This window comes from Poecilia mexicana, unplaced genomic scaffold, assembly GCF_051168715.1.
Source record: "Poecilia mexicana isolate PSO_F unplaced genomic scaffold, ASM5116871v1 scaffold_18, whole genome shotgun sequence".
Lineage (NCBI taxonomy): Eukaryota > Metazoa > Chordata > Actinopteri > Cyprinodontiformes > Poeciliidae > Poecilia > Poecilia mexicana.
This window is the reverse complement of record NW_028263387.1, coordinates 11,914,922-12,059,100: the sequence shown is the minus strand read 5'-3', so window position 1 is coordinate 12,059,100 and position 144,179 is coordinate 11,914,922. Positions and strand designations below refer to the sequence as shown.

At 41.8% G+C, this 144,179-nt stretch overlaps 1 protein-coding gene across 1 annotated transcript; it reads right to left on the bottom strand.

The window, feature by feature from the left end:
* Positions 1-24,130: 24,130 nt before the first annotated feature.
* On the bottom strand, positions 24,131-89,249 carry pcdh7b (protocadherin 7b). Its single transcript, XM_088015398.1, has 2 exons — positions 84,360-89,249; positions 24,131-26,087 (listed from the first exon to the last, which is right to left on the bottom strand). Exons 1-2 carry the CDS (start codon positions 87,435-87,437, stop codon positions 25,851-25,853), a joined length of 3,315 nt encoding a protein of 1,104 aa, XP_087871524.1. The 5' UTR covers positions 87,438-89,249; the 3' UTR covers positions 24,131-25,850.
* Positions 89,250-144,179: the final 54,930 nt, after the last annotated feature.

Sequence of the window (144,179 nt, the reverse complement as noted above, 5' to 3'; positions counted from 1 at the left end):
CATTAGCTTTGAGTCTTTAACGCGAACGGCGGCTGCACCTCTGATCCAAGAGGAAAGGGAGAGCAGCAAGGTCAGAGCCGGGCCAGTGGTATGATCGATGCTAACGCGATTAGTGACGCGCTAGCATTCAACCAGACGCCTCAGCAGCTCTCCTGAGGATGCCGGTTATGGGCTGCTCTTCACTCCACAGCGACACATGTGAACCTGGGAGCAGACGTGCGTGTGTGCGTGTGTGTGTGTGTGTAGGCTGCTGAGGAGCGAGCCCGTGGTCCATAATCCATTTACGACTGTAAACCTGGAGGAGGGGGAAGACATTTACTGTCAGGCAGCACTTGCCACAGACGCTATATCATCTCCCCCTGTCAGCGGCGCACACATTCCCTGCCTGAAACGGTTCCAGCTACAGGGTTGAGTTAGAAACATCACTTTTAAAACTTGGGTTTTTCATCTAACTTTATTAAAAGGCTGTAGTTACTGATGATGAGCATGGTTTCATTCATTTTATTTTATTTTATTTTTTTTTTTTGGGGGGGGTGGGGGAATCATACTCAAGATTTTTGGAAGATTAAATCTGAATACAGCAAAATAAGGTCGACCCATTAATGCATTTTATTTTACTTCTTCTTCTGGATGTTCATGCAAAACAGTGGATATCAAATTAAACATCTACTTTGCATAATAAAGAGAATTACAAGTATAAAAATTGCAATTGTTCATCTGAATGGCCAATATCTGTGAAAAATAAAAAATAAACGTCTTCAGTGGCTGATTTCACTTAAAGTGTTTTTTGTTTTCTCATACACAGTGCACCAATCAGGTATGACATGATTCTCTCCCTAATACGATTTTACCCCTCATTACTGCCAAAACACATCCTGCAGACTCATGGACCCTAAAAGATCCGTACAGATTCACTGCAGTATCTTGTAGCAAGGTGTTAGCAGTAGATTCATCAGTAGCTGTGAGTTGGCGCCTCAACAGATTCTGATCTGTTTGTCCAGCAGTCGCTAGGATGTTTGACTGGATTCAAGTTCTGGGGGAAATCGGACGCCGGGTCAACATCAACAGCATCGACGAGCCTTGGCCACTCAAGCCTCTGACATCGGCTCACTACTGCTCCTTCACTTTGAATAGATACGGACCACTGCAGAACAACCAGAGCTGCAGTTATGGAGATGCTCTGACCTGTTATCATTTGGCCCCTTTGCCAAACTTGATGAAATTCTTGTATTTGGTCATTTTTTCCTGCTTCTACACATCAACTTTGAGTAGAAACTGCTAACTTTCTATTATGTCAGATCTGAGTATGTCAAACTTAGCCTTTTAAATAAAAGTTGAAGCTTAATTGCATCTTTTTTATATATATATATATATATATATATATATATATATATTACCAAAGTTTGCTAGTATCCTATTCATAACTTGATTCATATAATATTTTACTATTGAAACCAGAGTGCAGCCACTAGCCAGCAGACTCTTAAGTGTATTTTCTTTTTCAATTTATGTAGTGAGAGGAAGAGCGGTTAAAAAACCCCGACAACAAAAACCTTTTACTTTAATTTGCAAACAAAATCTGACAAGAATTTAAATGGTCGCATCATCATAAAGTCCTTAGATTCTTGTGCTTGAAATGCATGCAAATCAGTGTTGTTGCCGTTTTTCTTTTTTTTTTTTTTTTACATAAATAGCATCTCATTTGAATAGTTAAACCTATTTTCACAGAAAAGCAATAAAAGAATGATTTGCCTCAGTGTAGGTAATCACTGTATCTAATGGGCAGTGCTGCCATCTTCTTCACCTGTGACCTCTACTTAAACGGATTCGTTGTACTCTAGCGCTTTGTCAATGATATATAAAAACAAGAACAAAACAAAATAAATATTTCAAATAATTCAAATTTCACCAAGACTCTCAGGGAAGCCGATTTACCTCGGAGGAAACCTCAATAATAAAATACGACGGACGCGCTCAGCCTCAGGAGACCCGGTGCTTTTCAAACATGCCCACTCATCTCACAGCTCAGCTTTATTCCACTGGCCTTATGCGACGTGGATAAAAGGCACAGTTGGCCTGAACTGCAGTCAGAGGATTGAGACTTTTTTTTTTTTTTAAGAAGGGCTGACATTTACCCAGAGTACACTAAGCTATTTGGCCTCACAGCAGTCACTGAGCCGCCCTGCGCCCTGCTACTCTTGCCGTGGCATATGGGTGCCATTTAAGACGATGTGAGGGGTGCAGTATTTGGTTGAGAATATATCAAGACAAAAAAAAAAAAAAAAAAAAAAAAAAAAAACTCCACACATTAACACTGTGACACACAGTCCGTTTCCCATTATGCAAACATCTCCTCTCGTGCTATGCGCCTTCCCGCAGACCTGAACTTTCGTTATTAGACAGAGGCTCTCTGGCGCCGGCTCCTTTTGATTGTCACTGGTGGCGGCTCCTGTGAGCAGGTGTGACGGCCTCGCCAGCAGAATTCGCTCTAGCGGGGACATGCAATTAGCCGGCTCTCAGACATCTAGACCTGTTGAGGTCTGTTTGCTCCAGCGGTAGAAAAGTACATCATTAAGAGCATTTTTTTTTTTTTTTGTCACTTCGTGCCAGACGGGGGAGACGGCAGCTTTAGATTAAGCTATGTTCAGTGCAAATATCCGTCCGTAGACAGCCAAGGTTGTCTGCTCAGCCTCAGTCCACACTGATTTTGCTCCTATAGTGCTGGGTGTAAAACAACGCTTTGTAGTTTACCGTCTGAGGCAAAAAAATAAAAAAGAAAAATTTGAGCAAGAATGAGGGAGACATTGAGTTTATGTTGTATTTTTTTGTACAGGTGTGTCTGGGCAAACGCATGAGTGGGAATACGGACACCACGAACTTTGCGGCATTATGAAAAGAGTTAGTTAAAATATAACCGGCTTGCATTTCTGAATCGACGAAAACGACTTCCGTAGATTCTGTTTGCAGCATTAAATGACAGTTTGAGGTGAGGAACTGTTCAGCCGTAGATGAAGCATTTCCAAATACTAACCCGTAGCTAAGGAAATTTATCGATTCAATAATTTTGGTTTTGCGCTGAAAAGCATTCACTGTCAGTTTTTATATCATAAATAGTGGTCAGCCTATAGCTTGGCCATGGTTTCTGTCTTCAATTGAATTCTGAGTTCTTCTACAAACAATTAGTATTTTTTTTATTTTTTAAATCCTCCATGAAGCAGCTCATCTGATCTGGATATAATCCAAAGTTGAAAATTCCCCAAATAACGACCTGTCCTGCTAGTTGACAGAAATTGAGATTTCAACTGAATTCATAAAAGGAATTTGCAACAGCGTTAATAAAACACTGTTGCTGCTAAAATAGCAGTCCTAATTGTTTGTAGATCCTGCAGGAAACAGCTTCTGCAGTTGGCAGGCGTTGTTTGTAGCCAACACTCTGGAGCACGAACTTCTTGTTCAGCACGGTTCCCGAACATCACCGGCTTTCAGCTGAAGTCATGAGCATCTTTCGCTACCGAGTCCATGAACTCCTTTACAGCCATTAGCTTGTATTTCTCGACGCTGTGGGGAATCTGCGCTTGTGCAACTCCCGTTTGCAGCCGGTTCGGTAAACGACACTCCGAGGTAGGAAACGGAGAGGATTCGGGAACATTAATTAAAATGTTAATATTTTATAACAATTGCAATGGTAATATTAAAACTGTTTGCAAATATAATACAGATGCCTTTCCTAAAGTGTTTACAATATAACAGAGTAAAAACGATGTAGCTCTTATTTGGCTATTAAAATGCAAACCTGTCCCTTGTTGTGTTTGTTGTATACAACCAGCAAAAAAAAAAAAAAAAAAATGGCTCCAGCACTATGAGTGCCGTGGTGGAAAAAATCCGCTGCCCATGGAAAATAGCCTTGCTGCAACTTAGACACAAACTTATCCCTTCAATAAGCGGCTGAAACTTTCCCACCAAATCTCAAGGCAACACAACAGCACTCACAGACACCGTCGGAGTTATTAATCTATTATTAGCTGCTGAGGCGGCTGCAGCTTCCCCCTCGCCGTGCTCACCCCATTCCCACCCCGGCGACACAGGACTGTCATCATAGATGACTGGCTTCTAATTGGATACAGTGGAGGCCGCATCCGAGCTCCGCGTGCTGGGAACGGCCATCGAGTGCCGCGGAATCAAATTTTCAATTAAGCGAGCCCCAAAATGCCAGAACTAACGTTTCTCAGTGAGAAGCCAAGCTGATTACTCTGCGAATCACATCTGAGGGGAGAGGTTTTTTTTTTTTTTTTTTTGCATAAACTGATTACAACAAGATGACTGAGGAGAAGCAACGGCGGCGAGAGCACTGGATGGGGTGCGGACCGATCCGGAAGAGAAAATAGAGGATTGGGGGGGCACATGTCTTTTCCGTCTCCTCGAAAGGAAAAAAAAAAACTGATTTAGCTGTTTTTGCTGACGAGTGGAAGAAAAACAGTATGCCAACATCCAGCACAAGGACTCACGCTACATAAATACATAAATATAGACGTGTACATGTATATAGTTGAAACGGGGGGTGGGGGGAGGAGATGGGGAATGGGAGAGAGAGAGAGGAGACAGCGAGGCAGCTGTAAAAACATAGCTCCCCAGTATCAGGCGAGACTTGAGAGGAAATATGGTGCAATTTTTTACAGCTCCGTGCCTGTCAGGGTGAGTAAAGAGACCCCTGTCCGGCAGACCTTTGCAGTCCACACACGCATATCGCTCTGGTGTCACTGAGTGGGTTGTGAACATTTGCCTTTTTTTTTTTTTTTTTTGCCTGATTTAAAACAACTTGTTTGTCGGTAGTTCCTGCATCGCTGAAATGTTTTTATTTATTTATTTTTTCAGTTTCTCCCAGGGAGCACATTAGTCTGCGACCCTCGTCTTCACTCCAACATAAACAAGTGATTTCATCTCTGAAAATGGTGGGAAATGTTCATATTGCTCCAATGATTCTGCCTTTGCTCTTGGTATTAGGTTTTGCCGATGCGATTAAAAAAAAAAAAAACGCAATTCATCAGCAGCAACAGATTTCTTTAGCAGTTTGTCTTTTTTTTTTGTCCTTCAGCTCCCATGCGTGTTGTGTGTCTGCATGTGCAGAAGAAAATGTGTAAGCATTGCATTTCATTAGGAAGACTGCCATCTGGATGGTAACTATGCTTTTTCTTCGCTCCCTCTCTCATTATTCTCTCTCTCTTTTTTTTGCCCTATTCACACAATTGGTACATTAGATTAAATTTAAATGATCTCCTGCATGCGCGGACCGATGCGCACGCACACGCGCGTATCGCAAAAAAAAGAAAGAAAAGGGGAAGACTCTGTTCCTTGGGTTGTGTAACATCCAGCGGAGGATACAGTGGCGTCTGTTGCACTCCCACATGCGCCCTCTCTGTCTCCCGCTTTCCTATTATCACCTTTGTCAAAGAATAAACACTCTGACTCTGGGAATTTCTATCAAAGCTCCAAACTGCCAAAAAAAGAAAAAGAAAAAAAAAGCACGCTGGCTGTCTTCATTTTTGCAATCCATTGCAAAAAAAAAAAGAAAAAAAAATCTGTTTATCCGCTCTATAGTCTTTCACCCTTCTGCATCCTCTAACAACACCCCGCCCTCCGCATGCCAACTCTCCCTTGATGCTCTAGAAACAAATTGCTTTGTCCACACGCGGAGTTCAGCCAGAGCACATGAGCGTCGACAGCTATAGTCTTTTCAAGAGGAGGGATGCTCGGGGGGGTGGGGGGGATTACTGCATGTTTGTATTAAGGTGGATTAGGACTTTGATGCTAATGAAAGGTTTTGACAGGGGCTTTTTCTTTTTTCTTTTTTTCTTTTCCAAACTGGTCAGCAGCGAGTCTTAAGCCCAGATAATGCGTGTAAGACCAAAATGAAATCACCAGAAGCCGGGGTAGTAATAATCAGAAAATCACTGGAAGTGGGAGGGAGGAAAAAGTGCAAACAATCAAGAAATGTCTGTAAAACACAATTTGTGATGCAAAAAAAAAAATCCATCTGTTGTTAATGCGTATAATCTGCAGCTGCTTTTGATTAAGATTAAACTCAAAGCCCTGTGGGTGGTTAAAGCGGGGCAGCAGCTTTATTATTATTGTTATTATTATTATTTTTTTTCATATAAAGATGAGTGATTTCAGCGGCGGTTTGGAGAGTGCACAACAAGGTGAGATATATGCGTGCATGCGTGTCCTTGCTCCATCTGCAGTCACTCAGGGATTAAGATGATTTATGCTGCCACGACTCGACTTCATATTCACAACTTGTGACGTGACGGAGCCATCGTTCATCAGTCCACCGTTCATCGATCCATCGTTCAACGGTCCACCGTTCATCTGTCCATTGTTCATCGGTCCACTGTTCATCCGTCCATTGTTCATCGGTCCACCGTTCATCGGTCCACCGTTCATCGATCCATCGTTCAACGGTCCACCGTTCATCTGTCCATTGTTCATCGGTCCACCGTTCATCTGTCCATTGTTCATCAGTCCACCGTTCATCGATCCATCGTTCATCCGTCCAACGGTCCATCGTTCATCGGTCCACCGTTCATCTGTCCATTGTTCATCAGTCCACCGTTCATCTGTCCATTGTTCATCAGTCCACCGTTCATCGATCCACCGTTCATCCGTCCAACGGTCCACCGTTCATCGATCCATCGTTCAACGGTCCACCGTTCATCCGTCCATCATTCATCGGTCCACCGTTCATCGGTCCACCATTCATCCGTCCATCGGTCCACCGTTCATCCGTCCATCGTTCATCGGTCCACCGTTCATCCGTCCACCGTTCATCCGTTCATCGTTTCCCTGCGTTTCCGATCGCTGCTGGTTAAAGCAAGTTATTGAGCGTGTCGCCGTTGGCTTAACTTTCGGGGTCTCGTAAAACTCCCGCCCAATGTTGTTTTTCCAGCTCACCGCTTTCAGTGTAAACAAAGTGGACCGTTACAGCCATCAATATTTTTATTATCAACTCCATAGCTTTTTTTTTTTGTAAGAAAAGACAATTTCCACCGATGGCAATTTGACAGTGTTTGTTCTTTTATCGATTTTTCCCTACTTTACTTTATGACACACTAAAATCTTTCAGATTCTCAAGTAAAAACACAGACAATGATGATCAGAGAAGTCGCAAAAAGGTTTTTTTTTTTTTTTTTTTCAAATTACTATTTTCTTTATTAAAGCTAACCAGCTATCAAAACCTGGTCCTTTGTCAAAAAATATGCTTTAGATTACAACAAAAGAGGTCTTTCATGACTTTAATGAAGCATCAAGAAGCTCTTGAGTCATTTTAGTTGGCTTGCCATTCTTGGAAACGTACATCACAGCTCCATGTTTTCGCCACTTGTGGATAATGGCAGTCATTGTTGAGTCACTGGAGTCTGAAGCCCTTATGAATAGTTTGGTTTTTAAGCCCTTTCCAGCTGATAGACGTTTTATTCGTATTTATTTTGTTTGCTTTGTCTTGTTTAATGGATTATGTATTGCTTTGTGATATATTTGCATGTTAACCTTCCCGCAGTTGTAAGAGATGGGGTCCATTGAACGCCGCACCTTGCTCAGCCCTGTACGGAGTCGGTCCTTCACACCATTGTGTGTAAGTGATTTATTGCATGATTAGATCTTGCTAAAGCAAAAAAAAAAAAAAAAAAAAGCTCAGTTTTCTCATTTAATTACAGTTACTCCATTTAAAAAGATATATTTTCACATAAAGCTAGTTTCTTTTTTTTTTGTTGTTTTTTTTTTTTTGGACAGCTTTTTGTCCCCTCTGCAATGATGCCAACATTTGAAAACAGCCATGAGTATCTAATCAGGCAATTGATCATTTTTGATCATCTGTAATATCTCGCAAGAAAGCATAAATAGAAGAAATCCACCCTCACCCTCTTTTACCTCACACACACACACACACACACGGTTTGACCCTACAAAGATAAGCAGGTTGTGTCAATATATGGATCGTCGGACGGAGGTGAAATCTATACGGGGGGAAAATACTTTTTCACAGCACGGAAAAAAAAAAAATAAGGGGGGGTAAAACAAGTCCCTTACTTCATAAAACATGCAGTAAAAATACTGGAAATACATCTCATGTACTGCTACTACCAAATACTGTTATCAATACTTCAAAAATCACCTACAGCTTTCTTTTTTTTTTTCATCTTGAAACTGTGCATCTACATTCCCTGCGGTGGAAGCTGCCAACAGGTCAAAATAGCTGGTGCAAACCTTAAGCTGAGGTCCGGACACCGAAACTCTCCGACTGTTTTCTTATTTTAAAAGCTCAGCGTTTAACCTCTGAGACCTCGTCACTTAAGGCAATATATCAGATTACACTCAGCAACCTTTTGAGTCAGAAACCACTCTAAATATTCCCCCCCCCCCTTTTCCACACATGGCGTCCTCAAAATAAACCAAATGACTTTATTGTGGGTTTTCGACTTAAAATATTTATAGATGCATTTCAGAAATGTGTTAACGAAAATGCCACGAAAGGGCAAACAGACTCCAGTGTGTGCTTGCGTGCGTTTGCGTGCGTGTGTGTGTGTGTGTGCGCTACACGGTCTCGAAACGAGAGGAACTACCCAAAGAGCAGTTTGAGTTTATCACCACGGCTTCTGTATAACTAGATAATGACTGTAACTTGTTTCCCAGCACAGTGTGTGAACCCAATCTGTCACTTCCAGAAGAATTTCAAATTCAAGCATTACATGGCACGTGGGCGGCAGGCTAAACAACTCTCCTCCGCTTGCTGCAGCCCATGTTTACATGAACGAGGGGGGATTCAGGAGCCCGTCGCAACCAAACCCCCCCTCCCCCCCTCTAAACATGTTTAAATTGAACACAAATCTTATTTTTTTTCTCTCTCTATCGACACCATTTTCTTATTTTTTTCATGCAACGTGTGTATACCTACACATCCTGGATGCCTCCTGCTTCGCTGGTATGCCCGAGGTAAGCTTCTTCCCAGCAGCATCCCTGCAAACACAACAGCTCACACCTCTCACAGAGACTTCCAAATACGGTGCGTGTTGCAAAGGCTGCCAAGAGCTGATCTCAGGGCATTCACTTGAAGGGAGATGAAGAGAGACGTTTTGTTTTTTTTTGTTTGTTTTTTTTTCCCCCTGCCTGTGTTTAAATCTGGTCCGGCACATACGTATTGATGTTGGCGCTCGTGAATTGTGTTTTGTGCGTGCCATGTTTGCGGGCATTGTGAAAGGATTTGCTGGCACATCACCGGCAGATTAGGACGCTCCGTTTCGGGCGGTTCGTCGGCAGCGGGGGCGCATCCGATCTTTTGTCGCCGTGTCAGTCTCTTCTCTCGCTTGACAAAAGTTGAAGTTCTTTTTTTTTTCTTTTTTTTTAAATAGAAGAAGTAAAAATAAATTGCCAAAATGAATCGACGCGATATGACAGCAGAAATTGATGAGGAAAGGTGTGAAGCACTTCCTTTTATCAACTCTTTCTATCTCAACATTACTTTTATTTTATTTTGTTTTTACAACATACCCACTCCTGTTCCTGGTGGAGGCGTTTCTTTTTTTTGTGACTAGTCCAACAATCCATGCTAAGGTGATTGCCTCAGGTTTATCTTGGGCTACAGACAAGATAAATGCTGTGGTTTTAGCCTTCGAGGTAGCCATTAGTCTCCTGGCAGGACTACAAACAAAAAAGGCCAGGAATCACACCCTTTGCCACAAGTGTACGAAAACAGGTGTGCCCTGACTGCTTTTGTTTAAAGGGTTAATCTTTTGTAAGCCCCTGGGTTGAGGCAGGGGCGATGTGAGGGGAAGTGGAGGGGAGGGATAGAGGGGGGGGGGGGGGACAACTCACCTGGCCTTCCCTCATCAAATCCACACTGCATTTACCGCCATTGTTTGCACTCGGTGTCGCGTTACTTCTGTTTGATTGTGTCCGCTGGTGACGCGGTTTGGCTGTCGGGCGCTTTTTTCTTCTGCGGTTCAAATGTAGGGCTTTTGGGTGCCACTTTGGTCCTTCCTCATCGTCACCGTCAGCAATGGTGGTAAGGTGACTGCAGATATAAAGGCCAGCTGCCACGGCAAGTGGCACTCTCAGGCGGAAGGAATCTTTCTTTTCTTTTTTTTTTTTGTTCTGTTTGTTTGTTTCTCATTCTTTGACCTGGTGAAAAGAAAGGAGGGGAGGGTGAAGTCGCACCTGGAGGCATGGTGGGGGAGGTGAGATTACAAGGAGGCATGTGGTGGCGTTAACTTTCATTCGAGGGAGGGGAAAAAAAATAAAAAAGAAACTGTCAAGTTCTGGCGCACAAAGCTGACTCAGGACTTCTATAACTGGATGTAAACGCATTTTCATCCCAGCAGGAGAGTGAAATGGTGCGTGGTCCCCCCCAAAAAATAATTCCCGAGCTGTCAGCAGAGCCCATTTTTTTTCCCCCCTCTCTACTATAGGGGTTCTGTTGGTGACATTTCATTTTAGGCTTTAAAGAAAAAAACCCTCAAGGAGAGAGGAGAAGGAACTATTAACATGAAGGTAAGAAATATCTATAAGGAAGATAGCTGCTTAAGAAAATGCATCAAATTTAGTTGACAGATAACACACATTTCTACACAAGGAAAAAGATGTCTGCCTCTGGCAGAACGAATGAAACTATAAAGACAAAAATAAAGCAAAATGAGGAATAATTATCCATGTTTTAGAATAATTACCCACATAGGCACAACTATAAGTCGCAGAATATCTATCACAACATAGCTAGCATGCTTGCAACTGAGCGCTAAGTGCTAAGTGTTAGCTTTATGCTGAGGATTGTGGAAAATCCAATAAATCACTAACAGTTAATCGACTTCACAGATAAATATAACGTTTACTGTTTACATTTAGTTTTATAAGGTTGTAACCAGGCTACTGTAGCTAAATTATTGGCTCGTTAATGTAAAGTTTGGGTGGTTTGTGCTCAGCTCATCTCTTATTTCAGGGGCGGATCCAAAGCAGCTTTTTAAACATGTCAGAATGTGTTCTTTTTTTTCTTCTTCTTCATAAAACTGCTTGGTGGAGACTTTCTACAGATCAAAGATGGTTCATAGCATTACAGAAACAGCCTTTTTGGAGAACACCTTGTGTTTTGTCTGTCAGTTGTGGTTGAAAAAAGAAAAACAACTATTACTGCATCAAACCAAACCTGTTCTCCTCTTTCTTTCTTTCTTTAAACCATAATGCTCTATTACTTTTGACTTTGCTCTAGTTTGACTTTAAGCTTTGACTTGTGATTTTTTTTTTCTTTCTTCTACTAGGCGCTCCAAAACTTTTTAAGGATTTTTATCAAGCAGCAAAATGTATTATTATTTTTTTTTATCAGCAAAGAAGTCACTACAAATAAAATCCTCCATCTGTCAGACAATAAAAATGCTCCGTGGCTTTTTTTTTCTTTTTTTTGAATTTTGCGGGCGGTTCGGCCGTAAACCATGCTTTAAATAGGTCAACAATGCACGACGACGCGTCTCATCTCTTTTTCGGTCTCTGGACGCAAAAAGCAAACCTAAGCAACATCGACCGGGGTCCCATAAAAGATGCATGCTGCTAATGCCTAAAGCTACGAGGATTTCATGCCTCGCAGTCGCCAGGGAAACTGCTACAATGGACAGAATAAAAAGAAAGGCCTTTTATTCATTAAGTCACTCTGTGACTGAGAAGGATTGTTCAGGGTTATGAAGAAAATACAGAGCATGCCTTTTCCTTTTAAATTTGAAAAAAAAAAAAAGTGCAGTACTGGATTTGGAAAGGGGAGGAGGGGGGGGGGGGAGATTTATTCTTTGATACATGCACAGTGTGACTCTTGGTGACTCACTGTATCCTTGAGCATAATCGCCTGAAAAATTCCAGCTTAAGGGAAGTCAATATAACATTCCTTCACAAGTAGATTTTTCAGGGAGATATTGCCCCTCCAGGTGGGTGCACTTGCAAAATCTTAATGCCAAAGTATTAGTGAGCTCTTATTTTGTGTGTGTGTGTGTGCTAAGCCTCCTGCACATAGAGATCCGTGCACATGCTGTTATGAAGCCCCGAGCACTAGCGGTGTCAAAGGTTACGGCGTGCGTCGCGGGGAGCCCGTGAAAGCAACCGCCACGGGCCACGCCGGAGAGTCTCACCTCTTTTGTGTTTGCTCTTTACTTTAATCCTTCACCACGTACGTCCCTTCAACCCACCTCCTACTCGCCGCGTCCTCTTCCCTCCCTGCTCCCCCAAAACATATGAGACGCATTAAACGGTGTCCTCAAAAACATTAGGCGAGAGAGAGGGAGACGGAGAGAGGGGAGAACACAGGAGGATAATCCCACCCCTGCCCCCTTCCCTCCATTGTTACACGCGTTCATCTATTTTTATAAGGCAAAGAGCGGGGAGGAGCTGAGAGGCAAGACGAGTAACGGAGAGGGAACGGGTTCTGGTGGGGTTGTGGTTGTATTTTTTTGGTGCGTCCCCCTGCTTGGAGTCACATTCATGTGTGTGTGTGTGTGGGGGGCGGGGGGGGATTGCACGTACAATTTCACTATGCCTTCACGCTTGAGCAAACACGCATATCTTCCTTTCTGCAAACCTCTTAACCAGCCAATATTCGGTCTATGAGCACTTAATTAAGGATTAGTAGCATATCTGCTGACTAAGACGCCTCTTCCAACTTTCACTCACCAGCTTTTCCCGGATGCTCGTTATGATCTAGGAACTTTACGAGGGGAAATCAAACCGCTCTCTCTAATTCCCCAAGAGACTAACACATGGTTTATGTCTCCCATATTTAAGGTTCAAATCTGGGTGGTTACTGGATGCTGCTTTGTCTGGGATATGCACCTAAATCCATCCAAAAAAGGGAAATGATACACAATTAGTAAACAGGGTAACAAATGGTTTTCTACCGAGTATGTAGCGGAAGACAGTTGGAACAAAATCCCAATGTGTGGCCAGTATAAACCTTTGAAGGGACAGGATTGTTAATACGCTGATGAATCACAGCAAAAGACTTGAAATCAACCTTATTTATACTCTTGGGTAGATTTGGTTTCAAACAAATATTGCATGAACACACAATACGTAGGAATATAATGTCATTAAAAGTGACCAGGTGCTCCATACTTTAAAATATGAAAATACACCGACTTGAATACAATATCCTCAATCATACAAGATAATACAAATTCCAAAAAAAGTCACATCACATTGTTTTTTACAGTGTTTAAAACAAGAGTTTTAAGCATTTAAAGCCGACGACATTGCATAAAGTGTGTTAAATTCAGGATGAAATGTTAAAATACTGTTTTACAGCAAAGTACTGGACGCTGAAATGCAGGTGACTTGTCATAAAACCTTTTTTTTTTTTTTTTTTTTTTTTTTTCAAATCTGGAAAGTGTATAACCATTGCGTTCTGCATTGTGGCTTTTGTCTAATCCGTATTCTCATTTAAAATGTTATCAATCCTGTCCCACTGTAAGTCTGCATTCTTTTGTTTTTTTTTATTTATTTATTTTTTTTTTTAACTCTTACGATGGAATCAGAAGTAGTAGTTCTGGACCAATTGCTCTCTTCTGGCTCTCTAATCCTGTGTGCTTCGTGCCAATAATTTCAAAGTTTTAAGTGTGCGCATGCTGAGGGATTAAAGAGAATACCGTTGGTAAGTTTCTCCTTATGTGCGAGACGCAAACAGTGCTAGCAGCCACAACAAAGCAGGGTCAGCTGTCGTTTATGTTTGCAATACCAAAGGATGAAGCAAATACGTTGCATGCACGGCTGTAAAAAAGCAATCTCCCCTCATATTTCTTTTTTGTTTTGCTAAATGTTTTAAGATTGTCACAGCGATTCTATTGTCAAAGATAAACTTAGCTAGTAAAATGTTTTGTTTTGTTTAAATGATTGCATTTATTCAAGAAAAGAGATGTCTAAATCAGCCCTTGTAAAACATTTATCGCCCAAGTTTGTTAAATAATTAATCACTAAACCATTTCTAAGCCACTGGGACTCTAGTGAACCACAGAGTCATTATCAGGGAATGAGGAAAACGTGAAACAAGTTTGTAAACCTCCGTAGAAGTGGCCTGCACAATAAACTTACTCCAAAAAACCCCATTGACAACCAGCGCAACAGGTCATGAAAGAACACAGAGCTGTGACTAAAGCACAATGAGGTCGCTCACCTCATTCGTACAGCATGGGTGTTGGTTCTTCTCTACGAACACAAAGTCTGGGCGGAAATTGCATTCATGGGAGATTTCCTACGCAAAAGCCACTGAGGACTAAAAGAAGAACACAAGGTCTCATTTAGCAATTTGTAAAAAAAAAAACATCCTGGTGATCTCTAAGATGGTTAATCTGTTTGTAGGCTGATTAAACAAAATTGTGTTTTTGAAAGGTGTTACCTCCAGTCGCCTCCGGCGTAAAACAACTCATGTCAGAAACAGTCTTACGTTTTGCTGCTTCAAGATCTGAGTGGTTTGGTGTCATTTATTGAATATTCAGTCCTGAAGGCAGTATGTCTGGCCACTAGTTGACTAACCTTAGAGTTAAGCACACTCTGGGTGTGTAGCAGGACAGTGATCTGGGGCACACCAGCAAGTCCACCAATGTCTAGCTTAAAAAAAAAAAAAAAAGAAGCTTGGAGTGGCCTAGTCAAATCCAAGAAATCTGATTGATGCTTTAAAGCCCTTCAGTTTGATTGAATTTAAACACTTCTGGTGAGAAGTAGGGGTAAAGATCCTTAACATTGCCAGTTACTACAATACTTTTATAGCAGTTGTAATCACCAACGCAGGCATAACCAGTTTGGAGACGATTCATTTTTCAAGTGGGGCCGTGTTAGTTTGGATAACTATTTTAAATGAGATGTATGCATTTTAGGTTGCCAGTTTTATGTGGCCGTTTCACCTACTTTAATTGTTGTTTATGTTTTCCGCATCTCCTTTCTTCTTAATTTTATCCATTTTTGTCCATTATCAGGCGAAAATGAAGCGTACTCTGCCTGTAGCAGCGGAATGTTGAGTGCTCCTTCTGTCATGTACTCCAAAAGACACACCAAGGATATTCTTTCACATAAAAACGCAAACACACACACACACACACACACGCAGACACACACACACACACGCACACACACGTCATTAGCTTTTCGCATAAAGCCGGCAGCATTTGGTTGCCTGTGTTTTGACAGTTTTACAGCGCTTAGCTGTGTCTTTGAGTCATCAAACTGGTCCGATTAAAGAAAAACATGATGTCAAATTCCCAAATAATGCCACGTAATTGCTGTCAATTAGCAGTAGCAGCCGACGCTGTTGGCAAAGTAAAGGGTTTTCTGAAAAAAAAAAAAAAAAAAAAAAAAAAGCATATCCAGTTCCCCAGAAGGAATGCCAGTCTACAGTGATGGAGAAAGGGTGTGCAAGCTGTTCTGTAAACAGGGACATGTGGGATAATCCACAATAAAAAAATAAAAAATAATTTAAAAAAAGATGTAAATATGTCAGACGTTTGTATTTGTGTAAGTATGTGTCTGTGTGTGTGGAGCGGGGGGCTTTTTTCAACTATGTTACAGGAAGATTCTTTACTATGAAAGTTGTAGATGGTGGAAAAAGGTCAAAGTTGAACTTGCTGGGAGCCAGGTAAACATTATGTACCAGAGAAGAACAGAAGAAGACATAACATGAACAAAGTCGGCTCATACATATTCACAGACACACAGATACGATTTGCAACTTCAACTTTAAAGGTCATGAAGGCACTCAAACTCATTCTCACGTCCACAATTACAAGGCTTTTTTTTTTTTTGCTTCCTTTCTTTTGCAAAACCTGGTAAATGTAGACAAAAAAAAAAAAAAAAAACACATTAATGTGCATCGGTCAGATCTAGCGCCAGCTAGCTCAACTCTGTTTACTTTATAGCACCCGGAAAGTTCTGTAGTCATGTAAATGTTCTGTGTTTTATGATCAGTGCAGACTCGTGTACAAGTTTTCAAAAGTGAGAGGAGAATTTGTTCCAGCAGGGATACTCTGGCCAAATGTGTGTGTGTGCGTGTGCGTGTGTGTGGGTGTGTGTGTGCGTGTGTGTGTGTACAAGGGAGAGAGAGAGAGGGATACAAAGAAAGGGCAGCGAGCGACAATGTTTGCACATAAAGTGCTGTATGTTTGGCAAATGCATGAATGAATGTATGAGTGGACGTGGCTTGGCATTGGCCTGTAGTGCATGTCTACACCTGAATGTGTTTTATTTTATTTTGTTTCCTGAATTCTGTTTGTGATTTTAAATTCCCTGTAGTGAGGGAAAAACAACAGTTAAAAAAAACAAAAACAAACAAGGGCGAAAACCTTCATTGTACAGACACGTATGTGGTGCGAAGTCACCACACAGGGTGCGTATGCGCACACGTACAAAAAAAAACACATAAAAAATTAAGGAAGCTTGGCCCACGTTCCGATAAACAAATACGTCCTTGCGGCTTGCGAGAAAAAAAAAAAAAAAAGGATTATTGGCATTCCTTTCCCATGCAATAGACCACACACAGGGAGAGACACGGGCACCCGCTGCGTCCCCGTGCTGCACACCTGATGTTCCAACATGCTCAAGCAAATGTGACTCCCTCCCTCCCCACCTCCTCCGTGTCCTGGTCATGCACGGAATCCTAACCGGATTTTGTAGCAAAAGAGAAGAAACTTAATGACAACCAGGAAGAGAGGAAGTCGGCTAAAGAGGGAGAGATCTGGAGAGGAAAAAAAAAAAAAAAGAGGGGACAGAGACGGGACAGTGGGGAGGCTTTGGCTGAGTGACCTCGGAGGTGTTTAATTGACTTCGACGAAGACCACCCCACTGCTTCAGACACTAGCACTACACCTGACAAGCATACCGTTGCTAAAGGGCGAGTGGCGAGAAGAAAGAAAAAAAAAAAAGCTTGGGTGCACTAAATTTTAGCCACAGCAAAAGGAAAAAAAACAAAAAACTAAAAGATTTCATTTGGTTTATCGAACCAATACCCGAGTCATTTGAAAACGAGCCAAATTGCAAGTCGCCGCTTCGTTGCACAAAAAAAAAAAAAAAAAAAGGGGCTCAAAAAACGCACATGCCTGCGTAAACGACTGCAGGCCCTCATTGAAATCACAGTCATGTCTCCACTGTGCCCTGGATATCCACTCCGGTACGAAATGCTCATCTGAGCATCCACGCGGAAATGCCACTGTCAACCTTCGTTGAAACCCCTCCGAAAAAAAACAAAAAAAAAAAAAAAACAACAAAAACTCTTTTCTAAAACAACATGGCTGCTTTGTAGTAGCAGAACCAACATTTACTTTTCGTACACAGTGCATAAAAGCAGATTGCGTTGATGTAACGCTTTCCTCACAGTCGGCGTTTGCAAAGCAGCTTGATGGCTTTTATAATCTCTGTCAGGTGTCCTTAAAGAGACAGAAGCTTAAATGGAGCGTTTCAGACAGCAGGTGGCAAGAGGTGGAGTCGCTATGCGGCGCGATAAAAATAAACCCCTTTTTGAACATTAAAGCATATAGACCTCTTGGAGAGACTTCCAAAAGATTACTACAAACCTATAAATGAGCGTAAAATAGGGTTTTATTGAGGAAATAAATGGAATGACCAGCTTTTATCTCTGTGGGTTCGGCCATTTTCTCCCAATGTGAAACTTAGCAATTGCTAAAGTCCCTGTGTTTTATTATGATTTGACATAATAGACCAACACAAAGCAATCTGGGTTTTTTATCAATATTTTTTACAAATAATAGCCCCCTTTACTATTACTTGTGATATCCCTAAATGCAATGTAGTGCAAATAATTCCTTTAGACATTGTCTATAGAGTTAGCCTGTGCAATTTAATCTCGGTATGAATACAGCTGTTCAGTGAGGGCCTCAGAGGTTAGAAAGACAATATTACTGAACACGGAGCATTATAGAGACCATTGAGCAAAGCAAGTATACGTATTTATGACATGAACAGAAAAGCTCAAAAATAGATCTTCAAATAATCTATAACGCCCAAGCAGAGCCGCGGCTCTGTCGCGTTCCCAAGTTTCAAGGTCGGCGGAAGGTTAAACAACTGTGTGATTTAAAAAAAAGCAGACAGAGCGCTCTGTTCGTGTGTCCTCCTCCTCCGGCAAATTAAACCAAGATTCATTCTCCTTCCTCCTCCATGTTGTGTCGAGGTCCTCAGAGAGCCCCTTTCCGAGACCCCCGAACGCCACAACGTGACCGGGCTGAGGTAAATGAGCAGGTAGCTTGTGTTACACTTTAATGGAAGCATAAATAATGCCGCAGTGCTTTTCTCCGGCTTCATTCCGCAAATGTGCCATGCTACCGGGGTTAAGATTGCAATGATGGGACTTCGCAGTGCCTGTGTGGGGAGACTGAGAGGAAGATGAGACCGTGGATGTGACACTGGGGGATAATTTGAATACCTGCCTGCTCCGGCTCAGCAGTGATCAATCACTCCTGTGTCAACCACCACTCCCTGCTGGCAACTTCTCCGCTCATGTAACCTCCATCCCTCAGGTTTTTTTTTTCCCCCCTTGCATTCCATTCTCTATTTCACTCCTTTTTCTATTAATGTCCTCTCTATCTCCTGGTCTCTTCCCAGCCTCCTATCTTTCTATCCATTTCCTGGGCTCCTGTGCAGTGTGTTCCCTTTCACTCTTTTTTTTTCCTTCTTCCTTTAGCTTCCCTTTTTTTACGTTCCCCCTAGTGGTTTCTCTCACATCATCTCTCCAGGTTTTCTTGTTATTTCTATCTCCCTTGCTGTTGCCTCTCGCCTAAAGATATCACAAAGAGAAATAAAGGGTGAGGGCTAAGGGGACAGATGGAAATGAATGAGAGACACAAACCCATGACTGCGGGCACACACGCAGAGTGCAAGCCCTGCTGCAAAATGCACGAGCCTCCGAACCTTTTCGCAGCGCGCCGAGCCGATTGTCGGCTCTTTCATTCCTGCCCCGCTTTTAATTTCCCGATTAACAATGTAGTGTTTTTTTTTTTACTCCTGGCCGCGACCACGGGGCTGTAACCTTGGGGGGAAGGCGACGGGCGAGCGGAGTTGTGCGCAACACACTGATTGATGGCGCGGGCGTGCGCGCCTTCCGCTGGGTGATTTCTCGCTACGCCGCTTCTCTCCGTTTGAGCGGCGGCGGGCATACCAACAGGCCCCATCATCCCTGCACCAAACTTGAGGGAAATCAGACCTAAGACCAGCGCTCGCTGCCGCTCCGCTCTTGAAATATGAATGGTTTTAATTAAACAGACTCGCTTTGCCATCTGGCCCTACAATTGGGCCTGCCTAATGAACAGACTTGCACACAAACACGCGGCACACGCACGTGCATTATTAACCAGACTAAGCAGCCTTCCAGCGGCCGCGGCTTTGGAAACAGAGGAACAACAACAATGTGGTAATCTAGCGAGGTGCTTAGAGGAGTTGCGACATGATTGAGTGCCTTGTTGTGCCGAATGAAGGGTGCGAACGGCAGCGAGAGCTCATTTGTTTCCATGTGACGGTGCATGTGTGTTCTTGCCTCACATGTATGTGTTTTTTTAGCGAGTTCATTCCACACTCAGTTTCCAGCAAGTATGTCGGGAGGGGAAAAAAAAAATGCTTAGTGCTCAACTACCGGGATGATAACTGCTGTGATGTGCCACTTCTCTGTCCTACTCTGCTGAACTGGCTAGCCAGCAGCACTAAATGATGTTGTTGGTAATCCACCTGTGGTACCCCAAGTTTTCTCAGCAGGAGAGGTGGGAAGGAGATAGAGTGCGTCTCATGTGTGCACGCGTGTGTGTGTGTGTGTGTGTGTGTGTGCGCGCGCAGAGGGGTAGCAGTGGAGAGATGTGGGAGGCATTGCTAAGATTAGCAACCAGCAGGGCATGTCATCAGCTACAATATTTATACCATCCATTTGTCTTAGACGTTCGACTAAGCCTGCAAATGAAGTGAATTCATTGATTGGCTGGTTTCCAGTATTACAAGGTCAGTTCAGACTAGTATCTGTACTACTTCCCTTACCTGAAATGCAAAAAATATGATATGATTTCACCTTGAGGTTTCTGAATGAAAATAAACAGACGGCGTAACGAAAGCCACCAAGCTAGAATGACGTGTGCCATTTGACTGATATGATATCTCTCCGCTACAGGTAACTATTATCTGACCTACTGGCTCCCCGATTAGAGAATCAAAACTAACACCTTAAGAGAGAATAAGGTGGTTTTAAGACCTGCAAACATTTAAATCCCAGTGTTCCTACAAGTTCGAAGTTGTTTTAATGAGATGCCAAAGAACGAAATATGACAATTACGCTTCTTTTTTCTTCTTCACACACAACAGATCTGTGTAATTTTCGGTAACACAAAAAAGAAAATCAGTTGCAAATAATATCATAAATATATCCAATCGTTCATATGTGCTAACATCTTAGTAAGAAGTAGGCTTACGAGTTTGCTTTTCTGTTGTAAATACTTTGCTTAAACATTATGAAACTGTGGCTCTCCACCTTATAATAATGCTGAGAGAAGCTGTGCACAAGTGCACTGTCATCATAAGGAGTCACAAATAACCTGGGCAGTACATTTTTCAAGAAAGTTTTCCCTCTTAGGCTGAAGTTCAATAAGAAGCTGATTTGCACATGTCCACACGGGATGCATTAGCTCTGCTCATCTTGGCACAGCCAGTGGCAGCCCAGCATACACGGCCATTTCAACTCAGGTTTGAACACAAGCATTCGAAGCCAAAGTGGAAGGTTACACCGATATGTATTTCCATTTTTTATTTTTATTTTTTTCTTTCTACGCAGCAAGAGAAGCAGCCCACAATGTAATGATGCATGCCATGGATCAAATGCAAGGAATCCTTGACGGTGTGACCTACGGCAACTGTCACAGCGCACACCGCATATCTGCACTGATGTGCTGAGAAATTATATTACATCTTCTGTGCCAGGAGCAGCTCGGTTTTCACGCACGCTTCGCGCATGGGAGCGCTTCACACGCCTCACTCATCATGAAAGAGCGATGTGGCGGTGTGTTATTTTCGAGGTGTGCTTGAACTAACACGGCAGAAATTGAAAAATCCACCGCCCGGCCCCGCACCCCGCCCCCGCGGCGATGCAGAGATCAATAACAGAGCAGGAGCCTTTGACCCGCCGATAACTGTGTACATCTGGAAGGGCTCTTTGACTTCCAGAACGGCCTAATCGGGGTGTTTGACTCCAAACGCTCAGCGTTTATGAATATCTGATGAGCTCCGGGGTGAGCTTATGAATAAGTGAGGGGGACCAGCTGTGCAACAACAAAAAAATATATATATAAGAAAAAAATCAAGACTTCAATAAAGTTACCATCACTGAGGAACATATGGAGGAAAGGAGCAAGACATCACATGCAGGTGCATCTCAATCAATTAGAATAAGAAACATTTATTTCACTAATCCGATTTAAAAAAAAAGCTAAACGAAACACATAGAAATACATATTCTGAGCACTTACTTATGCTGGAAATGGAGAAGACACTGACGGACACGACAGACACTGACACGACCCAAAAGGGTGAGCCACAAACTCTCAATGCAGAGGGCTGGCTATTCGAAAGTGACGCTTCAGAGCATATCAGTGGGAAAGTTGAGCGAAAGGAAAAACTGCCACAAAAACAACCGATCGACAACAAATGTCACATCAGGAAACTCATTGTATGTCAAAATTAAGTGGAAAAACTATCTGAAGTGTAACACTCTCCGTGTAGTGATATGAGATGTACAACTCTAAGCTACTTTATTGAGATGAGCCATGTGTACATTTTGTGCTACTACACCAAAAATGTTTGTTCAGCAGATCTACTGACAGTATGACTTACAGCTTTTGACTGCCTTACACACCTACTGAAATAAAATCTATTTCCTTTTTATCTCTGCAACATTTCTAAAGCAAACAAAGTAAGTCCTAAAATCAAAGGTTTGGATTTTATTAACAGACGCAATTATACGTTTTCAGCCTGACCTTGGTAAATGCGGTAAGAAGAGAGAGAGAGAGAGAGAGAGAGAGAGAGAGAGAAAACTAACACTCCCTGGGTGCGTTTGTGAAAAGGTTGAAAGAATAGAAGGATCAGGAGGGGGGGGCAGGCAAACAGTATGCCTGCATTGTCTTTGTGTGTGTTCGTCCCCCAGGAAGCGAAAAGGCAAAGGTGGATACTCGCGAGCGAGCATTTATGTGCAGCTGCACTGGAGGGCGACTGTTCGAGGACACTCTCTGAACATCAGTCAACGGGAAGAGAGTCGGAGGGCAGAAAAAGGCAAAAATCAAAAAAGAAAAAGGAAAGGGACCTTCGGCTTTGTCTGCATGCAAAGCAACGGCAGTCAAACGTATTGAAGCAGAAAAACAACAACAACCACAACAAAAAGAAGCACCTATTTGATTCGACTTCTGTGACGGCTAAAAAGTTGTAAAGGTTTGAGATTTGACGCAAAGGAGAAAAAACAGAGAACGCCGACACAGACGCTTTTCACCGACCTCTAAAAACAACTGCAGCTGGAACTCGCTCTTACATTTCTGTGTCACTAATGATCCCTGTGTTAGCAATAAGCACCACAGCAAGCTATCTGCTAACTTTTGTTCTACTTCGTTTCCCCATAGTTTCCTAATTTCATAAAGGAGGCCTCACACAGAGCAAAGCAGCGCTGTGTGAACTCTGACTACAGCACATGTAGGGGAGCGCTAATGACTATAGTTAGCTTTGTGTGTGAGGCTGTAGCAGTTTGCCAATATTTGCCCTAATCTTCAATGATTGCATTTTTCTGAGACTAAGCGTGCGCTTTCTTGGTGAACACAGAGACTTTACAGCCACAATTCGTGATTTTTGAAAATATTTATAGTCGGGATAAGCCACCCTGCTGGCTACCAGATTCCAGATAACGCTGCTTTCTGGAAAGCATGAGAATTGAAAAAATGCACGCCGACAATGACTTCCAAACAAACTTCCACCGTTTTGCCATCTGCAACCGCAATTACCTACGTGGAGGGAGCAGTTTGAGCCGATCCCTCTGCAGATACCGAGCTCCAGTGGAGAATGCCGTTTCTCTTGGATGGAGGGCAGATTCTCAAACTGACCTAAATTATTTTCTCCAGCAAATCTCATCTGCTTCTTCGGGATTCTTCACCGTTTCCCTTCAAAAGATTTTGAAAACGGCATTGGGTGCGTTCACACTGCAGCCTGAAGTGACTCAATTCCGATTTTTTTGACGTAATGCGACCTGTATCCGATCTTTTCATGGCAGTGTGAACAGCACAGGTCGGATTCTTTTTCGAACGTGACCCATATCCGATACGTATCCAATTCAAATGCGACCTAACGTCCAGGTCGCATTCATCCGAACTGAACGTCACTGATGCTAAACAAATCTCACTATTCTGTGTCCTGATAAGCGCAAGTGGAAAGAAAAACAACAACCATGATGGACTATATGAGAATTAAGTTGTTAATATGCTGCTCCGGCCGATAACAACTTCAATATATAAGCTAAGCTCCACCGTTAGCCTCCATGTTTACTTCCGCAAACACTGAGCACTTCTTCTTTTTATGGCAGTTGGCAGAACACTGAGAACGCTGACGCTATTGCGCCCTCTACTGCGCATGCGGGACACTTCAGGTCGTTTGCCCATTTACACTGCAGGACGCATACAGGTCGCATTTTCTGGCAGTGTGAACGGCCCCGGCAAAAAAATCGGAATTGCCAAAAAATCGGAATTGCCAAAAAATCGGAATTGAGTCACTTCAGGCTGCAGTGTGAACGCACCCATTGTGGTACATGTCTGGTGAGCAAAAACAAAAAAATGACATACAGACACTTGCAGAAGTATTCCTATCCTTTGACCTTTCTCTCAACGTGTCACAACGCAACTATGAACTTCAGCGTATTTTGTGCACCAAACCAAAACAAATGAATCCATAACTTTGAATATTCTCCAGATCTCAGACTTGGGTTTGAGCTTTGACTGGACCATTTCACCAGCTGTATGTTTAGGTGTGATGTTGTGACTGCGAGACTATCCTCTCGCCCGTTTCTCAAGTCTTTTGCTTCCTCTCGCAGATTTTCTTCCTATTTTCCCCTGTATTTAAATCCATCCAACTTCCCATGAAATCTATCCAGCTGAAGAGAAAAATGGTGGCATGATGCTGCCACCACCACCGTGTGTCACAGTGGGGATGGCATTCTTGATGGCATTATGTCGAGCAAATGTCTTGCCAACAGAGATCCCACCTGAGCTGTGGTTGTTTGCGTCTCCTTCAGGGTCGTCATAGGACTCTGGACTGATTGTTTCTTTGCCAGACCTAAAACTTTAGGTGGAAGTCCAAATCTGACAAGGGTTTAACATTACCTGATGCTTTTTGTGTTGGCCTATCACCTAAAATTCTAAAAAACAAACAAAAAAAAAATATATTGAGGTTTATGGTTGCTGTGTGACAAAATGTACAAAATGTACAAATGTTCAAGGAGGGTGAATACTTTAGGAAGTTGCTGGAACTTCAACTTTAGGATTTATTTATGCCATTAGATTTTGCTTTGTATATACAATCAATGTACGAGCCTACTCTGTATACAGTATGCTATTTTTGGACCTGCTTGTTTTCCAGTTTATGCTATTTTAATTCCGAGAGCGGATTTGACTGACAGGGCTGATCATGGTCGCAATCTGACAGTCTGCTGGTGGCTGTCTCAGTTGAGTCACTTAAAAAGGATAGCTATAACTAAAAAGTGCTTTTTCATATTTCCAATCCTACTGTAAACATGAAATTTTACATGCCACTTGAAAAATAAATAAGTAAATACCATCCACAAGTACACATCAAGGCCAAATCTTGAGCATAGGGTCAGTGTTCTTCCAAGTTCCTAGCCAATAAGTCACTCAGTTCTTCCCTAAGGGTAAATCAATCTTCTTTTTTTTTTTTTTGGGTCTTGAGAATACTTCTGACTTGTGACAACCACGCAGATCTGCCATTACAAGTGTGACGTCTCAATCTTTTGCAAGGGAGGATATGAATCTTTAAGCCATTTGAATATCACTCGCTAAGCTCTGGTGGAAAAGCCTCTGCACTTAGGCTTAGCACTCTCAAGACAGCTACTCCTTGTTAAGAGTCGCCTCAGACTCCTCCACTATGAATGGGACCATTACCCTCATCGCTTACTGCACAACCACTCACACACGCACACACACACACACACACACACACACACACATATGAACACGCATATGCATCTATGGATATCTTTCTCTCAACTGGGGCAAACTGAATGCGTTCAGAAGAGCTGCGAGCCAAACGCGCATGGCGAATCAGTGCGCCAGTTGTCTGTATAGCTTCTAAACAATTCCGGATGAGTTCTGGCTCCCTGCTGTGCCCCTTTTCCGCTTCCCTTAAAGAACGCAGGGCAAGATGGAGATATCTTATAGAAAAGCTCATCTACATGAGAAAAGGGACGTAAGTGGGAATTGTAAATTCTTCATGATGCAGCGCTGGGTTAATTTACAATAGGATAAAAGGATCAAAAATGACAAGAAGGAGGGGGTTAGTTTAATGCAGGACGACTTATGTTGCTCCTTTGATCAGACAAGTCTGATGTTTCCAAATAAAAAGAAAAAAAAAATCTGCTACGTCCTCTGCTGCTAGATCCCAACGCCAGAAAGCGCACCTCACCTGATGCAACGATAAGCGTGAATTAGAGACGTTTCTGTCTGTTTGTGGTGCTGACTACCGTCCAACGCCCCTATGGGAAACCTGTAGCCCAGTATGTGGTGTGTGTGCTTCCTATGACTTAGCGGGTTCTTAACCTCCTTTCAGTGTTTGCCCCTACCATTTTCCATGTGCTCTGCCTCACCGACACTGCCATCCGGCGTTGTCCTCTCGTAGCTGTCCTCGGGCAGGGGGAGGGCGCCCAGCCGGGGGCCCGAAGAGCTCTTGCTGCTGGGTGTCTCGGATTCATCCAGGCCGCTGTCGTAGCAGCTCTGCAGCGATCCCTGCTGGTGAGGGTCCTGGGGCTGGCTCACCACCGAGAAGGTCACTCGACGAAACGGCTACAAGAGAAACCAAACGTCCGGGGGTCACTATAATAGGGACTGTTTTTAGCTGTGTTTGTCTTTTTTAGTGAGATATGATTTTTGGGAAGTTGGGGCCGCTGAAAATCAGACATGGGCTTTTCAGGAGGGGGATGCCAGGAATCTAGGGGATAAGAGGGGGTCAAAGGAGGCGCAAAAATGTATAGGCTAGATTTTAATGGGAGGCTATTAATGATTAAAAGTACAGATAAGCTGGACTAAAAAATAATAACAAATGTCCTGATTTCCACAGGAATCGACTAAGACAGCTGACTTTTAGCCAAAAACCTTAGCAATAAACTTTCCCCTCACCCCCAAGCTAAGCCAAGCTAAACCTAGGCAACCGAGAAGACATGGAGGCTAATGACCTCAGTGTTTTTATCAAACTAATTTGCCCACTGAAAGTAAGAAGAAAGACCTGATTTGAAAGCAGAAAGCGAAACCACAAGTCTAACCCCGGATGCATACAAACAGGCAGAGCCACTTGTTGCCACGTTACCACACAAAAAGGTCCAGCTAGGTGAGAGGTAGGTTCAAGCTGTCATTGCATGCGGTCTGCTTGAGCACATTACTGAACAACATCCGCTGTTAGGCTCTAACAGCGTATCATCGAGACCGAGGCCTGTTCCTCACTGTCTCGGCCTGCTTAGTTTTCTTCCTGTGTCTCTCATTTCCCTGTCAGAAGCAGCACAAAGGCAATGGCACGGAGGAATGATAGCTGGAGGAATAAGCATGAAGTGAGGAATGAAAGAACCGGTTTGGTCATTATAGCAGTAAATGGCATAACAAATTGTCGCTGCCACTCATTAATTAGACACAAACACTGTCGGAGCTCGCCTCTGCTGCCGCAAAATGTGCGAGCAACCTTGCCGGACTGCGGATCCGTCCGCTCGCAATCCTTCTCTTCCCCACTGTCATCCGTGTTTCCTTGTTCAATCACGAGAGTATTACATGGGGCAGAGGCTCATTACTCAAAAATGCTCTCCCCAGCACCATTGCACATTTGTTCCCTTAATTCGCTCACCTGAAGAAGATGAAACGGTTAGCCTCAAGTGATTGCAATTTAAATTGGTACACGGTAGATAGGTTTTCTTTGCCGTTCGCTAGATTTTGCAGGTAGAGGTGTGTTTGAAAGGACTCTCTTGAAGGGGGCCGGAAACATAAAGTTCGACCCAAAGATCTCATAACTGGCAGAAAGCGGTATATCCCTAGTTGTGGTGGCATACACTGCTCAGTCACCTTGAGAGAACTCTAGCTGGAAAAAGACGGAAAAGGGGCGCAATTGGCTTCTGTGTAACTGATCTGAAAACTCTGGTAAAAGGTGAAAAAGCAAGTAAATAAAGGCATCTACTGATCTGTAAATGTTGGTAAGAAGTTGCTAGGAGCTGATCAAATCACCCTACCTTTCCAGGTATTCTTCTTGCCAAACTAAATATAAAGAATGACCCATAAGAACTATCCGCAAAAAAGGAGATCCACAGGTGCAGCTCAATTTTTTTTTTTCTTTTCTAGCTTTTCTAGCTTCCTGTGGCACCTAGCTGTCCTGCAGTGCCAACTCTAGCTTGGCTGTCAACTTAAACAACATGTGAACATTTGGTTGCAGCTGATCTGAATCAACCAAAAACAGACGTACATGGACGTCCAGCATGACGCATGGAAGTTCTTCGATTTTGTTTTTTCCAACTCCATGTAGCAGATAGTTGTTCTGCGGTGCAAACACTTGCTTCGATACAAATAGGAACAACGAGAAGACAGTCCCGAACTGATGTCTATTTTCCCTGTCCTCTGTAACCATTTCAGCCAACATCAATTCTGTTTTCTTTATTACTTTCGTTAGATTTAATGGTCGCTGGTAGGCTTCGATGCTACGCTCTTCAGCTGTCACAAGTCGACTGTTGCTATGGTGAGCCCCCACTAGCATGGAGACATGGAGGCTGGTATGAAAATATCAAACCACAGTCTTCTTCTATGTTTAGTTAATATAAATAGATATAGGAACATGAATTGTTGACATGTGACTAAGGTTGGATGTTTTTTTGTTTTTTTTTACCACCTTAGGATACTTACTGTAAAAGTACTCAGCTAAGCTAATACTGTGTGAGCTTGTTAATGATTTTTTTCCCCTCAGTCCAGTGGGAATTTATGTTTTTATTTTTTTGCTCTGTGTGTGTGCGTGTGTGTGTGTGAATTTTTAATTTATTTATCTATTTCTCCCCAGTTCTGTTTCTCTGGCTGGCTGGCTAGCACGGCAATCTTGGCAATAAATCATGTTTCCTTGTAATTACAATCAACACTCAACAAATGAATTGGTATAAATATTCATGCAGATTTCACTTGGCTAGTCAAACATTTTGTTGTATAACAGAAGCGGAGGCCAGTAGGAAAAACTGATCACTATAGGTGTAATAACACTGAAAAAAAAAGAGTTGTGATGACACAGAAACATTTTGTTTGTTTTTGTTTGGTTGTACTGTATTTCTCCAAAACATTTGTTAAGTGTGAGGTGTGTTCTAACAAATCTTCCAGCTTGTCTAAGCAGAAAAATTGGGCTTTTTTTTTTCCCCCTATGACCAGATTCAATCAGAGTGACTTTGCTTTATAGGAAAAACCAATTTTTAATGAAACACATAAAAAAAAAAGTCACCTAATGAATTGCCAGTAACTTGCAATGAAAGAAAAGTACTTGAGGTTGAGCACAATGAGGGAAAATTGAGTTTGGGAAAAAGGAAAAAGAACCTGACAAGAAGGGAGAAAAAAAAAAGAAAAAGAAATGAACAAACAGGTTTTATTCACCTGAATTTCCTCACTTGCTTTCTCCGGAGGGAGAGCAAGAGTGAACAGAATAAAAGCGGGGGGTGGGAGGGAAGCTAATTTGTTTGCAGACCAGAAATAGGGTTCACGCAGAGATTGCCAAAGGCTTTGGATTAGAATCTGCAGCCTCGATCAACTGCAAAGCAACCTTTGATCCTTCTCTTCTTGCTCTTTTAGATAAAGGAATAACATAAAAAGACACTTTATTTCGATTTGAGATTTTATGCGAATGTCTGAGGATGTGGAATTGAGATTAGAAATAAAGGAAAAGACTAAATTATGTCGCTTGGCAAGCCCTATGAATTCACATGCAACTGTCAGGTTGTCATGACCGATTTGATACTTTCAGTTCTTCTCTTGAATATTAAGGGTAAGAGACAATTTAGAAAGAGTCACACTCAAGTCATAAAAAAAAAAAATCTTACTCTGCCATGCAGAATGAGACCTGGGAACAGGAGTTTTGCTGCCCTAAGGATGTTCAAATGTCCAAATATTAACAGACTGGGTTAACCGATGAGCAATTATTGTGTTATTTTGCACATAGTTGCTGACAACTCAACATATGATGGTCCTTTTTGTGAGTTTCTATTTTTAGTTTCTTTCTTCCCACCAGAGGTTTCTGCACTGCTCACACGCCGGCCATTTAAGCAACGACGCAGACCGAAACACAAGCACATCTGGACAAACTGAGACGTCATCGTGACGCTATCTGATTACATTTCCGCTGAAAATAAATAGCCACAGATTCGAGAACTTTTACTTTTTCACCTGGACCTGATGCCGTTTCCTTTCATAGACCTTTTCTTATGTACTTATAAGCGCCACACCGTTTTATGTTTACCAGATGCCAAAGCACTTCTCAGGGGTCACGAAATTTCCCTCAGACTGACGTCCAGCTGTGGCGACCAGGAGAGAGGACTGGGCAAATTCATCAAAACTGAACATTGTAAACTAGCCACAGGTTTTTCAGGGAGCTGTGGCCGAACCTCGAACCAGCCTATTTCCTGGACGCTTGAGGCAAAACACATGTGCTGCCTGTCTCACAGGCACCCGAAGCCAATAAAAACAGCGCCGCGCCAGTCGTGTCAACAGTGAATGACCTCTTGGATTTAATTTCCATTTCCCTCCCGTCCTAACAAAATGTTTGTCCTCTTTCAGCAGCTATCTGTTTTTAACCACAGCTTCTTCTTTTATCTGCTGGTGAACCGTGGAAGGCCGACACACACCGCTCACGCATGAAGCGCACTGTCTCCTTACGACGCTAGTTATGATGATTATTTGGTCTGTACAGCATGTTTGAGGTCAAGTATGTCTTGTGGCACGCCAGCCATTGCTCATCATTACCGTACAGTGCTTTTACAAAAGTATTCACACCGTTTACACCTTTTTTTTTTTCTTTTTTTTTTTTGCACAATCCGAAGCTTCGGGACTTTTTATTGAAACTTTGCATGCCTCTCCTTATGGCGTGTAAATGTAAGGATTTTTGAAGTGACAAGTAGCAAAGTTGTTGAAAAGAACAACTTTTCACAATTTACAATCAGTGGCAAAAAAAAAAAAATGGAAATTGATGTTCGCAGATGCTCTTCACCCAGTCAAACCGAGGCAGAGTTATTTTGCAAAGTAAATTGAGAAAAACGGCAACGTCTAGATGCGAAAAGCTGGCAGACACATACACCAAACGACTTCCAGCTCTAATTGCAGTGAAAGCTGTTTTTTCCAAAGTGTTTCTGTACTTTTAAGATTTTTAACTCTAGAAAATGCTGAAAATTATTTATCTCGCCCCTTCACATTACAGTTGTGTGCTACATTTTGCATGCTGCGCAGAATCCCAATGAAACAAAAGAGTTTGTGGGCTAAAGTAGCTGTGTATGTGCACTGGGCGGCCTGTCGCCCGTTCTCACTTGATGCATGGCTTTATAATTAGGCCTACCTTCAACAGACCCTCCGGATGAAATGAAGGATAATGGAACTGGTATGAAAACACCGTGTGTGTAATTTCAGCTGTAAATACCTTTGGCAGATGGCAGTGACCCACTACCGTGAACCACAGGAAGTAATTGTGGCTGGGTTGGACTTGGGGCGAGAGGAGCAAACATAAACTGCAGGTCCAGTGTGTTATTGCAGTCAACCCAGAGAAATGAAGGGATGCGGAGGAGGGGAGCTTGAGCAAGCAAGATAGACCGGGAGATAAAGAGGCCAATTGAAAACAAGGGGAGCCAAAGAGAGATGGAGAGAGTGACGACGGAGGGCAGCGACACACGAGTGCCGGCATGATTGCCAAAAGTGCCAGTCGGTAATTAAGAACCCGTGTTTCATTTTTAATGGGCAACCAGGCGGTGACCTGATACACCACCTGAGACACAGTCAGAGGGAGCCAAATAGCCATGACATACAAAAACAACATACTTGCAGGGATCTTAAATTGGCTCAATCTAATTGCTTTTGCCTGTTTAAGTGCAAGAGAGAACTTGGTGCAATTCCAGGGCTGGGGAGTCGCAAAAGTTATTGAGATATATTGTTACTGAAGTGATAAATGAGACAAATGCCCTCAGGCTGAACTGATGGTTAATCAATTGGAATCTGATCAAGGTGGATTCAAGTTCGATTTGGGTTCTGCCCAGCTGTGGTAAATTAGGGTGTTACAGAACAGAATGTTGATTCTTGTGGACGACTCGGCAGCCAAAAAACGAGTGGAAAGGCTGGATTTTCTGTGCCTTCTCACCAAGACAACATTGTACGCACTTCACTGGAAATTGATTTGACAGACACCAATATTGGATAATTGTGAAGTAAAATAAAAACTTATCAATTAGGGGGTCTACAAGCACAAGCTTTCAATACTTGCCACAGATTCTCACGGAATATAAATTTAGGCCCAGCGGTTGTACTGCGTCACAAGTCTGTTTTTTACCCATTTAAAGATTTTCTTTTAGTTCCATGAGCTCTGAACGGCTCACCCATCAATGTCAAAAGTAAACAATCCCACAGCACAATCCATTTCCACATTACAATGGTGAGTTATCTTGGTCTAACACATAACGTCCTTTTGAAATGCTATATTCATGGTTAAAACTTGATCAAATGTAGTAATGTTCAAGTAATATAAACTCCTGGGAGGCATTGTAGATGGTTTCTCAGGTGCCCTGGATTTATTTATTTATTTTTTAATGTATGGTTTGGTTAAGTTGTGAGATTGTCGGTGGAGGAGCTGGCTTTAGCTTTGTTAGGCGGAACTGCTGGCTGAGTCTCAGGTATCGTGTTTTAGCCCGGCCAATAGCTTTGGCCCTGTCAAGCTCCGGTGCACGTCTTAATGTTCCCCCGTTTTTCTTCAACCCTCAACTCCTCTGTGCAACATTCCTCGTAGGTCGTTCCTCCCTAAGCTGGAACCTGACACCGTAATGAGGGGAAACGGGAACAACATACCGAGAGACTCCAGGAGCAAAGAAAGAAAAAGAACAAAAACTGGGAGGAAAAAAAAAAATAAAAGTCTGAGATGACCGTCTTTGGTCTCGTCCTTGTCTGCTGAGTTTCAAAACCGCTTTCAGCCTCGCAGAGTGACGGCTCATCAAAGTAGCAGTTTACACAACAACAGAAACGGAGACAGAAGGATTGGTAAACCTCATTGCCATACTCTCTCAATTGAAATTATGTCAGCGAGGTGCGAGGTCATGCAATAAAGACTGGCGCAGAGCCAGATAGTATAATTTCTAAGCACCTTTAAAAATACTTTAATGGCAATCGTGATGGGTAACACGCCATCTGTCAGAGTTGATGATGCTATTAGCACTCCCTTGTCGATCTTACCCTTCCGTTTTACCGTGTGGTGGTTTTATGGACTGACAGAACACAGATCAATTGAATGTCCTTCAGTGCTTCTCCACTGCTTTTCTTCAGTCTTATCGACCCTTTATTGGCATGTTTGGCAGGAGAGACAGTCGGACACATGCATATGTTTCAGTGGGGCTAGGCTAACGAGAGGAAGATCCTAAACACAAACCGTATGATGATTTCACCGTTTTGCCATAAAATGAAGCTGATATTAGACAAAAAAAAAAAAAAACTCCTCACAGATGCTGCTAGAAAACTTCCTTTCAACGTTACATTTTCTTACTTTGTCAACTTTCCTGTTGTCTTTTGCTCCTCCACGTTTTTAGGGACGTCTTTGGAAGAGAGCCACCGATAGCATTTTCCTATTAGCATTCAACCCATGAACGGAGCCAAAAAACAGGCCCGCAGGAAAAAAAGAAGAAGAAGAAGAAAAAAAGATCACACATGGTTACTTTTTTAAAGTCAGGGCTAAACTTTTAATTGCTCTTCAAGTGGCGGATTAGGCCACTGGTGTCACAGAGATACTATTCTGCTGGGATGTGTTTGAACATTGACAGAAGCTTAACCCAGTCCCTGACCTATTCTGAAAGCAGAAGAAGAGCTTTTGTTTTGTTTTTTGTCTTTTTTTTTCTTCTCTTATATTTATGAAGTGGGGACCAAGATATGCAGAGGGGGCATTAGCTGAGAGTGGCAGTGGTTTAGCTTCAAACTGATGCATAACCCCCCTTTGTAGTTCTTCAAGAACACAGTCGTTGTAAAATGGGCGTGTTGGAACTGATAGCGGGCCGTGATGAAGTAGGCAGAATGAAAGCTTCATCTTTCATGGAGGCAGTCGTGTCAACATCAGCTAAATATGCAGCATGGTCATTTTATGCTGTGGTAAATTTTTGTGGACATTCACAGCAAACAACACCCCTCCCCCACAACCCCCTGCCCCCCCTTACACACACACACACACACACACACTTATTCAAGACTTATGTTACATTCTCTGATTGAGAATGGATAGAAGCTTCTCCTGTGTCTCCACTTTAGAGCCTCTCCTGCTGACACAAGCGCTGGCATGCACCAGGGAATGAGTGTCAACCAAACTCCAACCCTGGTGTTGCTTACATAGTACCGGCCTGCAAATCCTGTGATCGCATTTCCTTTTTCTTTCCTTTTTTTTTTTCTTTTTTTTTTTTTTGCAGTGTTTTTTTTTTTCTCTCTTCTTCAATTCCTGACCTGAGTGTGTAAGTGTGACCTGTGAGAAAGAGCCATTAAAAGCGTGTGCAGTTTTGGTCAGGCAGTTAGAAACATGCAACACGAAGATGACCGTCATTAAGTTTGAACTTGTAATTATGAATCCATGTAGAAAAAATAAAATAAAATAATGATTTGGATTTCCAAGTCCTTGAATCCCCAAAACCAGACATGTAAAGCACACTCAATAGAAGTGTTCTCTGTAATGGATCATGGCCCCTCTGACAAGACAATGGACAAGTCTGGGTTTGGCTGTTTTATCAGGAGCAGTTCTTGGCTCCCTGGTTCCAGTGAAACTAAGCAAAACAAAAACATGTTGGACAGTTCAAGCAATCGAATTTTGGGATTATCTTGACTGGCCTCCACAATGTCCCGACTTCAAAAACAAAAACCATTGAAAAGAATTAAAGCAGAGACCAAGAGCAAGGCTTTTCATCCAACATCACAAGAGGACCGCTGGGAAAAAACAAAAAAGGTCAAAAAGTTCAACACACATACTCCAAAACCATGTGGAAATCCTTCTCAGAAGAGCTGAAGATGTTGTATACGCAAAAGATGGACTTAATGTCACCACGCAACTGCATCTGAAGGCTAGTGGATACTTCAGAAATGTAGTGAAGATCGAATAAGCCACCAAACTAACAACAGATTCTTGTTGATGGCTACAAAAAGCAGGTAAAATAATCAATATCAAAGTGGAGCGTACACTTAATCCAGTATATGATACTGACTTTACATAAATAGAAAGATATCCAAAATAAGCATAAACGTGCAAAGAGTTATTGGTTTTTAAATAACAGCAGTTATACGCTGTAAAAATCACTGCACCTAGAAAACAAGTCTAATTTATTTATTTTTTTTACTAACAGTGTCAACAGCTTTGATTTCCTAGTCCTGGCAGGCGAGCTGGTTAACAAGTTGCACAATTAGATCTAGAACTGCCCGGAAAGTGTTGTTCAAGACCGACGGCCCACTCCTGTCAGCTTTCTGCCCAGCCTGGGGGCTGCCGCTAACGTTAGCTTGTTGTGACACAGGTCAGTGTGTCGGCACAGAACATGACACGGCATCAGCAGAGGAGCGGCCGGACGCCAGAGCCGAGCGTTCGTTGTTGAGGCCGTAAGACACATCAGCAGCGGCAGGCAGCATCGACTGCGGCTCACTTAGCTTTTTCTTCTACCTGTCCCACGGAGGCACAGATGGAAGATCTTTTTTAAAAGCCTCTGAATGCTATGTCTTATGAAATGAATGTTACCACAGAAGGAAAGGGGGGGTGGGGGGTGAAATCTGTGATGATATGATCAAAAGGCATGAGACAGACTGCGGAGAGAGAGGGATAAGGAAAAAAGAATCCGAAGATAAGGAAGAGAAGCCGAAACATTGTAGAGGCTTTAATAGGGCTGATAAATGATTCTTTATTTACCATCCTGAGTCGCTGATGACAGATAACCTGCATTTAGGGGATCAGGGCTGCCATCCAAACAGGCAAAAAAAAAAAAAAAAGAGAGCACAAAGGGAAAGACTGGCAGAGGTTAGAGAGCATATCCAGCTTATCCACTAATGAGGCGTTCTGTTTGAGTACGATCATGCAGGCATGTATCCTTCATGTGGGATAAGTGGCGTGCGTCTCCAGCTCCCACGTCTGTTTCGGCGCGTCCTCGGGCGTTCTCTCGGAAAAAAAAAACAAAAAAAAACACTCGCCTCGTTTCTCGAGGACAGTTCCCGCCAGGTGGCACGGCTTTGTCTGGATCAAATTAGGACCGAGCCGATGCTGATCACATCGCACGCACGCACACGCGCACACTCATTCCCTTACAGGTCCCATCCACCACCTGTTCACGACAACAGCAGCATAGGACAATTATGATTCCAACAATTATGGAAACAATTACTACAAATGAGTAATTAGACCCTAATGTCGGGATAAATAAACTGACGTGGCAAAGGGAGAGGATGGAGGAGGAAGGGAAGAGCCCAAGGCGAGTGAAGGGGAGGAATGAGTAACAGGCGAGCGGATAGGAAAAGGGAATTGAAGCAGATATGTGGAGTCGCTACAGTAAACTCTGCTGCTGCAACATAAGGATTATCAAAAACCGAAATGGCTTCAGACTCACACACATACCCTTCCTGTCATGTCCCCCTTTTCCTCCATCCTCATTCATCTTCTCAACCCTGCCCCCTTATCTTCTCTCTTCCCTCTCTCTCCCCCCCCAACCCCGCCAGCCCTCCTCCTCCACTTTGCCTCCCTATCTCGGTCTCTGCCGCTCTCGCCCACTCTCCCTGCTAACTCGCTATCTCTGTCGGGATCACGCAAGGTCAAACCTCCCCGACGTTTGATGGATGAAAATGGAATTAAGATGAAAGCACACTTTCAGATAATGAAGATATGCGGCGGGAGATTAGGAGACTCGGGGAGGCTGCCGAGGTGCCAGCCAAATTAATATTGAAATTTATGTGTGTTCGGCTCGTGCCCAGACAATCCCCGGGTGTTATTCTTCCCACCAGGGGGGGAGCAAAGTGGAAAACACAACAAAAAAATGCTAATGGGGGAAAGTAGGAAAAGGTGGCGGCCCTTTTCCTTTCACCAGTTGGCAGTGTTATTTTGTCGGATGGAGTCAAATTTTTAACTTTGACACTAGAGGGGCTTCGTGCAGGAAAGGCAGACGGGTGCACGGGCTCACTTATGTGTAGCATGCTTTACATATCGACATGTGCCTTCTCCGATATTTGCATGTGCTTTGAGAGGCATATGATCTACTTTACAGGAAGAGACACAGGAATGCGCCGGGGATCTTAGAATCCGATTTTCCTCATCTCAGCAGTTTCGACGGAGGCCAGATCAGCGTGCGTGTGTGTTGGAGGAGTGTGTTATGGAAGATAGGAGAAAAGGATAAGGCTCCCCGTGTCTCGGTAGGAATAAAAGACAGAATATCAGTCGTTCAAGGCCTCGTATCAACCGTCTGATGACTGCGATATGCACACTAATCCACATGTAAAATAGTCCTCTCCTCCGAGGCACTTCTTTAAGTGCACTTAGTTAAGAGTCTGGCTGCTCTTTTCACATTTTTTTTTTTGCCTTCCATGACACTATACCCACTGACTGGAGAAAAGGAAAGAAAAGGAAAGAAAAAAAAGAAAAAAAAACAAGTGGTTTCGTCTGCAGCCTTATTAGAGTTCATTACCCGGTTGTAGACTGAGCAGATTTTTTTTTTATTTATGTTTGTTGGGTAGAGGAGGTTTTGACGTTAGTTTTGGGGAGTTGCGTAATGCCGGCATGAAATATGTTCTGCTGGGCAGCATAAAAGCCAAAACGCAGTCAAGATTATTAAGCAAGGAGTACTATGCAGAGATAGCGGCACCATGGACGGGGGCCCTATTTGAATCCCAGATTTATGTTTGATGTAAAATGATCCAGTTGACCTTTTATTGTTTAAAACTTGAATTAAAAGTAAATAAGATGACACGATTACAGTTTAAACCGCTATAATTGATCTCCGAGTCAAAATTACGTGTAGTAACTGGAACTAAAGTGACGGCTTCAGCCATCTTATTTACCGGTCTGTGTTGATCCGAAGAAGCCTTTAACTGAAGAGACAGAAACGATGAACAAGCTCCAGAACAGGCACTTCAGAGTCATTAGTGGCTAATGCTTAGCCGCAGAGAGGAAACTCTAATGCAGAGAATAACTGTATTATTATTATTATTATTATTAGCTGCAAACAGTTGCCTGAGATGACAGACTCCCAAGCAGACACCAACTTCAGCATTATTAGTGGCTAACAGAGAGCTGTTACAGCCAACAGTCATTGGATGAGTCAGGTTCTTGACAGATTTCCAGTCCATAACAGGGCAAACACAGAAATACGCAGGACTGACAACCGTGCATGCAAACACTCACTCCTAAGGGTGATTTAGAAAGGACTGTAGGAGGACGCCAGAGTACCTGGAGAGAACCCATGCACGGATGGAGAGGACATACAGAAAGGCCATAGACTAATTCAAACCCAGGACTCTCTTGCTACAAGGCAAAAGTGCAACCAATGCTGCAACCAGTACATCACTTTAAGACACAACTTCATGCCCTGGAGTCATGAACATATAGCTGCCCCTGGCTTCACCCGATAAAGTCGCAAACTGACACCGCAACCAGATAGAGACAGACTTCATTTTGAACAGAAACATTGTGGAGTTTCAGTGTAATTAAGTGTGGCTTCAACAATATAGGGGAGAAAAAAAAAAACACACTTTAAAGGAGAAGCTAAGAAAACTTAGCTCAGCTTTGCCCTCGCCAAGCTGCAAGCTGTTCGTCTTTGTCGACGAAAACAGAGAGAGAGAGAGAGAGAGAGAGAGAAAAATCTGGTCAAGTTACAGGAGACTGCCAACAATGAAGCTCTTTGTTAAGGCATCAGGTAAACAGGGAGAAAGCAGAAAATATCTTTTGCTTTTTTTTTTACCATCCAAAGGCTGAGGAAAGGTCAAACAGGTATGATTACTGAACACCTGTGCCTGCTCTCCTGCGAGCTCGGTACCGATGTACCGACTCCCCCAACCTCCCCCAACCTCCCCCCCACGCCCCCCCTAGCATTCAATCCCCATCAAGCTAAGTGTGTGCGTGTGCATGTGTGTGTGTGTTTCACCTATCGCCTTACCGGCAGCTGGTATCCAAGGAATAGAAAGAATCGTCAGCGAGATAGCCAGCGGAGGCTGAAGATGAAGGAGTGTGGTAGGTGGGAGAGTCGAGGCGGTGCATAGGGGTGGGGGGCAGCAGATGGAAGAGATCCTGAGTTCAGTTGAAATTACTCAGAACCCTCTTTCCCCTCTCCATCCCCCCCCCCCCACCCCACCTCTTCATGCTGCAGGTGAAAGCACCTAACTGTATGCATGATCCCCCCCTTCCCGCCCCCCTCCTCATCCTTCTTCTACTTCTAATCAAGAGGCAGGCAGGAACGAGCGGACGGTGAGCTTTGAGGTGGAACAGAGAATGAATGGCTGCTATTGAGGTAACCTAAGCTAACGACGGGAAAGATATCTGCTGTGTGGACATGCAAGACTGAACTCATACAGACATACACACTGTCTGCTGAAGCTCTTGGCTCATGAAGACCATAAAGGGGCTGGTGGGTGGGTGGGTGGGAGCGGGAGGTTTGTGTGATGGGTGGGTGTGCGTGCATGTGGGGGCGATACTCGGAGATGGCTATTGATTCAAAGCGACACGGCCGTGACATATAATAGTGACGGGCGCTAAGAATGGTCGCTGCGCGTCAACGTGCTCCATCCCTCGGCGGATCCGCGATGTCGGATCGCTCGGCCAGCGTGCGGTCGGGTTAGCGATACGTCCAATATGTCCATTTGAGATTGCGCTTGCTTTGCATACTTGTTGATTTTCTAGACAACAGAAGAGAGATGCATTCCTCCTTCTCTGTCTTTTTTTCCCCCACTCCCTCTCTTTTTTTTTTCACTGCCCTCCATTCTCAGTCATTCAGCCACAGCCGTTTGAAAAGACCTGACATCAGAACTCCAGGCCAGAGCTGAGGCTGTCACACAAAGAGACTAAACATCCATTTAATTTGAGCTTCTGTTGCATTGCCGTTTTCTCTCTCTCTCTCTCTTTGATCTAAGAACAATGCCCAGGATTTGCCTCGAACTGGGCTCCTTCCAAACCCATCCGCTCTCTCTGTGTACCCAGTTCCTGCAGAACAGGTTTTCTACCCTTCCACCTCCCCCGCCCCCGATTCACCGCCATACGAAGCAGAAGCCAACTGGTAGCTGCCTAGCAAGCTCAACACCATGCTGAAATAATGATGGCCCTCATCAGGCTGGCTAATTTAACCCCTGGTGTAAATTAAGAGGTAGAGGTCAGGGGGGCATGGAGGGAAAAGGGGATGTTGGTATTCAGCTCAAACTTAAAACAATAATCACTTCTTTTCTATAGACAGCTCCCTGGCCTGCATTACTATGCTTACAGGGAAAATTGGTGGATTTTATTCGATTTTTTTTCTCTGCAGACTGTTATTATAAATTTGATGCATTAGAAGGGTAGTTATTTAGAAGGCAATGGAGTGTGTTATTCCCTGTGTGTTTACTTTGTCATTTGCATCCCTTCCTTGCTTTACTTCTTGTGATTCATCCGTCTCTCTCGGCCGAAACCAAAAATGGCAGGTGTAAGTTGCACCTCAATAGTATACCAGTGAAATCCACTATTTATTGGGAACCCCTACTGAAATGTTTAAAAAGCAATTAAACATTTATATATTTTCACGGAAGTGACATCATTTCAGCAAACTCCAAAAAACAAACAAACAAAAAAAACTTTTGAGGTTTGTTTTACTGCTTCTGTCCATTTCAGATAAATATATTTAAGACTTAATCATTTGGATTTTTCTTCTGGCACATTTCAGGTCTATGCGGATCAGCAAACATCTGCCATTCTGAATGGTAAGTTCTCTCACGTTTCCCCATTTAGAGGAGAAGCAAAGACCCCTGCACCTCCTTGTGAAATTAGAGAATCTCGAGCTCAAGAATTACAAAGTGAAAGTTCCTACAAACGCCGATTTTAAAGTGTAAAGTATGCATCATAATGCTGAACTGAATTGATTTTTGCTTGAATTATTAATGAGACAACTAATTAAAACACTGGTGATTAAGTTAGAAATTGATTATTTCTTCAAGTGGATTTTTTCGCCCCACTGAAAAAATGTAAATTTTTGAAGGTTGGGTTTTGGAAAGATTACCCTGCGCCATAGTTCTCAAACGACAGTTGCTCGTGTATTTATTCTGACATTGGAGGTATTCAGAAGTACTTGAACAAAGTAAGTAGAGTCCTGTGAAAGAGTTTGAGTTCACTTTTTATTTCTTTACACTTGAATGTTTCAGTTCATGTCAAATTCAAGGCCATAGTTTTTTTGTTTTGTGGACTTTTAGACAACACAGTTATAATTGTTAGAAAGAGCTTTCAGATAAATGCCGGCTGGATGCTGGAAGTGTGGCATCTTGGGTCTAAGCGTTCCTCCACCGTGGGCTCATAGCACACGATGAGGTTAGAAACATGCAGCTAAATCTCAAAAGGCGAGAAATGAAAACTGCAGAATAAAAAAAATCCCCAATGGAAATGTGACATTTCTCTTTCACCCAGCTGTTTCACATTTAAGTGATTGGTAACGATTCCGACAGTTCTAATCACAGTCAACAGACATAATTGCGATCGGGCAAAAACTTTGATCGGCCCCGCACGTGCACAGACCCTGCAGTTATTCCCCCTGGCCCCCACCGACGTGCTCTGCAAAAGGGTGCGTTTGATGACACCGGGCTGTGCGGGGACCGCGTCTCTCCCGGTGATTCTCTCGCTGACTTTTCTTGGCACTTCGGCGGTGTCGCACTCACGGTATAGCAGCTAATGACGCTTGTCATACATTGTAAGATAAACGCATATAAATCGAACGTTCCTGGTCCTCCGTGACAATGCAGGTGATATCTTTTTTTGCAAAACTTGTCAAGCTGTTGTCAAGAAGTTGTCATTTTCTTTTTCTTTTTCGTTTTGTTTTTTTTTTTTTGTTCCCCCGACTGCTGCAGCCAGCCAGGTATCAGCCCATCCAGATGTGATCATCACCAATCGTGCGTTTGTTTTTTCAGCACCAACAACTTTTCATTTCTCATCCATCTGTCAGGAATATTACCCAGCAAGTCATCCATCACACTCAATCCACTCTCTAATTCTCACGTCGCTCGCTCTGCTTATCTCAATGCTTTCGAGCCGAGGTGTAATACTAACAAGGTAGAGAAAGACAAATGGCTTGTCGGCTCGTAAATCCAAAGATAGGGTGGGCGGTGCCGTTCCGTGTAACAGTTTTTTTTTTTTTTTCCCCCTCTCTTGGGAGACCTTGGAGGAACTTTCCCGTTACTTTGCTCTGACATGCGAAAGCGCACGCTCAAGAATAAAGGTCCCTGTCATGGCTCCCGCTCTTCGCTAATGAGTTCCATTTCATTCCCACATTCCTTTCCATGACCCCGTCAAACCTGGAGGCGCGTTGAGTTGCAAGGCCTTTCAGTATCTCCATCATTCTGCAACGGCTCCTTCCAGTGAATACAATCTCTATTGACTTCCAGGATCAGGTTATTATTTAATCTAGTGAGGAATTTCACGTGTGTCACTCGCATTTAGGGCAGCGCCAGTTAGAATGTCAATCAGCTAACTGCCTTAATTCCTCCTCCTCCTCGCGTTTGTCTTGTTCTCGGTGCGGATTTTCAAGTCGAATCACACGAGTAGTGGATAATTTGAGAGCATACGAGGGAGTCTGTTCAGAAGGATTCATAAACTCGCAAAGAGAGCAGGAGGGAAGATGTGTGGCAAGGTGACAAAAATGTGCGAGAAAAAAAGTCCAAATCTCAGAAGAAAGCAGCGATGATCAGCCAAATTAAAGTAGAAAAAACATTTTACAGTTAAGTGAAAGAAAAAAAAATCAATTGCTGGAGATGGAATCTTGTTTTCACAATGGTGTCCAACCTTGGTTCATGAGATGAATGTGGAATGTGTTTCTTCAGCACAGACATAGAAGCTGATTAGAGTTTATAAGACAGATGGAGGTAAATACACACCAGAACTGAAAGAAAACCTCTTAGAAGTCACGCAAATCTTGAATCTGCAACGGAAGTTTATGCTCCAAATGGAGGGGAACCCTAGACGTACTGCCTGTGCTGCAGTGGAATGGTTGAGATCAACTCACAGCAGACATGAGAATATCCCAGCGCAAGTTCAGATCGTTGTCTAACTGAGAGCTTGTAGGACATGGAAATTGTTTACAGACACTCTTCATCCAGTCTGACTAAGCATAGAGTCATTTTTTTGTTGTTTTTAAGAAAAATGTTGTACTACTATATATTTCAGAGACAAAATGTAATCAGGGCCTCTGTGGGACTGAAGTTAAACTGGTCCGGCTGACCAGTTCATCGTGTCGTGAGAGTTTTATAAATAATTTTGCATGAGCGGGGCCTTTGTTTTTGTTGGTTCGCCTATCACTGATTGTAAGACATCTGGGCCGTCTCATTAAGTGTGTGCCGCGCGGGTCTTAGGGTCATTCCAGCTTCTGTGGGTTAATCCTAGATACGGCATCAAACTGGATTAACCAAGGCGAGCGCTCTGATTGACCCGCTGTCTATACCTCACAAGATGGGGGCGGCTTAAAGAAAGGACGCTGACTTAAAGACAATATGAATGTGGCCTAAAATGCCAGCTAGTGTGGAAGAGACTCCTTACCTCCTCTGATTGTTGGGTAATTCAGGCGAAGGGCCTGAAAAGATTCGAGATTGATGAAGAGTTTGCTATGAGAGCAAACGCAGCGGCTTTGAAATGGATTTGCAAAAATCGCAAGGCCTTTATCTGCTTAAAGCTAACCAAAATGAGTTTATATGAATACAGGAAAAAAAAAACATTATTGTGCTTTTATATCCCCTACCCCCCTACCCTTCCCTCTCCACTGTAAACTCTCTTCTCATTTTCAATAGCCTTCGATGTAGGTCAAAATGACTAAATGAGAATCTGAGCTTTCGTCAGTCTGCCCGATTTTGAGATGATCCCTATTTTTATGAAGTGTTGACACTTGTGAAGCACCATATCAATTTATTTTTCATAGGGCGCTTTATAAATAAAGTTTTGCTTACTTATTTACTTTCTGCCAACATTTGAGTAAATGTTTTCTGATCGATCGCTGGACAAGCAAAATGAAGAGGGAGTGATAACGAGGTATGGTTTTGAATTAAGGTAAAAAATTTTACCAAAGATGAAAATCACTCTGGCAACCAAAAGTCCCTGCTGGGCTAATTTAAAAGAACGAGTCTAGCAATCTGGCAAAAATAAAAAAAAAAAATTAAAAAACAGAGTTCCCCCGCTGCCGCTATCCAAACCAAGGCCATTACAAGGGGGGAGGGGAAAAATCCACTCTGTTAGTGGAGATGCAATGCGGACCGGCCAAGGTGGTATCAAAATGCGAAGCGCCGCCGACGTGAGGCGACAGCTTTGATCTGAGCATGTCTCGACTCGCGTGCGCACACGCAGCCCAAATCTGTCCATCATCTACGTGCTTAGCCAACCTGCAAAAGTGGCCCAATCAGCGAAAGCTGAGGCTTGTCAGTCACACATTAGCAGCCGAGTCACCACGAGGCAGAGGAGGGGAGGAGGCTGAATGCTTATTAGTGGCTGTGAAATCTCAGCCCCAAAGCTCGTCTCGTCAGAAAGCGCTACTACTTTTCTTTAAGAGGATATTTTTTCTTTCTTTCTTTTTTCTTTTTTACATTTTTGCTTTGAAGATGCAGGAGCAGATTCAATGATGTATGAGGAAGAGGGAAGTATTTCTGTGCTTTTTCACATTTTAATACATTAGCATCAAAGACGTATTGGAATTTTAGATGAGATTTAGATAGAGCAACGCAAAATCAACTCACTTTCATAAAACCTCTGCTTAGCTAATGAAATAATTAGGGATTGATTCACTCGAGCGTCTTTGGAGGAGATGTAGAGATCCATAACTCCGGTGGGCCAATCCACAGTTGTTAATTTTTGGAATCCAAAAATCCCGTCTTCATGGAAGAGAGGTATCTCAGTTCAACCAGTATACAGCGACAAAACCAAACAATTCAGGAACTCGGATCTTGGAGGAGAGACCACACATACTGGCACACGAACACGCACTTCCCCACAGGAGGAAACAAAACGAAACAAATTAACCACGGTCACATCCGGGGCCCTCGGCGGCAGACGGAACGTCGGAAGTGTCTTGCTCCCTCCCCGTGTCGGCTTCATAACGTATTTGTCAAACCAATGCAGCCACTTCACACATCACCGACGAAAGAGGCAACATGGAAAGCTCCACGCAACTCGGTTTCCAATAACAGACATGCAACCGCTGTCAATCAGAGACCGATGAGGATTCGGAACGCGACTCTTCATCAGTCACGGCTTGCGGGACTGTACGCTACGAGAAGGAGCAAGGGATTAAAAAAAAAAAGAGAAAACAAACACGGGAGGAAAGTAAAAATGCTCAGAAACGCTTTGAATCGAATGCACAGCGGCCACATGTCTTCTTCATCCCACCCCTGTAGCATGCATAAACCAGAGAACTGACCATCAGGCGCTTGCTCTTCTAGTTCAATCTGCTCGTTGTTTGATCTCGACAAGCCAGAACCGGGGAGTAAACAAGCTTATCACAGAAGGATTTAGCAAACAAGAGGAAGGCAAAGAGATACAAAGCAAACAAGTAAATGTGCCAGCCCGTGTGAGGAATTCTGGGCCGTGCAATTAGGCAATATTTATAATACATGACGGGAGACGGTGGGGAGAGAGAGAGAGAGAGAGAGAGAGAGAGATGGTGAAAGGGAGGAAAGGTACATCTGAGTACAGAGACAGGAGTGGTAATGCTTGATTCATTGTCATTGATCAGCTGTGTGTTTGTGAATGAGAGTGTTTATTTCCAGCGTGTGTCTTTTCACCAGAGTGTGTGAGTGTGTGATGGGGGAGCAGAAGGCCTGTGGCAGGTAGAAAATGACCCGGGCCTTTTCATTTGACACCTCTGCGCCTTCAAACAAACTACCTAAGGCCCCTACGCACACCCATAATCCATTCAAGGTAGCAAGCAATTTTCATTATTGACTGGTGAGAAACACGGGCAAGGAGACAGAGAGATAGAGAGTTGGTGGGGTGGGAAGGAGGGGATGCTGGGGAGGGAGATGGAAAACAAAAAGAGAATAGCATGGTGGTGTGGAGAGAGATTAAGGGAGAAGTAGAAGAGATAGCAGGGGCATTGGCAACAGAAGGAGAGTGAAAAGGAGAGAAAATAGATTACAAGTAAAGCACAGACTCAAAAAAAGAGGAGGAGTGGGGGGTAGATTTGGGGAGGGAGAGAGATCCAAGAGATAAATGTGATTGAGAGTGATGCCCCTGTAAGGGGGGAGGTGGCTGTGGAAGAGATCGAGAGTGCAGCTGAGGCGGATGCAATCACAGAAGTGCTAATGCCTGGGTGAGAATGTAGGAAGTTCATGTTTTCCAATGGGGAGGGTGGTGTAAAAGGTAGAAATAACCTGTCGCCTTTTATATGAGCACCCGGGTGGAGATACTTAAGCACACAACACCAGTCGCACGCGCACACACGCACACACACACACACACACACACACACACACAGAGCCAGAATCGGTTTGATTTCAATCTGCAGCTTTTGCATCGGGTGGGATGTCACAATTTTGTCTTTCTCGGGCGCGAAACGTAAACTTGGACCCAGAAAGCAATGAGGTTTTCAATACAAACCGGGATAAGCCGCAGATTTTATTGCTAATCGGAAATTTACAATGCTGGTTCAATGGGACTTATCGCTGAACAATCAACATGTTTTAACATGTGATCTGGGTTGCTTAGCGACAGCCTAATTAAAACGGATACTTTTCAAGCAGAACATGCAATGTTTGTGTCGATGGAGTTTTGACTGTGTGTAACGACAGCTAGCTTGACTGGGAAAATACAAATACATTTTTATAATTCATTTTATTGGTATTGAAAATATAAAATTCTCCATCTCTACAGCAAACACTAGACATTTAACTTTTCATATTTTCAGTATTTTAAGTTTAGCCAACCCTTTTATCAAGCAAGACGTCACCATCTACTAAGCCTACTTCATGTTGTCAGAGAGGCTCTACTTATTTGAGTATTTTTTTATAAAGTCTATGTAACAGGAAATAATCAGTATTCAGACCTGGATGTAGCTAGTGAAGTTGGACCAAAAATATTTTTGGGGGTTCGGGGGTGAGATTGTGAGTGTATTCTATTATGCTTTTGATAAAGGGCCAACTCGTTTCTATGATTTAAAACAAAACTTAGCAAAAAGATAAAAACATTTCTAGCACTTGACAACAGTTCTGAATATCACAGGAAATCAATATGCATATTATTCACAGCATGACTAGATGGGGGTATAAAAAAAAAGAGTGCTGTCAACAGGCAGCATCCCCAGCTTTTATACAAGGGGGAAGTTGTGGGAAGTTGTGACAGAGAGGATAGAGGGGTTGCAAACTAAAAGGGGAATTATTAATATTCCATCCATGTCAGGTTCTGGCCAAGCCACAAAATTCCTCTCACTGTCGTTTTCAATCTCTCTAACAACCCAAGTGAGCCCCAGTGGGCCATTTTTTTTTTTCTGCTACAATTACCTTTTTTGCTGAATTTAAAATGTATATTTTTGTGTGTGTGTGTGTAGGTGTGTGTGCGTGTGTGTTCTACATTAACTCTATGATTGTTGCACTTTTCACTGCATGCGCGACGCCGTGTGCGGGCCCCGCAACTAAAAGTGCAACTTGTGGGAGTGGGGGATACGTTTCAGCTGAGACGTCACAGCGGGGGGAAGCGAGGGAGGGCGACTGGGGCACTGTGCCACACGGAAAAGGTTAACAACGCTCCCTGTGGTGCGCGAGGACGCTTGCATCACTTGCGGCTTCGATCAAACCTCTGGGGAAGCTGCAGTTAGCAATAACTAATCAGTGTCAAATTCCAGCTTTTCTGTAGCATCCGACGCTGCTCTCCTCTAACGCTCCCTTTCCTTTTCTGACTACCTCTCTGAGCTAAAGGCCAATCATTCCTACACCCCCTTTCCCCCACACACACCCTCTTTCCCTGGGCACACACACATTACACTTACAGGAAGTGTGTTTAAAGATTGAGTGTCTCACTCTCTCCCCACCTTTTTTCTTTATAACCAGGGCTATCGTCTGAAGTTGCCTCTGTCAGCACAATGAAGCTTTATAATGGATGGTAATCATTCAGCAAGCGTGGCGGCTATAGCTAGCCTGAAAGTAAAAAAAAAAAAAAAAAAAAAAAAAAATAGTGAGAGAATGAGAGAGGAAGGACAGAGGGAGAAGTCTGGCTCTTCTGCTGCTAATCTCAGCTAATGGCTTCTGCAGAGCCAAGAGAGAGCCATATGCACTAATAATGCAACGGGGGAGGGGGGTGGGGGGGATGGAAAGACGAGAGGTGGTGGGGTGGGAGGCATGTTGCTGGTGTGGGGGTCTTAACTGAGTGTTCAGAAATTGTGGGAATAAACAATAAGACAGAGATGGAAATGGAGGCGGTGGAGGGCATGTAAAGAACAAGCAAAAAGAAAAGCAAAGTCAGCTTAAGCGCAGGGTTTAATAGCATCATTATTATGGGAAGGTACCCGCTGTGGGATTTAGAGCAAAAAAAAACAACAACAACAACACACACACACACACATGCACACACACACACACACACACGCACATGCACACTTTCACTAAGGTAAACCAGGAAATTTGAAGACTTCCCAATCGTGGTGATAATTTTTCACCTCTACAAGTGGTAGCAACAGCAAACACTGTAAATTTATAGGCTTGTTGGGATAATATTTGAGGTCATTAATTTAAAAATAAAACAAGGAAAAATTTATTTAGCTCTTGGTCAGTTTGGCCGTTCACCAGTTAGACCCCAATTCATTCGTTTCATTCATACTCTACATGTATTATAGGACATAATTTGTCATATTATATAATAGCATTTTTTTTTCTCTAAGTAATCACCTGTCTTTACATATTATTTACTGAGGTCCTTTTAACCGCATAGAGCTAAAAAATATATTTTATATTTGAAATCTTTAGTATGTTACAGCCCTATTAGTTGGTATTGCTTTATGCACAAGTATTATTGTTTAAAATATTATTGTAGTAATAGCTGTATTTTTCAGTAACACCTTTATGACTACAGTTATTCTACACTAACGACTAATGTACTATGTAATATCATCGTTTACTTTGAAAGTAGATTTTTTAAATGCTATATTGGAAGGAAGGACCACCCCACTAGTCACCACCAGTACCATGCTGGCATGAAAATGGAAACATAATCCATAAATATACTTTGTGCAGGTCAAATAGATGAAGGGACTGTTAATGTGGAGGACAGATAAGCTAGTTCCCCCCCCCCCAAGTCTTTAGGTCAAGCTAAGATTTGCCAACCATCTGCTTTGTGTAATCTTGCATTATGCAGGTTATAATAGCAAAATATTTATGTATTTACAATTTTTTATTTTGCATGCATGTACCTAAATATGTCAGTAAATCGCTAAGTAAAGACAATTTATTTCTACTTCCTTTATTACAATTAAGAAAACAATTGGGGCAATACACCAGTTTCTAGGCAATCAGCAAAAAAAAAAAAAAAAAAGGTAAGCATAAAGGCATCCCACAAAGGGTTGCCAAAGTAAAACACACCCAATTGAAAAAAAATTAAATAAAACCTCTTCTGATATTTATGGTCACAGCGCCAGATATGCCATATGCCCTTTTGTATTTGTCCTTTATTATATACTGATCTGAACCAGATACCATTGAGACTTCAAATGGCTTGATTCTTTTAATACATCCAGACTTGTGTTGTTTTGTGATGCTACGTTCGTTTACATCACGGAGTTTCACTTGGATTACAGTATTCACAGTGCACACTGCATAGTGACCCTTTTTTTAACCTCTGTCTGTTATTCATTGATGATGTCGACAGATGCAAGCTTTTCAAAATGAATGGAGCAATAAAATAAGTGCAAGGACACAGCATTTGATTAAAATGTTAGTGTTTTCTTTACTTTTCTGCCACACAATGACAACGATTTTGATAAAATATTTTTCCTATGACCACTTTCTGTAAACCCACTAAATGTTGCGAAAAGCCGCCCAAATTTTAACAACCCATCAAAAGCTGTTTGTTCCAACCTGATGTGTTCAAAAATAGCTTTACTTAATAAATATAACATTTCTTCCCATAGCATTAGACTTTGTAGATATGTGTAGGCTGCAGGTAATTCTTATGTTGTGACATATGGACTATTTCAAGTCTTTAGGTCAAGCTAAGATTAGCTAACATTGATGGCTGCAGATATGATGTATCGTAAAACGCTTGTCCTCTCAACGAGCCATGACGTTTTATATCAATCAAATCTAACATCTGACGTTTACATTTTCTGAAAAAAAAAAAAAAAAAAAAAAAAAGTTCAAAATAACGATCCAGCTATTAGAAACCCAAAAACTGAACAACAAATGGATTTATCAAACCTAAGTGAAACGGGTCTGTAAACAATCACGTTTGATACTGCGGCGCACTGGTTGGACTTGCAACGAGTATCATCCTTTTGGGGGATTGTGGACGTTCGTCTAAAGAGATTAGCAGAGCGGATAAGTAGTATGTTTCTTTATCCCGACTGAGCAGAGAGACGGCAAAAACGCTGCTTGTTTGTGCCCGGCTCATTCTCCATCGCTACGTAGATATTTATTATTTCGTTCGGTTTTCAACAAGGTTACACAGGCATGAACTGAGACAGAGCTGTCCGTACTGAACGGGCTCTTGTCAAATTACTGCTGTCCAGTGCTCATGCACCAGCACAAGGACTGGGGCTGAGGATCGGAGGGAAAGGCCAGCGGGCGGTTTTCTCTCATTACGACGCCAACAGACACAGATGGCCGAGGCCAGACCAGGAGATCAAATCCGTTGGACGGCACCCAATGGGTGAGCTATGAGCCTTCCCCACGGTCACACGGGCCAGCGACCGGGAGGGAATACGCTTCGGAGGGAAGAGGAGTGTGGAGAGTTCACCTTCTGTGACGAGAAACGATGAAAAACTACAAGTACATGAGAAGCAAATTTAATACCATTTGAGGAATGGCCATTTTTGTCACTGGCGGAGTCTAAAATAAGAGATGAGTAGTGGCTTACGCTTAGCGGTGATAGGGACATTTATCCACATCAACCTGGTCGGGGGGAGGATGTTGAATAATTCCCTCAGAGGGATTTGCAAAAGATGATGCAGTGAGAATTTTATACAATTAGCTTTGCTACACTAGCCACAGACAAAAAGGAGAAGAAGAAGAAGAGAAAAAAAAATCCAACTGAAAGTCTTTTGGGAAAAATAGGTCAGATTTTAGCATCCAGTGAAGAAAAAAAAAACAAAACAAAACAGACATCTTCTTTGTTGTGAGAATAAAAAGCTACCCAGAAAACAGACAACCATGAACAGGGAAGGAAAATAAATTGTTGTGTGCGTATGAGTGGAGGAGTGCAGCCCAGTGTTAAAATAGTGATACAGTGCAGCACGGAAATGTAGGTGAAATTAATAAGATAGAACAGGATGACAGGAGATGAATAGAAAGAAGCAGGGGGGCGGAGGGGGGGCTAAAAGATGAGAACAAAGAAGCATTATTGTTTGGAGACATATCTGTGATTTATGAGAGTCGAGGGGGAGTTGTCAGTCACCAAACTTTTTAATTAATTTTAGTGTGAAGGTGGTAAATCCAACTAGTCACAAACTGAAGCTTGGTCATTGCTCCTTGTTTTATTTTTTTAATTTTTTTTTAAAACAAGTTTCCAAAACAGAGTTTTACTCGGTTGAGCTAAGATATTTCCCCAGCAACAAGCACATTTGGGGCTTTACCTAATCCAGTCAGCCAACATTAATAGCAAAAATAGCCTTGAACAAGAGGCAATCAGTGTTTTTATTAATCAAGCATAAGACAACATCATGTATCTTTAATAATCCTGTACAAAACAACCGTCGTATTTTAAGGTCATCAGACTAAGAAGGTCGTGGTTAACAGATCGATTCACCTGCTCACCAAAAATCATTCGGTACCTTCATCTTTCATTGCAGTTGAGGATTTGTATGAATCAAGAGCCAAAATGGTAAAAAAAAAAAAAAAAAAAGCTTAAATCTCACATGTAAACTACTGAATTGTATATTAGAAAAAAAATTATGAGAACCATTTAGGCCAACTGATCCCTATTAAAACAGATTAAACCCGCAATAAAACTGAAGTAACTGGAGCTAGTAAATAATGTTTATTGGATTCATGTAACATTTCCTCACAGTGGACTACGAGTGGGATGGAAAAGAGGACTGGGTTGTTGGGTATCTTCTTTACGAGTTAAAATTGTTGTTATACAGTAGCATTCTGGCAAAAAAAAAAAGTATGACGTACAATGTTTTTGTTTACTCCAGCTCTGCGTTTTGTTTTTACTGGTTCTGTGCCAAGAACCGTAGCAATCTTGTAAAGCCAGTTCGTCTGATATTTCTGGCCTTTTCATGTCTCTTATGTTGGCTAATTGCCACTCATTTGTTCATCATCGCTCATCCGTTTCCTCGGGGCATTTTCCAGTTGGTTTCTCTTTGTACTCCTATTTGCTTTTATCAATCTGCATACTTTTTTTTGTTTGTTTTACATTTTGGATTTTGTGCTCGGCGGCACTTGAAATTTTGTATATTGTGGTTCAAGTTTTTACTTTAGTAGCAACAAGTTACCTCGAGGTTCAACTAATTATTACTTATTATTACCTTATGTCACCCGGACATAAAAAGTGGACCTAACAATGGTGAAAGTTGCTCAGTAGTCATAAATGTTACCAAGAACATAGTATAAACACCAATGCTGTACATTTCTTGTCGCGTTCACCAACAATTTTCTGGAGAGGAAATGGGAGTTCGATAGGGGTAAGGGGGGTTTCATTTTCCGACTTGAACAGCTTTCAAAATGTGCTTACCTTAACGTTACAATAGACCTCGGGTTTGTTGCTTCTGTTTTAACGTTTGCCCTTCACAGTATTTAAAAACCACCTAGTACTCCTTTTATCTTTCTCATTTCATCCCTACACTTCCTTTACCATCGCTGGCTGCTGCCGTTTCTTCCCGCTCCGCTTTTGTAGCTCTCTAAAGGCTGACGTACGGCAGTTTAAACGCACACCGGCGAACAAAGAGTTCCCTCGTCATTTCACTTGATGTCACGCCGCACGCATAAATAAAGCTAATACTATCAGAGACGCTCTCTGTCGGCGTCGAGGTGTTTGCACGAGCGCGTGTCTGGGTATAAACACACCTCCTTGAACCTTCCTCCACCTGCCGCGACTGACTGGAGGCAGTGTGTTGAGCGCTCTTTGTGTCTTTCTTGTTGTTGACATTCAAACAGTGGAGTAGGTTTTGTTGCCAGTGAAGTGCCAGAGGTGGGATCCATCCCGCATTATATAGACACGTGTTGACAAAAGAGGCGCATTTCTGAAATACAAGCACGGTTCGGGGATTTGTGAGCACTCACACATATGTGGGGAGGACTAATAACCACAAACGAGGCATGAATCATGTCTTGCACCCTTGGTGTAGGACCTTCCATCCATCATCCCCGTGTGTTTGTGTGCGCAGGTTGCTGCACTCCTAATTTGAGCAGAGAATGAGTGACTGTTATCATTTTCCCGCCCTTGACCTGCACCCGCTCCGGCGACAAAACACACCAGACTGTGAGAAGATTGAAAGAGGGGACTGAAGAGAAAACTTAATAAACAACATGACAAAATAAAAAAGGGTAGTACGAAGTAAGAAGCACGGTGTTTCTAGCGTAATAATTACATTTATTGGCTGTTTGTTAACAAAAATAGCAAATCAGCCAATACACTGCAGAGACGACTTGCTGAATGTTCAAACTGAGCGTAAGAATGACGAGACAATGGTATTTCAGTGACCTTGAACGTGGCATTGCTGGTACGACAAGGGCTGCGTGGAGTATTTCAAGAAACTTCTGATCTACAGGGATTTCTCAACCGTTTCTCAGTTCGGAAAAGAAATGTTCAAAAAAAGAGAAAACGTTTACCGAGCATTAGCTGTAGGGAAGGAAATGTCTTACTGAGGTCAGACTGGTTCATGGTAGTGTAAAGGCCACATTAGCAGTTGTGGAAATGGAGATTTGCATTATGGATGTGTAGCTAAAAAAAAAAAAAAAAAAAAAAATCACTTACAACAGCGGGATGTTATCATGCTCTATTGCACCAAGATTTCAGCCTTATTCATCAAAATCTTGCAGGAATGTCGGACATCTTATTAATTCTATGATAAAATTGATTAATTCAGTCCTGAAGGTTAAACAGGTTCTAACTCTGAAAATCTGATTTGAAGAAAATGTAGCGAGTTTGAAAAATTAAATCTCCGGACATAAAATATCGTCAAAATACGGCATTAGAGAGTTGTCAGCCGATGAACGAGCTTCTGTTTTCCTCATGCCGACTTTACGCTGCAGTTGTAAACTACGGAGAGCAGTCGGGAGACGAACCGAAACCGAGTGAGGAACATGGATTCCGAGCCGCCTGACTGAAACTTTGTGTGTGTCGGAGAAGTTTAAATCCTTAAAAGTTAGTGAAAATGTGCCCTCGTTGAAAGTATGTTTTTTTTTCTCTTTTTACATCTCTTCCCATCAGTTTTTTGACATTATCTGGGGGTTCTAATGGGATCCTGGCTGATGCGCGCACACAAGCACACACTTCACAGGCCTTTTGATCTGGCTCATGCTGAGGTGACATCCCCCTGCCAGTAACGAGGCCCGCTCTTGAGGAAAGGAGAACCCGAGGTCGCAGAGGCGACTACAATTCCGCAGGCTTTCATTTAGTGCTCGGCTAAACCGTACCCACCTGTCTTTGAGCCAAGATTAAAGACCTTCAAAAACAGACAAAGGGAGAAAGGGGAAAAAGAAAGTGTGGGTTGGGGGGGCAAAAAAGAAAAGTTCAATAACAACAAAAAAATCCTCAGCTGTCAAAACTCAATGTCATTGTATCCCGAAAGGGAATTGGTAATTGCCCGTGTAGGTAAGGAAGAAGAGGATGTGGAGAAAGAAGAGACCCAAGCTAAGGTTCTCCAGCTAGCCAACAGCGTTTATCGGCTGGACATGTCATCTGTAACCTCAGTCAGAGAGAGAGAGACAGAGGTCGGCTCATTCGCGAAGTGGCGTCACCTCAGCTCCATTGTTCTAAAAGAGTACGGTCGTCAAAGGCGAAATAAAGCTCAACCGCACTCCGTATCCGGCGGATAAAAGACGGAGTAGTGAGTCCGCCCTTACTGCAACGAGGAAACAAAAGCAACGCTGCCGTGAGTCATAAAGAATCATCACCAGCTGCTTTGTGGTGACTCCAACCAGCACTATTTAATGTATCACAGACAGAGCCGGAAATACTCTGACATTATTGCGCGCCACCAATAGAAAGGAAACCTAATCTGTACAGCATTACGAAGGTTTGACTGCATTGACACGCCGAGCAAAATACATTTGTCTTCACATATTACAATTGACTTGCTTTCTTCCGTCTCACTTCCTTTTTTATAGACAATACAACCGGAATTGCTTAAGCAGCCTGTCATTACTGGATCGTGGCACTGCTGCCATTAACTCTGTGGCTTTCTGTCCCATAGAAAGTCTCTGTTCAATGTTTTTGCTACCTATCAGGGTGATTGTGGGTCAGTGGGTAGAGTCTTGTATGTTGACGCCAGTGAACTCATGCCACATGTTGATGTGCCCTGGGGCAAGGCACTTAAACCCAAGTTGCCAAACCAATATTATCTTCTAACAATTTTAGTAAATTCAGTTGCAAATTCCATACTCTAGAATATATTACCTCAACCTATTTGGGTCTTTTTTTTTTTCCAACTTGTCTTTTCATCATTGACACTGCAATATTTGAATCATCTGATTTAGATTTTTCTACCATTTCGGAGCTGAAATTGAAAAGCAGCTCTATTGAAATACTCCTACTTGTGCTTTTATTTGTTTCCAAGTGCACCTGTTGCAGTAACTCCTTCTAAAACTCAACGGGAAGCTCTTGTGCGGCACAAAAAAAAAGACTTGAAAAGACGTGACCCACTCCAGGACTTCTCATAAATCTTAAAGAATGCTCCACAGCATTCTTGGAGTAACAAAGATGGTGATTGGCTGTATTTATTCAGGTTTATTTAAGACGTACTATAATTTGCTACGATACGCACAGGAATTCACTTACTCGAGAGTTTGAGGGAGGCAGATCAAAAGGCCAGACTTACGGTTAAGAGCCACTTCAAAGGTTGCACAGAAGCTGGTGGGACAAGGCCTTAGCTTCCTTAACTAGGCTCATGAAACAGAAAGTTGAAACAAAAAGCTCTGTCACAACCCATTTGTTCTAAGAGGTACAACATTTTTTGCTCTGCGACCGCAATCAATCTTGACGTGAAGTGACAGAAAAATAAACATATTTTAGTCAAACGCGCACAGGGACGGGAACAAAGAGCCAGAGCTTGTCTCCATTTAAAGCTCCCATCCTCATCACGAAACCCCAACAGGATCGCTTTGACGTTCCCCGTCCAAACAAAGCAATCCGCCCTAACCAGAACAAGGTCCCTCATTAACTATTAACACTAACTTGCGAGGCGGTGCTGATATAAACCCAGCTGCCACCCTGCCAAGGTCTCGGCACACGCTTTGCTCACTTGTTCGACGGAGAAAGAAAATAAAACAAAGCAGCCTGTCGTTTGGAACATCAAGCGATTAATATTTCAGCGTCACACGCAGACAGCGTCTTGCGGTGTCTTCGCTTTCGGAAGAGGACAGATTGTTTAGGCCCGTCTGACAGATTTTCGACTCTTCGGCCACTTTGGAAGCAGCGCTACGTTCGACGAGGATCCCGTCACAGATGGTCACTCTTCTGTACATGTGCGTTAGGAAAAACTCTGAATTCAGAGGATGCCCTTAAATGTCTTTGCAGCAGGCTGCTTTTAATATTTTAAGGTGCTAAGCATAATACTTGCATGCTCTGGGGGAGAGGAATTCACTTCAAAGTAAAGTTGTGTTTAACCTAGAAAACGTGGCGATTCAGTGAATTGTGTGTGTGTGCGTGTTCGTGTGTGTCACAGAAATAAAATGTTCACAACACTCGAGGAGCGTCCTCGCGTTCGGCCGGTGTTTGCCAACGCAAAGACGGAGATGCATACGCTCGCCTTCCCAGCGATCCGGTCTGTGTGTGTTCCCTATTCTCTCCGGCCCTCTGCAAACCACTGCCTCGTCTTTCTTTTTTCTTTTCTTTCTTTTTTGTTTTTTTTCTTTCCTCTTTTGGTGCCTCTGACACGCTTGTACATTTGGAGTTCTTTTTCTTTTTCCCCGCGCTGCTATGTCACGATCAATTTACCGCCCGGCACATGACGGCCTGTAGCGCCTCGGAGGATTTGAAGGACTTTTTGTGAGCAATCCCACAGCCTGCCTCGCTTTTTTTTTCTCTCTCTCTCTCTCTCCCACATAACAAAACGGGCATTTGTATTCTTATCCCGCTTTGGCCCGCCGAGCGAGACCGTGTCCCAGCTTCTTGCCTCTTCCCGGTTATTGTTTGCAATGGGGGAGGGGGGAGTCGCACCAAATCTCCCCAAACAGTAACCAAGTGGCCGCTTCTTCACCCATTTCTTTACCCGCTCCGTTTCCAACTGTTTGAAGTCTTGCTTGCGCTCAACATATCAATGATTCACACGCAAGCATGAGGAGAAGATAAAGTGGCAAGGCATTTTGCAGACATCACAGTCAATCAGGGCTCATTTGGTCAGGGACCAAGAGAAATCCAGCCCGTCGCCTTAAATAGCGACAAGAGTGGGAGGCGGCAGCAATAACGGTATGTTTGTGTACCTGCCCGTTGTGTGACGCGCCTCTGCCAGCATTCGACACAAATATGGTTTGGCAAACATGGAAAGAAAAGAGAATCAACACATGAAAAGCCACTCTGTTCCATATTTCAATTTACCTCGTAATTCGAGCTCAAACACAGCAAGCCAAAACGGTTTTAAGCTCTGTGTGAGGAAACCCAACAAAAACCCAGAGACATGTTCAGCGTTTCACTTGTTTTCAGACCAAAACTGCAAAAAAAAAAAAAAAAGTGCTGAAAAATGCTAAGCAGCCTGGCTAATAAGCAACCAAAGCGAGAACGTGTCTTCGAGGATATTTGCAATTCAACAACTGTCATTAGAGTTATGCATGCCACCCCGATCTAGCCAAAATACTATATTATTATTCCGCTTTCATATTCCGGTTGGCGCTTCTGCCACTGGCAAGGCTGTAGCTGCGGGTGTGCAGTTTCTCTCACGTTATTAATCTGGCCGGGACCGAATGTATTCTCGCAACCCACATTTTTGCGTTGCTTTGGCTTAGCTACTTTCTCTCCCTCTGCTTTTCCTTCCCTCCATCTTTCACACTTCCTCCTCCTCTTCCTCCTCCTTCCTCCATCGCCCTCTCTTTCTCGTAAAACCCTCGGCGAAGACGCCTGCCGACGAGCGTCCGAGACTGGGAACTTTTACGGCAGACTCTCCTTTCACCCATCCTTCTAATTGAATAATGCAGCGTAGATAGAAAAAAAAAAAAAAAAAACGCCGCCTCATTAAAAGAGCCCTCTCTGGATTAAAACGCTGAGGCGCGCACATTTCCGGCACGCAGAGGTAACTTAATGTATTCGGTTACCTCCAGTAATGAGGTGAAAATGAGATCTGACCAATGGGCTTGGATTTTTATCAGGTTTTGAGTGAAGACCAGTGCCTGTGGCACATTCCCACTTAGTGGCTTACGAGGCCTTTATTTAACGTTCCCTCGGCAGAACTGAGTGTGTTTTTCTTCATATCCAATTGCAAATGTGGACGGCGGAAAGAAAATGGCAGTTTATTTGCTAATGAATGCAGAAACGCACACTTCGCAACTCCGAGTCGACATTCTGCACTCTGCCCATCGGAAGAAACGCACCCTCAAAGCATGACGCTGCCACCACCGTGCATACCGCCGAGGGCGTGGTTCGGCGTTTCGCAGCACACATTTTGCGTCTGGTTCACATTTAACCAGCTCCCCTACATGGTCTGTGGAAATCTGGATTACTTATGGATTTCTTTCAACAAGGGTTTTCTTCATGTCTACCTACTGATAGATCCTCCTGCTTTAATTGCTGCACCTAAATACAATTTTATGGCCTGTCTGGTGAGTTCCTCGTCATTCGCGATGTGTCATTTCCCCACCACTTAGCAGCTGAAGCACTACTTATAAAATAGTTTGAAGTCAGAACCTTAGAAAGTGAAGGTTTATAACTGATCATTGCACAATATGTCACTTTTACCCCAGTATATGATACAAAACATATTAAACAGGTCTATTATTCGTCATCTCTTTTACTCTATGCAACTTCACAGAATGTCATTTGAAGTTATCACAAAGGTCTGGCAAACTTTAAACTTAAACTTTTTACAGCTTTTTTTTTTTCCATTTATGCTTTTATTGTCAACAATTCTGTGCATGACAGAGACTACCCAAAATGCAACGTACAGCAAAGGCAGAGTTTGCCTCGATGTTAGCGTAGCAATAATTCATGAGCCAAGCGTGTAAGGACCGTCAGCATCGTCTAAGTGTAACATTTTTTTTTTAATTTCACTTTTCTAATTGGTGCAGAAAGCCTCCTGAAGCATCCTAATGAGAAACTTCTGCATATTTCTTCCAGATTATTTTTGTTTATTTGTTCACTCACTCATTTATTATTAACTTTTTTTTTTGTTTTGTTTTTGTTATTTTTGCAAAGAAAGAAAAAAAAGTGACCTGAGCTAGCTCAAAATTTAGGCTTACGCTCGGTTTTCATCATGGTGCCAGATCAGTTTTTAAGCCAAGAAAAAAAAAACAAGAAAAAAGAAAGAAAACAAGCTGTATTTGAGCTTGATTACCCCAGAAGTGGCTGATTTTTTTATTTTTTTTACCATCTGGTTTCTGAATTCACTAGTTTTTCTTTCTCCGTTCTGAATCCATCAAAAGGCTCATTAACTGTGCAGACATGATTGATAACCTTCTTTGAACGCACCTTGATTTGTCTCATCTTCCAGCCTTTCTGGCTGCTTTTTGCGGAAAACAAAACGTCCGTAACGACGCTACGTTCTAAATTCAAATTAATCGACCTAATCCCAGAATGAATGTGAGATTTCTTTGTCCAATATCGAAACGGAGAGCTTTCTCATTACCCCAGGCAAATGAAACCACTCCAAACAACACCAAGGCAGCCATCTCTCATTCAAGGCACTGGAATGAGGAATAATAAATAAAAAGAAATAACAATAAGAAAGGGTAAAAGTTAAAGTTTAATTTGCAAAAACGGCACACTGACTAATGAATCCCCATTGTTTACAGCTCCTTTTTCTTTTTTTTTTTTTTTGGCCCTTTGTTTTAGTGGAGCATGCTTACTTAGAAAAATGAAGGCCACAAAGATCAGGAGAGCAAAAGAGAGGAAGGGAGCGGAGGGGGAAAAAAGGTGTTTGTGTAGAAAACATCTAATTTGGACTTTTCTGAGGCGATCCAGCCGTGCTCTGCCAAAATGAGATGTTGGAGTGTAAGTGGAAGACAAGAAACAGCTTTCATGAGGAGTACATTGCCAGAGGCATTTAATGACGGGGGGTTAGCAACAGACATCGCTCCCGCGAGCTCCAGATATGAGTTGAATTATTACTGTATACAGAATCCAACATCTTCTTGTTGTAACACTGCATAAATCTAGTTAAAAAAAAAAAAAAAGAAAAGAAAAAGAAAGGTGGGTCGGGGGAGGAAGAGCAGCCCAAAGATGGAGTGGAAGGCAGAAGTCGTTTCTCATAAGAATTTTATTTACGACATACTCCAAAGTCCCAAGAATCCGAAGTGATCTCTGCATTTCAGACATCAGCATTCCCCCTTAAAAGGAGGAACAGAGACATTTCTAGGTGACTCATGAGTTTACCTCTCAACGTTAGGCACCCTTCGTTTATTCGCACAGTGAATTTCTATGTTTTTCCATCCTGGGGAAATGACGGATAAACAAATTCATAAACAGTGCATTCTTAGTCAAGTTGTTGATTTCTGTCCCTCAGACCACATAGCTGGATTACTCACTGTCCTTCTAGTGTTTTCCCACTCTTTTCCTGCGATTTTAACCTGGGATGATTTCAAACCTGCTAATTAACTCAATATGCACATGTTGTTCTTCAAATGTTGAGCATTATGTCCCGAGAACCACTGCTGCCTTAGTTTGTAGCCTTTGCTTAAAAGGGGGGGAAATATGCATCACTCAGACAGACTGCCATCTTATAGTACAATCAAGCAACTTTAGTTGTCATGCCAACGTTGTTTATGTCAAAATAACTAATAAGAAACAAATATGCCAATTTCAAGGCATATCCGACGCCTTGCCGTGAGGCTGGGCTGTTAGTGTCCAACTCCTGCGCCGTACTCTCTTTCTTTCTTTCCTCAAGAAGATAAACTGCCTGCTCTTCTATTTAGACTACTTTATGTTGTCCATTTTTGGTCAAGCTTGGACGACTTACTAAAACTCTACAGAGAACCGACCAGCAACTCTAACAAGGCTTTATTTGAAGGTATAAGGTAGGTGTGGACAGTGTGAATTTATTTTCCTAACAATAAACATGCTGATAAAAAGTAGTTAAAATTTCTAGATGTCTTTTACGGCAATAAGTTCTTTTGCATATCTTACTTTTTACAGGGAAAGACATGAAAGGAGAAAAACTAGAATCAAAAGTAAAACTTAGCCGTCATCAAATAAGCTACTTCAATGCACCAATCGCATTAGGTTGTGCATTTGTAAAGCTAAACAGCACAAAGTAATTGTTCTGGATTATAGTTTTAAACAAAACTGAATCTTACGGGGAAAACAGAGCAAAAAATAAACAAACTCCACACTAACCGTACCAAAAATCAAAATCCTTATCACAACCGGCAATCCTCGCAAATATTGTTAGGATGTTTGAGGAGGGTGTAAATCATTTTCATCAATTCCCTTCTTTTCGAAGTTGATATTCCATTTGCATTGTCTGATTTCCTATCAGAAGCAAACTTGGTTGAATGGAAATTGCTTAAAATTAAAAACCTCCCAGGTATATGAATAATTTTACTCTGTCTATATCCACTGCAAAACCTGTTCCAAATGTTTGTTTTATCCCTGTTAAGACATGATAAAACATTAGCAAATCCGAACCATGTTTAAAAAAAAAAAAACAGAAAAAAGACACACACGTGATGTCATCACTGGCAGCCGAAGCGCAGAATGTGCACAGGTGAGCAAATGTGGTTCAAGACAAAAATGAATTACTATTCAAAGCACTTTTGAGAGCTTTAATTCAAACACGTCGAGACCTTGACAACACCGTGTTTGTAAAGAAGCGTTTCCAAGGATTTCGAGCGAGAAGAAACCCCGTGGAAACGACGAAGGAAGACACCCGAACTTAAAATAACTGATAAAAATAAGCCCTCTCGGTTTCCTCAGCTTTAGACTCTCATTACCAGAAAATAGCACAGCTCTGAAGTGCTGTGACCTCGGTGCACTCACAGCGACCGGGGGGGAATGCACAACACGCGACTCCACGAAGCAACAGGTAGCGATCACGTGCGCGCTCTTACGACTCGACGGCACGAACGGGAGCCGTTTGTCACGTTCCCGTTTGACAGAACAGGATGGGCACTCCCAGTCGAAACATAAAAAAAAAAAAAAATAAAGAAAAACCTCAAACAGGTCTCGCCACTTTCTGAAGTCTAAAAACATCCTGAGCATTCGGCGTTGCCTCACTAACCCACTCATGAGAATCTACTCGATTGTTGTGTCACTAATCCAAATTTTCACCGCAACTGTTGCAATTAAATCTGCCTTAAGGCTCAGGCGGAAACACCACAGAAAGACATGAGTGACGCTCTTCCGATTTTTTTTGTTTTTTTTTCCTCCACTCCCCACTGTTAAGCCGGGCATGCTGGGGTTTGCGTCCCGGGAGCCGCGCTGTCTTGTGGTTAAAATAACGAGAGTTTCTCCTAACCCTGCAACCTGCTCGGCCTAGATGGTATCAGTGCACTTGCTGCGGATATGAAAGAACTTCTTTACTTTGATCTCTCTCTCTCTCTTTTCTTTAAAAAAAAAACAAACTTTTTTTAAAACGGTGTGTCATTCCCAAACTGCATGCTAATACTGCAAAACTTGCAACTTCCTTCGAGATAATTCATTACTTCAAAGACCTATAGCTCGTTACTCAGATATCACAGTTTGTTTAGCAAGCTAAAAGGGATTCATTTCCATCCACACACACCCACTGAAAGTCCCCGGAGGATGAGAGGAGTGTGTTTTGTTCCAACTCATCACAATAAATGCAATTACACTGGGTATTTAATGTTTTTTTTTGTTATGTTTTTCTTTCTTTTTGTAGTCTTTCTCCGTTTTTTTTTTTTGTTTTTTTTTCTTAACAAGCGCCTTGTCAGTCTGTAATTAGTGATCACTGAGTGGAATCAAAAAAAACAAGAAAGACTTCTTTTTGTTGTGCTCCTTGCTTCTCGCCGTCTTGTCTTGCCTTTCCTTTCCTTTCCTCCCCTGAGGGGGGAAGACGCCTCTCACCACGCTTCTTCAACAAACTTGACTTGAGTTGGCATGCTAGCTCCCAGAGACTTGTGCCCACATCCACCTCTGCCTGTGAGGCTCGCCGTTAAGCCGTTAATGAACGTAGACGTGGCCGACGAGCGGCCGAGACGCTGAAATTCCTGTGGGCCGCTTGCGGATGCCTTCGTGTTTTGCCTGGTCGATTCTCGAACGGAGCGAAGAGTCGGGAGGCATTCCCAGTGCATTCAAAGGCCTGCCTCTCTTTTTTCTGCGTTTGAAACGTTTTACCCTTGGCGGAGGTGAACCCAAAAGAGGGGGCAGTGATCTGAAAGATGCAGGAACAATGTGCTTCGGGGTACATCCTGCTACAGTGAAAACTGCTCCACAATCGATTGTGGTGCTGTTTATTTCATCTGTCTCTACATGATTTGTTACTCTGAGCTTTGCTGTGCAAATTACTGTAACTCAACCAATCCTGGTGGAGATTGCTGCCAGAACCAAGAGTTTGCGCTTTAACCCCATGAGTCCTAAACGTAGCTGTGACGATCCAGCCATATTTGCAGTACCGTAATTCCGCCGCACGTTGGCGCTATCTGGAAAAATTCCAACGGTTTCTGAAATGCCCTTTCCAACCAATCTGGGGTTATTACGGTAATTTCACCCCTGCTGTAGCAGGAAGTGAAATTAATCTGACAGGCACTCTCAAAAATAACTCGCTTGTTTCTAAGAGTTCCAGTTGTTAAGGACAAATGGTCAAATATATTTACTCACAGGACATTTAAAGAACTGTGTACAATTAAAACAAACAAACAAAAAATTATTTAAGACATAAAGGGATAAATGCACATTTCTCACTGAAACTTAATAATAAAACTACTTCCCCTGCAATGAGCCAAGGTAAAAAGATTACATTTCCAGCATCTGTTTTGAACTAAACAACAGAAACCTAAAGGAACAGATGCCTTTTGTAAATTCTATAAAAAATGTATATGAAGGCCGGCTCCAGGTCAGTGTGTTCCCTCACCACTTTGTACCTCCATGTTCTTCAGACCTACTTGGATTTCATCCCTGTAAGTAAACCACTTCTCACTCACGCTCTGAGTCCTTGCACGTCGGCATTCGTGTGGGTTGTTGCATATTTTGAAAAGTTACGAAGTTATATCATCTTACATATTTTTTGCAATTATAGATACAGTACATATTGTGTACAAGTATGAATATGAGCCCATGGTATCAGACAGAAACCCAAAGTAGGCATAGGTGGACCTCTACGATCTCTAAGACACGCACTGGTATATCTTATCTTGACGCATAGTTCGGTATGAAACATTAAACATGCTTATTTCTTGACTTTGTACATCCAAAAACTGAGACGTTCGAAAACATCCCGTCTAGACGAGGTGATGGAGCAGGGCCAGGTGCTCTTAATAGAAGCAGCCATTAGAGAGCGGAGCTTGTTTGAATAGAGGTCTAGCTTGAAAGCTAGATGTTTATCCGCCATCGATTCCCTCCCCATCCATTACGCCATCAACGCCGCGACCAACAGTTGTCAGTAGACGCCATTACAGGAAATCTATTCTCAATATCTTTCTTGTTGGCTGCTCATTTAAATCCTTGGGAGCTGGAAATGAGAGGCGATTGTATAGAACTGCTCATTTGCTCTTGTTCATATTTCTTTCATCCTACTTCTTTTGAAAAAACAGACCCTCCAGAAAAGAAATAAATCACGGGCATGCAGGCAAGATTTCAGTGCAAAATAAATAAATAAATAAATAAATAAAAAAACCCAATGGCTTCGCTGATGCAAAGACTGTATCGGCAGGGGATCCCGGAGTTCAGAGCACGGCGATGCAGACGACAACAGGGCGAAAACAACATCAGCGAGGGAGCAGGAGTTCTCAAACCCAAAGTGTTTATTTTAGATATATAGACAGCCAGAGTCGCAGCGAGCCCAGAAGCCATTCTGGGCCGTGATGAGACAATGACCCGGGAGCAGCCAAATTTAGAGACGGGCTGCGTCTCCCAGGATGCATCTCCATTTGGTCTGCGATGGCAAGTGTGACCCTCATCTCGTTGCTCCTCACCTCATCCTAATTGAATCAGGCTGCTGCCCGGGATAATACGGCACACGTCGAGCGTGTGTGCACGTGTCTGTGTGTGTGTGCAGCACAGAGAGAGATGGTTGGAGATTTCACATCATTAAAAAATGTGTCTTTCAGAGCTGACCATTGCTCCACAAACCCAAATACGTGGCCGCCAGCGAAACAGATTGGGGATTTTGCGCACCTTTTGCTAAATTAACATGGAATCCAGAGAGCAAGTTGCTTAGTTTGACTGGACTAAAAAAAAAAGAAAAAAAAAAGTCGCCATTCATCTTCCTCATGCACAATCGCGCAGAAAAAAAATATGAATGTTAAATCGGTCTGCCGTTATTTCTCCAAAACCCACTTCTGATCCAAGACTTTTCACTATATCCTGATGCATGGATTTAATTAAGCAGCAGCGCAATAAACATTAAAAATGTATGATTGGAAATTGCCGTAGGTTCTAAATTTCCTTTTGTACTGTACTTCTTCGCATTAAACGTACTGAGCAAAAAAAAAAAAAAAAAAAAAGGTGCTTAAGCACAGTTCAACGCTGTAATTAAAGACGTGAAAGAATAATACGTCCCTAGCGAAGACTCGGCATCAAGGGGGGAAAAGTCGTGGACACACAAAAGAAAAAAAAAAAAAGAAAAAGGGGGACGCCGGAGGAGGAGAGAGACTCTTGGTGTGCTTCCGTCGGAATCCTTAATTTCTGCTCACCAGCCACGACACGAGCGCGCTCATCAAGCATGCGAGATTTAAACAGGGCTTTGAGGAGCTTGTGCCTAATAACTTCTCAGTCGTCTGCTTTAAGACTGTTGAGGTAAACAGGGTTTAATTAGGAAGGCTAGAGCAATCTGGGACAGATGTTGAGAAGCAGGAACCATGCTGTGGCTGTCTCTAGTTTGTGCCGCAGTCTGGCCCCAAAAAAAGAAACGAAACAGCTACTCCAGAGAGAAAGAGATAACTAATTGGTTCAAAACAGCTTCCAGAGCGAACACACACACACACACAGCGTCGTGGGCAACGAGCACCGTCTTGTTGGAGGTTGTTTCTTTCTTCAGATGTTATTTAGATTTCCTGGTGTGTAGCATTTTTACTGTCAGCATCTTTAAAAATAAACCATCTATTTTTATGACGCCGCAAAACAAAGAGTGGAGCAACATCAGGGAGACGTGTGAAATGGTATGATGGTTATCCCGATCAATAGAAGTCAAACAATTTGGGTTGTTTTTTTTTTGTTTTTTTTAATGGTTAATGCTAACATTTAAAAATAAGGTCGGCTGATCGGTCATTTAAGAAAGCGTTTTTTGTTGGCTACGTTTTTGAAGATATAAAGACGTAAATAAAGCGATTTGACATGGTTATGTAGCACTCGCCACAGAGGTCAATGTCCAACCAAGATTTTTGTGACCACACAGATTTTATGCACCAAAAACATTAGTATTATTTGAAAGGTGGTGCCAAACACACAACAGTTTAAAAAAAAATGGAAGGCTATAATACTTACCATACTGTCTTACACATAAGTTAAGTGTTAAAAGGCAATAAACCTTTGGAGCAACACTTATTGAGAAAATAAAAGACTTTTGCCATGAAATGCCCTCCCTACCAATACACAAGCATGGCTTTTTCTTACTTTTTTTTTTATTGTTTTTTTAAAGTATAGCAAATATCAACATGAACCCTGGCCCCACTACTCAATCGGTCAACTGCTGTCCTAAAATAGCCCCGAAAACATGTTTGCTTGTAATCGATTCATTTTATTTTGAAATTATCCATCTGGGTGCAATTGTCATTACAAGATCAAAGTTAGTTGGATACATTTATTGAATCAAGACAAAGTTTCCATACATGTCGTACATGTAAAAGGTTTCGTCCTAACTCGGTGGATCAGCCCTAAAAATTAATAAGGAAATCGTTCATGGCCTGTGAAAGTTTGAAAGGTGCACGTCTCACGACTACGTTTTTCAAAGTTCGGTCAGCGGCACTAAAAACCTGCTGATTGGACCTCTAAAACCACATGAAACTCCCCTCTGACGGGCAGTGGCTGAGCGGGGCTCAACGGCTAACAATGTGGCAGTCAATGCACCATTTTGGGAATGTAACAAAAGCAAACACACCTAAGGCGGGTTTTATGGATCTTAAGCCTTAAATAACCACGTCCGCTAAGCTGGAGAAACAGAGGAGGGGGAGTGTGAGAATGAGAGAGGCAGAGAGACACAGAGAGAGAGAGAGAGAGAGAGAGGGGAATGCAGAAGAGAGGTGGAGGAGGGTATGTTGCTGAGAGAATGGAGTGTTAAAACGGAGATGATGAGAAGCAGGGAGAGAGAGAAAAAAAACAAGCTTTGAGGGGCAGATGAGGATGACAGCAAACTGTGGGAGGGAAGAAGAGAGGAGGAAAAAAAATCACGCATTCTTGACAGAAGCAACATGGCACGATCACACAGCTATTTTTCATTCACAGTCCTCTGCATTCGCACATGATTTCAAAGGTACCAAAGCCCTGAGGAAACCTTCCAGCAAACACTGTTTGCCAATTTTTCAAGCCTGTCACTCCCTTTCGATCTATCAGCTTGTGCCGCACAAAGAGCCTCCTCCTGCTGCTGTGGCAACTGTTGTTGTCTTTGTGCCTATGGAAGGTAAACAGGTGAGGCGGGGTCGTCCGTTTCACGCCCGCCACCCTGCGTCACGCATCATCTAATCAAATAACTCATTAAACCAAGGACCCGGTTGGTTAACAAGATTTTAAAATGTTCCCAAGTTAAAACGGCAAAAAAAAAAAAAAAAAAAGTTTTGCCATGACCTTTCAGCACTATAAGGTTCGCCTGAGGGGAGGCCAGAGATAACGGACTTACCAGAGTTCTTTCTTGCTGTTCAGGACACAGAGTACTGCAGACTTACCAGCAGAAAGAAGTCTTTATTTTTCCCTTGCTAACAAAAAAGACAAATCAGACTGTTTATGTCTCTGTTTAGTCTTAAGCCTGTGTATGAATGGGTAAGTGAACGCTATACATAAATAATAAGTAAAGTAAGGAGCTGTGTAGCACGTCTACGGTTTAAAGTTCTCTTGCTGGGATCACAGAGAAAGGAATGGAGGAACTACTGATTTATTGCGCTATTTAGTGCAAAGGCTTGGCAGCCCCCGCCCCCCAAGCTTTTGCTGCACACTGCCGGTTAGCTGGCTGAAAGAAGAAAACTGCAATACTGCCTTATTTACAAAAAAAGTGGAAAAATCTAAGACAGTGCAGTAAGCACCCGACAACAATTGGAAAATTTAGTGGAGGTTTACGCTTTCACACAAGTCAATGTATCAAATGAGCAATGCATGAGTGGTCAACAAATAAAATGGTTATGCATCAAAGTCATATTGACAAAAGGTGAGCTCGATGGATTAAAGTCGACATATTTTATTCAGTAGAATGGTAGCCAGTCGAATGAGGTTATGCATTCTGTTGTGCATTTTGATGTAAACCGTATGACACTGTGTGAAAATGTGTTAGATTTTCACCACGCACCGAATCTCGATGAGCATCAACATAATTGTAGTGTTTGTGTTTTGACGAGATCTGCAGACTCTCTCGGGGAGAATCCAATTATATGACTTGTCCAAAAAAAAAAAAAAAGAAAAGAAAAGAAAAAGCTAGAGGAGGATTCAGTGTTATGTAGGTGCAGAGAATACAGTTGCTTCCTTTTTCCAGTTCTGCCGTGACAGTTTAAAGTTGAGATGGGTTGCATGGTAAGCACTTTTCTTCCCCTCCGCCAGCTGTCTCTCTCTCAGTCTCAACATTTTTTTTAGAGCTTCTACACACTGATAAAAACAACTCAGCTTCTGACAGGTTCTCACCCTCGGTGACATACACGGAAGAGCGTACGAGAGTGCTGCAGACAAGGCAGGTGAAAAAAATAAAAATAAAAAATATCAAGTGCGAAGACACAGACGCTGACATGCACGCCAAGGCCCCTTTTTATTGCCCCCCCCCCCCACCTTCCTCCCCGTCCCCTTCATCCGTCGTCACTCACTGCCCACAGTGCTCATTACGAGGTCTGACACAAAGTCTGCAAAGACACAGAGGCCAGTAATCAGACGGAAGCCCCGGCGCTTCTAAAGCCAGCCGTATTTAAACAAAGGTGGGGTGAATGTTGTATTTAAAGAAGACTCTGCTTCCATTCCTGGCAGTGAAACATAAACTAAAGTGGTCCTATATATTTTCTTTTCTTACTTTGAGATGAAGAACAGCATGATGGCACTAAGGGTTCGCCAGGTTGCTAGGAGCGACAGCCAGGGGCTTTTTGTGAGACAGAAGCCAATTTCAAGGCATCAGATGTGCCTAAGATGTTATTCTTGGAATATACAGCATTTTCATAGCTGAAGAAATATGGCTTAATTGCTTTATCTAACTAATAAAATGTATTTAAAACAAATATCTGGCTGCATTGAGTGTTTTAAGACTCTGAAGGATGTTCAAGCCTGAACTAAAGTATAAAATGTATATTTACGCGGTTTCTAAAAGGTTTTGCCAATAACAAGGACAGTATGAAATCTAACATTTAAAGTCTATATAAGAGTTGGAAAAGTACAAGTTTGAATTTGTATTATATCTTATCCGTCATCAAAAAGACAGCAATTTTTTAATTTCTAAAATATTAAATACATGATTAGATTGGATTAAAGGTTAAATGGTGACATTTAGTTTTGGTTTATAACATCACGACTTGAGTATTTGTCCAATATATTATTTTGACTTACAGATAAAGACATTCAAAAACATGAAGAAAAAAAAGAGAGCAATTACACAGCTGGGTGGTTTCTGAATCCCTCTATTGCTGTGTGGAAAAACAAATAAATGCTCATTAAATGGGGGAAAAATATCAACCTACTTAAATTAAATATACCAGCAGCCTGCTAAGAAATAAAGTTATGTCTTTACACTTAAGGCGAGTCTGCAGATTCAATTACGGTAAAAAAAGGACCGTCTTGTATCAAACGTCCACATACCCTGCGCTACATTACAATCTGAATAGCCCTTATGTATGAGAGTGAACGTGCAGGACTCCTCCTCCTCCTCCTCCTCACAAAATCAAGATCCTATTAGTTAACACACAGATGCCCTGATCTGTTAATTAGGCGTGAAAAATTTGCGCAACTTTGCATCGACCTGCAATGAGAGGAGTCCTACTGCACCTTCCAGGGTTTCCTCCGCACCTTCCGAATGTGAGGAATGCGTGTTACATTTTCCAGTCCACCACCACTTTGGCATTCTGCTCGCTCCTCACACATTTACTACGTGTACTCAGCAATCCTTCCATGTTGATTTCCCCCCCCCCGACACCGCTTCCTTTAATCCGTCTGAATGAATTCATTGCCATTCAGCCGTCATTTTCCCTTCAGATATGAAGTAAAATACAGAAGCCTCGTCTCATCTGTCTTTAAGATTCATGGCTGTTTGATACTTTGGGATGATTGAAAACCGCAGATTTCAATGCGGTGCATCAATGACAGTCTTGACCTTGCAAATATATATATATATATATATATATATATATATATATATATATATATATATATATATATATATATATATATATATATACACACACACACACACACATGCAAGTCTTTTCTCGAAAGGATTTGAAGAGTGACAGGAAGCTTTTTAAGTACTACCAGGCGGATGCTCATTCTCACCTCCCGGCTCAGAAGTTGTGGTTTTTCTCGCACTGATGAGATTCAGAACGTTACGCGCATTTCCCAAACTGGAATAGGTGAAGAAAAAGGTTACCCAGCGAACTGACTGCATTTGAGGTATTTCCAGAAAATCATGGCCTAGAGAGAAAAAAAAAAAAAAAAAAAAAAAAAAGAGCACAGGATTGTGCATCCACTGATCTAGCTCTGACTTTCTAATTTGATCTCATGAATCAGGAACTCAAAGTGAGGAGGGGCAGCGACTCCCCAAGGCTCCCCGAGGAGCTGTGACACAGCGAAGAGATGAGCCCACAGCGTTAAAGGAAACTGCTGCCAATTTAGTGTTCGGGGACCTTCATCTTTGAAATGTTCCCTGCTTTGCCCAGATGGCTTTATCAAAACAGTTTAGTGGAACACGGCGTTCATTGCGCCTCAACCGACTCTGGGCCAATGCGATGCTAGGCAATGGTGGTTACTTTTATTTTTATTTTATTTATTTTTTTTTTTTTTCTGGGGAGGATCTCACCCTTGAGCTCAGAGTTTGGCACTGAAGTATTCAAATTACTGGGTACAAGCAAGATAAGAGAGCAGAGAAAGAAAAACCCCCCGTTTAAATAAAAAAAAAAAAAAAAAAAGAAATCTGGGCTTATGGCCATGGAATAAGTTGTGATAGGAGGGAGAGAGTGTGGTGGAGGTACAGCGTCCTCCTGGAAAAGATATATAAAAAGAACCTAAATTAATTCCTATTTTATAGCACAAGGTATTGATCCAGTATTTAGCTTTAGCAAATTTAATGAATGAGTGCAAAAACAACTGTCCTGCAATAAACGTAGCCAGACGTCTATGATATGAATGCATTCACTTATTGACATTGATCAGATTGTCTTGAGAACATTAATGAGAAATCACTTCCGATTTCCCTCGGATCTAAAAGAGGCTCGTTTCTATTAGTTACTGTTCAAAACAGCAAAGACAATAAAACATGCCGTCCCAGGGAGGCAGGGCTGTGTTGGTTTTCATGCATCATAAAGAAAGGGGTCAAGAAACAAGATCTGTAACAAGATGTATACACTCACCAGCCACTTTATTAGGAACACCTTGCTAGTACCGGGTTGGACAACAACCGTGCTACGTTCAAAGTCACTTGAATCACCTTTCTTCCCCCACTACGATGCTCGGTTTGAACTTCAGCAGATCGTCTCGGCCATGTCCACATGTCTCGATGCGTTGAGTTGCTGCCACGTGATTGGCTGATTCGACATTTGTGTTAATGAGCACTTGGACAGGTGTACCTAGTAAAGTGGCCGGTGAGCGTAGATGCAGTATATGAAGAGATATTTGATTGGACCAAAACTTAGGTCAGTATATATTACCAACATTGTTTCTGTTGGGTAATTTGCAGAATATTAAAATCATTGTACATTTACAACATTCACTTTACCTTCCTGGATGACTTAAGATGTTGCTTCCATATTTCCAAATTATTTTCTCTCCTTTTTATACAGTTCTGTAAAGTGCACCAGTCCCTCATGGAGCAAAACACGAGGTGGCTACACATTATGCAGCCACCTCTCTGCTTTACTTTTGGGATGATGTTCTGAGATTTGCAAACTTTCCCACTTCGTCCTCCAAGTGTAACAAACATCATTATGGCTAGAATCTTCAGCGTCAGCTCCGTCAACACTGAAGAGCATAGCATGCAAATAATAATAATGCAAATAAATAATAATAATAATAATCAACTAATGCCATCGTTAGACATGTCTGTGAGATGACACAAGTGCAACTGATAATGAATTGACTTTAAAATTCTTCATTAGAGGGTCCAATGAATTTGTAGTGTGCGGTACATTGTCGCAGAAACGATATGTAGCTTACAGATTCCTGAGAAAAAGTTAAAAAAAAAAAAAAGACCTTAACTGGGACACCTTTGCCTTTGAACAGAACTCCTCTTAGCATGGCAAAACCGTGGCATCTTAAACATAAATTACAAGGTCCCTCGATTGTCATGTCGTGTCCCTGATTCGCCGGGAGAAGAGGCTGCCGCGGCGAAGAATAGCTCATTCAAAGCGATTCAAAAGGGTAAGGCGCACACGCACGCACGCACGCACGTCCGCGCGCGCGCACTCATCCTCAGACGTAAATCTTTCAAACGTGCAGAGGAAGGCAAAGGAGGCAAGAGCGGTTATGCATGTTAAACACATTTGCTTAGACATCAAACGATCGCCTGCAATTGGCTTCACGGGGGGAAAGTAATCTGCGCTGCTCAAACATTCGGCGCGGCAGCCCGCAGAATTCTGATGGTGATTAAACAGAAAAGCAACTGTCTGCGCTCACCGTCCAGCTGGTTGGGATCCCCTTCTCCTCCGCACCCCCCCTTCCCCCCACTCCCCCCATGTGGCGCAGTCAGGCACTTTACCGCCTGTCACGGTCACGTCACCAGTTCATAAAAACTCTTCACTTCCTTCGTGCACTTATGTTGCCAGCCCCTCCGCTGAAGACTGTTATTAATGTATCATTTGAGGCAGATTAAAGGTGATGAATCTGACACTAATTGAGGCATGTTAAGCAAAGCCTGCGTTGGAAATAAAGTTGAGGTGAAAAAAAAAAACCGAAAGAAAAGAAAAGAAAGGAAGAGAGAAGAACCCCGGTCATGTTTAAGCAGCTTTGTTTACCATTATTCTAATCATTTTTACCGCCTCCACACGTGTCAATTTGATTGATACCCCTGCCTCTCCCCCAATCCCAGACCTCATCAAGCTGGAGCCAAGCGGCAGCGAACGTAACAACATTCCCCCCCCCATTTCTCCCTTCGTCTCAGCGGCCCAGCTTCCGCCCCACCTTCCCCCGAAAGGCACTTCTCACCACTGAATCCACTCTGTGATTTACAAGTGGCTATTGTGTCCCAAGTGTTGCATTGGAGCAAGTCTAAGTAAATGAACCATGTCAAATACCTGCCTTTTTTTTTAGTTGTTTTTTTTTTTTAGCCTTGATTACAAACTCAAGTTCGTCCCTCTCCATAACCGGAGCAAACCAGGCAAAAACACCACATTTATGAACCTCTTATTATTCAAGCAACCCGAGCTCGCCTGCCTATTCCCAAATCAAATCGGGGGAACCGGTTCTTCACCAGTGGCCGGTTTGATTGACTGTTTGTAGCTGTTACAAAGAACACGGCTGCTCTCGGGCGAGAAGGAGAAAAAAACCCAGAACGACTCCATCTCCAGGGCTTGTGTGTGTGGGGGGGAGGTGGGGGGTAAGGGTAAGAGCTGAAACCTAAGTTAGATAATAAACAGGCTATAGGGCAAGGCACCGCAGATCAATACACGAAACCATATTAAATGTTTGGAGCTCCTCAGTTCGCAGTAGAATCCGTCTGACTAAAGTCAGCATTATAGTCACGGCCATTTTTATATTGGAGTGTGCTGGCCGATGGTAGCAGACTATAAACAACTCTGTTTGTCTGGGCATCGGCACATGAGGCAAGACTATAGATTTAATCAAAGGTGTCTAAGAATAAACCGAGACGACCAAGATGGCGGATTCTTGAGAAAGAAGTTGCGTAATGCGTCTACGCCCCAAAAAGCCCACATCAAAGTGAACCGTCGCGTTCATTAAACACAAGAAGTGCTTAATTACCCCAGGTCTTTCTTCACACCAATCCCTAAATCATCATTGCATTTGCTCAATGCGTGCCTAGTAGTTTATTTATTCCAACAAAATATGCTCTTGCTTTGTTTTTGGCTGTAGATGCACTGATCAAGCTTTTACTGGCTGCTACCGACTTCAACTTGTCTTGGATGTTTGAGCTGCTGATTGTGCACTTTTCTGTCATGTTTAGAAATTCGTTTGAGTTCTTTGTTTGGGTTTTTAAAAAAAAATAAAATAACATAACAGGTCTATAAGGATGTGGGCACCAGGATTCAGATCAGTTTTGGTACCTTAATGGTGGCTTTAACCCAAGACATACAAAGAACTGAGACTGAGCTTTCAGAAGCCATTTTTTTCTTGATCAACTGGTGAAAATTATCCAATAACCAGAATAAAATGTAAGTCCTGTAGGGCCAGGTATAAAAATGAATGTTGTCAATCCTCTACTGGTTGAATGTATTGCACTTAGGAGCGAATGCAATTCACTCATCTTAATGTACGAATTTGTACAGAAAGCAAAGGTAAGGTAAAATTTAAATACACATTAATAGAATAAGTGAAAGAAAAATCCTTGAACTGACGTGAATAAGTGAACACTTTCTGCACAATCCTGCCAATAGTAGAAGCAGATAAAAGATAAGAGGCAAAGTGAAAAATTAGTGTTTTCCAAAAAAAAAAAAAGCCAGCTGGACTTCATATTTCACATGATTTGATAGCAGCTACCTTCCGAGGTCTGTCGTAACTCCAGCTGCCCTGTGACCTTCATTCTTCAGCGAGCAGGCAGATCCTTCCAGGCTCTGACAAGATTTATCGGGCCCGGCTAATAGCCTGCTCTCTGCCAGGTAAGGCCTCATCGATACAGGGGCTTCTGCTGCCCCTTTCGCCTGCTGCCTTGCTAATGAACACCTCTGCTCTTCTTTTTTTTTTTTTTTTTTTCCTTGCTCGCGTCCACGCTTTTAAAATGCAGATGGCGTACATCCGCGTCCGGCGTTAGAAAAGTCTTTCAAACTTTGAGCTCAAGCGGTAAGACCTTCCAGAGTTTGTTTAGAGTTCCCTGAGCAGGTGACAGCAAAGCGGCGCCTCGAGGCCCGTCGGCTCCTTTCGCCTCAGTACGCATGTGTGCGTGTGTGTGTGTGTGTGTGTGTGCTGGAGAGAGAATATGTAATAACCAGACAAACAGACAAAAATAATGAACGGCAATCCCTGGGTAAACACAAACGGGGGGTCACACACGCACAGGATATTGAAACCCTCTCAGGCATGTCGCTGCTCTCGTGTGCGTGGCGTGCCGCATGATGGAGAGGCTGAACTGTAAGCCGCCCCCCACCCCACCCCACCCACAAAAAAAAACCCCTCCATCCCCAATTGCTCTCTTCTGAAACCCTTACCGTTTTAGGCAACACCACACAAACCTCCAACTGTAACACACACACACACACACACACACACACACACACATATTTCATCACCTCCACCTATCAACACAGAGAGCACACCCGGCGAGAACAACATGCGCAAACTTTCACACACGTCCCCCCAGGCTTTGATGGATAGCCAGCGAGCGCTCTGCCTCCTGTTTCCTACGCATTAAATCTCGTTTTGGGTGTGTGAGGGCGGGGGTGTGTGTGTGGGGAGGGGAGGTAATAGAAGCATCCAAGCTGTCCTTTTCCCCTCCACTTTTCCAAGTCAAGTAGTTCCCATTATCTTCTGCTGCTTAGCAAATATGTATGATCGGAGCCTGTTAATAAAAAGCCATATGCTCTGGGTGAAAAAGGAAAACCTACGGATGCATTATTTATCAGGGGCTATTCATACTTTATCTAATTTAGTCAGGGGAGTTTGGTCGGTCTTAATATTTCAGCGGATCCTCGGTAGAAAGGAGCAAAGAGTCAGAAAAGGGGCAGAATGTGAAGGGAAAGAGAGAACAGGAGCTTATTTGTATGTGGTTTAGGAAACCTGAAGGTAGAGTGAGGGCTGCACCTGTTAAATACACAATAAATACCTCTATTACCCTTTCCTGAATGTACGACCAACACGTCTTAATCTCAAACGTTTGTTTTCATTCTAGACATTGACCGGCATAAAGTTCTCATGTTACTAAAATTACAACCATCTCAGAGTATTAGTACAACTTTTTTAAATATATATATATATATATATATATATATATATATATATATATATATATATATATATATATATATATATATGCATAGCATGATCATATTTAAAACGGAAAGAAGAACCTTAAATCATAGGAATATTAAGACATGACGTATTTGTGGATCTAAAAACCGGAGCCTCTTAAAACCTCGGTCTAATACAAGTTTCATTACTTACAAATAAAAGCTACTGCTCAGTGACGTCTTTAATGTGTTACACATGAATATGCTCACTCAGGCATTGAACTTAGAACATACAAGTTCCATACGAATACAGCCAACCTGTGACACAGTTACATGTATGAGAGCCAAAGCCAAAACCTTTCTCATGTTTAAGCCTTTTACAGTTACAGTCAACGCTGTCTCGCCTAACCAATACAATTGTTTGCGTGTTTTCTGGCTCAAATCTTTTGCCATTTCTCCAACTTTCTGAATCTTGTCATATTACAATTTGTACTGATAAGACACAGACTGTTTTCCCAAGTTGGAGAAATGCTCATCCCTCCTCCCCCAGAGAAGATAGTTTTTTTTTTTGTTTTTTTTTCCAGGACACTAAAAAAAAAAAAAAAAAGAGATGTGAGATTTTAGAGTTAGTGCTTAGGAAGAAATTATGGATCCGTGCATCTGGCTTTCAATGGGTTTCTGTTCTCCTCATTCACGAAGGCCAATGTGGCAATATAGGTGATGGTGAAAGGGGAGGGCACGGTTTAAATCGCCGCTGCTTAGCAGGGGGCCACAGGCCCTGCTGACAGGGCCCTTGACACCGTGACACCTGCGTAAGCCGTGCTGACAGAAAGTGATATATCCTATTTATCACTATGGGCTCTATCACTTGCGAGCGAGCGAGGACGACTGTCACTCACGCCGAATCTGGGCCCAGACATACAGCGCTCCCCTCTACATTTATCATCAGCTCTGGTAAAGCCGTAGAAAGCCTTAAAATAGTAATTCATCTTGTACTGCAGCAGCATAATATCACACTGATGCATTAGAAACATTTCCTCCAGGTGTCTAAGTGTATTTAGATATGCATTAGACCTGTTTGTCGCAACTTCGGCTGTTTCGAATGTTTTCATTATTGTCTTGACTGTATAACTGGGTAAGTTTAGACAAGTAGCTACTTTTAAGTCGCTAGTTTTTTGTAGACTGATAAAAATGAACCTTTCTTTGTTAATTTCTTGTTCATATGAGAATGCCTTTAAACGCACATTAAGGTTAAAAATGTTCCCTGTTTTTTCTCTAGTGAATATACTGCTGCAATAAGAAATTGTACCCATCATTGGCAGATTGGGTGCCACAAATACGGAAGAAATGTTTACTTTCACATAAATACAACACAAATTACCGGGCTATTCTTCAGAAATGGTAAAGGAAAGAAAACTTGGCATTCATGTCAGACAGATGTGTTCATCTTCGCTAATTGGAAAGTGGATGCAGCCAATTAGCAAGAAAACTGCAGCGAATCTTTCATTCCATTTTGATATCATTCCACCACAATAAGATTTTCATTTACTTTTACCAGATAAGGTGTCAGCACATGTAAAAGGTGCCGTTTGCGCATTAACACATTTTCTGAAAACAAGGCTTAAAGGAGATCCATTGCCAAAACAAAACAACCTTTTCTTCTTGATAGAACGTAAAAGCGACATATGAACTCTACTGACCAAACAATGAAAGTGAACGAGTGAATCAAACGATATTTGGCCCCAATTTTCCCGGAGACTCGTGCAGTTTTGATGAGCCGCAGTGTCACAGCAAACGCAGCGCCATTATTTTGCCCATTAGTCCCCCAAAAACAACAAGCCTTACGTTTGATCCGTGTTGTGATCCCGCTCCTCGACGCAGAACTAGTCCCCGGGGTCGCGCAGCAACCGAGCTAAGTGATGTTCTCATTTAGTTGATTCTGGCTCCCGGAGTCGATACGAGAGGACAGCGACGGGAGGAAACAACAAGGCTAGCATGGCGCATCATAAACCTTGGGAGCCTTGTAAAAGTCAATTTGCTGTACAAACTCCTCGGAACAACCGCCGCGACAAACAAGTCCCGCAATACCGGTGATTGATGGGGCCTCAGGAAAGGCAAATCTGCAAATATGACTCGGCTTTATCCTTGGCGAGCCCCATCTAATGTGATCTCTGCCGAGTATGAAATGAAATTCCACTTTGGATGACATCAAATTGAAAGAAGCGGCGAGAAGAAGGTGGCATCCTCGACACTGCCACTTACAATCAGCAGCATGGAGAGCGATTTAAGGTGGCACGCGGCGTAAATTTCTTGTCTTTTATGCTTTTATTGTGCCCCCTTTCCTCGCTCCTTCTTGTTTCCCCCCCCCCCCCCCCCACTCTGCCATTCGCCACCTTTTCGTGACAAGTGCCGAGGCTTCTTCAGGTTCTTCAATCATGAGTATTTATTTGCATGTGAAGACAGCCTGTCTCACTGGCCTGCGCATGCGGTGAGGAGAGAGTTAAGGAAGAGGGGGGCGGGGGAGGAGCAGAACGAAGCAACAATTTACACGCTTTCCCTTATAGGTGAAACAAATACAGCTCTGTATTAAAATATTATGCAGAGTAATATTCTAGACACTATAGCAACCCGCTATAGCAATCTTCCAGCGTTTTTCTCCCCACTTCTCAGTCTCCACCATTTCTGCCTGCGTATCAGGTATGTCTAATCCGCAGATTAGTAATTGCCTCGGAGCAAATGCATTCAAATCACCAAACAAAATTATACGAGGAAAACGCTGCCCGCTGCAATTTCATGAGTATTACTGTGCTCTCTTACTGCTTCCATTTTCCCCATTCGGAACATAAACAACAAAAAAGCCCGAGCGGCCACAGATTGAATTAGGGACCTAATAGATCCAAAACAATTTTGATAACGTTAGCCACAGTCAGCAGCAGCAAGGACAAGCGCTAATAATAATGTGGCAATAAACAAACCAGCTTACCGCAAACTGCTTCTTTTTTTCTCTCTCTCTCTATTTTACTAAACGCAAGATTTCCAGAGTGGCCTCTTTTTTTTTTCACATTTAGAGCACTGTCCTGAATTTCAATAATGCTGACGGAAAAAGAAAAGAGTGTTTCTTGTTATGATCATTGTGTTATTAAAGGGGGGTAACTGTTTCGGTGACCAAATCCTGAAAAGCTTTGGAAACCAGAGGTAATGTCTTCATTAAGCTGTAAGGTCACGCTTGCTAGCGAGTTAACTAGTATCGAGGTACACTGAAGATTTAAAAGAACAGGAGCTTTCACCAGTCGCATGGACAAAGATTACGTGTCACTCATTTTTACTTTCACTTAAAATAGAATAAAAAAATTAAAAAAAAAACTCATTCAGGTGATTGGAGAGATTTATAGTCACACAAAACGTTGTGCAAAGCAGCTGACTGCAGGTTAGCAACCTGAGCAGGCAGCCTGACTAATTACCCTGCTAATATCAACTAGAAATGCTTTACTTTATAAATATAGACTTAATAGATACTACTATCACTTTTATTTCCTGCCAAGCAGTTGGTACACTACTGCTCAACTTATATCAGTTTTTACACTTCTGTTTAGGGTTGCATAACTTTAGGAAAACATAAGTCAATAATATTAAATATTAACCCAGATTTTCTAGTCTTCTCTTCCTTTTTACATCATCATGACGATTGACCAAACTTCTTCCATCTGGCAACTATTGTTTGCTATCAGAGAGGGAACACAAAAAGGTGGTAATACACATTGCTTTTGCTAATTTCTTCCAAATTAGAATGGTATTTTTACTAGAGGTTTTTATTTTGTGGTTTAGCTCAATGGCCAGTGCTTATCTAATTCTATTAGTGGCTATTTTTTTTTTCTAAGGTGTTTAGGCAGCTACATTTCTCAGGTTGAAACAAATGAGGTCGTAGGCAAAGCGCAACATTTCCATATTGGTTTCCTGCTCCGCCCGCAACCTCCAGGGCGATCACATCCTATGTTTTGGCTACAAACGCCACCTCAATGACCTCCATTTGCATGGTGATCTTATTTGTCCTGTACAAGTGTGGTCAGGATGAGCGGGGGGAGAGTGAGGGGGGGGGGATGGGTGAAGGTACGCCCTTTTTTTGCAAATGAGTTGATTTTTAGCCGGAGAAAGTGGCGACGGAGTAACAGCTGGCAAGAGGACGTAAAGGCGGGGGCGGGTGTTGCGGTGAAGTGTGAGCAAAATCTGGTTGTTTTCTGCCTCAACCAGGAAAGCAGGTTTAAGTCTGTGGACGGGGCCTCCGTCCGCACCTAAGGGGGCGACACTGCAGGAAGCACAGAGTACAAGCTCCTGTGGCTCACTGCTGATTAAAAGTGATCCACCTGGGCACAAATGGTGCTTTGAGGTGCAATGATAAAACACAAAACTGATGGGCTTTGCTAATTCAATGGCTAAGTGATTTCATTTCTCTATGCATTACGGTTGGACTGCATTATTTCCTGGCACTATAGTCAGAACAGAAACCACTGCCAAAAGTAATAAAGTTAAGTGCTCTGTTAAGAGAAAACACCACTCATCAAGCAGCAAGTTGAAACGCAGGCATGTAAGGATATGGATTGGAGAGAGAAGTTGGGTAGGCAAGCCTCAAAAAAAAAAAAAAAAAAAAAAGAATATGAATAATAGTAGGAACTGTACTGATTAGTGTGCAATCAGTGAAAGAAAGGTTAAAAATGACATCGGGCCTAGTGGAACCCTCACCAGCAGCTGGGTGACGCTCCAGTGTCCTCCTCACATTTAGCTTGGCTTAATGACTGTTTAAATGTCTGATGGGCTTAAAAGAAAAGGTTCGGTTCACTGATAAACTTCCTCAGTTGCTTGGTTACCTGCCCGTGCAGGTTGCCTCTGTAGTTATTGTGAGATTAGGTGGGCGAGGGAGGGAAAGAAAAAAAAAAAAAATCGGAACCCGATACCTCCGAGATTACAGTTAGTGTTTCAGGCCTATTTTCCGTCTTCCTTCCCTCCCATGTCCTTTCTATCTTTTCCACCCAAACGTTGAGTCCCTGGTGAAACAGTGGGGGCCATTCTCTCCACCGCTAACAGGGCTGTCTTTCTTGCGCCTGTCTCTTCCTACGCACACGTTGAAGAATATTCTCCATCACCGCTTCTTCAATGTAGCTAAATGCTTCAAACATGGATCACGTTCAAACGTTTAAACATGAAAGATTTTTTTTTATTTTTTATATCAAATCACAATGAGGCTCAGGCTAATTCCAAAAGAGAAAAGCTTTCTAGCATACGTTTTGCGCAGTTTAAACTTTAAGGTCCTTAGAATTCAAAATCCGGTGTAATCGGCACCTCTCTGTTTTTATCACTGACCCTACCCCACTTGTTGCTTCTCACTGATAGCCAGCTGGCTAAGGACTTCTGATTGTTGCTATTTTTAAGACACATGGCATGTCTGTTAATCTATCCCAGAGAACATAACTAAAGATTTAATATCCCCTGGTGCTACTTTAAGCCTATAAGCAGCTCAGACTCAAAAAGAAGTACACTTTACTGTGAGGTGAGTTAAGATCTATTTAACAAAGTGTTACAGATGATTTCAGAGCTGTTATAATCAAGGGGTTACATTAAGACACACCTGACCTTGCACGCTTTATTATGTCTTTAGTATAAGTGACTCTTGCAGGACAACAGAACATATTTTGGAGCAGGATGACCACTTCGTGTCTTGATCTAATAAAAGAGGTGGCTGTTAAAAGCTGTAATTGGAGCACATGAACAAACACCTTCTCTTCAATTAGCTCCCATTTGCCGCCCCTAAACCGTGGCCCCCCGTTCACCGCAGAAGAACATACCAAGAGTCAGTATTCAATTGAAATATATTGCTTCCTATCGCACATTAAATGTCAGACCAACAGTTTCACATTGTGGAGACGGATGATGTTTCCTTGAAGATCACGACGAGCTTTATGTATCTGGGTGTTGCAAGCTGACTTCAGACGCTGTATTCCAACAAATCCAGAGTCCATAAAGGCTCCCCGCAGCTTTAATGTCGAGAATAAATATATAAATATATGCACGGGCATAGTGACACACAATACATGCTGCTGCCGAAGCAGCAAATAGAGTGCCCTTTTAATTATGCAGGAGACATCCGAAAGCAACAGCACTCCTCACACTCTGGGAAGCAGTTCAGTGAATACACCATATTAGAGGCTGTAGCAGACAGAAGAGAGAGAGAGGGGAGAGCCATAAAAAGGGACTGAAATGATTCAAGAGGAGGAATAGTGTAAGGAAGAAGGGAGGAGAGAAGAGTTATAGAGAGATGATAGTGAAGATTAAAAAAGAAACTACAGCCAGATAAAAAAAGCAAGGCAAGAGAGTACCATTGAAAGGGGTGTGATGTGGAGAAAACAACACAAAAGTGAAGAAAAAATAGGCAGGGACACAAATATGCTCTATGCACATCTAGAATAGAGTTAGAGGAGGAAAGTCTACATTAAATATAAAAAATTGAACAAAGCAGAGAAGAGGAAAAAGGAAAAGAGAGAATGACAAAAGGGGCACGTAACACTCCTGAATTCTAAGACTAGCACTGAAACCAAGAAAACGAAAAAAAAAAATCAATAATTCATTAGAGCATAATGTACAAGGATATTGTTCTTTTTCCCAAGAAATGAAAATCAACTTGTTTCATCTGGTTTTAACTTAATTTCTCCTCCGTTTTTGCACCTAACGGTGAAAAATTGCCCAAGGAATGTGGCAAGACTGTGTTCAAAACCGGCTAGAAAATTTTAAAGAGTGGGGAAGTAAGGAGGAAAATGATACCCTGAAGAAAGGTGGTAAGATAAACCTAAGACAGGAAAAGAAACAGGAGGTACACACGCAAAAAGAAGATAAAGGACTGCGGGACACTGAGGTGCACAACGGTGATATAAAATCTGTTCCCTCTGCTTGGTCAGTGAATTGATGCAGACCTCACAGCAAAGAGGAATTTTAATGTGATCTCCTGGCTAGCTTTTCCTACACAGAGTAAACCTGACTCAACCCAATGCAAAAGTGCTTTACAGATGCATGCAGACTATAGCTACCAACTTTCTATTTTCTCCTGCATTCACAAGGAGGAAAAAGAAACCTCGTCACACACCGAGGGCAGGTCAGGGCTCGACATGGTTACGGAAGGGTGGGGGTGTTGCTGTCCCCCTGCCACACTTCTCTTTGGGATAGAATAACTGCAAACCAAGTCCTTATGTGAGCTGTCCACAACACTCAGACACATATTTCTCAAGGTGAATTGTAGTGACGCCCCTGTCAGGAAAGGCGGCTTGGACACATGCTGTGATGAAAGCAAAAAAAGTTGGACATGTTGGGCCAAAGTGAAACAGTATCCCCAACTCGATCTTATCTAATCCTCCTTAGATCTCTTCCCTTTCAATATTACATGTGAATGGCACTCCAAACCAAAACAGATCAATACCACTAACTTGACACACATTAGCTACATAAAGGCAACAAGACTACTGAGACTAGCACTGTCAGGAAGCATTATGGCAGAGAGAACACTAAGAGGAAGAAGCAGAAGACATTTAGGAGTGGTGGAGGGAAACAAAGAAACATTGAGATGCATCTTCTTACCTGTTTGTTGTACTTGTTGATGGTTTGAGTGCTGTAGTCAGAGCAGTGGTCAGATCCAAGGGAAATGTTATCTCCGGTGCCAACGAAGGTGTTGGCAGGGGGCAGGTCCTGAACTGCCTGGTGCTTTTTTCCGGCTGTCGGTGACTGAGGGTGAAGCTGAACAGTTGGGAGCGGCGAACTGGACTTGTAGTGCCGAGCCAGGTCTGGACTTCCCGGCCCACCGTTGACTGAACGGTAGCGTCCCATACCAGGGCTGTCTGACAGCTTCTCATTGACGCCATCGTAGCGCTGTCCATTAGGTTTGGAGGCCTCTACTGTGACGATACTACTATAGAGAGGCTGTTTGGACTTTTGTTTCTTCTTGTCTTTCTTGGGCTTCTTGGATTTGTCGTGCTGCTGAGGTGTAAAAAAGTCCTCATGATCTTTCTTTCCTGCTTCATAGCCATTCTTGTTCTTTGGGTGGCAATAACGGGCCATGACAACAACAAGAATGATGAGAATGACGGTCATGATGCCCGAAACTACTCCAATTACAATGCTTAATCGTTGTTTGCTGAGATCATAGTTGGGGTCACCAGCGATATTGGTGTTCAGGGAGGTACTCAGGCTCTTAGCCACCTGTGCCTCCACAATTGTGGAATTGGAAAGTGTCTCATTAACATACACGTGAACCAGGGTGGTGGTGCTCTGTGAAGGCTGACCACTGTCATTTACTTGGACCACAAGTCTGTGGAGACCATAGTGTTTTGGTTCCAGCTTTGCCATCAATGAGATCACCCCTGTGCCCCCATCAATCTCAAACAGCTTGAAGGGGTTTCCCCCAATGATGCTGTAGTTCAGGTCTGCGTTGATGCCAGTGTCCGTATCAGTGGCCATGACAGTTCTGACAACTGTCCTGATGTTACTGGAGGGGGGGAGGAGGGTGTAGGAGCTGTTTATTGGGAAGGTGACTGTTGGTGCATTGTCGTTTTCATCCATGACGAAGAGTGAGACTGTGGCTGTGGCGGATCTGGGTGGATCACCACCATCCACAGCTTTGACACGGAATGTGTATGTAGTTTTTTGCTCCCGGTCAAAGGAGAGGGTGGAAAAAATAGTCCCAGTTTCATTCTCAATAGAAAAGATCTCCTCCTCCTCCTCAATGAAAAGACCCATCTCTGCATTTTGGCCTTTATCAGCATCGATTACTGTGACCATACCAACAGGGCTGTTGGGGTCAAGATTCTCTTTGACATAGAAGGTGAACACATCCTGCATGAACTTTGGATCGTTGTCATTTTTATCCCCCACAAGAACAACCACAGTAGCAGAACCCTGAAGCGTGTTTATGCCCTTATCTTTAGCTATCACTTTAAATTCATAGCGCTCTGTTTGCTCTCTATCCAAGATGGTGTTTACTCGGATGTCTCCACTGTCTGCATCAATAGAGAAAATCCCATTTACAGATGAATCGAGGGAATATGCTATTTCAGCATTTTTCCCACTGTCAGCATCAACAGCTTTTACTGTTGTCACCCTCTCGCCAGGGGCATTGCTTTCAGGGAAGGATACCTCAACTACATTCTGGCTGAAGATAGGAGGATTGTCGTTAGTGTCACCCACTTTGACGATAAGAGAGTTATTACTTGCCAGACTAGGGCTTCCAGAGTCCACAGCCACTATTACCACATTGTATTCCTGTGTGGCCTCATAGTCCAGTGGTGCAGATGTGTGGAGAAAATACTTTTTTTTATTCTGTTCACCTTCCATCTCACTGGCTGGCTTGAGTTGAAAGGGTACATCTCCTACGACCGTGCAGGTTACTATGCCATTCTCTCCTTGGTCTCTGTCTGACACCTGAACCAAAGCAATGGGTGCATCCACCATCACGTCCTCAGCTACGTTTGCCACTCCGTCTTTTAGGAAAATGCGCCCAATTTTTCGGATTTCAATTGCTGGGACGTTGTCGTTCTCGTCCTTGATATTCAGCACCACTGTTGCCTTATCCATTTTGGGCGGCTGGCCTCGGTCACGAGCCATTACTGTGAACCTCAGTTGGCTAACTTCTTCACGGTCAATGCGGTGCAACACACTTAGCCAGCCAGTGCTCTCATCCAACCTCAGCAGCCTTCTCACAGACTCTGTGGCCGCCCCAAACACATATTCAATTTGACCATTAACCCCAACGTCTGCATCAGCTGCTTTAAGCTGGAGTATCGGCGCACCAGGGGAGCTGTTTTCCGGCAGGTCAGCTTCATACACGTTCTTCTCGAAACGCGGGTTGTTGTCATTAACATCAGTGATCATTACTCTCAGGATGGCCTGGGAGGAACGTGGGGGATCTCCTCCATCCCTAACCCGCAAGGAGAGCTCATAAGAGTCTCTCTGTTCTCTGTCAAGGGCCCCTTTAATGATGAGTTGGGGTTGCTTCTCTCCATCAATAGTGTCAGCAACTTGCAGTTCAAACACACTGCTCCTGCTCGCGCCCTCCTCAAATCTTCTTTTTCCAGAGTAGGAATCCCCAGAAGATCCCAAACGCCTTGAGTTTTCCCCATTGTCCTGAATTAGCTCATATCGCTCTATTCCGTTCCTGCCAAAATCTCTGTCTGTGGCTGTGGGCAGCAGATAAAGGGTTCCAATGGGTCTGTTTTCCTCCACAGACAGTGTCAGGACAGGCGAGGGGAAAGACGGAGTGTTATCATTTATATCTAATATGATGACTTTCCCCTCAAAGAGGTCGACCCAGCTCTGAGCCGGTCCAATCACGGACACCTCGAAATCTATGAAACACTCGTTCTCGTCAAATATCATTTGGCACTGCTGTAATTTCTCACGGTCTATCCGCCTCTCGTTGGTGGTGAGCTCACCTGTTATGTTGTCTATTTTGAAAAATTCCGAGCCGGACTCCAGGGTGAACGTCACCTCGCCGGACCCGGCCACAATGCCCAGGTCGCCTGCTACATTGCCAACTCTGACATCGGCAGGTCCCTCCTCCGCCAAGCGGTACCGGAGCACTTGCTTACTCGCAGCGGGCTGATGCACGAGCTGCAATATGAGCATGCAATAGTACAAACAGTCCACTGCTGCAGTAGTCCCCATTGTTCAGTCCTGCAAAGATGTCCTCGAAAAAATGTTTTAAAAGAGAGAAAAAAAAAAAAAAAAGTCCCAAAATTGATGTTAATTGACAGTCTGCGCATAAAAAGGCAATCTCGTTCTCATTAGGAGCGCAGTCTTTTTTCTTTAGGATGCGTGAGACTTCATCCTCTCGTTTCTGCTGCAGTGGAAAGCAGCAAGTGCACGCAGGGAGGGAAGGTGGTGGGAGGTGGGGGGATCTTTCCTTCTACCTTAATTTATTTATTCTGGGGGAGAAAAATAAAAATAAAAATAAAAATACAGAGACTGTCTTTGCGGGGGGAGACTCCGTGCGCTCCGGACTGTGCCGAAGTGCAATAGTCCCGAGCATCAGCGGAAAGTGAATGCAGTCCGGTCCGCTCACGCTTTTTTTTTTTCTTCTTTTTTTTTTTACTCACAGTTTGTAGAATCTTCTCTCTCTTTTCTTTTTTGATGACGAGGAGGGCTGGGCGAGCTGAACTCTTCCTCCGTCTGTCCTGATGTTATGTCCAAATATATCAGAGGCGCGTAAAAAGGAGATGCCCGCGCAGGTTGCAAACTCATCCCACTGTGCAGGGTTGAGCGCGGAGCTCGTCACCTCTCCTTTATGTCTTGAAGGTAATAGGCAGCAGATTACCTGTCTGGCTTCTTTATTCTGCCTCCTTCCTTCCTTCCTTCCTCCCCTCCAAGTCACTCGCAACAAGCAGAATACTATCACTCTCTCACTCCTCCTTTTCCTCCTCCTTCTCGTCTTCTTTAACGAACCAACTCCAGTCCGCAAAAATAAAAAAAATAGATATTTAAGAAAAAGAAAGAAAGAAAAATCAGGGCTGAGTTCAAAAGAAAATAAAAAAAATAAAGCAGGCAAAGTGAAAAAGTGTATATCCGACGCAGCGTTTAGGTTGAACTCCTCTCAGACGTTCTGCGTGTTCAGCGTGGACTCTCCCACTCACCCTTTCTCTCTCCCTCACCTGCAGACGCGCCGCATGTGTTGGCAGCCCCTATCTGCAGCACTGTGAGAGGGATTCACAAATGATATTGCAGTCCCTCTCTCTCTCTCTCTCTCCCTCCCTCTCTTTCTCTTTCCCCCTCTTCTGCCTCTCCCTCCTTACCTCTCTCTCTTTCTTTGCTGGCAACGCACGTAAACAGGGTCGAAGTTGGTCTTAAACGTCGGGGTCAGATTATGTTTGACCCAAAAAGAAAATGTGTATTAATTATATTCGGTTTTTCTCTTCCACCCCCACCCCTCCCCACACACACACACACACACACACACACTGGAGATGTGCTTACTTCGTTTTCCATTGAGCGATATGACGCAACGTGACTTAAACGTAACATTTTTAATCACATTACACTAATAACGCACTTGTACATGATTGTTAATGTTCCATATAGAAAGCACTGCAATGTGTAAAGACGACTTTTGCACATTCCAAAGATGTATATTAAAGAAATAAATAAAAAAAATTGGCAACAGCAAAGCCACTCTCAGCAGCAGCAGCAGCAGCAGCAGGACAGACAGCGCTGCGCTTCCCCCGGTGGCTACTAGGAATATAAGCCCAGAAATGCGTGTGGTCGCCGGCGACTGCGTGTCTCTTCCCCCTCTTGCATGCGTGATGCTCAGTCCACTCAGCAATCAGGAATCTGACACCGTGGCCGCACATCATATCAATTCATTTACATACAGTGGAAAATGACGTTAAAGTCTTCCTCCGTGTCTGCGGCGCAAACCCACTTTTCCCTGCGATGCAGATACGCGTGTCCCTGTGCAATTCAGGTTACAATTTTGCCCACCATACAAACTCCCCCCCGCCCCCTCTCAACCCCCCTGTTCTTTTAAGATAAAACTACTCAGGTGGAGTCATCACTTTTAACAGCAACCGTGCAGATTTTCCTGTGCAGCTGCAAGTGGAGCGATTGCGAAATAAATAAATAAAAACCGAGATGTCTCTGCGTCTTACTGTGCGTTGAGGACATCCTCAACTTTTCAGTCGGGCAAAAACGGTGCTTCTCCTGCAAGAAGCGCCGTGCAAGTGCCGTGTGTTTGTGTGTGTGTGTGTGTGTGTGAAATTGCGCACAGAGCGAGCGTAATGAGTGAGTGAAGGGATGAGGAGTAGTAAGGTAGAGAGAGAAGGAGGAAAGGGGAGAGAGAGCAGGGAGTCTGTCTCAGCAGCTGCACCTTTCAACTGACGGCAGAATTCCAACAGTGTCTTTATCCTTGCTGACGGGCGCCCTCTATTGACCAAATATAGATTAAAAAAAAAACCAAGCATGGTTTTGGGAGTAGTCTGGGTGGAATCCATCTGCTTGCACTGGCTGAGACTTGCACCTGTTACCCTTTCTCAACGATGAAAATTTAATTTTTGTAAAACAAGAAAAACAACAACAAAAGGACATACATACGTATACAAAAAGTTCAATTTTGTCTTTGCCAGTGGTTTACGTGTGCCGTTGATGTAACTTTGGTGTCCCCGCGGGTTAGTTTTAAGTCAGTGATTTGGTCAGCAGATCAACAGATATAAAATGTTCTTTGGTAAAATGAAAGATGTAAGTATGGTCGCAGGGCAATCCCATAGAGGAAAGATGTGATGGTAGATTAGTGGGAGACTGCAGTATCTCAGCAGAATCAGTCAATTCAGCCAAGCTGCCTTCACTCACTAAAGACAGACATAACTCCATAAAGATTCACAAGCAAGCGCGAAAGATGAATGCTGCATTCGCCACTCATGTTCACGGACATCAGCCTTTTGGCGGTCATTGTCTGCAAAACGTTTCACAGAGAAAGATGCATTTATGGTAATTTTGATGAAGTGCATATGACCCTTGACGAGTAAGATTATCTACACGTTAAAAACATTCTGTTCTTTACAGTTTTGAAATTGAATTCTTTGAAATGACATCTCCGTTTCTGTGAGCTCAACTCCATTATTCAGCATAGCACGAGGACCTGAAAGGTTCAGTTGAAATGAACCGTGAGACTTAGGAGATAGTAAGTGGTTTGGTGACAAAAAAATAAATAAATAAGAAATGCAACCTTACCAAATTGCTACCCAGCTACTCTTGGAAATCTCATTTATGAAACCAGTGGAAGCCAAACTGCATCAAACAGCTACACACAAGAAATAATAACTGCGTACCCCGAGGCTGTTGGAATATGCTGAAACAAAGTGGAAATGAGCATGTAGGTAATTCTGAGGCAGCATTTACAGTCAGGACCATGAAGATCAAGGCTTGAAATCCTTGCTGAAAGTCATTATCGTAGTCGTGGGTAACTTGCTCTCAAGTGGGTGAGTGGTCGGAAATGATGGGAGGGAAAGCACTCGCTGCTGTTTTACACAGACCTCATCAATGACAATGAGGTGTTTTGAAACGAGAGGTCCAAAATAATTGTCAAAAAAAAAAAAACAGTCATACTCCTACGCCTTGTGGAGGTACACTGATTAAAATGAGTTATGATCAGAGTATACTTGTTCTATTTTATATTCTGTTTTGTTGTTTTTCTTTACTCCCTAAAACATGTATTTATTTTTTTTTGAATAAATGTTTAACATCTAATGCAAATCCCAGGTCATGGCTGACATCCAGTATGACTCCAAGCTCATCTTAAAAGGTTTGCGTCTTTTTTTCTCTCTCTTTTTTTTTTTTTGCTTATTTTGCTTGTTCCCCCTGTGGACAGTCTGGGAGCATTAATGAAATGTGGGAAGAGAAAATGAAAAACTGAGATGATTGCACGGTCTGCTGAATTAATGCTTTCCCATTTCATAAACACAACACAAGCAGGGGGATGTCTGCCTGTCCTTATTTACATTTTACACTGGTTAATGCTTATTGTACTGCTGTGACACTGCGCGCAATAGATTTGCAATTATGTTGGCTGTCAACATGAAATTACACCTTTGTTGTCCAGCGATGTGAGGACGGTTGGGATTCAAATGATTGGCTGCATTGCCGAACCACAAAAATAAAACAAACAAACAAAAAAAAAACATACTCCTTATTGTCATTACAAATTTAACCCGTTGATTTGACACAGTTTTGGAGCCATATGAATGCAAAACCACGTTGCTTTGCCACTTGCATGCAGCAAATGTGTTCCTATGGTTTGTCTTTATACGCAAATTTCAATTTGGAGCACCTTAAATTGAGCTGAAGAGTAGCTCATTCAAAGGCAAAATGCTACGCTAATTATCATCTGATGAGATGTTGAACCAGAGCGATCTTTGGACTGAGAAGCGGCCAAGTAAGACTTGCAACGTGTGACGGCGAGCTGTGGTTATCTGTTGGAAAATCGCATCTTCCTGAAGTGACACGGTCCACATTTCAAGGGGTCAAATTGTGAAGGCGGATTTTTTTTTTTTTTTTTTACGTTGTCGTTGGTAAATGCAGCTTTTTTACAACAACTAAAGGCAGCAGTTACTTGATTGTGCTGTTAAACGGCGATATGTGCCTGGAAAATTCATAACGCCACCATGCTGTTTTGGCCAACAGCTGTCTAGCAGCTGAAACCCTAGATTTAAAGCGAGGAAAAAAAGAAAAAAGCTAAGCAGCTCATTAGATTTAGGGTTAGGGCTAATTTTCAAAGAATTTACAGTTTATTGCATTTAATGAATTATCGAACAATGGACTCGGTATCTGCAGATCCCAATTCTCAAACGATTAAACCAGGTAATGGGGACAAAAAAGAAATCCTGATGCACATATCACTGATATATTATTTTTATTTTTTTTTAGGCTTCCATGAGAAACATATCAGTATTTCACTAAAAAAAAACAATGACAACAGCTGGTTTGTGTTATTCCTGTTTGAGTTTTTAAAAGTCGCTGTGCATTTTCCTGAGAGAAAAGTGCTTTGTATTCTTTATACGGTTACCCTTGCTAAACAATTGTAAAAAAAAAAAAAAAAGAAAAAAAAGAAAAAGTAAATAAAAAGAAAGAATGTTAGCAGGAATGTGCATCTTGTCGGTTTGAAGCAGCTTTAGAAATGCAGATGGTCTTGCCTCTACTGTAGCCACACTCTGACACTGTTTGATTGCTAGTTCTCTTTTGTGGCCTTCAAAAACGCTGAAATTGGACATTCAGCAGTGATGTACTCACCACAAGGTTAGCAATTTTATAGTAAAGCATTTCTCTCTGCTCACTGGAGAAGTTTCAGATGGCACTAGTAAAACTGACAGTTCTATTACAGGTGCAGCTTTGAAATACCAAATGCTAGAGTATTTCTAAATTAGGCGGCCATTTTTTTTTTTTCTTTTAGAGGAGAAAGGGAGATGGAGAAGGGCGAGCTTTAGTTTCACAAAAGCTGATATTTCCAAAATGAATCGGTTAACCTTATGCTAATCTCACTGAATTTGTATCACGAGAAAATAGTTTTTATATATTTTTAGTCTTTTCTGTGAGCCTGTGAAATTTGGTGTTTTAAAAAGGGTTTTTTTTTGGAAACTGAAGAACATTTTCTCTTTTATTGCAATACAGTTTTTGACAGTGTGTTCAGGAGTCATTCAGTTGCTTGATGGGTTTTCAGTATTTCGTCCTTGTATCCGAGAACTTATTCAGTTGACGCAACTTGCGACACATTTGAAAATGAAAAAAAAAAACAAAACACCTCACTGGTTACAGATACGAACTCCCGCACCTTGGCATTCAGACTGTTCCGACAAACATTTGTAAGATAAAGGGTCACTCAGGAGCTAATTGATGCCACTGTGATTGGTTCCCAATACTCCCGTAAGGGGAGTTGTGAAATTTCAGCACTGCTAAATATTCCACAATTAACTCCTGGTGGGTTTTATATGATCGGGAATGATAAGTATAGCTTGGTGTGTTGTACAGCTTGCCGCCACTAGACTTTTGAGTTCTCTAAGGTGACGAATCTTGCCTCTTTGTTTTGAACCCAGTGGAGGATATACGTCAGGGTGTTTTCCAGTTATCAAAAAAAAAGCAGCGTTTGTCTGTCTACATTACAGCCGGTGTACAATTTAGGCCAGTTTCATGCTCCTCACTGTGGAACAGTTTGGAGATGTAACCTTCAATTCCAAAATGAATGCACGCTGGAGCAAAAACCATGGCTCCAGAAAGAGATGGATGAACCTGAACATGCCCATATTTATATAAGAAGCGTAAATGTAAATAATCTACTGATGATTTCCTGTTTGAGAACTGTACCAAATGTTTTGCGTGAGCCGATGCTGCTGCAGTAGAAGCTTCGCCATAAATGCCGGAAATGCGACATATTTTCACACGCATAAGGAGAAATGAACACAACAACAATGTAGACTTACGTGAAGAGTTTGCCTTCATCCTTAATCTCTATTATGCCTTTATTTTCCTTTCCACATTTGTCCCTTCCTGTGTGGGTGCAAGCACTTTTTTTTTTCACGCTGTTTGCACTCGTGTAGGTTTTCCCCCCCTTGTTGACGAGGATGTGGGATTGTCACTTGCTGATTGTGCACGTGTACACCGACTGCACGGCTTAAGGGAGGCAAATAGACACGCATCTGTCAAGAATTTGCACAAAAAAAAAAAGAAAGAAAAGTAGTCAAGCTGCAGGCCAGGCCACTCTTAGGTGACTCTTTGTTGTGCCGCTCAAGTGGTAACACGTTACAGCATCTTCTCCTCTGAACGCCAGAGTGAAACATCAACAAGGTGTGACTCAACAGCACCGCAGAGCAAAGTCCAGCTCAGTGGCGGTGTAGCTCGGCGAGCCTTTTTCACTCCCAACTCCCTCTGGCAAGTTGCTATTTTGAGACTCCGAATGCCTTGTTCTGCCGTCTCCCTCTGGGCTTTGTGAGAAACGCTGAAGCGATCGCAACACAATAGGCTTGGTTCAGAACATTTCAATACAGATCATTGAGATTGGCACCGAGGGTAAACGGGACCGTGTTTTTGATATCGAGAAAGTGACAGCTTGTCTTGTCGCTGTTCTTTAAAAAGAAAAAAAGTCAAAATAAAGTCCAGGGAGAACATTTGAGATTCGCGAGTTATATTGCTACAATTTTTCACACCATGAAAGCTACAGCTTGTTGGTTTGCATCAGCATATCTCTGAGTAAACTCTGAATTTGAAGGTGTCTCTTGCCAAACAAACAAACAAAAAAAAAGGTGTCAAAAATCACACTGCAAAGAACAGACTGAGGATAGTGTACAAAAAAAAAAAAATTGGAAATGAAGGTTAATAAATGAAATTTAACACTTGAGTGATAAACTGATTTTGACATGTTCTCTCAGAGTGATTGCGGACAGAAACTGGTAGCTTCAGGCTAAATGTGTTTTTTTTTTTCCTTTGGTTAATACGCTAACATTTTCTGTGGCTGTTAGCAGATTGTGTTTATCCCTGCAGAATCTGCTCATGCAAAAAATTGTTGCAAGAAAGGAAAGTAACAGTTTCACACCGTCTGTTTTGATTGAGACCAAAACGGATACCAGTTTCTCTCTCATTTGCAGTCCGTGATCTCACATTTACTGAGAAATTAAAAAGTTAATAGTTGTGCTCTGCCAAAGATTGATTGATTGATTGATTTTATGTATAATGAATGCAAACTTAGGGAGAAGTAAAGTAGACAATGGAGTGGTAGGGATGTGTTTTTGCTGAGCGTTGAGTCAGCTCCTTCACCGACTGAAACACATTCATCCTGAACTTTTAAAGTCAGCTGACTTTATTCAGAATGCATTTTGGTTTCGTGAGCTGAAGACGAGAGATTCTGAAATTCTCTCAGTTCCTTCTGCTGCCATGGTTTTAGAACTGGAGAACCATTGGCATGTGATAATTGCACCGCTTTGGTTCCTCTTGTTTTAAGGCAACTGCAGCAGCTCCTCAGCACTTGAATTAATTTGCGCGGTCTCGACGGGTGATTTTCAAGGTTTGCTTATTTTTCTTTGATGTGGACCATCAGTCATCTCAATCATCTTGATTACCTCAGTCACCGTAATCACCGTGACAACTAAACCGATGTAATAGAATATAAACATAAACTTACGATACACAAAGAAAATAAAACGTACCTCGCTGCTTTCACCGGGGAACACTAAGTGTTGATAGTGCCAAGCGCATCTCTGCCAGTTTGTTCAAGTCTTTCAATGATTTGCCAGCTTTTGTAGGGCCTGCCCTCATTAGCTACGGCAGCCCGTGAGGTACATAACAAAAAACACAAAACTTTACAAAGTGCACATACAATTAAACAAAACAAAATACACACCAACAGTGCTAATCAAAACAGACAAATATTAAACAATCTGCAACATCCTTAATGTAGAAAATTCACTTCAAATAATTTACAATAGTCTACAAATCTGAATAATTTAGGCAGCTTAATTTAAATGGCTCATTATCCATTACAGCAACACCTCCTAATGTCTTTTTAGCATGTCTTCTTTATTCAGCAGACAGACTTCTTGTTGATCATTATTGTGTTATCGATTGCAAACTCATAAGGAAACCACTGAACATATCAGCCTTTTCAAAATGATTACATCACTATAGGCTAACTTATTAATTTAAGGTAAGACATTGGAAGACCAACAAGTAACGTTTCCACTAGCAAAAAATAAAATATACAAATTAAAATACCAAGATTATTTTCAGTTTGTAAATAGGGACACTGACCCCACCCAAGGGGCAATACGCCATACCTTCAGAATCGAACTTCAGTTGAACTGCCGCAGTGCTATATCAGCGACCTGAAACGGGGCAATAGTTTGATATTTAAGATGATAACTTGAGTTAGATTTGCATAGTAATGCAAATGACAGAGCCAAGGAAATCCAAACTTTAGACGCCGGAATCACTTCTTTGAAACTTCTTTTTGTGTGTGTGCGTGCGTGTGCGTGTGTGTGTGTGTGTGTGTGTGTGTGTAGAAAAAAGTCAGCGGTTGTTTAATGAGCCAGCAGACTTTCGTTTTGATTATTTTCATGCAATCAATAGCTTGTAACAGTTTCTTTCCAAACTCCTTGTTCGCTAATGTTAGCATGCTAAGAGACCATTATTATTAGCTATATAGGACGTAATTTGTATAAAATATTAAAATAAATTGTCATGGACATTGGGTAGCCTGTCCCTTGCTCTATGCTGTGCTTCACACAGAGCGTCTAGATCTTCCACAACTGAGAAAACATTGCTTTCTGGAGGGAGGGACTCTTGAAACTTTAAATTTCACCCTATCGCTCTGTTTTGCCTCAAACAATCTTGAACAAAAACAAAAAAAAGATCAGGTGATCAAAAAAATATTACATTCACATAGAGTGCAACATCCTTTTCCCTTTCTGACATTTGTGATTTGCTTAGTTCCTTCCTCATTACTTTAATTTCCGCTGAAGTGTTTCCCATTGTTTCCTAACTCTTCAAAGGTCTGAGCTCTGACGAGTCCTGGCACCACTTCAGTCCAGTCAGTAGAAGGGGGGCAGATACATTGTGTAGGCATTACTCACCCCCACACAGACAGTCAGTCACCCAGTCACAACTTAATCACTGACACCACTGACACAAGGGACACATTGCTTTACCAAGGCCCCTCAAACTTCAAAAGGGGATTTTCTCAAAGCAGCCATTCACAGGCCTTCTTTCAGCGACACGAAGGTCGATGCAGCCGCTGTGGACGGATTGATTAGAAGAAAATTTGTTTTGAGGCAACTCATATTTTCATAATTCCAGTGTCTGCCCTCTATAGTCCTCATTTCAATGGACTCCGCACTTGTCAAAGGAGAAGAAGCCTTGTAAATCTGGTGCTAAGATGGAAAGTTGAGCACAATGGCCCTTCTAATTCTGAGCCACTGAAACAGACTCTTCATAACTAAAGGGACGAAAAAAAAAGTCTAGATCACGCAACAGTAGCCACGCTATTAAAATGTGGCGAGGAAATAATAGGGATGAATTACTCCTCCCTTTTCTGCGACCTAAAATTGCACAGCGTACTAAATCTTCCCCCTGTGTCAGTGGCAGTCTGCTATTTGCATGAATTAAAGTGAAAATAGAGGCTCTGTTTAGTGACACTCATTCTGTGTGAGACTGGTTAGCCACAGATTGTGTCCCCGCCGACTCTGCCACTCTCCCTTGGCAAATCTTCACATAATCCCCATGCATATCATTCTCACGTTGACATATGGTGGTGGAAGGATCATGATGTGGATTTCTTTAGAGGGTAGACTCAAAGTTTGTTAGTTTGAAAAAAAAAAAAAAAGACACGCAGTCTTTATTCAGACTTCTTGTTGACACTCATCATTATCATACCCATGTTCTCAATGGAACATCGTACCATTGAGAACAATGTTCCCATCAGTACGATGTTCCAATCGTACCAATGATTGTACCATCATTGGTACGATTGATGTACCAATGATGGTACATCAGTCGTACCATCATTTTCATGGTTGCCCTGGCAATCATGAAGGATGAAATGCAAGATGCTACAGAAGATTTGTTCCATTATCTTGACATAGTAAATTGTTCGATGCCAGCAGTTGTCTGCTTTTTGCACATGTTGAAGTAGGGCTGCCAACATTCGTCATGGTAATAAGTGATCAACAAAATAAAAATCTATTACCATCAGTATATTTTTATTATGTTTATTTTTTTTAACTCTCTCAGCTTTCTACTAAAGGCATCTGCACAACCGTTACCAAACAAACGTAGCAGATGTAGCGTCTGATTGCTCCCTCCGTAGCCAGGTTACGGTTTTTCCAAGAGTTTCCAAAGGTCTAATTCATCTAAACTATGGCAAGTAAATCAAGTTGGGCTACGATGAGAAGAGGTTGGACGGCTACGCAGAAGCAGCAGTCAATGATGAGCAGCTGAGGAGACCAAACCAGGGATTTCGGTGAAATTTATTCTTGCTTTTGCAATCTGAAGATGGACAAGTTGTCTGTCTGCTACTTTTTTTGCCCCGTTTCCTCTCCCATACATTTCACCGACTAACTGAAAAGTTGATTTAAAGAAATAGTCACATTTAAAAAGGTAGTGGCAGCCCAACAACACAGTGAAATTTGGGCGTCTCTTCAGTGGCACTTGTTTCTTTTGTCTCGTTAGCGTCCCTCTCACCCCTTCTGAACGCTTTCAATCCCCCGTATTGAAACGCGGCGGTGCTAGCAGCCTACTGTGTCGATGCATTTCTTCAGCACAGAGAGAGAGTGCGAGTTGGTCAGTCGACGAGGGGACGAATGGAGTCAAAATTCTTAGAAGAAAAAATCTTAAAATAAAACTTCGCTCACCATTCTGGTATGGTAAATCTTGCTCCTGTGCCAGTGGCAGCTTGCTATTTGCATGCATTAAAGTAAAAATAGAGGTTCCATTTAGTGACACGGTTTGTGTCGGACCGGATAGTCAAATATTGCGTCCCCCGACAACCACCACTCTCACGCCCTCCCTCAGCCTCAGTAGCCTTGTGGAAAAAGTGAGGCGAGGGGCGCCAGTCATTTCCAATGCATGGTTACTTCCTGAGCGCCACTAGCTCTTGTTTATATGTATGTGCGAGTGAGAGCGGCGGCTGTTTGCCTGTCTGTCTGGTCCGCCTGTGTGTTTATCTGTTTATGAACAGCGTCTGAGTGCCTGTGTGCACCGTCCCACTGTTTCGGCAGGAAAAAAAAAAAAAATGATAAGACACCTGCTTGCTGATTCGGAGTTGGCTGTCAAAAACAGGAATGAAGCTGGTGGTGGGAGGGAGAAGAAGGGGAGGAGGGAAAAAAAAAAAAAAAAAAGATTCCACCACGGCAGCCCTGAGATATATCTATTCTAGCTCCCTGTTTCCCTCAAGCTGCTGGTAGGAGACTTCAAAATGGCTTCTCTCCCTGCCACAGAGTGGGCTCTGTCCTGTCAAAATGTCTTTGAATGGAAAACAAAGACTGAAAAGTTTCCTCCCTACTCTCTTCCCCGTTGTTTTCTTTTCCTTTTTTTTTCTCTCCCTCTGCCTCCTTCGCTCTTACTCCGCTTCCCCCTCCTTTCCTCTTCCTCTCCATCCATCCCTCAACGCTCCCAGAAAGGGCATCTCAACCTCACTGGCGAGGCTCTCAATGAATGCTGCCTTTACTGTGAGAAAAACCTCTCTCCTCCTCTCGCTCTCTGACTGGAGCTCTGCCAGAGCTCTTTGTCTCAGTGAGGTATCTGCCAGTCACTCAGAAGTCCATTCTTCACTAAAACATGATGTCTACCTCTTGGGCCCTGTCTGTCGAACAATTCCAGTGTTGGTACCGTTGTCAGGATCGATTTTGATCCGTGCAGAGGAACACAAGGGGAGTTACACTAATCAATGGAGGTCGTTGAAGAAGGGGGCATTACAGTGTTTTGAAGCCGCAATCAATGGTCAAAAGCTCTGGGAAATCTAAATATTTCAGCAAATAATTGTGTGGACGTTGTCAAGCTAATGTTAAGTTTCCATAGAGGAGTAAAGCGTGGCCCCTCCCTAACTTGTTGCTGTGCAGCTGAATGAAAGCTCCCAAACTTAACTGAATGCACTGGCTCTGTTTGCAAATTGATTTATTTTAAAATATTGCTATTGCTCTGCAAAGCACTGAATGGTCCTTGGCCAAAATATATCAAATATATATGAAAATATATATGTCAAATTTGAACTTTCCAGATCATGGACTTAACCCAGTATGCCACGGACCAGAACTAAAGCAGGGGGGTGGGAGGATAGCATTTAGTTTTTATGCTCGTTAGCTGTAGGACAGACTGGAAACGGGAAAAACCTGAGACGTGGAGAAGCTTTTGGCTTCAACAAATCGGAGTTGAACATGTTATTGTTTACTGGAGTTTTGGATCAAAGAGTTTCAGTAATAAACTGTTCGCCTCACTCATCACTGATGAATGGTTGAACTGAGATCGAAGATGAAATATGCAACTAGTCACTTTGTATGCATTGCTTTCAAAGCTTGAAGGTTTTTTTTTTTTTCTTCTTTTATCTTTAATCTTTTATTAAGCATTTCAGATTGCCTTGAGTATGAAGGGGGCGGGGGGCATATAAATAAACTTGACTCATCTATAGTTTTTCACTACATTCAAGAAAAAGCATTACAAAAAACTTTATTGGTAACCAAAACACTTGACGGTCATGGAGGAGATCACCCATCACTTTTTATAGAAAACAGTTCTGAGGTCAGAGTTGGTAAGCAACTCTGCAGGCTAGCTACTCAACCAGCTGTGTTAGCAGCTTTTTATACTCAAGTATTTTATAAGAAGCAAAATGTCAGAAATAGGGGACACTATTTCAAGTTATCTTGTCCCATATTGTACAGCACATTATGGTTCCCCACTGTGGGACAGTAAAGGATGTTTCCATTGTCTTTTATGAGTACAATGCACATAGTCGGATATAGTGACCTGGTTGGGAACATAAGAATTGTGGAGAAGAATACTATAAATCAGTGGCCCTTAAATCCAGGTCTCGAGGGTTGGTGTCCTGCAACTTCTAGGTGTTTCCATTGCTCAACACACCCGAGTCAAATAATGAGGTGATTATAGCAAGACTCTGGAGAACTTCACTGCCTACTGAGGAGGTAATTCAGCAATTTGATTCAGGAGTGTTGAGTCAGAGATGCATCTAAAAACGACCGGTCATCGTAGCCTGGATTTGAGGACTCGGAGGTGTTACAGTAAAATTAATCAAAAGAATAATTCAGATTTTATTTATTTATTTATTTATTTATTTATTTATTTATTTTACGGGGATTGTATGCAGCAGCTCTGAGAAAATATTGGCAGCTGCCACAACCACCTTCGGAGAACCAGGAAGAGGTACTGATGGAGGATTCAAGTTAATAAACAAAATATGATTTACTTCATTTTTTTTTTTTTAGACTTCAACCATCTTAAAAAAAAAAAATGCTCCAAACTTAAAACATTATTACTGGCTGAAGCCAAGCCAAGATTATGGGACAATAAGATGATGATCAATAGCAGATGAGGTCACTGCCCATCAGTCAGCACAACAGATCCATTGATTAGTAGGTAAGAGTAGATCCCATAAACTGATCAACTGTAAGCTAGTCAATAGGATTAGTTTTTTTTTTTTTTTTGTTTTTTGCTTGACCATCTGTTACAATTACTAACATTCTTGACATTTACAAAAGAAGGAACAAATCACTTTGATTCATAAAAAACTATAAAAGATCACAGTTGAATGATGGAATGTGTCTTAATATATTATTTTCTTTTAGCTGTCATATCAACATGTCAGGCATTAGAGCGGAATCGGCGGTGGCTGCGTTGGTCTAATTTCATGACAAATACGAACTGTACCGCGTTTAACTTCAGTTGCAGCAGATCCTTCAGTTGGAAATAATGATCATTCAATTCGTAAGACGGACATTAAGTCTATCTGACTAAATTTGCTCCCCGTGGCATCTCACATTTAAGGCTTGTATCATAATTCTCCCGTGACACCATCTGCAAAGCCGTCCTGCCCGTGCTCAGCCCATTATTTCGAGCGGCTCCATCACCTGTGGCCAAAAGGAACTGGCCTAATGGCGATTTTTGTTAGATAATTGGTTATCTTGACATTTCAAACCGGCTCCATAATTTGTTCGTCTCTATTGTGAGTGGCTCTTTAATTAGAGCAGGCCTGTGCTGAGCTCATCATTCCAAGGAAGGATTTCGGGTCACCGGAAAATTACACAGTTGGCATCCTTTTCAAGACGTGTTCATTAAAAAAAAAAAAAAAAAGTCAGTTCCGCCTTACAGAGCTAGCATCATCTCGCGAGCTTAACCGTGACGACTTGCCATGGAAAGCAAACTGACAAGTAAAGATGGAGAGATGTGTGCATTTGCAAAAAAACAACAACAAACAAATAAATAAATAAAAAAATTCAGGAAATGTGCTTCTCATCTCGCAGCTGTGATGTGTGGCCCGACACTGGTGAGAAAAAGGTAAGATCCGTATTTGCCGAGTTAACGCCAAAGATATAAAAGGAGTAAATGTCCTTGTGAGAGTCTTCACCTGAGTGAACCCTCACACTAAGCCTTCAATCTCTCCACAACGCTCATCTCAGCAATAATTCACTCTGTATCCTCAGAAATGGAAAATATTGATTTCTTTGACTAACACCCCAAAACCGTCATACAGGCTTGTCGCTAATATTGCACCTGAAGTAAAAAAAAAAAAAAGAAAAAAAAAGAAAAAGAAAAATAGCGTCACCTGTCCCCAAGTCAAAAATCACAGCGTGCCTTCTGCTGGGGCTGGTAGCTCGTCCAACTACAGCCATCACAGCTAACAAGGAGGTGAGTTCTTGATGCGTTCGTTCGAGAGGCTAACGTTGACAGATGACGTTTGTTTGCGGCATCCTTCACATCCGATTTGTAGGGAGGCGGGCGGGCATCGTAACGCGAGTTGGGTTCGGGGGGTTGAGAGGAGGCGGCGGAAGCGTCGAGCAGGAGAGTCAAAAATGCACAACCTGCTCTGGTCGTGGGAATCCCACGGTGCTTGTCCTTTAACGAACACGCTCTTCACCACGGTTGAACAGCTGCCGTCTCATCAAACACGAAACGAGACCCTGTTGTTTTGTGGCGTTCCCGTCTGTGAAATTTAAAATAAGTCTGAATTTGAGAGTGCATTTCCACTTAACCTGGTGAGGATTGCAAAGAAAACAACATTTAAGCGGAATTAAAATGACCAGACAAAGTTAAAATGAATGAAATGTAACGTAGGGGAATCGTCCTATGAAGCCATAGTGTTGTTAAAATAACATTTATGTTTGTGCTGCTTTAATATGCTGGATTTGTTTTCTGCAAACTGACTCATATAATCAAAATTTTTGTTTTTTTAATTACAAGGAGCTTATTACTGTTTTTTTTTCCCCCTGAATTGCTTTGGTGTGTTTCTCTGATCAAATCAGTGAGCACAGGCGGTCAGTTAAACCTCTACAACTATGATTTCTGATCATCGTAGTATCAGTTTCTCATTTCTTCCAACAAATTGCACATTGTTCAGGACTTGCATCAACTGCCATCACATTATTCCCTGTTGTTTTTTGACATTATAATGTGCTTGTATCATGTCAGTCATAAGGAACTGCACTAATTGGCATTCCCCCTAAAACTAATTATCCTCATTTCGGTGTTTGATTCGTTCGTTTGATTCATCGTTACATTTGTAACGATCGAATGTGACGATACAAATGTAATGTCTGTCAATTGTATGTACACACTGCTTTTACATTTATCATTTTTCATCATTCTGTCCAAAAAGTTTATTATTGCTTTATTAGTGAATGTACGATTATGTCTCACAGCATAGTTTGTCGAGTAACGGTAACATTTGTCCCACAAACCAAAGCGTGCGCTCATCCATCTGTGCACATATATCTTACTGAGCGAACAATTATTTCTGGCGCGTGCATTTAAAATCTCGCGCGCGCGCGCGCGCTCTCTCAATAGTGTTCTGGCATGCGCTCAACTCTGACAACTCTTGCTTCGCCAGACACCTGTCAAACCTGAGACGTCTGCTCTCGGCATACCGCGCGCTGCTTTTTGAGAGCACGGAAAACACTCGCGCTCTCAGACGGAGCTCAGAGCGGGAAGCTCGGCTCCGGCTAAACTCGAGATTGAGGCATAATCGAACAAACCCCCGGGGCCGTGTGGGCCCCATGGGGAGACTGTTTACTGGGCCACACAGAAGAGTCATATCTTGGTGAAGCAGAAATTATACTTTTGTACGTTAACACATGTTGATGGTGTCAAGCAAATGGAAGAACAACGGGACTGTGATCGGGGGATAAACATATAAAGTCCATCTCAGTCCATCTGCAGCACGTTGCTCCTGCTCTCTCTACATTGGAGCAGTGGCGCGTATTTGTGACGTCACTAATATTAACTTTTTCTGGCGGTCTGAAATGTCAAGATCCTTTTTATGTCATTAAGAAATAGCATTCCTTTTTGTGTTTCCTCGAAGCTTAGAAGTGAGAAATATTAGAATGAAACTTCTCTAGATATTTAAGTGCTGATTTATTTCCTGTCGTGGCCAATTACCAGTTCCTCGTATAATTCAGAGTTATTGGTAGACCGCTGTCTGCACCGACATACTGCTGTACAGTAACTACTGAGTAAAACGTCTTCTTCCAGGCCTTTGTTCAGCTGTACAGCAGTTTCCATCTAATGAGCCAGCGATACAGTGATGTGAACATGTGCACCATTAAATGTTACATTTCTGCTTTTATGATAGCAGAAAAGAAGTGAATGGAAATGTCAGATTTTCAAATTATGCTTTTAATTTTTTTTAAATGAAAAAACGAATCCAAGTCAACCTGACAGTCAACGAAGAAATCGCCTCCCTGGTCAAATCATGAACAAACTGGTTAACCACATTTGTTAAATTTCACTAACCACACCTGATTACTGCTCCATCGCTAGAGTGAAGAAATCCCTTATACACAACCTGTGTGACTAGAAGATATTTAAAAGTAACAAATCGCCCTCCAATTTAAAGACATTATAAATAGATGAGAACTTTTCTCCCTTTTATTTTTTTTTTTACTTGCAAAATGCTCAAAAAATACACCTTGGAATAAGGCTTTAGCATAAAAATGTGGAAAAGGTGAAGCGCTGTGAATACTTCCCTGTTGCTGTTGTGCTGTAAACTTAAGAGCAATTTAGAAATAACAATTAGCCTAGCAGTCATGTTAAGACTGTGTAAGAAAACCCATGCATGCATGCAAAGTGTCTGCTAACTCCATACAGAAACACCCAGGCTAAGATTCAAAACCATGGCACTAAGTACTTATTATATCTCTGTCTAGTATCATTTGTCAGAGGTAAATATTGGGAAAAGACTCTAAAGAAGTTTTTGGTTTGAAGTGATAGGAGCTTTGTCGCTGATTCAGATTTGAAAGGAACACATTGCAGACCTCTGGCAAGTATCTGCAAACCACATCGCCATTTCTGAGATCGGAGTTAATAATACAAGGTGATGGGAATTTGGTTTCGCCTCTGCCCTTTTCTAATGAGGCATCGGAAAGCTGAGCTTTGTTTCATCAAAGTGAAGACACTAACAGCATAATCTACTGCAGGTTAAAGACAAAACCTCTCGACAGAACCCTGCTAAAAAAAAAAGGCAACCCTGTATGGATATCTCTCTCTCTCTCTCTCTCTCTCTCTCTCTCTCTCTCTCTCTCGATTTCACAGCATCGCAGTTTCTCACTTTTTACCCCACTCAAATCACTCAACTTCTCTGAGGTTACTGCATCATCCCCAAGCCTGCACACTCTCTCTTATCTGTCCCCTGCTCCCTGGCCTTTGATACACCCCTCTAACATCCAGCAGTTCCCCAGAAGTGCAATCTGTTGTCCGGTGGTATTGATCAGGCACACAAGGTTTTGATTAGCACACTTGGCTGGATAACGGGAGCCTCAACTACATGATTGTCCCCCACCACTGCAGAGACTTGTTCCTCGATTGGCCTGGGAGTACTTCACTTTATTGGGAGTTTGATTGGATGTATCATGAGCCACCCACCCACCAAGACGCTGGTGTTTTCTTAGTTTGACCAAGTTCCTTTTTTCTAGGTCTTGTCAGATGAAAATAAGACGAATGTGCAACCCAGAATTGGGCACCGAGGAGTCGGTTGTGGAGCACAGCCGCATCCGCGGATCTGAGCTTTCCTCCACAAGAATTGCTTTTCCCCAGGTCACTTCAAAAACTGCCTTTTGGTAGAAACTTTGTAGCTAATCGAAACAACTTCTTTTCCCACACCCAGAATATTCATAATGAAGACGGACACATTGATTTGCTTGGTGTTATTTCACATCCTGTTTATATTGAAGTTACAAACAAATACGAAAAGTTCCTCCTAAAATTAGATACATTTTAAAAATGTGGAAATTCCCGCTAATATATATTTTTGTGTTAATGTAAAAGCTTTTAACTGAATGGCATCCTAAACAGGGTATTATGTAAAATCAGTTTTTGTTTTTTTTTTAGCTTTCTGTCATGTTACAATGTTATTCCCTCATCAAAAACACACCTGGAGTGTTACTTTAATTCTTTCATGTTGGAGGAATCCTTAAATCTCCCCTGGCAGCTATTCGGGGGTGACTGTTTGCTCTCACAAAACGCCACCTATTTCCACAGAGTTCCTCCTTAGGCAGTCGAGGATCTGTCTCAGAGCACCTCTACCCCTCGCTTTCCCCAAGCAGCTCCTACAGACTAGCGGCAGCAGCAACTAACAAACACCTGGTGGAAGTGGGAATCTGTTGCACTCTTCATACAAATTACTTCTCAGTCCAATGCGCCAAAGAATGGTTGTAAATTGTTGTAATGAGGTTCTGAGGGTGGAGCGTCAGAAAGACCAGGAGCTTCTTAAAGGGACAAAAGCCAATTTCAAGGCATCATTGTTTCTACAAAAAAAAAACAAAAAAAAAAAACTAATATTGTGAAAGATATAAAGAATTATGTTTCTTAAAGAGCACTACGCTACCTAATCTTTAATAACAAACACACATACCTGTGGAAAACATCACAGTGGTTCCCACTGAACAAGAAAACAAGTAAGTCGAGCCTTTCAAGTTCTGTGATGAATTTCAGTAAAGAAAATCCTCTAAACAAAAGACATGAACACGACCTGAAGGTGAAGTGGATGTTCAATCAAGAACACGTCCGACTTTTTTTTTTTTTTCCATTTGTGGAAGAATGGAGGAGACAAGGGCTCACCGTTGGGCGTTCAGGCATTCTGACATTGCGGCCAAAGAGCAAGGCCACCCATTGGCCTATTCAATCGCCAAGCAATTAGGTCTTGGCTGTCAAGGTTTAATACCTACAGTTAAGGCTACTATTGTGTGCCGGCTAATGCTATTTCAGGCTTTCACTCACTTTGGAGCTTTCATTAAATCCTAAAGAATGCTGAGGCTATTCTCACAGAAGCTTAAGTTAAAAGCACCTTTTTTTAAAATATATTTCCTTAACTCTCAGAGCCGACTCCCTGCGTTTCTCCATCTGCATACTCATGCCAGGACACAATACCTTGAATAAAGCAATTTGCAAAGCAAAAGGAAAAAAAAAAAAGAGAGAGATGATTTTTAACATATGACTTCTGCTGTTTTTGACCTTTCCGAGTTGCTGCCGGTCAGGTGCTTTAGTAGGTCACCAGTTTCTCACCGTTTTAAAGTTTAACCCCGCATCTTTGAGAAAGCCTCCGACTTGGGTTCTCCGTGTGACTTGCCAACTTTCTCCCAGAGAAGTCATAAGAGAGTCGGTGTTGTGATCCATGTTTCATTTGAAAGGTTTCCACAGACGTTTCACGGTCATCTGACTCCATACTTCCCTCTTTGTGTTCCGGTCGGGATCATCGTAAACAGTCCCCCCTATTGTGAGAGGGGGAAACGTATCAAGCAAAAAGGCAGGGGATGAACGTGGGCGCATTCCTTTAGTCGTGTTCATTAGGCGCACACTCGCTGCGATGCATGCTGGGGGGATGTTGGCAACGTTTGGCCAACCACTCAAGCGCTGAGCGCGTCAACAGATGTAGTGTAGCCTCTCCAAACAGAGGGGATCTGACATGCTCAAACTTGGCCAGGAGTCTGGGGAGCTGTTGATGGAGTTGGAGGGAAATACAAGGATAGAAAAAAAAAACAAAAACAAAACGTAAGCGACCAAGAGCCTGTGAGGAAGAGTACGGCTGGAAGATAAAGAGAGACAAACAAAAGAGGGGCTGGGGTGGGAGGTTGGTAAAGAAGAGTTGGTCCCCAGAGGGATCACTCTTGGTGTCTCACTCCACTGGTCCTTCTAATGTGTGACGCTCAGGAGATTGACAGACTGTGTAAAACTCAGCCCACAGGAGAAAACAACAACAACACAAGTCAGACACATGAAAACGGGGCGAGTCGGCTGGGCGATGCTGAAAAGAGACTGCTGCGGGGGAGTTGAATGGACAGCAGCAATGGTTAATGTAACCTTCACACATCTCGGGAAGGTTTGCCGAGCATGTTGGCTCCCGCTTTAGGCTCATGCCGTTTCATTCTTCTGGGTCTGGGAGTTGGCCTGTGTGCCTCTCAGCTCCTCTTCCTTTTTCTTGGGAGTCACAAAGTGTTCCCTTTTTAGGCTCTTCAAAATAAAATAAACAAAAAACAGATGGTAAGATGCCAAACACACTGCTCACAAAAGGATCTTTTTCTTTGCATTTTGAAAAAAAAAAAAAAAAAATATATATATATATATATATATATTTATATATACAGTATATATATCCCTGCTTCTTTTAATAAACAGAAAAGTATAGGGAACAAGCCTATGGCATGACTTTATTGTGCGTTGCATTGTGCTCTGTACGCAACACCACCCAGTTCACAACGTAGCTTTGCATCCCATGTGTCATTCTCCATACCAAAATGTCTCGTATACACAAAATCTCTGTCACATTAAAAAGGTAAAATATTGACAATGGATATTTAGAGCTTGAACCAGATGTCTATCTCTGCCAAAATTAGTGAAAATTTCAGGGGGAACCCCCCCCCCCCAGTTCAACAAAAAACAAAACCTGTTTACCATTACATGTACTAAATTACAAAAAGGCTGTCTATCTAAAAAAAAAAAAAAAAAAAAAAAATCGCAAATTTGTGTTTTGCAAAATCTTGCCTCAACACATGTAAATTCACTGTCTTGAAAAGGAGAGGAAAATGGAAGCTCCTCTGAGGTGCTTTAACAAATCAAAGATGGTTGTGAGCTTTCAGAATTCAATTTGCAACACTTTAGGGAGCCCAAATGAAAGTGTCACTTGTCCGGTCGTTGTAAAGGCCTCTGCTTGAAGCCAGAAGCTAAACTTATTAAAAGTGAGGAGAAATGCCGGTGTTTGTTTTTGTCGTTTGTTTTTTTTGTGTTTTTTTTTTTTTTTTTTTTTTTTTTTTTTGTCAGCCCACCACCGTATAAAATCATAAGGCTGGGGTCTTATGAATAATTGATTTGGAATCAATGCACCCTGGGCTAAACGGCAAGGAAGCATGTACGTATGCTAAGTATGCACCCCCTACTAAAGATGTTTTGATTTATTTTTTTTTTGTAGATGTGCAATTAGCTTGTAATTGCGTTCTTTTCTTACTGTTGTTGCACAGTCTCACGCTAATGGATTTAGAAAAAAAAAAAATCTCACCTTTCATCAAAGTGCATTTAAACAAATATCAGGAAGGAAATTCTCATTGTTGGTTTTTCTTCCCTGCCATGACAGACTTCTAATGTCCCTTCACTGCTCTGTCTGCGCTTTCTCCAATTCAACTGGATTTCTCTGGAAGAACTTGAGCCAGTCAGCGAACAGAAGGAGATGCTTTGATGACATAAATTTTCTGCAGCTTTAGAATTGTTCCCCGCCTGTAGCTTTAGCAATGGCAACGGACGAAGTGAACAAAAAACGTTTGCCACTCTTCCACATATTGAATTAACAACCATCTGATTTGACTCATCGCTTCTCTCTTCGTAGTGGAGGATGGCTGTTTGCAGCGCAGGGAATTTCCAGTAAGGCTTATAACATTGAACCAGTGCATTACATACGTGACGGGCAAACGTCAGCGATTGTGTAAAACGTAAAACCCCCCAATAAAATCCACGCCTCCAAGAAGCGATTGTTTCTCAGCAGCAAAGACCCCAAACCCTCTGTACGAAACAAAGCGTAGAACAAGAAGCTGGTGTTTATAATGCTGTGCCAATGTACTTTGATTTGATTTTTCTAAAAATTTCTGAGTGAAAAGCTAAAATTATTTGAAGGCTTTTACCTCCCCATAATGGAGAAACTGTATAGGCTATGCACCATTAACAAATATTTCATTTAATGGCATGTCTCTCTATCTTTGCTTTCTCTGTCATTCCTTCAAATTTTCCTTGCAAACAATCCAATGCCTCATCACCAGTTTGCAGTGGCAGTCAGCTTGTGTGTGTGTGTGTGTGCGTGTGTATGTGTGTGTGTAACGCGTTCATGTACGTGTGACAAATCCTTCGTCAGAGATCGCAGAGACAACAGCGCCTCCTTAGAAAAAAAAACAACACATCTACGTGGTGTCAGTATGCGTTACCAATCGAGCTGCCCACATGCACAAAGTGACACACGAGAGAAATCTGACCACATGTCACGAGGAGCCTGACTGTTTTCTGTTTCACGTGACACGCACTAACCGCAGCTGCTGATGTGCCAGATGGCTAACAAAGGACGAGTTGTTTCAATCGCTGCTTCTTTTGCTGGGAGAGTCCAGAAAGAGCGGGCTGCGACAGAAACAGTCGAGCGTGTTGCCGCGCTACATCAGCTGGCTTTATTTGCTGATGCACGATAGCTCTGCAACACTGCTAAATGCATGTTTGTCTGAGGAGTTAAGCCTGCCTAAACACAAGAGAGTAGGCCAATTACACAGCCTCGATTAAACGGCAAATCCCAGTTAAAACGAGACGATATTATGACCGTGGGGTATCCTAGCAACCTTCAGCTCTCGGATGCTTGTTTGGGCACTGCGCGGATTATTGTTGTCTCTGTTGTTTGTTATTATGATGGAAGTATGGACAGGGGGGAAAAAAAAAGGAATAAACAGAGAGGAAAATGTGTGTGAGGAGGGTTGGTGGTGGTGTGGGTTGGGGGGGCATCATCACAATATGTGCCGAGGAGACAGAGAGAGAAGGCCTCAGAAGATGGGAAACGGTGCGAAGGCAGAAAACAAAGACAATATTATGAAGAGGGTGAAAAGAAACGGAGAAAAACAGCGAAGACGAGGTTCACTGTGAGTCAGAGAGAGAGGGGAAGTGTAAAACAGACCGAAATAAGAGACAGAGGAGAAAACATTGAGGGCTCTAGAAGGAATTAGACAGCTTAGGGAGTATTATGTCAGTGTACACAGGGTTTAGTGTATAAGTCTGGATTATGGCCCTTTGCTTTGATAGAAAATGCCACCTTATAGGCAAGGGAGCTCTGTTTTGTTCTTTGGGCAGATATCAAAGAGGACAACCTGCTGCTATTTGGAATGTACGGTCAGAAGGTGGGCACTTTATCTCTTTTTCTGAGGAATTCAGCTGGGATTTGTAACGCCAACCACTCTGTTTCCCACTGTGTCGGACCAAACTGTATACACCAAAAAGGCTCGCGAGCACAGAGACGAATAAATACAAACACAGCTCAGTGGATTACTTAAAGTATATGCCATAATGGATTTAAAAAAATAGATTACATGATCAAAAACTGAGTTCTAAAATAACAAATAAGTCAACAAGCGTAATGGTTTGTGTTTCTAAAATAAAGTCATCTTAAATATTCAGTTAATCGCTTTCCTCTCAATCCATCCATGTAATTTTTTTTTCAGATTTTACTCTGAAACATCTCTTTATCTAGTCTCATCTTTCATTATCTATTCACTTTGAGCCACAAGGGGCCTCAAGGCTGTCTCCATCAACAGGTAAGGAGTGAGGGGGTACCATCAGTCCACTACAGGGGCAACACAGAATAGTTACTGTCCCTTGCAGAAATATTAATATCACAAAATGACATGTTTTTTTTATGTATATAATTTTATATAATAAATCAATCCAAAGTATTACATCACTATGAAGTGAATCCAATAAAGAAAAAAAAAAGTTGGTTCGAAAAGTACAAGTCTGAAAAGTGTGGCATGCATTAATGTTCACTGCTCTTAACTTTGATCAACTATTTCCCTTCATAGTCACCTAAACCTTGTAGTATGCGTGTTATAAAACAATATCGTACGCTTTGGACATTTAACAGAGCATCCTTCAGTCCAGCGTCTAAAAATGGAGTTTTGCACAATTGTAAACCCATCAAGACATCAGAGACAAATGACAAAACAAACAAAAAAAAGCAGGTTTGGCATGACAAAATGTGAGGAAGTTCAAAGAATGAACGTATGAATGCTTCTGCAATGCTCTGCAATCATTACCATAAAGCCCCTGGCATATAAAGAAGATTTTTGGACTAGCAACATGCATGTTTCGGGGTTGTGGGAGAAACTGAGGTACCAGTATTAAAGCCTACGTAGAATAGATATATTTTTTTATTTACACCGAAACAATGCAAGAAGTGCATACATACATCTGCAAATGCACCTCTACACAAATGGTGTTTTGTCTACATGAAAAAAAAAGTTTCCCTTTATCAACACACACCTACACACACACACACACACACACACACAGTAGACTTGGCACTATCCACTCCCTTCACGTTTATTGTCGGCTGCATGAAGGATTCCGAATGATTGGTTTGAAATCCCACGCACTCCTCCTACACGGTAATGTGCTGTTTTGCACCATGAAGCTCTCATTCAGGTGCCTCGGTAAATAGAGCCATTGTGAAGAGTGCATTACCCAAAGGTTTTACTCCCATCTCTAGTGGTTTGTGGCTAGTTTTGCTTGGGCTTCACTTTCTACCGCTGAAGTCAAAAGCAATATGGGGGTCAGTGCTGAGCTAAGCCTTGCTGTGCTGAAAACATTGTTTTTTTGTTTTTAAAAAGAAAACAAAAAAAACAAGGCATTTCATTTGCAAAGTCCTCACTTTTCTTTGTAACTTGACTAATAGTATAAACGTGAAATAAATTATGTGATCAGGACCTAATTAACAGACAAGCTTTTGCATGTTTAGGCCCATTAACAGGCTCCCATGTATGCTGCCATGTACCTTCAGTTGTGTTTTGTACAAATAACTAATGATTTAAAGTAATTTTCTTCAATCAAACAATCTACTGAAAGGAAATTTAGATGTGTGACTACATTAAGTAATAAGTGGCTAAAGGCCACTCATAATTAATTGGGCTTAATCGTGGATAATAATAAAGTGTAATAATTTACAAGTTGATTGCCCATATGGAGAGAATAACCATGCATGCTGCATGTCACAGTAACCCTACTACATTAAATATTTATGCTTACATAAATACATAATTGATCAAAAAATATTTAAGTAGCGTGGTAAATCTGCATGGCATCAATTATATTTTTTTTAAAACAATGAATAAGTGGCTAACACTTGAGTGCAATGAAAACAAGCCTCAACAGTGCAGTAATGAACCGAGCTGTATTCTATGCATCGCTGAATATTTAATTTAATTTATTTTTTTACTGAAATTTTTTGAAAAAAAAAAAAAGAATCTATTTAAGTCAGGTCAAGTTTATTTACAAATCTCATTTGAAAAACAACATTGATTCACCAAAGTGCTTCAAAAAATATACAAAGGACAAGAATTTGCCATCAAAGAAAACTAATGGACACTTTACCGAAGCTGATAGCGCCTGGTACTGCTAGCTCAGTTGTAATGTGGTTTAAAGTGTTTACATAAACAAAACTGCATTAAAAAACACTGGTGATAAAGGTGTTTGTTAGCTGAAGTCTCTCACATACATAATTCAGTATTAGCTTTACAATATCAGTGTTTTGAATCTCTTGTTCATGGTAATTTAGCATTTTCCTGGCAAACATAACAGAATAACGGCTCATGAAAGTTTAGCTAGGTGCAAGGAGAGTGTCTCCAAATGTGGATTGTTCTTGTTTTGACTCGAACAGGTTGTGTATTGGTCTTTTTGTAAAAAGTTATTAAAGCTAATTTTGGGATTTTACAAAAGAGAAAACAAAAACCGTTCCAGGAAAAAAGTTAGAGTGGTAAAAGCGCTAGCTATGCAAATGCTAATTACCCTCATGATGCTAACAGAATCTAAGCAGTAACATAAACAGAACTAAAGTGAGTCTTAAAGTGTTGCATTAAGACGATGCATGTATATATTTTTTTTCTTTCTGCTTCCTCCATAAGAAGCCAAAGGAAAACAAGAAACGCTTCATTGCCCGCGTCGGTCGCAACAGAAACAACAGAACACCAGCCTCGGATAAACTTCCCCCTCGTGGAAGTTCTGCATTTTCTAAGGGAGATGCAATTTACGGTCAGAAATCGCGAGACATCACCTCGTTCCCCTAACATCTAATCTCAGTTTGCCAATTCCGTATTTTTATCTCCGTTCTTTTTTTTTTTTTTTGCCACTCAAGAGAAGAGTTGGAGCGAGGAAGCTGTGTGAACTCCCTAAACGAAATGAAAGTTATAAGGGTGATGCTTCCCCCGAACAAGTCGTCCCATCATGGCATGACTCACATTTACACAACCCCTGCAGGCATAAGAGCTGTGATGTCTCCTTCCCTGTGTCTCTGTCTCTGCCTCACTCTGACTCTCTCAGTGCAGAATCCTGATGTCAAATAGAGTCAGTGCCCACACCGCAGGCCTGAGGGAACACAGAGACAAGTCTGCCATTCTGCATGAGACTCTTCATCTTTTTTTTTTTTTTTTTTGCCTTCTCCGCATTCCAAATATGACTGAGGAGCTCCTGCTTTTAATAATCGTTTTGACCACTTGAGAATAAATTATTAGAACTAAAATATTCAACTGAGAGAATACAGGCTTAAATAAACATGACAGACATGAACACATATTCTTTGCTTTTTTTTTAATTTCTGTGACTCACAGCCTGGTGAATGTTCAAGCGTTGTTAGTGCTTGTTTGCTTATTTAATTATAACAGCCATCTGTTGTTGTGCATACCGTAATGAACGTTTCACTGGTGGCATCAGTTTTAGAAATAAAAAAACAAAAAACTGGTTTTGAGTAATTTTTAAAGAAATCCATCAACGACGGGAGCACGTTGAAGGAGATCAGGAGAATACCGCGGTGAGGGTTTGTCGGGAGACAGCAATGGATGAGAGAAGAAAAAGCTGACGAGGGGACAATTAGGAACAGGAAGTGTTAGAAGACTCTCATCGAGACACACCAAGGATTGAGAAGTGCAGAGAGAGAGAGATGGTGGCTTGTGATTTATATGGTTATTATCTCTTTCACTTCTGAGTGTGAACTGGGACTGTCATGCAACATGCCCTGGCAGGTTGTGTTTTCATGAAGCAGGGACGGGTCCCCGGGGGCCCAAAGTTTGGCATTAGCATTCTGTGCCGTAATAGGTCACCATTTGCCGCTTGTCACCAAAACATAGGTGGCTTCGTCCTCGCCAGAGTCCCTCCAGCTGAGCAGAGTCACATGCTCCCCATTGTGCACAATGACCGCTGCTCGTTCTGTCTGTGGACTTCTGATGCCCCCCCCTCCCCCGGCCGTGTGTTGTTCTCCTTATTTTATTAATCCTCCTTTCTTCAAGCCGAAAAGCATTAGGAAAAGCGACAGAGTACAACCCGATCTGAAATGAGTCCTTTGCTTATTTTCTTTTTGCGATTAGATAGAAAGATATTCCCCCTAATGACTGGGAGCTTGAGTGGTGCCGCAGGGTCAGCGAACTTTGGCTGCTGCTGATCTAATCCCCCGCGATCCAGCGAGAGCACTTATTTCTTTTTTTTTTTTATGCAGTCATATTAGGGTTTGTGATGGAACAGCTGCCGGCGCGCACGCAGGCTAATGAGGTAGCGGCGTCAGGCTCAGAGTTCACCCCTGTGCTCTCCGCCGTGGAGACCTGAGTTTGTTTGGAGCTATGCCATCAGCGCTCCATCACCCTGAGCACAGGAGTCAGATAATCTCGCAGGTCTCGGTCATTCTGCAGCAGGGAATAATAATAAGAGATTGGTGCTGAAGCTTGTATTTTTATTTTTTTTTCCCAGCTATGAAGAATATTTTATGTAGATGCCGAATGCTGTGGAAGAAAAAGGTGAAGAAAAAGGTCCCTTTAAAAATTTCAAAATCAGACACAGGTAATCTGCAGTCTGACTTTATGTGACAAAAAAAAAAAAAAAAAAAAAAACCCTCAAACTTATTAATTGTGGCACTTTTGCAACTTGTAAAACCTGAAATATATATATATATATATATATATATATATATATATATATATACATTTGATTTTTTATGTTGCTGTGGTTGAATTTGACCCGCTTCTCTTTGCAGAATTGGTCGAATTCAGAATTCATCAGCATTGGAAGGTTTTCGAGTGTGAGTGACCTGCTGGAGATTTAAATCCAGATTTTTAGAAGGCCACCTAATCCATTTGATCAGTAAACAGAGTCCACCTCATGTTGCGGTGCCTTATTTTCGGCAGGGACAAAGAAGCTGGTCGGAGTGGAGCGCAAGAAGGCTGGAGCTAAACCGGCTAAAGGCTACGGAATAACATTTGGGAGTTTACCGTCCACTCTAGTGCTGATTTAAAACACACACGCAAAGCTAAAAAGGAACGGCTTAGATCAAATCATATTTATGTGTCTGTATGTCCCAAAGATCAGACCTGAACACATGTGCAAATAAGCTGGAACATCCTCATCATTACGCTCTTCCTGGAAATGGCTCATCAAATCTATGGCCAAGAAATACTCGTCACAATGAGACGAGAGAGAGCGCGGCCTCATAAGGTAAAAACTACAGGACGTAGATGGATTGCAAGTCATCTAACAGATTAATCCCAATTCGTATTTAAACTTTTTTTTTTTTTTGCTTCTCTGCAAGCAAGAGAAGCAGAGGGATGGAGGGGAGAGAATCATTTCATCATCCTTTTCAGCAGATTTTTGAATTAAGACCACATTTCATGCCCGGAAATCCAATGAACATCAAAGATCAATGGCCGCTCAATTTTGCATGGCCGATCATTAGTGGGTGCTCCATAATAGCCCACCAGCTGTTCCGTGAAAGGCAGATTCCTCTTAAGTAGTTGATTCCTTTTATTTGCTGGCATGTCGCGCTCATTTTGTTCAAGATTACAGTCCCTTTTTTTTTTTTTTTTTTTTTTACCAAATATGTTGAGTTCTACAACACCCCGTGCGTTAAGAACATGTTTTCAGTCATCTGTTGTTTTTTTTTTTCTTTTCTTTTTTGAACTATTATTAATATTTTTTATTTCCACTCTCGGGCTCGCCGCTCTCTACAACTGAAGCACAAGCGGGTCGCGTGAAGGAGGTGAAAATCCTGGGTCACGTCGGCCTCACATTACAGAGTTTTAAAGATGGCTTTCTGATTGACGCACTGCCCAACCTCAGTGAAGGTGAGAGGAGCCACAGCCCGGGCTCTGCCGGAGCATGATGCCAGGCGACAGCCATGCTGGTGTTTGTAGCGCAAGCCAAGTGGGATTATGGGTAGTAGGCTTCAATATCTGATTTTAATTAGCAGTTTAACACAGTAATCACGCCTCATTAGGGAACTGGGGAAGCTGAGACTTTGCTCGAATCTTCTGGTGAGCACCAAGAAAGGGTATTGTGGGATAGAGTGAGGAATGCAGACGTCTGAGTGGCGTTCGAATTAGCATAAATAATGCGGCTTTTCAAAAAAATTATGAAAAATACTGGAAAATTTAAAGTGTTTTATTTACTTAAACATACATAAAACTGGTATCGTTGGAAAGGAAAATCAATGAACTTTAACACAGCAGTGTTGCTTTTGGAAAAAAAATATTCTGAAAAGGACTTTTGATGGTGGGAAGTTAGGGCATATTCTGTGATCAGCGTGCGTTCTCTCCCATTCCTGAGTGGAAAGAGCATCGCTGCCAGTACCTACTCAAAGCATTAAAGTAGCAGCACTGAAACATCTTGCCCTGCATCTCATGTGTAGGCAGTATAAGTCAAACGACTCCCCAACATGGGCTGCCTGAGTTCTCAAGTCGATAAAGAATTATGGTCAACATGCACAGCGAATAAAACACCGACGCTTTGACCACCTTACAACTGCTTTTACGACAAAACCAAGATACTGATCCAGAGACGCAACACAAATATCCTGGTGCAAAATGAAAAAGGGATCCAAGCTGTCATCCAAACTTTCTTAACATTCACTGCTTCATGCTTTCCTCGTCCTGAGCTGGCCGCGGGCGCCTCCGTCTGTTTGTTGGGAATTTCCCTCAGCTTGGCCCTCCCATGCCACTTAAGGATTTAGGGTGAGTGTATCAAATCTGTGAATAGTCCTCTCTAGCAGAGGATAAAAAGATTAAGGCATTTTAACCCCTGGGGGCCCCCTTGCCCTTTCACTCCCGTCATCCAGGAATTAGTCTGGCTCTTCCAATTGTGTCCATTTCCTGGTGATGATGGTGGGATGCTCAGCAGAGTGGCCAGCGGGATTGGCACTGCGCCAAAAAACACACGCGCGCACACACACACACACACACACACACACACACACAGCTGGGTGTAAGCAGGACCCCCTGTCTCTGTAATGGTATAACAGGGTTGCAAAGCTCGACTGGTCAGCTGGTAACACACCGCTGCCCTTTTTCTCTCTTCTTGCTGCTCCTTTTTCCCTCGTCCTCGTTGCACTCGTTGACTGATTCCAAGCTCCCCCTGACCCCCCACCCTCGCTATCGTTGTCCCCGCTGCGCCCGCAGCCGTCTCTGTATGGTGAGATGAATTCAATCCACTTTCAATCCCCTGGGTTTAGTTCAGGGGCTGCGCTCATTTTGTTGGAGGGAGCTTTGACCACCTCTCTAACTCCTCGTATTGCTCCCCGACTTCTCGTCTCATTTTTTTTTCCGTTTTGAAAGGGTGCCATATAATATACTTTAGACATCTGCAGAGGTATTGTGCAGAATAGTAAACATCCTACGCAATCCTGAGCATTTAATATCCCATTAAGTACATTTCTCTACCTGGCGTTGCTAAGCCACGGTGCCTTGAATAAGTATTCATATTTTGTTCATCAAGAATCATAAACTATGTTATTTATTCTAAATTTTAATAGCTTAGTTATTTTTTTATACCAGATGTCCAACTCAAGGCCCAGGGGCCAAATCTGGGCCACGGGCCTTGAGTTGGATATTTATGTGGCCCATAAGACTGTAGATGGCAATAAATAGGTAGATGAAAAATAGTGTTTGTCTAAAACACAAACAGTGTACTACTGTGAAGTGGAATGGGAATTATAAAGTAAGTAACTATTTTACCCCTAAGTGAAATCCGCTGCAATCATTTGCCTGCAAAAGTTTAAGTTTCAACTCAGTCTGAAGCTGCTCTAAGGTTTTGCATCGGCAGGGAATCTGCCAATGCAAAACCTTCGGTGACTTCCCTACCAGTCACCGAAAATGACTGGTAGGGAAAGGAAATGATTCTTTTGAGAGGCAACCAAGAAGCCCAAGGAAACTGGAAAAGCTGCTGAGGTCCACAGTTCAGGAAGGGGAATAAGTTGCCAAACATTTCAGTCTGGTGCTGCAAAATCTGATCTCTATGGGAAAACTGCTATCTGGAGCATTAAGATGTAATGTGTCCTTTCTTTAGCAGGAGAAAGTTTGTTTGCCCAATCTGAAAGAGCATGGTAGAATATTTTAGGAAGAACTGGTAAGTGCGTCAGTCTCTAGACGAGAGACTGTCGAGACATATCCCAAAAGACTTGCGGGTGTAATTGCAGCAAACGTTTTTTTCAAAAGCCGTTAAGTCAGAGAGCTAAAAGCACTTTTCAGATTTTAATTTGTGGAGAAATTTGAAACCTTTTGGTTCCATTTCTCAACAATCACACATTTTTGTTGGTCTCAGACACAAAATACCCTTTTTTTTTCTCTCAAATAAAGATTGCATTTCAAATGTGACAGAGTGTAAACAAAGTTCAAGAGGTTGCAGGACACTGTAGATTTGATGCCTAAATGTCCCGTACGACTGATGAAGTGGCCAAGCTACACTTTTAGAAATGCTTTATTCTGAGCTAAATGGGCAATAACAAATTGCTGAGGGACTGGCTTGGCAAAAGAGAAACATGAAAAGTATATTTGGAACAAATTGCAAAAGTAACAAATGTAATGCTCTAAAGAGGCCATTAAGCTGGGGGCATGCATGGGAATTAGGGCCAAGATTATAGAGCAAATGGTGCTTCTGCATACGAACTAAAAGATCAGAGGATAAGTTCCACTGCACCAGATGTTGCTCATCTTTCACAACATGTTTGTGTCACTCTGGCTGTCTCCCTAATGCCTTCATCTGATACCCACATATCCGTTGTTCTGCGTTTTTCAAAGGGCCCTCTGGTGTCTTCCAGATATAGCCCGGCTCCATCACCATGATCATTTGGACGGTGTGATGGATATCTGTCTCCTCGGTCTCACACAGAGATCTGAGAGGCTGAAATAAGACGAACCAGGATGTTGCATCACTGTCATTCCTCTTCCTCCTGAATGAAAATCAATTGGCATTGATTAGAGGCCGCATGCATGATCATCTCCCACTCAAACAGTTCTCGTTCCAAAATCCCGCACCTTTCTATTTTTGAGGACGTAATGTTTTGACGCGAGCGGCGGAGTAAAAATATCCATTTTCAAGTGCCAGGATGACACGCAGTTCGGCGTTGGTGGGAGGGGGTGCGGGGGGGAGAGGGTAGGGAGGTGTGGATCTTCAAATCAAAGAAGAAAAAAGGCATTATTTAGTTCTCTGCTGGCCCGCAGAGTGTGTCAAAAGGTGCTGAGAATCTGGCCGTCTTTTCCGTGCCTCATTGAGCCTCCCTTTTAACACCGCCGTAATTAGTTTTTACCCAGCCCGCAGCATCCCGGCTGTCTGGTTCTGTGGGCCGTGTCTCGGCAAGAATCGAACCTGTCTGGCAAACGGAAACAAACTGCCCCGCACGACTCCGCTTGTTTGTACGCCTCCGCCGCCAGATTGCTTATTGAATAGCGGGGTGTGACAGCTTAAGGAGCTGCAGAGGGCAGCGAGGAGGCAAGTGGGTTCCCACCAAACCCAGCGTTTCAGGACACCTTTAAATTTTTCCCCATCATTTAGGCCGCTCCGTAATCAATCTGTCTGTAGGTTTAATTAAAAAGAAAAGTTAAGGATGTAATTGAAAGAAATGCCCGCCTTACGTGTCCACCCAGAGAGCAATGTGAAAGGTAATGCGTCTTGGCAGCAGGGATGCATCACTTAAGTTAATCTGATGTTGACCTCAGAGCAACTTAAAGGAAAGGAGGCAACAGAGACTTTCACCGCCACACATCTGTGAAAGCATTGCCACATACAAACCTCATCTGTATGGGAAGAACGCTGCTTGGTAGTACGGTTTTTCTGGGGCACCGTATTACAATATCAAACACAACTATAAGGAGTTGGTATCTCGAGAAAATGCGGTTGTCTCAGCAGGTAAAATCTGAAGGGTTTTGCCAGGTTGCTCTTTTAAAAAAAGAATCTGAAAAACAACATTACATCAAAGCGCGCACCGAGCTTGATGATATTTAGCACGTCGAAGCTCATTTTATCATTTTGTCACATTACAATCGTGAACTTGGATGTATTGTATTGGAATTTCATGGGACAGAGAAATCTAAAGTGAGGGCATAATTATAAAGTGTCACATCCTTTTAAAAAAATGTTTTTCAAATAATAAAAAAAAAAAAAAAAAGCAGGCCAGTGTAGTTTATGCACAGCTAATTACACAATTATGGCAAGTTTTCTAGGTCCTGAAGCATCAAAACAATCCAAGACCATAAAACTGCCACCACCATGCTTACACCTGACTTTGTTTCTTGCCTCGTCAAAGAATGCTTGTTTGTGAGACCATCAATGTGTCCGATTAGTAAATCTGAGTCAGGCCACTTTTGCCTCATGTTTCTCACGTGGACGCCATTTTTTTGTCCAGTATCTTTCTTATTAATAAAGAAAAAAGAACTCTGAGCTGAACCACATGAGGACTCCAGTGCTGTAGATATTGCTCTGGGTTGTTTTATGATCCCCTACAACTCATCTCTTGCAAGAATTTTCATGTGCTGGCCACTCCAAGGAAGCATCACCACTACTCATTTGTTGTTTTTGTTTCAGATGTGTTAGCCTGCTTCGTGTCGTCATACAGGTCCTGTTCAAATTAATTCTTTATTGCATAGAGCCAAGTTGTTTTGGATGCATCCCCCCCCCCCCCCAGCCCCCTGTTAATCATTTAAACTTATCTGTGTTGGTAATAGTAAGATTTGTTTGATTATCTTCAACCGAGACAAAAAAAAGAGGAGATAAACAGTCTACAGATACCTCTATATTTGAAACAAATGAGCTTCTTACAGAGTTTTGAAAAAAGTTGATTTTTATGAATATCTGACATGTGTGACTGATCGACAAGCTGTCGAAATGACAGCTGGAGGGAAACTTATGTCAGATCTGTTTAAAACCAGAATAGAAAAATGTGATGGCTGAAGTACCGATGATGGAGCCCTCGCCACCTGGCAATAAAGACGCTGCCTTGCAACTTCGGGTTGCGGCCTTCACCCACAACACTTTGCCTCACGTGCAAATGAAGGCGTAAGGGGAACACTTACGCCCACGATTTCAGTCTATTGCAACTTTAAGACCCGCTACTGTAATCACCTTATTAGACTATCGGCTGCTGGCCTACATTATTTTTCCCCCAACGCTGCTTCAATGTACATTTGCTAAAAGCCCAAAGGCTCTTTGTGTTTGCACTGAATCAAACTAAGGCGCCTCACTGCGTGACATCGTGTGTGCAAGTTCAGAGTGAGCCTGATGAAGTCAGCTGCAACAGTCTCCTCAGCCCTACAGTATTTTTTTGTCCCCCTCCTACTGAAATGAATGATGTAAGAAAGACTTACGCCATGCACAGTCAGCTCGATTGCTAGTAGCGAGTCACGTTCAGTCTTGACACGCTGCCCCACGCAGCCAAACAACATCTGTGACACGTGTACGAGAGACAGGGGTGGGGAGGGTGGGGGGGGGACAAAGCAATTTCAGAAGTCATTTGACTCGAGTCAGTAATGGTCCACTGACTGTGTTTGTGCTTGTTGTTCGGGGGGGAAAAAAAACAGCGACGGGAGTAAATGAGAATAGAAGAATGACAAGTAGAAAGACGAAACAAACAAGAGTGGTTAGATTTTAGTGCCTTGGTGAGCAAAAAATTTGGCGTGTAGCTATTCTACAGGCTACTGCGTATGCTTTTGTGCGTCTTTGTCCTCGATCCTCAAACATGTTTATAAAACATATTAAAAATCAGGTTTAGTTCATTAAGACAACATAATTGCAGCTTTCATTTCTTTCAAGCAGCATATTCTATAACGAGAATCATGTTTGTTTAAATCTACTCATATATATATATATATATATATATATATATATATATATATATATATATATATATACACAGCATTTTTTGGGGGGGGATCAAACTAAGTGAAATATATGCTATTTCACAATGGATTCTTTTCAAAAGTAGGTAAATAATTACAGGAAACAAGGACAGAAAAAAAATTCTAAACAATTTAATTGAAACTTCAGTGTTTCTAAGATATATTGTACGAGGAAATTATGTGTAAAATAAGTTGCATATTGAAGTAAAATTAAAAAGTAGTTACAGTTATTGAGATTAGAATTTTGGGGTTAAATGTATTTGTCAATCCAAATTTTATTTATTTTTTGCGCTTTTATGGAAACAACAGTGTTGTTATGTAACAACATGACGTGACTGAGTATGTAAACAAATTTGATTGAAAAAACCATCCATTAAAGAAGTGACTGGAAATATTTTCATTCACCAAAAAAAATAAAAAATAAAATCATATCATGATGGGAAACTAAAAAAGCAGCTCCATCCATCACTTGTGTTCAGGTAATGGAGTATTTGCGATTAGATCCTGTAAGACAGTTTTGTTTTAGATTGCGGTGCCATATTTCTACGAAGCTGCGGTATTTTTAATCAAGGTTATCATACCGTGAGAATCTTTCACCACTTGATATCTACGAACAGCCTGAATACAAAACGTAACCCAGATGAGGTTATTATTTTTTTTATTTACACTGAGCACACAATTAAGACTTTACAATTACTGCTTGTTTTGAACTACATAAACTATGTGTCAAAAAGACAAGCAAATCCTTTAGCTCGACGCATTTCCTCAATGCGTCCTTGATATTCGCTCCTTACAGAAATCACAGTCGTTTGTTTTGTTTTGCGTTTCACAGCTTTTAGCTGAGGCTGCTTTCTTCGAGCCCGCTCTCATCCGCAGAGCGACGCGTTGTCTTTATTTACCATTGTCTAATCAAGATGGTGCACAGGTCAAACTTAATTAACCCAAGACGGCAACTGATGTAAATGCCAAATGTCTGCCAGCGATACAGTGTAAAAGCTTTTACAAGGTGGAGACCCTGCCGTTTATGGCCATAAAGCAGCTCCTTGCTGACCGTTTAATTCTGGACTGACCCGAGCTGGGTCATGAACACTGTTATGAAACAGAGAAAGCAGCTGAGGCTTTACATACAAGTAGTATAATTCATTGCTGCACTTATATATATATATATATATATTTTTATTTTTTTATTTTTATTTTTTCCCCCACACAGTTCCAGTAAGACTTGGATTCCCACGAAATAGGTGAAATTATCTCAGGGTCCACATAGAATTTAACTTAGGAATAATCATATTCTGTGTTAATAGGGTGATGGAAAAACACACGGACAACGGGAACAGAGTGTTTGTGGGCTGTTGAAGCTTATTAAATGATCTGCTGTATTCATTTTCATCTCAAAAATGTTTTTCTTTTACGACCAATTATCCATTTGCTGTCATTAGGATAACAAGTAAGGAGATGTTGACGGGTCCCGCGCTCTATTTTCTTCTTTGGCATGATGACAAAATGAAACGTTTGACAGTTGTGAACTTCTGCAGTGTAATTAAATGTAATTGTGATCAGAACATATCAACATAGTCTAATCTAAATCTCTGTGGGGGCAAAATATGAAATTAAGCGAAGGCTCCTCACCCAGTACAGGCTACAATTAATGTTATTAACATAATTTGTTTGTAATTTTGTTTTATCTTCCTCCTGAGTGGGTATTCTGGCGTAAGTGTCAGTCTGGCTCTTCAAATGTCACCAAAGAGACCAAAGATCTTAAGAATTACTGAAAAAGACAGTAAAAAAAACAACATTTAACTGACTTCCTTATTTCCTTCTTATTTAGAAAACAACACCTTTCCTTACTAAACTGGTATTTTAAAATTTTGTTGACAAGGTCACTAGCTGTGACTAAGTCTTACTTCCCAATCTAACTGAAATCTGACCTCTGCAGTGTTGTTGTCCATCAGATTATATCTGTGAAGTTAAAACATAATGTCGGTGCCTAACAGCAGTTTTGCAAACACAAATATGTTTTTTTTCTTTGTTTTTTTTTTTTTTTTTTACATCCCACTGCCACGTAAAAATACTCTGCAGATAACTAAAGAAGCCGAACTCTCCACTGCCATCCTCCTGCTCACGATTACCTGCCGTTGTGCTGAATGTAATTTCTAAAACCTCTAGCATTGTTGCAGCGCGTCACACCTCAGTGTGTTACTGATCATTTTTAACCCCTGAAAAAGCTTTGGAATCCGGAGGAATCAGAAACAACTCCCGGCGTGTGCAGGTGATGTGCTGTAGAGCAGCTTCATGAGCTTCTGCAGCCTTCTTGTTACAGGTGTTGGGTACATTGTCAAGGCTACAGATCATCCAGTTGTCACAGATGTCTTGGCCGCAATAGTTAATGGGACCATTAAAGGGAATGGGTTTTCAAAAAGCACACGCAAACAGCAGAACATGCAAAGCAGACAGGGTTGGATGAAAAGAAAATAGGGACCAGAAGCGATGGAGAGTAAAGACGATTCTTCCTGGGGAACAAGAGACTTCAACCGTTGAATAACTCACTGACGGCAACATCGGCTGTCTGGAAGAGGAACAGAGCAGCAGATGTGGAAACAAACACTTCGTTATAGGCTGAAGGTATCACAGTTCACTTCTTATCTTAAGCTGAAACTGTCCCAAAATAATCTTGTGCACTAACTGAAGTGAACCTTGACTCATGTCACATGTCCCTGTTATCCAGTACATTTCTTAACGTACTTTTCTCTTCAGTTTTATCGGGGGGGGGTTTCCCACAGGACAGTTGCCTATTTGCCAACAATAAATTAGCTAATAAGATCAAACTATTAAAACTATGTGACTAATTAAGGCAGTTTATTAAAATCGTTTTTATTTAGAATTGGATTAGAATCGACAGGGGGGTAAATACGAATAAACGCCAGACATTTCAGGGTCTAACATATGAATAAAACGCTGAAAACTCTGCATTATTTTATGTCCGCTCTCTGATTATGCACCATTTTTGTTCGGTCTAATACATAAAACCTCACAATTTCCATAAGATCAAAAATGATTTTCTCTTTCGCCTCTTCCTACTCTTTCATTCACTCCCACCGACTCCCAACCCACGGACACAAATACTGTACATGCGACTGAACAGTGCAAACACATTATGGAAATTTGTGGGTTCCCGTAAAGCCCTTGCAGATCGTGACCTCCTGTGAAAACAACTTGGGTCCTGGCAGTTTTTGCTCTTGTTCCAATCAGACCGTTCTGAGCAAGGCTGTCCATCAGTTTCCAATACACTAGCATCCTTTGTGTTTCCAGGAACCACACAAAGCTGGTCAAGAGCTTCTGCAGAAAATTTGAAAGAAAAGTTATTCCTGATTATAAAAAATAAAAAAAATTATAATCAGGGATATCGGGATAAAGCAAAGTACCTCGAGCATCGCACATTTGCTCCAAATGTCCTTTACAGACGCAGGTAATGCTCATTTTAAACAGTAAAATCCATTAATTTCCAGCCCGCTCATTTCTGTAATTGAATATCATTCCTAATAGAGTGGCTTGGAAAACAAACACTCGAAAAATGCTCTAAAGGGGTTCAAGGACCAGGGCTAATTAATTAGTGGGAAAGTGTCATCTATTAAATTTTGCACTCAAAGGGGATTGCATTCATTTGTTACCAGGAATGTTTGAAACACACCAGAAAAAGACATATTTGAAGTGAAGAAAAAAACGCATGATGTCACCATGAAATACTTTCTCTTACATCTCACCCATGTCCAACCACCACTTGTTCTTGTCAGGTTCTGAATTTTCCAAGCATTGCCCTAAGATTTGGAGGAAGTTGGACATTTTGGCTGCTGTTCAGCCCAAACAGTTGTGTATTGTGTATTGTATATTGTGTAATGCTGTACCGGCAGGTACATTACTGGCACAAGTGCTAGCACCAAGAACCACAGAGTGCTGCCATCTTGCTTAAATAATAATATAGGACACTACGAAAGGAAGAAACTGTGGAAGATGTCAGAGAGGGAAAGAAGGAAGGACACAGGTAGGAATGTTAGACATTAGACCTAGATCCAAGGAAGGAAAGAGTGAGGTAGAACTCGAAGAAAGGAGGAATGAAGAAGAAGACATAAGGGAAATAAAAGAAGGTAAGACCAGAATCAATGAAGCCAACATGCAAGTTTAGGAAGGAAAGAAATGGCACATGAATGGAAGTGATATATGACAGAAGAAGAAAGAAAAAAAGGATAGAAGGGATTTAGGTCAAAGAGAAGAGGAGAAACAATCAAGAGGGGAGAAAGAAAACGTGTTATGAATCAGGGAAAAGGGAATAAAGGAAGTGAAGACATGCAAGGGAAAGAAGCTAGGAGAATACAAACACAAGCCAAGGAACTTTATTTGTATGGTATATTTCACCAACAAGGCAATTCAAACTGGTGTACATGATGAAAACATAAAATCCTCTGACAAATCAAATAAAAGAGAAAAAAGGATGGACAGACACAAACAAAGGATGATGTACAATACAAAGAACAAAGGGGCAGACAAGGAAGCACGGACAGAGTATTTAAGGGACAGGGATTAACTCTGGAAACACAACTACTACTTTTTTTCAGACCAGAATAATACTGAAATCCAGTTCCATAGGTTTTGATCCAAAATGTGCAGGAACCCTGTATTTATTTTTGTTTGTTTCTTGTTTTTACAGTCACCCACTAATATCCACGTTTACTGCATTCAATCAAGCCCATTACTTTGAGCGCTGCATCCACTTTATTTAATTATGTTTTTGATTGTGGTTTAATTATTTAACTTGCGAGCCAACCATTGTAAATACAAATAAGCAGTATAAGTATTTTTAATCTTGCCACAATGTAAGAGTAGGAACCCCGTGAACTGTGTAAATAGCTGCGAATGTTTGCTTAAAGTATAATGCTTTTTCATATTTTATCACCACATCCTCTCAGCTGCCTCCTTTAAAGCGGCTTAACGACTCTCGGGGCCATTTTCACACCTACACTTGCTGCTGTGCCTAAAATCAGTTTGGGGACTTTCAGGCAGTTAACTTACCTGAGGCTATTACAGCTATTTTTTTACTTGCCAAGTGCTTGCCACCGTTACACAGTCTCATCTGCAGATTCCCTCTCTCCAGACGCCTCCCCCGGTGGTGCTATTTGATCAAGGCTTTGTCCGTCACATTTTTTATTGGTTCATACTGATGCAATGGGAATGAATGAGAGACAGGCCTGTGAAAAAGGTCAACAGTCAATGATGAAATATGAATATCTCCCTCCTCTATTTGCTAGAATGATATTACGTGATATTTGGACTGCGCTTTGAATAATTCATGGGTGACCGGTGCCAGTCAAATGGATGCTTCACACGGCGGCTTACTGTCAAAATGTTACATTACTCCAACAAAAACTGAAATCTTAAAGTGTACTGTATAGAAACCTTAATGTTTCTCAAGATTGAGAAATTTGTGAAAATGTTTTCTATTATATCCTGTCAGGACAAGTCATGGACTGGCAGGAGATTGTAACAGTGTGATGACTAAGTTTCAAGGTGCTACAGTTAAAAGGGAAGAGTGTAAAAATGTATGATGATTGCTATGTAGCTACACTGGCTCGTCTAAAATTCCCTCTGTTTGTGTAGGCCAAAATGTGAAGAAATTCAACACATTTTGTGGAAGATTAAGCTGTGTATTGTCTATCAAAAGTCATCATTGGCAGATTGTAAATTTACCCTCTTCCTTCTACATCTGAATGGGTCAGGTTACATTTGCTAAAATGTCACCCTGAAAGTTAAATACCTCTTCCACAGACTAGGATTATAAAACAGTAATTATTAATGGAACTAATCAAAACACAGATTGCGCAGCCTTCAGTTGAAGCCGCTCCAAGCTTTCTAAGAAGAGTGAAACTTCATGTATGTAGACAAAGAGTCTGCATACCATAGGACAGCGATCTTAAACACTTCAAGAGCTGGTCTTCTGCAAATTTTAGAAGCCTCTCTGCTATTCTTGCTCCACTATTACCTTATGAGGAGAGCTCTGACGAGCTAAACTGAACTATGGTGGAGCAGTTTCATAATTTAATTTGAGTCCAAACTCCAAACTGGAGTCATCTTCAATAGGGGAACGTTTTGAAGGTAACGTATAGGCGGTTGAACCTCATTCAGCATTAGGACACAGCTGTCTGACAGCTTATGGGATTCCGAAACCACAACTTTTTGTAACAATGGTACACTTTGAAACCCAATCCATGCTTAGTCAGGACACAAAAGCGGCAAGCCAGATTGCTTCCCCTCCGAGAGCATTCTGCACACCAGTAACAAATTTGATCCGCCTGCGTCCTGCAGCCGTTCTAGAGTAAATGCTCACTTTATTCTCTTTCCACTAAAGCAAATTAAACCAAGAAAGCTGTACTCAATTCTGGCTCCCCTCACATCTTGGAAATCTCTTAGGAAAATAAATTTGATCAGCGGACACTCGCTGGTACATGAGTAGCTAATCAATTTGGTCTGGGATGTGACTGTGAAGGAGTGCGAGTTAGTTTAAGGAGTTTGCTACCATTGTTGCTCACAAGTACCTTCCTTGTCCTGTCTAGCTGCATTTTTTTTATCCTTCACCTCTCTCCTTACTCTTGGATGTGATAACCATCTGAAACACTCTATTTCAGACCTCCTAGACTTCTTTTAACAAACGCATAAGTGGATCCATGACTGTGCTTTCCAAATGAGACAAGACCACTTTGGCTGGCTCGAGGGGTCAATCTCACGGGGGATCTGATTGGGCCATGATTGAATTTAAGAGGTCAGATCAAACGAGCAGTTCTTCCCCTCAACAGCTACGATAACCTCTGGAGGAGAGAGCAAAGGAGCAGGAAGCAATCTCCAAATCGAGTTTGAGTGATTAAATGTAGGAGGTTTAATATGGGCAGAGACATTTTGTGTAAGTGTTGGGTTGTGCTTGCCTTAGTACAAGAAAATTATGTTAAAAGTAACTGATAGCATTACTAAAGCTAGCAAGACTAAAATATGAAAGTAACATTAGGCATGTCATATTTCTGAATGCATCAGGACATCTAGCTTTTAGGGACAGCGTTAGCCAAAGGCAGGACAGTACCGTAATTTCAAGACTTTTAAGTTGCTCTATAAGTGACATCGGTCGGATCAGTCAAAAAAATGCATCACGAAGAGGAGAAAAGCATAAGTTGCACTAGATTAGAAGTTGCATTTATTTAGAAACTGTCAAATATGAGGGGGACCTCGTCTATGTTAATGATCTAGAGTCTGGCTGGCAGTCAAAGCGCACAGCAGAGACGCATGCTGTATAAATCAAAGACGATAGAGAGGCATTTGTGCATGAAGACATAACGCCACATACAATAACATTTATATTCATCTCCATGGCAACTGCCAGAGTGTGGAGATGTAACTACACCATTCACAAGCCTATTCTGACAGCCCTTTCTTAAGTGCCCTGCTGTGGACTCCTCAAGCTGGGGCCATCTTTCTTCAACCTACACATCAATTAGCTTTCTTCGGGTTTGCTGATACTAATGTTTAATTCTTGGTTCGTGTCCATCAGTACAAATTAACATCGGTCAGAAAATGTGTCGCTGGACGCAGCCAAACCATGGGAAAAAAGTGAAACTTACTGCCTTTAAAATAATCTCATCTCTTCATAAAACTCATCCAAAATCCTACGGAATTTTCTTGCTTTTATTTAACGTCGATCATTAATTCATTGGCATCACTAATTCATAAAACGTCCCCCCCCCCCCAAAAGTCTTCGTGACACATCAAAGGGTAGTTTGCTGGTTTGTTCAAAACTGTTGGATTAATGGCTTGTTTTATCATTCTCAGCGCATAAGAATTTGGAATTAAATTAGTTTAGAGTAGAATTAGGACATATTCACGGCCCTTTTGCTTTAAAAGTAAGACAGCATCTTAAACATCACGTTTTAAGCAGTAGCTTGTGTATGGCACCATTGACTTATGCCTCTCAGAAGCATTCCCTCCTGCATTAATGCACGTGTAACTTTAAAAGCATTTCAATCAATAAGACCGAGTCTCCTAATGGGGCCTTCTTTCAGGAAAGGGAGCTGGAATATACTTTTTCATTACAAGGACCAGATTGCAGTGTTCACTCAGTGCACTCAGCTCAGTATTGAAATGAGAGGTGTGCATGATTACTGGAGAGAGTAAAAAGCTTCTGAGAGATGGGGGATAGTGAAGATGGATACATGTGTTTTTTTTCTCTTTTCCCCCTTCATCTTGGCTTCTTTGATTCACCTTTTAATAGCAAAAGGAAGAAAGTTAAAGGAATTTGGTAATGCTGAGTTATAGGATGATGTACAAATGGTTTTACTGGATATTGCAGTAAAAATAAAGTGAGCATTCGATTCTGAAAAGCTGTCCACGGCTACATCTGTATGAAGTAAATCCCAGTGGAATCATTTAGTAATGCAGCGCAAATATATTTATATATTTTTTCTACTGCATTTTTCCTGAGTTACTCCTTATTGTCTCATCAAGTTAAACCTTTGTAGAAAGCCAGATATTTATGAACATCTACAGACGTGCTGATGTGCAAGCGAGTGCAGCTATCCAGGAATGGTGGAAGTAATGGCCGCTTACAGATTCTGTCTGTTTTTGCTTCTCCGTCAAAGCTAAATGTTTCAGATCACCAAGCACATTTTAGCAAGCGAACCAGAGTAAAAACACAAAGCACTTTACAAACTCTGATGTCATAAGTTAACACATACCGATTCATTTGGCTTCGCTGTTCAACTTTGTAACAATGATCAGAATGTTGAGTGTAAAATTATTCCTTGACGGTTTTTTTTATCTTGATTTCCACAGGGAACACCGGAAGACTCTAAACTGTTTGGTTGTTTAAAATACAAAGCCAACAGAAAGTACAAGGAAACCTTGACTGCTTGTTCACTTACCTTGCTTTGGCAATATTGTCAGCTTTATTTTTTATGTTTTAGTCTTTCTCATTTGCAAGATGACAGTTTGTGCGCAGGCAACAGGTTGGAGGTAAAAACTCACTCAACTCTTTCCCAATTATCTTTTCTCAACTCATTCCAAGGCTTTCCAAGGATGTTAGATGTACAGAGGACTTACAAGAAATTCTGTTCCTGTCCTAAGATTTTATTCCAGGGAAACATGACCAGAAACACTCCAAAGAAAGGCTTCCAGTAGACGTACTGAACAGATGGTTTAACAGCCTTATCCGACTCCTTTCGATGAGGAAGAGAAGAAGCCCTACTCTACTCCCTGGTTTGTGGACCTCCTTAAAATCTCTAAGGCTAACCCAAGCACCCTAAGGAGAAATTTCCTTTTAGTGACTCAAATCTGGCATCTTTATTTATTTTTTGCTCACAGTCCACATCTTTACTGCTTCCACATCTACTTTCTCTTATCTATTTAAATTACAAACTGAGTTTTACTGCATTGTTTGAGAACCTGGATAAAAATCTGAATGTATGCAATTAGCTTGAAATCTGTGTGCATGATTGGACTAAATTAACGTTTAGTCATTAATTTTTTGTGAAGTGCCTTGAGATGACTTTTGTTAGAAGTTGAAGTCCAAGACTTAAAACTATGTATTTAAGTGATTTCTACTTGGAGAAGACTCTGAGGTGGAAATGACCTCCACCTTTACATCCTGCTGCACCCAACTGGGCCATGCAGCTGTGCCAATGGACGGATTCATGCTAGATGCGAGGCTAAGCAGTTTCTCTGATAGCTCACGCATTTTCACTGTGAAGGAGAGCACATTCGCATGCAGGGACGTTTTGACCTCCAGTGCGATGCTTTGAGCAAAAGTTCTGCGACTGAGTTCAAAAACAATAAAGGCTTGACTGAAATAGAAAAGGAGACAGTAATAATTGGAAGGGCGGATATTACAACTTAAAGCCAGAAAAGTTGAAAAATAGTGAATGTGTTCAATAGATAAACTGCCATCCGTCTAGCCATTGGTTTTCAAAGCATGTAAGGAGCTTTAATACAGTTATTTGTCAAGGTAGAGAAGCTTTTGAAAATACATCCACTGAGATTAGAAAGCCATACATTACACCATTTTCTTGACCCGAAAGAAAAATGTTTACTTGATGCGTGGCCACTTATTGGTAACTAAAAAAAAAAAAAATTAATAAGGGAGGACTTTTGTTAAAAAGCTGAGCTCACTAACTAACAACAATCTCTCTGTTGGAAAAAAAAGATCTTTGAAACTATTCCAAAGTTAAATTTAAGAAAAGAAAAACCACATAGCTAAGAGGACGCAACACAGTTTATGCCACGGGTACTGCAGATAAGAATACTTCAAATTTTCTTAAGGAGAATATTTTGTTTAATGATTTCTTTAATTTTACCAATAATCAGTTGTCTCAGCATCATTTTATCACAGTTTCTGAGACAAAAGAAGGACAGAAGTGACAGTTTTACCTTCTCTTCCTACCACCTTGTGCAAGTCACTTTTAAAGTCAAGACAACACAGTGTGGCAAAATGAACCTGCAGATGTACTTTTGGAGATTGATTAGAGAGACTGACGCTGTCCTTTGAATAATGTTTTGACAGTTAATTCTCCGAAGCCCTTCAGAAACACAGACTGATTAAGAGGAAAAATATATGGCTTGTGCAACCACTGCATGGCTTGCTTTTTCGAAGCGATGTAGTTGTTTGGAAAAAAATAGGAGAATGTTACCTCGCATTACAATGCTGGCCAGGGGAGGAGTCGAGATTGCGTCTACTATTGCAAATTACAGGCAGACTGGGTTCAGTGCAAAGCCATTTTTAAATCCCAGCATAGAGAAACGGTGTGTTGGATTACCACACTGCTGCGTTCCTGACTCATTTTTTTTTTTCTCCATTACTTGATTTTCAACATGGAAGTTAGTGGGACTGTCGTGAACTACAACCCTGAACATACAGTTAAAATTGACAAATTGCATGAATGATTCTATTTCTTCTCTGGTAATATGTCTCTTTAACTTGTAAAACTGTTAAGGTAATTTAAATAAATAAATGTCTTGTTTGCTCCAAATCTACTGAATTTCCTTTACATATTTTTATTTGCTACCTGTAAAGCCAGTGTTCTTTGGTGTTGTTTATTTTTAACATTATTACTATAATTCATCACTTGAATTGCTTGATTAACTGTCTCCAGCATATATCCATTCAATTTAGAGCCTGGTTAGACAAAAAAGGGGGCTGTTATTATTTTCTACTCCATATTTCATGTTCAAACAGTAATTTTAGTTTTTTGGCAAACCCCTCCACCCCCCCCAAAAAAAACATTTAATGACAAAACATTGGAAAGGTCTATTTATAACCTGCTGTGGCTTGATGAAAATGTGCTTTTAAGACCTTGCTTCAGGTTTGTTGTTTGTTTTCATAAATTAGGAACCTATTTATCAGTAAAGAGTGCCAGGCTCACTGAAATGAACATGAAATGATCCATTAAGATTTGCTTAACCAATCAGTCACTAAGAGGCAGAATGAACCAATCTTAAAGGGAAATCTATTTATTTTTTTTAAATTCCAGAGCAAAATTTCTCAGATGTGTAATGAAAGCATGCTGAGAGAAGGAAATTGAAAAATCGACTGTAAAAGCACCAGCAGCAACTTAAATGGTGACAATCATCCAAAAAAAAAAAAAAAAAAAAAAAAAAAAAGAATTTGAAAACTGTTTACTACAGATTCAGCAACAAGGACAGAAGCGGTCAATCAATCAATGAATTGATTGGACTGGTTTTCAAGAATCAGCAGGACTCCTGTTTTGTGTCAATGGTTTGTGGATGTACAAAGTTAAGTAGGAATGTTGACTTCTGTTCACATTTCACACTATGCGTTTGAAAGGTAAGCTTGAATTTAAACTAATAAACAGTTTTCTCATATTTTTTAAGAAATAATATTAGAAAAAAATCTTCATTTAACATAATTAATAGTGTGTAAGGTTTAATTGTCCCAACTTTAATCAAAACATAGTAATTAATCAAACTGATTTGTGTCATGTTTAATAAACTTGATGTTGCCTTTGGTAATGAATCACACTTATGGGAAAAAAAATTAATTACTCGTTTCTATTGTAGTGTGCAAATTTGGAAATAATTTAATTAGACCTTGGGACTTGTTGGCAAGTTTTTCTTGGGTAAGTGTACTTGTTAGTGGGGTGCAATAAAAATGTTACTGTTATATTTGGGTTTTGCTGAAACAAAATGGGGATTACTGTCTCTTGTACAGAGTGAATAATGGCAATATAGTTGATGCATGACGCGTTGATGCATTTGTGTAGCGCATGCCACCAGTTAAGATACAATTACGTAATGACTTCCACACCGTAAAATGCAATAAATGGACTTAGAAAAATATGCAGTTTGATGAAAAAAAAAATCTAGTTTTCAAAACTTCGAAATGTTAATATGTGCAAGCTGTACATCTTACTTTTATTCGACTAACATGATTATTTTGAGTAAGCTGAAATGACATGATGCTCCACGTAGCTTAACTCGACTGTAAAAACTAAAAGTTCTCCTTACTCAGAAATTGCATGCAGACTAATTGCCTCAAAATGTTTTAATTTTCATTAAATTAACTGACTGCATAACATTAACCTGTGCAATTCTAGTGAGTGTAACCTAAGTTAACTTAATAAATCTGAGTATACTGTAATTACTTAAACAACACCCAACACTTTGTTTTTTGCTTTAAACTACTCATATAAAAAGAAAACTACTTGATTGAATCAGTTCCTGGGTTCCTGCTTTTTATTTGTTTCTCTACTCAAACTTTGACAGGAAATATAAGAGGCAGTGATGGTTTTCTCTCTTATTTTCAATAAAACAAACACAATGATATGCCAGGCTGCACCCATTAGCTTTTAAGTCCCACCACAGATTTTCATTCTAATTTAAGTCTGTACTTTCTAATGCATAACTGGGATTTGGAAAAGTATTCCTACAATATGACACTGCCAGCACCGTGCCTCAACTTAATAATTATATATTTAAGGAAATGTGCAATGTTTTTTTTTTTTTTTTTTTTTTTCCTGCCTTTCATAGCATTACATTTATACCAGACCATATGTGGTTATCCTGAGAATAAATAACAGACCGCTTATCTGTCCTACAGACCATGGTACCTTCTGAAAGCAGATGTTTGTATTGGATTTTCAGAGAACTTTCCAGATTTTTATTTGGAAAACATGTACTCTCTTCCCTACTCACTGATTTATGTGCTATTTTGTGTTGGTGTGTCATAAATTCAAAATCAAAGTTCTGGTTGTAAAAATGTAAAAAAAAAAAAAAAAAAAAATTATGGAGTACTCTCTCAACTACAGAGCCCTCCAGGGGACATGGGGAGTTTTTTTTTCTTTTGCGTTCCCTTGCAATAATCTACTGATCAGTTCATGCGGCATAATTGATACTGTAAGCCTTTCTTACGGTGCTTTAATACAAGCTTATAAGGTTTTTCCATGGACTACTGAGTTATTATCGAGGGGTAATAAGTCATCTGATTGTGTCTCTATTGTGTTCGTAGACTGAATGGTTTAAAGGGATTCTTTCGTTGCCGTTCCATCTGAGCCTTAACAGACATAAACATGCAGTAAATAAATCGATTTTCAATCAGTTTTTTGCACCAAAGCGTTAATAATAATAAACACGTTTTCACTGAGGCTCTATAAGAGCCATATGAATGAAATAAGTAATTATTGATACGACAGGAGCAGCGGCTTTGACACCTGGTGGTGGGCGTGTCGATGTGGGCGTGTCGATGTGGGCGTGACTGTCATGAAGTATGAATGGGAAGGTGACGCTGCTGGCTCGGTGTGTATGAGGAAGCGGGTGAGCTGGGTGGTCGGTCCTCGCAAAGTTTGGAGCATGATAATCAAAATTAAATAAATTGATAATTGTGACAGAACAAAGAAGAGGTTAGGAGTTGATTGACACACGGACAGATGAGATTCCCCGAGTTAACCCAGTGCGGCCCTCGACCACCACTTGTTTGATGTGTTTTATAACAATAAAACGTGTTTATAATTATAAACGCTTTGGTGCAAAAAACTACAACCGGATTGAAAATAGATTTATTTACTGCAAGTTTATGTCTGGGAACACAAAAGGGAACGCAAAAGTTTTGCGAGGGAACGCAAAAGACAAAAAAAAATTCCCCACGTCCCCTGGAGGGCTCCGTAATGAACAATGTTGCAAGGCACCGTATATGATTTTAATTAGCTATTTAAATCAGAGCCCTGCCATAACCCAAGGTGAGGTGAAAGAGAACAGACTTTTAAAAAATATATATATTTACATGAAACACCATCCATCTCATTACCATCATTTTGTGCTTCTGATGTTTCATCTCCATTCTGCTGCTCTGTGATATTTGACTCGGCTTCTGCTCTTAATGATGGCGAGCGGCTGGTGATAAAAGTCAACAGGCACACCAAAGGCACTGCAAGATACTTAACACGTGTGCATTTTACAGTTTGAAACCTGGGAGCTCATTTGCACAGCCATAATACCGTCAGGCAACACGGCTGCATCTGCACACGTGTGCGTTTGCTGGAATATGATAATGTAATTTTCACCCTAAAAGTGATGTAGATCCTAGGACCTTATCTGAATCACGTAGCAGCGACTTGTACAATTATTGTGATGAATATGTAGTATGTATTCGTGATACGGCTCTTGGTGGAACCACTTTGAATGAGAATCTGACTCCGACTTAATTTTCATATCCATCTAACAGTGGCATGTATTTCTGGCAGGTTTTCCTTTAAATGCCGTTTTAACGATTTCACACTATATATTCAGCTGCGATTGCTGCTTCATTGATTCATTATACAAATATTATTACAGAAGACTCATTCTGCATTTAAACTGCTAAAGCATGCATGTGTTACTACAGCAACCAGAGTGTTGATGTTAGTCATGCGCAAACATTTATTCATTATTTATAGGTTTTGTCTGTGCATTACATGTACATATATGTTTTCAATATTATATTCCATAAAAAATAAGCATAAAGCTTAAAAAATATACAATATGTATCCCATTGTTCAAGTTTAAAGCAAGGGCAGTGATTTTTCCTGCCCTAATATCAAATATACAACCCTGTGGAGTTTGCAAAAACCAAACAGAACTCAAGCTGTGACAATGTGCTTTGGATGGGTAGGACTAATGTTAAGCTTTTTAGCATGAAACAATGCAGGTGGATTACAAAACGCATAGGTTAGGAGGCATAAAGGAGAGGAAACAAATGTGGAAAAGCAGCTTATGCCCATTGTTAAGCATGGTGTTGGATCAGTCTAGAAAAGGGCCTATTGTTCCAACAGTGACCTTGGAAACTGACAGTGAACTCTTTAAAGTTGGAAGTGTAGGAAATGTCAGTAAGTTTTTCAGTGGAAACATAGGCAATAAAAAGTAATTATCCTATTACAATGTCAACGCTGCAGGTGTACTTTTTGGGGAGATATTTTCTTTTGTGAAGGCGACCCGAACAAACATGACAAGGTTACGCGGCAAAAACATTTCTCAGGCGGTGAGTCACGACAGAGTCAACGCCGGAGAGTCAGCAGTCCTTTATCTGTCCTACAAAGTCCATATATTACAGTAACTTCCTGTGCCTTCAGAACGCGGAGTCGTGTTTCATGTTTTCGACAGCAGGGAATTAATCTCTCACAAATCTTGTTGCATGGACAAACACGGCAGATTAGCAAACGCAAGTCGTTTGTTTGTCACTGATGCATTTGCATGTGCGAGAGAGATGCAGAGAAATAGAGACGGATAGAGAAAGCGGCGGCGGAGTTGCAGCGAGGGAGGAGGCGAAAGGTTTTAACTCTGTGTGTGAGCGTGTACAGTGCACACATCCCCCGGGCCTCGCGCAGAGGGGTTCTATTATGCCTTGCAACCTCACTAGCACCCCCTACTGCCATCCCACTTCAGCTTAGAAACATGATGATTTCACAGCTATTCAGCTCCATGTAGATTCCTCCTCTGTGTTTATATACGTGTGTGTGTGTGTGTGTGTGCATGCGTGTGTCTTTGCACTTAAGACTCTTGCAGAGAGAGATGGGCGGGTGGTGCAGACATGGGCTCCAAAATGCTTGTCCCGTGTAAATTGTTTTCCCTTCAAGCCTCTAAGCAACATCTGTCTCTCTGCTTTGACCTCCTTTTTGTGACGTTCAGCCAGTTTTAGCATTCACCTCCTCTTTGCAAAAAAATTAAAAATTCGATATGCGGCCAGTCATGCATACACTGCATGATGAATGCTGTCTGCACATTATTAGGCACATTTTAGCCGAGTGATCGAATTGGTTGAGGTCAATATTGTCCTGTTAAGTCCTGTGACTTTTGTGTTTTGGTCGGTGCCACCCAGAACCGTTCCTGGAGCTGTGCTGGTGATTAATGGAATGTAAATATCGATGGATTATTGAACAGGGAAATGATAAAGTTGGTTTGTGCTTGCATGAAAAAATAAAACAGACTGGGCACTTTGATTGCGCGAAAGTGAGCGTGTGTTTGTTTAAGAGTCATAGAGCGTAAAAAGCCTGACGTTTTAAGAGGGATGACCCTTTGACCCGGTTTTTAAATTGTTTAACAGGCAGGAAGGAGCTTCACGCTGCTACCTGGTAAAGACTGGAGACGAAATCAGTTTGATTTTGACATGGTCTAAGGATGAAGAATTACCCTGATGCAACATAGTTAAAAACCACTCTTGGATAATCATAGTAAATGATGGTGTTTGCAAGCTTTTCTTGCTGTAAATTCACTTATGGGCTCATATCAAGTCAAAAACAGAGTGAGTGGAAAAACCTGTGCTCTTTGTCTCACTCAGTGGCTCCACATTAAATCTGCTCCGCAGATTCATTTCAGGTAAAATGGATACAGTAATGGACTTACTATGAAAAGAGGAAGAATTATATGTGGGATATTATACTACATTATATGCTTGCGCATCTCATTTTTCCTCCGTTGCTGTGTAAGAAGCTCACATCGACTCAGCGAGGGCATAAACGTCATATTGTTGTCGGTGTTGGGACTCAGAAAAACGCGGCAAACACCACAGTCGGTTATTTTCAGCTTTTTTTTAATTGATTGTTTGGAAGGTTGTGAACAATGTTGTGAGTAGCACTAACATGAACTTGACTGACGGCGGTAATTCACTCCTCATTCTGTTCTGGGTTAGGTGCTTTGCATTTTATCAGCTTTTATTGGTTATTTGGTAGAAGGGTGCATGAAAAGACGAAAAGGGTTGAGTTTTCGACGTACGTAAAATTCCTCCTCTGACACAGATGGGAAATTGTTTGGCAGCACTAAATCAAATCGGCTCTCCAGGCCGATCCGTGGCAGATGCTGCAGTCTCAGCTTTTGCCTGCACGCACGGTGACGGGCACAGACTTTTTGGCTATCAAGCCAGTTGTGGAGAAGCACCATTGTGGCAGGAAGGCCTCTTCAGAGCGGTGTCATTACCCAACTCCCTGCAGGATGATGGGAGATCATCATTCTCACACAAAAAACTGTAGATTATTATTTTGCAGATAGTGTCCCTCGAGTGGAAAATTAGCTTCCGCCAACTGGGCGTCGATCCGCCTCCCTCATTCACCAGCTACAATGTTGGAAATGGGGATCCCTGCCTTTTTGGGGGTTGGGGGGGTTTTATAGGAGGGAAGGCAATCAACCAGCTCTGAGACCTCTTACCGTTTGCTCTTGAGAGGTTAGGAACAGAGCCGATAAATTTGCTGCGTGGGGTGCAATTTACCAGTATTTGTGTCCAGTTCATCTGGATGCAAAAATTATGGCATTCATTACAGGAACAGTTTTTTTTTTTTTTTTCTTTTACTCAGTCTCACCAGCTGGTGTTGCATGTAATTATCTGCAGAGATATCCGTTGTTGAGAAACGGTATTATAAATATTTTTCAGGTATGGAGAAATACTTAAAATTACAACAAAGTTTTCTCTGAAATGATGCCACGTTCATCAAGTATCCTCAGGAGGGCTACATGCAGCTTCAAATGTATTATTCCTTGTGGTCTTGTAAATATATATACTTAATCACTTCCTTGAACCCAGAATAGATATGCAAAATTCACCTTGAGCTCCCGCTGAGTGATCAATTTATCAGCCTGGCCATTCATTAGACAAATGATTTCGTTTGGCAACATGATGGATGGCTTGAGCAATTTGACATAGCTGTGTGAGACGAAGGAAAATGACAGGTCAGGAAATTTGCGGATACTTGAATGTCAAGAGAGCAAGGCTTGTGATGCTGTGGAGGGACAAAAAGAAAAAAACGGAACAGCCTGATCAGTGACCTCTACAGTCCAATGATGCAAATTGTCAAGGGGGTAATTCCATGGCAAGTTAAGGTTCTCATTTCATTCCTTATTAATACATCAAAACATTCTTTTCATCCCTTTGGTGATTTCCCCCCTCCCCCATTCTTAAAAATATGTGATCTAACTTTGAAATTGTTTTCTGGCATTTAGAAACCAGCCTCTCTCTATTCACCGGTCAAGAATGTTTTTTGACACACACAAAACACACACAAAAAAAATGGAAGTTTCATACATTTACATGTTTTAAATTTATAAGGACTATTCAGCAAACAAACAAAAAAAAAATTCTATAAAAAAAATTTCAGTAATAAAAGATGGGAGATTTTGAGCACTGGTGTCCAAGACAGATTCTTAATTGAAAATAGGTCTTGATTTTGACCAATTCCAAAAATAAATGTAACTTTTATGTTACATTTGCATTTTCAAAATAAAATGTAAATAATTCAACAAATGGACCATCTCTTAAAAAATCCCTTTTCTACTTTCACATATTATTGACTAGCCAGTTAACAATATAATTTCGTCAAAAAAAAAACAAAAAAAAAACGTGAATAGTAGTAATTAAGGGCACAAACAAATCACACATGGAAGGTGGAACATGTAGCACTCATTGAAGGTTCATCACTGCAACATTAAAAAACAACTCAACTACCCTACATTTCACAGGGCTAATACAGTTCACAACTCGTTAGCAGCTCATAGCTTCCACATTTCAAATAGCATTTACTGACTGTGTGCGTGTGTGTGTGTGTGTGTGTGTGTGTATGTGTGTGTGTTCGCTAATGAGTTCCTATCTGTACCATTTTCTCACAGAAAAAAAAAAAAAAACATGAATTCGCATCGAACATAAAAGTACTGACTTACCAGGAAACCGTTCACAACTTAGTCCAGCCTTGGTGGCATTTAGACATCACTGGATCAACTATTTTGCTCCTGTGCTTTCAAAATGACCAGCGAATCGCTCGAATCTAGAAGTTTCAAAGCTGAACTGCTCTCCCGACCGTGGGAAAATAGTTTCTGAGGTTCCGTGTGCAGCAAAGTGGTGCATTCACGGAACGTAGGAAAAAAAACGATACTTGCCGAACATTTACTTACATTTACTGGGGGGGAAAAAAATACAATGATTTGAAAACAACTTTAGTTACCTGTGCATGATACTGTTTTTGTTCACTAATGTTCTCTAGGATACATTGGATGCCTTCACATAAGAGTTCTGTCTAGGTTGTCAGAGCAAAAGGGCTGAAAAAGGCATGCCATTTTTTTCACAAACAAAAACAAAACTCTAAAGCAATATATCATTTCCATTCACGTCACAATTTTTCTTTAGTTTCTTTTAATGTACGACATAAATAATCAATGAATACATTGCGGTTATTGTTGCTTTTAATGTGATGAAATGCAAAAAAAACCTAAATATGACGTTTATTATTCAGTATGCTGCGACTGCCAATTAGTCCTGTGACTGAATATGTCCACAGGCAGTAGAATCAGAAATGTGTCACAAGCAGTTCATACAATGTAGTCGCATTATTTTATTTCTTCTTTTAATTCAATAAACACACTTGGAAAGCTCGTACATGGGTAAAAGCATTAGACGATACATTTTCGGTTTTCTTCAGAATTTTGGACATCATGATCCATGTTATATATTGTCAATACTTCAATACATTAAAATTGTGTTTCTTAGCACTAAAACCCTCATTGAGCTCTCTACTTCCCCCTTAGGAAGTTTGGAATCGCTGAAGTAGATGAAAATATTCACCAAGTTACATCTTAAAAGGAACAATGGGAACATTGTGAAGACTTCAATAATGGCAGTCATTGCAGCATTCATCAGTGGTATTGCTGAATGCCTGCTTTAAAAAAACAAACAAAAATGAAACAGATTGTGCAACCATTTTTTTTTAAACAGGTTTCCATCCGTTTACGCTTCAGAACTTTCCTAAAACAGCACAACAGATTTCTTGAGTCATAATCAATATTAAGTGAAACTGCTACATGAGGGCCTCCCTGTGAGGTTAAAATTGAAATGCTTTTAGAATATGTATGCAAATGTTAAATTGATTCCTCAACAAACCCAACTTTCCACAGGTCTTCCAGCATAATTGACTGAGCCTCTCTTGTCTAGCCACAGCTCACAGTCCTTGTAAATGTCGTGCGTTAACTGAGTGCATGCATGTTGTTGTCTAACCCAGCAAGTCTCCTGAGATATCTGTGATATCAGTATAAATATCCTTCCCCTTGTCACTCTGTTTTTCCTCCCCCAGCGACTACATACAGTTTGCACAAATGTTTGAACAATGCTGCTCCTTCGGTCCATTTATTTTTGAAGGTACGGTGCCTCGCAAAAATAAAAAAATAAAAAACTCTGCTTGAATAAATGCCTGACGTTAAACGTTTTGTCACATTACAACCAAAGCGTGTAATGCGAATCGTTCTCTTTGCTGCAGATTTT

What these genes read in the sequence shown, in the direction of transcription:
- pcdh7b (XM_088015398.1), bottom strand. Translation starts at nt 87,437, where the DNA reads ATGGGGACTACTGCAGCAGTGGACTGTTTGTACTATTGCATGCTCATA. An exon ending in TCAACAAGTACAACAAACAG is followed by an intron (nt 26,088 to 84,359) that starts GTAAGAAGATGC and finishes TTTCTCTTGTAG; the next exon opens with CCGTTTCGTCGAGTGACCTT.